The sequence below is a fragment of the Mobula hypostoma genome, chromosome 5, assembly GCF_963921235.1.
Source record: "Mobula hypostoma chromosome 5, sMobHyp1.1, whole genome shotgun sequence".
NCBI lineage: Eukaryota > Metazoa > Chordata > Chondrichthyes > Myliobatiformes > Myliobatidae > Mobula > Mobula hypostoma.
Genome location: NC_086101.1, coordinates 135,615,363 through 135,737,258, shown reverse-complemented (window position 1 = coordinate 135,737,258; position 121,896 = coordinate 135,615,363). Strand labels below are relative to the sequence as shown.

Here is a 121,896-nt window from a genome sequence, read left to right as displayed (position 1 = left end):
GAGGAAGAGAGTTGGGGTCTGTATAACAAGGAGAAGGCGTCCGACTGGGGCTGGGTGTGGGTCCAGTCGCGCAAGGACAATGCCCGGCTGAAGTCAGTTCAGAGGTCGGGCTCCGGGGTGGGTTTTCCCCTGACGGAGGGGTGGGGCGGGGAGGACGTCAGTGTCCGGGGGAGGGGGCGGAGTTTGCCGCTATCGCACGGGGAAGGGGGAGGGGCGGCAGTGTGACGCTCGGTGAGCGAGAGCCGAGTCAGAGGGAGCGTAGAGACTGGAGTTGAGTGGTAGCGCACGGAGCGCGTCGGATCACGTCCCAGGGGATTCTTGGCGAGAGGGTGAGAGTGAGAAGCGGATACAATGGCGGTGCTGGACCTGGCTCTTCAGGGCCTCTCCATTTTCGGACTGATCCTCTTCATTATCCTGTGGCTTATGCACTTCATGTCCATCATCTACGGGTAAGGCAGGGCCTCAAGGCCTGGGGTGGGGGCTGCTCTCTGTGACTGTTGAGGCGTGGGGGTGTTCCCATCTCTCCCATTTGGCTGCATGGGCCGAGGGCCTCTTTTCACTCCTCATTAATGATACACCAACATAGTTTGCTTGGGGCCTACTGCGAATGTGGGCCACTTTAATTTATTGTTTCCATCCCTTTTGTGTGAAGAGAACCCCCATTCTTTAGATGAGGGTGTCAACGACACATGTGCTGTATATTTATCAACTCGTATCTTTCTCTAAAGCCATTCTATCGGTAGGCTTTTTAAAGGAAACCGGGTCTCATCAAGAGTACGTTGGTCGTTTTAAATAAAACATTTCTACACCGGTCTTTTTAAAATAGTATATTCATTCTTTTACGTTTGAACTAGGTATTTTCCTTGAATTGTATAAACTAGTATTTGGAAAGATCGTGGAATTAAAGAGAACCGTGGGGGTTCTTAAAATTCTTCCATTACTTCCGCCCGTGTTTTGCATAATATGTAACTGACTGGCTTTAATATTTTACGTTTCAGAAGATCCATTCTATATGCAACCAGTTAAAGGAACGGTTATAAGTTTTTGTTATAATTTTCCGAGATTATTTGGTTGTATTTAAATCCTCTTTACTATGGATCATATTATCCGAAGTAACTGACTGAACATAAACTATGTCTTACGTGTGGTAGTAATATTATGATGGGAATAATACAAAGCAGTTCTCCCTCGGACAGTCCAATTCCATCACATAGCAAGGGAAAATCTACATTTGTTGAAAATCCAAGCAGCATACAAAGTGCTGGAGGAACTCAGCAGGCCAGATGGCATTTATGGAGAAGAGTCCATGTTTCTTTTTCGCATGGCGTTCTGTCCTCTCCTGTCAGATTCCCCCTTCTCCAGCCCTATATCTCTTTCACCAATCAACTTCCCATCTCCCACTCCTAGTTTTACCCATCACCTTGTGTTTCTTCTTCCCCTTCCAACCTACTTAGCCTGACTCCTCATCTTTTTTTCTCCAGTCCAGATGAAGGGTCTTGGCTCAAAATGTCGACTGTACTCTTTCCTATAGATGCTGCCAGGCCTGCTGAGTTCCTCCAGCATTTTGTGTGTGTTGCATCATTTAGTAGTTATTTTTCCAATTATTCTCTCCACTATTATTGGGAAACATATCATGTAGTCTTGACATGGAGTTCATGTGTTTGGCAAAAGTTATGGAAAATCAATTGTATTGAAAGGAGATTTTGTTTGTAATTCCAAGATGAGGCCAGGATTCTGAGTGTTGGTAGTGGAAGTGATATTTTATTTTTGTCCCCATACCACTTCCCTCCCCCACATCCACAAGGGTAGATAATACATTCTCATTCTTAGGCAATCTTTAAATAGTTTGGGAATCTTTAGTGTCTTCAGTTTTATGCAGTCATGTTTCCAAAAATTACCACAAGATGTAATTTTTTTTCCCTAGGATAAAATTGTTTGGTCAGCAATATAGCTACTCGTGTTGGATCATGTTGGATATTGTTCAATTTAATAACTTTGTGAGATTTGACACCTAGCCAACATACCCAAAAGATGACTAGTGTGCAGGTAGGGGCTGTAGAGTAGTGAGGAATTGATGCCTACAAGAAAGGAAGGGAATGGTGGGCTCTGTATTTGGTTCTCAATAGGGGGTGTACTATAACAACTTTGTTATAGTTGCATTGCAAAACTATTACTTTAAGCAATTCTGCATGTTTTCATCTCCAAACTCTGGAATTTGCTCCCCTTATATTCAAAATGGATTTCAACCACGACCAACTGCAGTTGAAATGCCACAAAGATTACTTTAAATTTCGCAAACACGAGGAATTCTGCAGATGCTGGAAATTCAAGCAACACACATCAAAGTTGCTAGTGAATGCAGCAGGCCAGGCAGCATCTCTAGGAAGAGGTACAGTCGACGTTTCAGGCCGACACCCTTCGTCAGGACGAAGGATCTCTGCCTGAAACGTCAGTCTTGACGAAGGGTCTTGGCCTGAAACGTCGACTGTACCTCTTCCTAGAGATGCTGCCTGGCCTGCTGCGTTCACCAGCAACTTTGATGTGTGTTACTTTAAATTTCTATCAGCCTTCCCCTCAGAACCTGCTGAGGGTTCGGTAAAAGACTGCATCTGCCTTCTATACTTTGCTGGTAGAGCCACTCAAAGCCACCTCTTTGAAAGTCTGAAAATAGACTCACCAATTATAATGCTACAATACAGTTATTAGAGCTCCTTTAATGGCAAAAATCTGGCAGAAATGGAGAGAGACGATTAATTTTCAAAAGGATACTGGTATATATGGTAAAATTCTGAAACAGTTGATGTGAGAATATTGTTATTTCCAATGTGCATGAGGATTTTATTGACTTTGCCACAGAAAGTCACTGTGATTTTTAATTTTTGAATAACCGTAGAACAGGTACTACACTGAACAGGCCTTTTAATTTTAGCCCAAGGTGTTATGTCGATTTTGATGCCATTTTAAACTGAAAACCCTCCTGTGAGTCACCTATATTCCTCCACACTCAGGCAATGAAAAAATAACATTCTATTAGCTTTCTTAATTTCTTCTTATGAATCCTGATCTAGGGCACCCGGTTCCTTCCATATCTCAGAACTTCTCACCATTTATTTTCTTTCTCCTGTCAAAGTGGATATTTTCATGCTTTCCCACATTATACTCTATCTGACAGACCTTTGTCCTGTTAATTAGCTATCTATGCTCTTTTGTAATCTCATATTGTCTTCACAACTTTCCTGTCTATATTGACATTTTTTGCCTTCCCCCAGATTACTACATCAATGGTTTCAAAAATTGAAGCCGCACTACTGAACCTTCATTGCACCTTACCAATTAGAATAAGACAACATATGCCTCTGTCCGTTTAGCCCGACTGTCTTCTTGCCATATTAGTATTTTCCCTCCTACACATGGAGCGCTTATTTTCCTCAAATCATTGAAGTGCCACTAATTTTTCAAACAACTCCAATAAATTGATCAAACATGATTTTCTTTTCACAAAACTGTTGACTTTGACACATTGAATTTTTCTAAATGCCTTGCTCTGCAAATGCTAAATTGTTTAACAATTTTGCTATGTATTCTTGCCAGTTCATTTTAGCTAGATCTGTTTTCATGCCATCACAATTGTTTTGACTTAAGGTTAAAATATTAGTGTCAGAAACATTCTCCCTCAGTGAATGTAAATCTTGGGAAGTTTAAGACTTCAGGACATGGCATAAAATTTCAGATAACCAGTTTTTATGTGAAATTGCTAATATATGAATAAGCAAATAGAGCCGCATAAAACTGCAGATTTTCATCGTTCTATTTTGCATCATCTGGGCACAATCCACATGTTGTGCTGGAAGTATGTTTCCTTTCCCCAGAGGCACATTTCTTCCATTGGCCTCGACACTTTTAATAGGGAGCAGATGACAGCATATGGGCGTAGGTGTATTCCAAAATTTGTGCAGCAGTTCTCAAACCTTAAAACCATCTACTTGAAACAGACTCCTGATTTGTACTCCTTTGGCCATCCTAAACATTCATTAACTCCACTGTTGGTGCATGTGTGTACCATCTACAAAGTGCGCTGCAGTCACACTCTCTGGTTACTGTACTGCTTTTAACCTCCAGCTCTGAAAGTTACAGTAGGTGCACAGGATTATATCAAGTTGCACACATTCTAACGTGGGAATATCCTTTATTGCCACAGGGTCTAAATCCTGAACCCTTCTCACCAAAGACAATAAAGGGTTTACCTCAGAAGGAATATAGTGACTCATGATGGCAGCTCACCACCACTTTCAAAATGACAAGTAGGGCTGAACAATAACTGCTGGCGTTGTAGCTGATGCCCAGGTTATGAAAAGAGCATTTAAAGTGAATTTAATGCAGAACGGTTTCACCAAGCTGAACGATCAGTCATATGGTGCAGACCCAGGACCTTAAATGGCTACTGCCAGCTTTTTTTTTAAAATTTCAGCTGTAGAACAGTATTTTTTCTTATCTTTCATCATAGGTCTATATACCTGATGTAGTTATTTAAAATATCAAGTCGTTTAGCTAAAAAATTAAGGATGAGATCATACACCATCGGAGGAGGTCTTAAAATCGTACAGTAGTTTAGTTGTCATGGGTTGGTAATTCAGAAGCCTGAAGCAAGGGATGAGAATTTGAATTCCATCATGAAATATAAGGGATGTAGTTAGATAAACAATATAACTTTAAAAAAATACTTGTATTAGCTATAGTGATGATGAACCCCATTGTTTTAATGCTTTGTAGGAAATATGTTATGCTTACTTGGCTCTGGTACACAGGCAACTGCAGACCTACAGTATAGAAATGACATTGAGTCTCAAATGTCATTCATACTTGCTAGTATGCCCATGTCCTATGGATAAAGTATGCACCTAAAATTACACAAATTTTCACAGTGCATTTATTCTTCTAATGAAAAATCAAATGTTATTCTGTTCTGTTTATTATATTTCATACTTTAAAACTTTGTGGGTCTTAATTAGTTGAAAGTTGTCGTCACTGTTTAACTTGAGATACTTGAAAGGGCACATCACATTTACAGCTAGTGGTTGGGAAAATTTTAATTGGCAGTGTTCAAAAAACTAATTGAAGCATTCTTTTTGATTAGGCAAGATTCTGGTTTCACTTATTGAGAAAGAGATTCACTTACTATGCTTTCTTGCTTACCTTTTTTTTGGTGCATTTTCTTGAATGTGGGCTGGAATAGCTGAAGAACCAATTTACTCTATATTCTCTGAAGGTGCCTGTGTTGAACATTGGTGTCAAACCAATATTCACAACCAATCTTCAAGATGCTGCAGAATACCACAGCTCTCCTTTTAAAATGACCTGCATTTTGACTTGAAATGAATGAAATCATGACAGTTTTAATAACATCTGTTTTATTAAAAAATATTATGTGCTGAAATTCTTTCTACAGAATCTTGCCTCATTAAGACATTAATTGGATCTCATTTGGATTAGTTTTGAAAGTACTGGTCGAAGAATGCTAAGAAATTTCTGAAAGAACTGCTGGAGGAACTCAGTAAACCAAACAGCATATGTGGAGGCAAAAGTAGTGGGGAGTGGGAAGATAAAGACAGAGACTTAAATGGAATGCCGAGCCAAATAAGGGAGAGATGTGATGAGCTTGTGGCAGGAGGAGAAACAAGTGTGGCACTTTTTATGGTTATAAGTGAAGATGCCAGAATAGAGTAGGATGGGCAGATCAGGGAGTCGTGGAGAGAGCAGTGCTTGAGGAAAGCAGAAAGGTGGGAAGGGGAGTGGAAGATGGGAAGTATGATTGCATTGCAGCTGCCAAAAATGGTGTCGGCTGATATTTTGGATGCAGAAGCTAGTGTGGATAGAGGTGAGGACTAAGGGAGCTCTATCAGGATATCAGTGCAGGCGTTCATTTTGCTAGCAGCATTCTTGCTGGTGAAGCGAAGTGTAAGAATATTGACCATTTAGGTTTGGATACCTAGGGCAGGCTTAAAGGTATTCTGAAGCAATGGTGTACAGGGCATCCTAGGTAATACAGGTTCCTTTTTTAATAGATGTTCAGAAGTTAGAAAATATACTGAAACCACCACAGTATTTTAATGAAGTTGCATCAATAACAAGAACATTTAAAATGGAGAGCAAAAAAAAACTAGTTATGTTCACAGGAACAAGCATGTAAATGTCAGTCTTTTGAATTTAATGATATAGGAGCTCCCTTGTATATACAGATATCCATAAGTCAAGTGTTCTTAACCTATAAAGAGTGTATCTGAAGTTTCAAAAGGGGCTCCTGTTATGTGTGATTTTTGTGATCCACATTTTCAAATAGATACTCAGTGGCCACTTTGTTAGGTACAGTAGTAGAATTTATTGTGGTCTTCCGCTGCTGTATCCCATCCACTTCAAGGTTTCACATGTGTTCAGCGATGCTCTTCTGCACACTGCTGTGACGGATGGTTCTTTGAGTTACCTTTGCCTTCTTGTCAACTTGAACAAGTCTGGTTATTCCCTCTCATTAACAAGGCATTTTTGCCCACAGGATGTCTTTTTGTTTTTTTTGCACGAAACTCTAGAGACTGTTAAGTGTGAAAATCCTAGGAAATCAGCTGAGATGCTTAAACCACCCTATTGGGCATCAACATTCATTCCATGGTCAGAGTCATTTAGATATTTCTTCCCCATACTGATGTTTGATCTAAACAACAAATGAACTTGTTGACCATGTTTGTATGCTTTTATATTTTGAGTTGTTGCCACACAATTGGCAGTTTAGATAGTTGTATTCGGTATGAGCAGGTGTACGTAATAAAGTGGCTTTTGAGTGTATACATCAAATCACCAAACACTAGGTTAACTGATGTCCATGGGCAATGGGAAATGTCTGCTGCATGAGAAATGTTAAAAAAAAAATTTCTGTACATCACACAGTATGTATAAGTCTTTAAATAAGTTGCTTAACTATATGTTATCTCCTTATCCTTTTAAATAAAAGCTGTTTTACACTAATTCTATACTTTAAATTGTAGTAATGTAGGTATAGCAGAAATAAATGTATTTATTACATGGCGCCAGATCTTCAGGGCATGTTGTTAATTATCCGTTTACAACTGTATTGCCCTTAAGCATAAAAATAAATTTAAAATATTATTTTCATGCATTCTTTTTACAATACTTGAAATATAATTTACATTTTGGGTATTTTCTGCATTTGCTTAATATTCTTAGATATTTTTACTTGTTTATGGGAAGTCTGAATATATAAATACCAGAAAAACAAAAATTGATTGTACACTTATTTTGCCTCCATATGGCATGGTGATAGGAGACGTGAGCATATGTTGCAAAATTTAAAAAAAAACTAAAGTGTTTAGGAGGAATTTATCAGTTAATGGCAAAATTCCTTGACACGCAGTGAGTTTTTATTTTCCAGTTTCTTTTGTGTTCATTTTTTGCTAAGTAGTGTATGTTGTTTTAAAAGTTCTAAATATAATCCAGTACATCGCAGAATGAACTTCCCGAGAGTATTGGTGTGCTTTTAGGCTGTTGGTGCTGTGGGGTTATGAGAAAATCTGTTATGCTATAAAATGACACATTCAGCATTTTACTTTACACTGCCTGGGAAGGAAATCTATCTAGTGTTTTGGATATATTGTGTTATTCTACTGCTTTGGAATTTAGTTTCATTTGAGTATGTTTGAATATAACGTAAAACCATACATTTGTTACCTAGAAAATTTCTAGTTTTTTTGGGGGGGTGGGGGAAGCACTTTGCTGAGCATGCATTGCTTGACACCTCCAACTGGTGCAGTATACGGTTGCAAAAAATATCTGGCTGCCTGCGGTTACTGTAAAACAGTGAATGTCAAATATGCTAGTCTCATTCAAAATAAATGCAGTTGGTGCATATGGAGCATTAATATTTTAGAAATTGAAATATTCTTTCAGTATAAAAATTATACTGAGTAAAGTGATAATTCTTAAACCACAATGTACTTCTATATATTTTTTGAAACATAATATTTTGATTTGCCAAAATGTATAGTTTAAGCCTTAAGCATTTAAAAGTGTTGTCAGAGTGGATGGCCATACGTTTACTGAAGCAACCTAATATAAAAACCCTACATACCTGCAAAAGAATGATTCTTTATTTAGATTTGTCATTTTCTTTTCCTGTTACTTGTCTTTCTTATGCACAGAATTTTTAACCCCTTGATGACATTTTTGAATCTTTTTAACAGCAAGCTAAGAAGCTTTATTTTGCTTTACTGCAGTGACTTGTAGAAGGGGCCGACTGGAGGAGCAAGTTCATAAAATGTCACGAAGTATACTTGCACTGTGATTAAATTATAGCAGATGCTTAGTGTTCATTATGCTTTATAATGCAGGTGTGGTCTGGAAATAACCTATTATCAACCTTCCTACAATGGAAAGACTATCATGAGTAGTAAATGTCAACTTTACTTTGTTAAGGATAAGTGGGAATATATATAATTGAAAGCCAATAATATGATGCATGCTGTAAACCTGGTGACCTCATTCTTCTCTTCATATTTTCAATAAAAGGTTTTTTAAAAGATTGGAAATCCAATCGTTTTAACAAAAAAACTATTTCAATTCCATTTTGTTTTCAGAATAATTTAAATTAATCCTTAAAATGAAAGGTGTTCATTGATTACTGAAAAAGGTCATAAGTTTTTTTTGTGCATGCCTCAAGATTCCTTATCAGTCTGTGTTAATAAACCAGCAGATCAGGAAGTCCCAATTTATGAGCACCCCTACATTTGAATTAGCGCCCATAGTATTAAATTCAACTATCTTTTGTCCCTATTTTTAGTAAATATTCTTTCTCATCAGTTCTATGTGTTTTTGATTTCGCACATCAATCACATTGCTGTGTGGAGGTATGGTTGCCATATTGAGAAATATTTGTGTTTTCCAACCCAGGGACAAAATTGTCTGGTGAATATGTTTTTAAAAAAATGGAACCCATTTGTAGACCGGGGCAGACTGTATATTATGAGACTATTGATATAAAATGTACTTTGTAATCTTGAAGTTGTAAAATAACAGCTCATTGGCAATTATCTCCTGAGGTAACTTGTAAAGACAATGAGTAAGATATTTGTACTCACCAAAGAGATTAAAAATGATTAGATTAGATTCAACTTTATTGTCATTGTGCCGAGTACAGATACAAAGCCAATGAAATGCAGTTATCATCTAACCGGAAATGCAAAGAATAGTGTTATTTACAAAATAACTGCGAATAAAAAGTAAGTGCTACAGCACACAAATAAAAAAGTACTGAGACAGTACAATATGGGTGCAATACTGCTTAGCGCTGTGATGTGAGGATCAGCAGGGTCACAGCCTCAGGGAAGAAGCTCTTCCTGTGCCTGCTGGTGTGGGAGCGGAGGCTCCTGTAGCACCTACCGGATGGGAGGAGAGTAAAAAGTCCATGGTTAGGGTGAGATGCATCCCTGATGATGCTTTTCACCCTGCCAGGGCAGCATTTATGGTAGATGTTCTCAATGGTGGGCAATTGGGTGCTGATAATCCGCTGGGCAGTTTTCACCGCATGCTGGAGTGCTTTGCGGTCCAATATGAGACAATTGCCATACCACAGTGAGATGCAGTTGGTGAGTATGCTCTCAATGGTACAGTGGTAAAAGTCCATCGGTATCCTGGGACAGAGGTGAGCTTTCTTCATGCTCCGCAGGAAATAAAGGTGCTGTTGCGCCTTTTTGATCAGGATGGAGGAGTTCAGGGACCAGGTGAGATCCTCGGAAATGTGGACTCCACGGAATTTGAAGCTTCATACATGCTCCACTACAGTTCCATTGATGTAGATGGGGACATGAGTGTGGCTCCTAGCATGCCTGAAGTCCACAATGATCTCCTTGGTCTTCTAGGTGTTAAGGGCCAGCTTGTTGTTGGCACACCATGTGGCCAGATGCTGAACCTCGCCCCTGTAGGCCGTCTCGTCATCCCCTCTGATCAGGCCAACCACCGTGGTGTCGTCTGCAAACTTGATTATGGAGTTAGAACCATGTACAGGAACGCAGTCATAGGTGAAAAGGGAGTACAAGAGAGGACTCATCACACAGTCTTGAGGCATGCCGGTGTTCAGGGTGAGAGTGGAGGAGGAGAGGTTGTCTAACTTAACTGATTGGGATCTGTTATTCAGAAAGTCCAAGGTTCAATTGCAGAGGGATATGCTGATACCAATCTGGCGAAGTTTGGGGATCACAGTATTGAATGCCGTACTAAAGTCAATGAACAGCATTCTGATGTAAGAGTTGGGGCTGTCCAGGTGAGTCAGGGCAGAGTGAAGTGCTGTGGAGATGGCGTCCTCTGTTGACCTGTTGGTGTGATAGGCAAATTGATGGGGGTCCAGGGTAGTGGGCAGACAGGATTTCAGATGTGATAGAACCAGTCTCTCAAAGAACTTTGCAATGATGGAGGTGAGTGCAACTGGGCGGAAGTCATTCAGGCCCGTGGCAGTGGAATGCTTCAGCACTGGCACGATGGTGGCAATCTTGAAGCTTGTGGGGACAACTGCCTGGGCCAGGGACAGATTAAAAATGTCTGTGAAGACCCCAGCCAACTGCTCTGCACAGACTCCGAGCACACGGCCAGGTATTCCATCTGGACCAGCTGCCTTCCATACATTCATCCTGCTCAGGGTGGAGCAAACATCGGAGGTGGAAAGAGAGAGAGGCAGTTCACCAGGTGGGAGATCAGCTTTGAGGGTGACCTCCTTGTTCTCTTGGTCAAAGCGAGCGTAGAAGTAATTGAGCTCATCAGGGAGGGAAACAGAGCTGGAAGGGGGCACAGTACTAGGTGGTTTGAAGTCTGTAATGACCTGTATGTCATGCCACATGCACCAGGGGTCCGAGGAGTTGAAATGCTCCTCGATTCCCTGTTTGTATGTGTGTTCAGCCTGAGAGATTCTCCTGCTCAGCTTGGCCCTGACTGAGCTGTCAGCCTCCCGGTCTGCAGAACTGAAGGCTGAATCTCTGGCTTTGAGCAGGAGGTGAACTTCTCTGTTCATCCATGGTTTTGATTGGGGAAAACTTTTATTTGTTTTTGTGATGTCATTCTATCTACACACTTGTTGATGTGCTCAAGGACAGAGTTGGTATATAAATCAATGTTAATCTGAGAGTCTGTGGTGGCATGGGCAGCAAATACGCTCCAGTCTGTGTGCTGGAATTGTTGCTGAAGAGCAGAGTCAGCCTCCTCCAGCCAGATCTTAATAGTCTTCATGCAACACACATCAAAGTTGCTGGTGAACGCAGCAGGCCAGGCAGCATCTCTTGGAAGAGGTACAGTCGACATTTCGGGCTGAGACCCTTCGTCAGGACTAACTGAAAGAAGAGCTGTAGTAAGAGATTTGAAAGTGGGAGGGGGATGGGGAGATCCGAAATGATAGGAGAAGACAGGAGGGGGAGGGATGGAGCCAAGAGCTGGACAGTTGATTGGCAAAAGGGATATGAGAGGATTATGGGACAGGAGGCCCAGGGAGAAGGAAAAGGGGGAGGGGGGGAAAAACCCAGAGGATGGGCAAGGAGTATAGTCAGAGGGAGAAAAAGGAGAGAGAAAGAAAGAATGTGTGTATATAAATAAATAATGGATGGGGTATGAGGGGGAGGTGGGGCATTAGTGGAAGTTGGAGAAGTCAGTGTTCATGCCATCAGGTTGTCTTCATTGTGGGTTTCACACATTTAATGACCGGGAAATACTTGAGGAGCAGAAACAATGAAAGATGGTTGGACTGTCCCAGGTAGGGGAGGATAGTGGCTTTGTAAGCGTCAGCCCCATTTGTGTAGACATGATCTAAGGTTTTATTTCCCATTGTGGTGCATGATACATTTTGGTAAAATCTTGGAAGCACGGTACGTAGGTTACAATGATTAAAGTCCCCAGTGACAATGAAGGCTCCGTCTAGATGCAATGTCTGCAGCTTGCTAATAGCAGCGCTGAGGTCTTTCATGGCTACTTTAGGATTAGCATCTGGTGGGACATAAACTGCGACAGCAGTGATGCATGTAAACTCTCGTGGTTAATAAAAAGGTCTGCACTTAATAATCAGGTATTCCAGGTCAGCAGAGCAATAAGTGTCAGCAATGGTAGAGTTAGTACACCATGATCGATTCATGTAGATACATAAACCACCTCCCCTACTTTTACCTGTCGCTGTTGCAGCTCTGTCAGCCCTGAAGACCGTGCGCCCTTCCAGTTCCACCACGTTTTTTGGGACATCACTGTTTAGCCACGTCTCCGTAAAAAACATGACGTTGCAATCCATAAGCCTTCTTTGTGTGAGGGTCCAAGTTCTTAGTTCATCAGAGACCGAACATCGGCGAGGAAGATGCTAGGTAGTGCTGGCCGGTGTGGATTTAGCCTTAGCCTCCACGCTTCCCGCATCTTTGTTTACGGTCTCGGTGCAGGGCCCTTCTAATCGGAGCGAGTTGAATGCAGGTTCGCGGTGTCCTTACTAACTCCAGAGGTGGTTGGTCGAAGTTGAATGGATAGTCCAAAACTGTGTTGGTGCATCGATAGTTAATGTCCAAAAGTGACTGTTTGCTGTAAGAGTATTTCGCATAGCCAAATCGAGCGAACACGAAGGAAACAAGCAGATATATTAACACTTTTTCGAAATCTGGTAAGACACTGAGCCTTGCGATACACACACGCCACCATCGGGGCAACTTTATTTAAGGAATCAAGGGATCTGAGGATAACAATGGAAAGTCTAGGTATGATTTAATTGTGAAGGTTCAAGATAACTTCAGCGGTTGAATTATTAGATCCCTTTTGCTCTTGCTGTGCACACAATAGAAGGATGAAAATTATGCCACCTATAATTATTAAAAATTCACAAATTCAGCTGATTGGAAGTGTTCAGTGAAATTAACTCAAGTGCTTGTCAGAATTAAGAAACCTTTCATGTACCCTTCTAATAATCGATTTTTCCACCTCTAGCATAGGTTCTTATTGCTGCCACTGTGCTATTTTGGTTTGGTTTAGCACAAATTTTCATTTTAAATTTCATTCTTTTCAATCCACCTTTCCACTCTCTTCGAGAATTCTTGGCTGTTTGCTCCTGCATTATGGCCTCTAGTACACCCCCAAACTTCATTTTAAGAACTATCTTGTGTGACGCAGCTCAGGAGATTTTACTACACGGAAGGCATGATATTATTTGATGCTTTTGTCGCTGCTGTTGCAACAGAGGAAATAGCATACTGTAAATTTTCTAAAACATATTAAGCATAAAGTTTGAAAATAGACAGTCAGTTTTGTAATGCATATTTTGTTCATTATAATCAAGAGTCTCTTGTTAATTGCAGCATACTGACCATTGAAACAGCAATTATGTATAGTATATTCTAATTGCATTGTAAGTTCTGTCCTTTTTGCTGCAAATCTTTTTAAAGTTGCAGTCGATTTTCTGCCTTGCACCTTTCCTGTCTTATTAAGATGTACTTTCTCCACTCACCAGGGCATAAATGTTTAGGAACCCAGTCTCAAATTTTCTTTGACCTGTGGGGATAGGTAGAAGCACCCTGAGCACAGGCACAATTATTTCTTAAAAAATATAGTTGTCTTGCTTCTAGAGGTGCAGGCCTTAAGTACTTATCATGATGTTTACATCACTCATTGCCATTGTCATCTGCAATATTTGTGACAACATTTCAGTTGATCTTGTGAAAACCATATTTTCAAGATATTTATATTTTAGCAGAATTTGTATGCAATCTTTGACTGAAAGTGGTAGAAACAGGCATTGACCATGCCTACCATTTTCTCTGCTGCATATGATTATATAATGTCCTTCAGTCCCACAGTTCTGCCCTATATTTGTTGTCATTGATTTTGTAAAGTCCAAAAGTGTGTTGATTTTAATTCAATGTACTCAGTACCCATTGAATTTGGTTGAGAAACCTGTGGTAAAATAGTTGACCCCTTATTGTAGGATCAATCTAGTTATAGAGTCTCCAGCTATGAAAACCAGTTTCTCACCATCGATCCTGTTACGTTTTCTGAAAAATGTATTCCTTGAGTCTTCTGTTGCACGAGCTGAGCATTTCAAGGCTCTTCCACCCGAGCACATAGGGAGTTAAGAGGATTAGATCACCAAGTTTGTAAATTGGGAAAAGAAAACTTGTCACCTTATTTACGATTGCTCACAAAAAAAGAGGGAAAAGTAAATGAGCATTGAGGATTAAAGTGTCCCAGTGGTCTTTTTTGCAGGTAAATGATAGATAAAAGGACTACACTGAAATAAAAGACAATATAGAAGTGCTACATTGCATAAAGATATGAAATTTGTGGGTTAACTGTCTTATATGCCTGTACTTCCTTTTGTACAGTGGAAAGAAAGACTAGAATGTGGATCAAGTGAGAGATGGTAAGTGGTACAAACTTAAGGGGAAAACGTCTTGGAAGGTGAATAAATCCAACTGAAATATTTTTCAGGCTGCTTAAAAAACAAAGCTATGGAATATGAGGCCTTCATTTTCAGATCCTTCCTGGCCTCAGAGGATTGAAAATACTCAAATATTGTACCATCCGTTAAAGGGAGAAAAGGATAAACCAAGTAATTATGGGTCATTTGGTTTAATAGGTGGACAAATCCTGAGGGATAGTTGTAAACCTTCATTTGAAAAGGCATAAGTTAAGAGAGGTTCACTCAGCATGGAATGGTTAACTGATACCAGGTGGAAGAAGATATGATTTGAGGTTACAAAATTCAGGGGTCTAGATGGAGTAGTTAAGTACCTTTTCCTAAACTTAACAGGGTCAAAAACCAGGAGGTATAGCGTTAAAGCATTTATTAGGATTAGAAGCCAAACGAGGAAAATAATTTTTCACCCAAATTGCCGAGATTTCATGGCTGAAAGGTTGTTATGGGCAGAAGCCTTTATGATATGATTATGAGGACACGCAGTCCCCTTTTATTGTCATTTAGTAGTGCATGCATTAAGAAATGATAAAAATGTTTTTCCAGAATGATATCACGAAAACACATGACAAACCGACTTTAAAAACTCCAAAAACCACATAATTATAACATATAGTTACAACAGTGCAAAGCAATACCGTAATTTGATAAGAACAGACCATGGCACAGTAAAAGTCTCAGAGTCTCTCGAAAGTCCCATCATCTCACGCAGACAGTAAACCTCCAGCGCCGCCAACTTGCCGATGCAGCATCCCGGAAGCATCCAACCACAGTCCGACTCCAAGTCTGTCCAAAAAACTCCGAGCCTCCAACCACCTATTTGACACCGAGCACCATCTCTGCCGAGCATTTCGACCCCGGCCCTGGCAACAGGCGATACGCAAAGCCGAGGATTTTAGAGCTTTCGTCTCCAGAGATTCACGATCGCACAGTACCAGCGGCAGCGAAGCAGGCAATTCGGAAGTTAATCCAGATGTTCCTCTGCGCTTTCTCGTGGCTGTCCCCGTCAGAGCCGGATTGTGCACGGCACCTCTAGTTACACATATCGATGTTCCATACCTAGTTATCACCTATTTTAAAAAAAAATTACTTGGATATGTATTTGAAGATCCGTGACCTTGAGGCTGTGCAATAGATGCTGGAAGATGGGATTACACTGGACTTCCCTTTATTAACTGGTACAGTAGGCTGAATGGTGCTTTCTAAAATGTCAATGATTTTCTGTACCACATGCTGATATAAGCAGTTACTAATCTTTGAGTATAGTGTGAGGAAAGTAAAAGGGCATTGTATAAGTTTAAAAAAAATCACAGCAACTGTACAGAGATTCTTGGGTGGAAATTCTAAAAAAAAATGTTTATTTCAACTCCCATTAACCTTTGCTGAAGTTAAGTGACATCTATGACAGCTAAAGGCTTGTTTAAGTCATGCAGATTCTGAAATAGAATCAAGGAAGGTCACTTCGCTCATTGTGTTCATGCTGACTCCCTCTTGCCCTCCTTTTTCCATGGCATTTGCAGTTTTTAATCCAAGTATTTAGGATTGGAATTGGTTTATTGTTGTCACATGTACTGGGAATCACTGTAAAGTTTATCTTGCGTACAGAATAAATCAGTATTCATTGCATTGAGATAAAACAGTAAACTGTAACAGCCACAGAGAAGGTGCAGTGCTGATAAACAATAAGTTGCAAATCATAATGTGTTAGACTGTGAGGTCAAGTCTATCTTATTGTACTAGAGAACCATTGAGTGAAAAAAGATCTAGTGCTTTTGCAGCATACATGACAAATAAACTCCTCTTGGGCTTCCAGCTGGGTACAGGTATCGATTATAACCAACGTTGTTAGATGAGAAACCCATTGCTACCACCTGTCTTTCCTATATTTCCATGGTTCCTGGAAGGCTCACTAGGATCCTGAAGAAATACAGGAGTAATACCATCCACAAACCCATAAGGAAGCTCCAGTCACAGTTTATGCAGGTCAAAGATGACCTGGGACTCAGGTTGGCTGACGTACACAGGATTTCCTGTGGGGCAGCTTTTATCGGCCAGACTGGATGTATGGTGGAAACCCGCATCAAGGAGCACAGGAGGTGTATCCATTTGAGTTACCCGGAAACTCAGTGGTAACAGAACACTGCATTTGCAATGGCCATAGGATTGACTTCGGCACAAAACTACTGTGCCAAACCAATGGCTATTGGGACTGCCTGGTAAAGGAAGCCATTGAAATAAAACTAGAGCAGTGGTCCCCAACCACCGGGCCACAAAGCATGTGCTACCGGGCCGCGAGGAAACAATATGATTTGGCGATATGACTCAGCTGCACCTTTCCTCATTCCCTGTCACGCCCACTGTTGAGCTTGAACGCACGCAAGGTCATTACGCATGCGAGGTCATTACCCACGCGTCATCCATGTCAGTGCGGGAAGGAGATCAACTCCTCGAGCTTGCAAATGACGGCGAGCTGAAAAGTATGTTTGACATAAACATCTCTGCCGGCATTATGGATCAAAGTCAAGGCTAAATATTCTGAGATAGCTGTGAAAGCACTGGTAACGTTGCTTCCATTTCCAACATATCTCTGCAATGAATGCAACGAAAACTATATTGCGGAATAGACTGGACGTAAGGAACCCCCTTCGACTATCGCTGAATCCCATCACCCTTCGATGGCACCGTCTTGTTGCAGGGAAACAAGCCCAGGGCTCCCACTGATTCAGCGATATTAGTGTGTTGCAATGATTTTATATGTTCATACAGGGAAAATATGTGCTGTGTGTTTTAATATCCAAATGTTACTTAAAATGTTATGATGCTACTGACTTATAAGTAACTTATATAACCATATAACAATTACAGCACGGAAACAGGCCATCTCTGCCCTTCTAGTCCATGCCGAACTCTACTCTCACCTAGTCCCACCGACCTGCACTTAGCCAATAACCCTCCATTCCTTTCCTGTCCATATACCTATCCAATTTAACTTTAAATGATAATATTGAACCTGCCTCTACCACTTCTACTGGAAGTTCGTTCAACACTTACTTCAAGCTCCCCTGTCCTCCCTGATAATTGACTTATCACTATATTCATGTGAGGAAAATATGCGCTGTGTATTTAATATTAAATTCGTTAGATAAATCCTTTTAGCCACTTATCACCTATATTCCAGTCGTGATTAACACCCTCCCCCCGAACAGAATTGCCAAAAACGATTTGTAGAAAAAAATTGGCACGTACACGCATGTGCACACAGGTTCCCGCACAAGGCTCCATGGTCATGGTAGTCTTTCTCAGGGTAAACACAACGTATTCGACTGCTACTCTTGTCCGTTGGCAACTGTCCCGCCCCGTCCCCCCGGTTGGCTGGTCCGCTGGTCTGCAAGAATATTGTCAACAAAAACAGGTCCGCAGTGCAAAAAAGGTTGGGGACCCCTGAACTAGAGGAAAATAATTTTAACAAAGATGACGGTCTCGGTCTAAGTAAGAACTGGATTTTGATTGTAATAAATAGGTGGGAGATTGGAAACCTGATTGGATGAGGACTAACCAATCAGGAGGGATGGGATATGGAGACATAAATAACATTGGACTAGACATACCCCCAGGCATCATCCCTGAAGAAGATGGCAGAGTTTGTCATCAAAACTTTGGTCATAATTGATACCTTCACCTGGTTGGAAGCCTGAGAAGAGTTTATTAACTATTTAGTATCCTAACGATAGTGGGGCAGAAGCCTTCCTTGAGCTTGGTGGTATGTGCTTTCAGGCTTTTGTATCTTCTGCACAATGGAAAAGGAAAGAAGAGAAAATGCTTGGGGTGGATGGGGTATTTGAACATGCTGGCTGCTTCACTGAGGCAGTGAGAAATATAGTCAGGGTCCATTGAGAGGAGGCTGGTTTCTGTGATGCGCTATTCCACCATCTCTTCAGTTTCTTGTCTTTTGCAGAGCATAGCTATACACTACTGTGCAAAGGCCTTGGATATATTTGTAATGTTATAATTGTGTGTGTGTGTAGGTATATTTTGTAAATCAGGAGGGAGCAAATAATGTTGAATGGTGAGGATGGAGCATCGTGGGAGGGGTGTGTGACTTGTGGCAGAGATGGAGTGACAGGGCAAGGAGGGTAGTGAAGATGCAGACACATTCATCCCTGAGACACCAGATAAGTGTGATTCCAATCAAGTGGTTTATTGATTATTACAGAATGTCTCTCTGGTGTTTCTCACTCCCTTCCCCTTTTCCTAACCATGATTTCCCCCCTCTCTGCCACTCCCTTCCCACTCTCAGTCCACAGTAAAGACCTATATCAAAATCAGGTTTATTGTCACTTACATATGTCATGAACAGCCTTTCCTATCCATTTACCTGCCTAAATGCCTTTTAAACATTATAATTATTCTGCCCTTTATCACATCCTCTGGCAGGTCAGCCCACATACCCACCACCCTCCAAGTGGAAAAGATTCCCTAGAAAATTAAGTTTGCTTCCAGCACCATTTCATGTTGCTTCCCAGATCAATATATCTCATTTGTCTGTTTTAAAATCTTATCTTTATTTATTTGCCAGTTTATTTTTAAGCTTTGTCCCCAAATAGTTATTGGATCTTCTACAGGTTTTCTGTTTGATCAACTTGGCATTGTGGCTATTGTATTGAATAATGTCTTTACCTCTAAGGTACAAGGGTCAGGACTAAATAAATTAGAACACTGTATTCTCTTGGGCTTTTTGTTTTTCTCAAAGGAGAATTCTGTTGTAACTGTAGACACGTGTTTCACTTGGTCTTTGTAAATATTGGATTTGTGATCTCACTAGGTATACATGATTGCTGCTAAGGCATGCAAGTTTATTGTGGTAATGAAAGCTCTACTTCTGATATGTCCGCTGTCATGTGCTCTAATGATAATACTTTGCACCTGCTGATGTGTCGGTCAGGGCCAGTTTGTGTGCAGTTGATAGCTGTTAAATTTGTAATTAGCTGTCTTTGCAAATAAATAGTGTACTCTCCAAACCAAGGCAGCCAGCAAATAAACTTAGACATGAGACTGCATTCAGTGGAATCTGGAGCATTGAACAAGACGAAAGAATTTGTTTGGTGGGGTGAGTGTTTCAGGCATCATCTGTGGAGGGAAATGGACAGTTGACATTTCAGGCTGAGGCCCTTCCTGGGGGCTGAAAGAGGGAAGAAAGCTAGTTTGAAAAGGTGAAGGAAAGGGTGGAGCAGGAGTTAGCATGCGATAGGTGGATCCATGTGAGGAGGTGATTGGTAGGTGGAGGAGGGGCAGGGTGAGGATAGTGACTGAAGATGGGAGGTGACAGGTAGAAATGATAAAATGCGGGGGCAGAGGAAATGGAGCATGGATTCTAGTAAGGGAGGTGAGGAGAGCAATGGAAACAGTGGGAAGTGGATAGGGAAATAAGTGGAAAGAGTGGTTATGTGCAGATGGTAGAGGGGGCAGGAAGAATTGGTGAGGAGGATGGATATGTAGGAAGAACTAAGGAGATCAGGAGGAATAAGAAAAGAGAGGGGTGGATGCAGTTTACCTGATTTTTTTTTTAGAGAATTGAATGATCTACCCAGGTGGACTATGAGTTGTTTTTCCAGTCTGCACTTGGCCTCACTCTGGCAGTGGACAGGCATGTTGGTGTGGGAACGGAGTAGAGAAGTAGAAGTTTAATTTTATTGACATTCAACCATACACATCTATACGGCTAAACTAGACAACATTCCTCCGGACCAAGGTGCAGAAGACTGTAACTCACGCACTTAACATAAGTGATATAACCATAAATAAATGAACAATTAATAAGGTACCTATATGATACAAGTTAAAAAGTAAATAGGATAATGCTACTGGCTCTTCATACATGATGATACCTGGATGATTGCAAGGATTTCAGTGGCCTTATGGCCTGCAGGAAGCTGTTTTCAATGCTAACAGTTTCTGTCCTAATGCTACGGTATCTCCAGCCTGATGGTAGGGGATCAAAAACATTGTTGGTCTGATGGGAAGGATGACGATACTAAGGGCCTTGCACATGTAGTTGTCCTGAGAAATATATCTAATAGGTGGAAGAGAAATCCTGACGATCCTCTCGGTAGTCCTCGCAATCCTTGGTAGGAACTTGAGGTCAGATGCCTTGCAAATCCATACCAGACGGTGGTGCAGCTGGTCAGGACCCTCTCGACGGTGCTCCTGTAAAAACTGGTTAGGTGTGGGGGAGTCTTACTCTCCTCATTCACCTCAGGAAGTGGATACACTGCTGTATTTTCTTGAGCAAAGGGTAATGGTGAGATCGTCCATTAAGTGCACTCCCAGGAACCTGTTTTTCTAATTCTGTCTAGGGAGGAGTTGTGAGGAGCAGTGAGGGGTGGTCAGCCTGCACCTTGCTAAAGTCCACAATCACTTCTTTGATCTTGTCCACGTTGAGCTTCAGGTTGTGCTCACACCATTCTACAGCTGTTCTACCTCCTCTCATTATGTCATCTTGTCATCGTTGATCAGGCCAACAACTGTTGTCTTCAGCGAATTTGATAATTCACTTTGAACTGGATCTAGCAATGTAGTTGTGCATCTGCAGCGGGCTGAGTATGCAGTCCAGGGGAGCATTGGTGCTCAGTATGATGAATCTAGAGATGTTTCTGCCAACACAGTCTAACTGTGGCCTTTCTGTCAAGATGTTCGGGATCCAGTTACAGGGAGAAGTGTTGAGACCCAGCGAGGATAGCTTACCCACCAGCTACAGAGTATGATCATATTGAATGTCGAGCTGAAGTCAATAAGCAGCATCCTGGCATATGAGTACCATTTTCCAGGTAGGACAGTACAGAGTGGAGTGCATCAGTGGACTGATTCGTGAAATTAAGAATCCAGTGTAGTAGAAATATGGGATTTAATGTGATCGGTAACCAGCCGCTGAGAGCACTTCATTGTTGTTGAGGTTGAGGTCAGTGCCACTGGGCAGTAATCATTGAGGCAGGTTACTGCTGTCCTCTTGGCATTGAGGTGAGAGGGGCTACCTTAAAGTCTGAGGGGACAGTGGACTGTTCCAGAGAGATGTTGAAGATGTCTGTTAGAACCTCAGTTAACTAGGCTGTACATTCCCTCAGCACAAGACCGAGTACAGTGGTGAACCCTGTAGAATTCTCTCTCTTTCTGCATAAATATGACCTAAAATGTGATCAGATCTTCACACGTCCTAAACTAGATAAAGAGAACCCAATTGAATAAACAACACAAAAAACATGATACTTGTTCATATATTTATTGTGAAAAGTGATCCAATATTACATGTATTTGTTGGAAACAGTATGAACATCTGGGGCAATGCCTTCTTAAAAGCTATTTCAAGTCAGGAGTTCCAATCAATGAGATGAGATTGGAGGTGTGGGTTGTAGAGGTGCCCTGCCCTATGAAAAAGGTAGTCAGGTTACTGACAGAGCCTACTCTTTTCAAGAAAGATTTGCTTATGTGCACCATGCCTTGATTGAAACAACTTTCAGAGGACCTTGGAGGAAGAATTCTAGAGATGCATGAAGCTGGAAAAGGCTACAAAAGCATTTCTAAAGACCTGAGTGTACATCAGTCCACAGTAAGGCTACGTCCACACTAGACCAGATAATTTTGAAAATTATCCGCTGGTTTTGTGTAAAAATGATAAGCGGCCACACCAGGCATTTTTGAAAATACCTCCGTCCACATTAAAATGGGTATTTGGGTGAATCGCCTCCTACTGAGCATGTGCAGGACACATCTACAAAAAACAAGCGAAGAGGAAACGGTATACTTGGTGCGCGTTTGTCCAGTTACAGACTAGAAAAATTTAAAAGGAAATTGCCGAACGACGGACAGCTGTGGACTCTCGCGCAGGAGGGCTTAAAACTAAAAAAAAACAAATACTGGAGCGTATGGAGGCAACCGACAGGGTATTCACAGACAGTATGACCCGGCTGATGACGAACATTGAAAAACTGACACAATACCAGCCTCACAGCGACTACAATAGCTACGCATACGGACACACAGACCCCCAGGTGGCCCCACCAACATCTTCCCCACTCCCACAGAGGGGTCACCCTGGAAACATTTCTTACAGCCATAGTCTCTTCACTGATGAAAGGGATGACAGGTTTTTTAAAATCTCTGGTTACCCCGTGCACACTACAATGCCCAACCGGCGTTTTCAGATTTAAACACACTGGAGAGTGTTTTAGAAAAGCTCCGTTTTCGGGGGAGGAAAACGCCGTTTCAGTGTGGATGGAGGGTCAAAACGAAGAGAAAAGGCTTCGGTTATGGATTTATCCGGTCTTGTGTGGACATAGCCTAAGAGAAATTGTCTATAAATGGAGGAAACTCAGTATTGTTGCTACTCTCCCTAGGAGTGGGCATCTTGCAAAGATCACACCAAGAGCACAATGTGTAATGCTGAAGGAGGTGAAAAAGAACCCAAGGGGAACACCAAAAGACCTGCAGAAATCTCTAGAACTTGCTAAAGTCTCTGTTCATGGAAGGACACCACGGAGGAAGCCACTGCTCTCCAAAAAAATCAACATTGCTGCACATCTCAAGTTTGCAAAAGACCACCTGGATGTTCTACAACACTTCTGAGATAATGTTCTGTGGACAGATGAGACAAAAGTTAAATGCTTTGGCAGCTTTGCACATTGCTATGGTTGGAAGAAAAAGAGCACTGCACACCAACACCAAAACCTCATCCCAACTGTGAAGGAAGGTGGAAGGAGCATCATGGTTTGGGCCTGCATTGCTGCCTCAGGGCCTGGACAGCTTGCAATCGTTGAGGGAACAATAAATTCAAAATTGTACAGAGACATTTTACAGGAGAACGTCAGGTTAGTAGTCTGTCACCTGAAACTTAATAGAAGCTTAATAGACCTTAAACCTATAAAAGTGTTGTGAAAGGACCTGAAGCAAGCAGTTCATGCAAGGAAGTCCACCAATATCCCAGAGTTGAAGCAGTTTAGTAAGGAGGAATGGCCTAAAATTCCTCCAAGCCGATGGGCAGGGCTGATCAACAGTTACTGGAAACATTTGGTTGAAGTTATTGCTGTACAAGGGGGTCACACCTGTTACCAAAAGCAAAGGTTTACATAGTTTTCCCAACAAATAAGTCAAGTCACATTTTATTGCCATTTCGACCATAACTGCTGGTACAGTACACAGTAAAAACGAGAGAACGTTTTTCAGGACCATGGTGCTACATGGAACAATACAAAAACTACACTGAACTATGTAAAAACAACACAAAAACTACACTAGACTACAGACTTACCCAGGACTGCATAAAGTACACAGAACAGTGCAGGCATTGTAATAAACAAGACAATAAGCACAGCGGAGGGCAGTAGGTTGGTAGTCCGATGGCTTGGGGGGAAAACTGTTACATAAATAAACAGCTGAATGGATTCTGTCCGTTTCTGTACTCCAGCCGAGTATTTCGTTGGAGTCGGATGTAGTCCAATTTAATGTCCATTGGAGAGCGAAAAGGACGGGACAGCCAGTTGGCTAGGGCTTGCTTTTTTCCTGGCACGGACGCCTGCCTGCTCGCCTCACTTCCACTTCCTTGCACATCGCTTATGACGTCCCCACCTCTGGCCACCGGCATCAGGCGACTCTGAGGACTGCAGGCCCGATTCCCTCAGCAAGCCGACGTCGCGCAATTTAACCAGCAGATCTTCATGGAGGTTTGTTTTTGGGCGATCTCTGTATTGTAGCAATATCTGGCGATGGTCGATAGTCACTCTGTTATCCATTGCCCTAAACCCTAATTGTGCCTTAAAATTAAATTAAAGTAGCACCAGATCCGAAAGGCCGCTGCTGCTGTGCCGCGCCGCCTGCTGGATACATAACGTGTAATATTGGATCATTTTCTCAATAAATAAATGAACAAGTATGTTTCTTGTGTTATTTATTTAATTGGATTCTGTTTATCCAGTTTTAGGACTTGCGTGAAGAGCTGATTATATTTCAGGTCATATTTAGAGAATAGAGGAAATTCTACGGGGTTCACAAACTTCCTAGCACCACTGTATATTATCAGGTCCTGCAGGGTCTTCCTGGCATCAGCTGCTGAAGACAGAGTGCCTGCTCCTTGGGGGAGAAAGGTGGGGCCTTCCTTGCCAGCAGATCGTTCTGTGCATCAAACTGAGCGAAAAGGACACTCAACCTATCAGGAAGTAAAGTATTTCTGTTGTTACATACAGAGTGAACTTGTTTGTTGTGGTCTGAATGTCCTGCAACAGCACTTTCTGTCTCTGCTGTCACAGAAATGGCTGGATATTCTCTGTGGATCATCAATCGTGTTTTGCCGCCTTGATGGTGTGGGAAATTGCAGCTCTTGCTGACCTGAGAGCTGTCTTACCCCCGATCAGAAAGCTGCGTCCCAGTCCCTCAGCAGTGTGCATGGCTCTGATTTGCCTTCACGTAGATGTGTTTAATAATGATGACACCCTCCGGGCACTTCTCTATGTGGCCAGTCATAGATCTCAGTATTTATTGATGTTAATATGATGGTCCAGATTCAAGATGGCAGCATGTCCAAATGCTGCGGCCACTCCGACTCCAACTCATGGAGTAAATGTTTATCCTTTATGTATTTCTTATGATCATAAGACAGTAGTGGATATTAAGAATGTAAAGTACTGCAAGACTCCCTGACTAGTGAGTTTTTGAACAGCAGATTAGTTCTACAGCATGAGCTAATTGTGCACCATGTTGTCATCTGCTACAGCCACAGAGGGGAGACGCCGTCAGAAGCAGTGTGCAAGGAAGCAAACGAGAGGAAAGCGTGCTGGTATTTGTGCGAATCTAAAGGAGAAACCCTTCAAGAAATGGTTCACATCCGTGACTTCAGACAGCTATGTTGGAGCAAATAAACTAGCTGCTGTTGCAATCAACTATAGGTTCATGTGCATTTAGTTTCCATTTATACAGCTATGTTTTTAACAGTATTGAAGTTCTTGGAGTCCATTGCTTTTGGCCCAGTCTGACTGAATTCAATGCATGAGGATATATCAGTGGCATCTAATGGTTCATTTTCCTGGTGCCACTGTAATTTCTGCTGACTCAGTATCAGGTTTGGGTAATAATTTTTACAGCTTTATGCTAGCACTGGCTGAAACCAAAGGTGTTTAATGTTGGGACTTTGTTCAACAAATAAGTTTATTGCGTTCAGGGACTCATGTTGGTCTAAAACTTGGAAGTTAGGCATATATTTCCTAATATAATCTCAAATTTGTAAATATCTAAAAAAAACTAGATGCAGGGATATTGTAAACTGCTTGTAATTGCGCAAATGAGGCAAAGTTTCCATTAATATATAGGTCACCTACACTACAGGTGCCTCTCTGTTTCCAGGTAGAAAAAAGCAGTATCATTCAGGCCAGGCAAAAAGGAATGATTGTCACAAATCAGAGTGTCAATATAAGTTTTTGGGGCCTTAATGTGTAGTTGAATCTGCTTCCAAGTTCTGATAGTGCTGCAATCACAAAGCTGTTACTAAAATGTAACTTATTAACTGCAGTGGGGCTATTAAGGAGAGCTGTTAAGGAAGTCGTCTTACAAAGCATTCGCTCTGAGTAACCATGCTGGGCACGAGTCTGGGGTAGAGGGTGGGCTTTTTTCCACCATGCAAAAATGGATAGATGGGCAGTCCAGTAATACATTTTAACGTTCAGTAAGGCAAAACCACCTGCTTCCTTGGGCTTTGACAAGTGTTTTTGAGTAATTCTAATGGCTTCATAATTCCAAATGAAGGGTATAATAATTGAATCCAATTGCTTAAAATATGACAGAATAAAACATGGAATTGACTGGAAAAGATGAAGAAATTGTGGCAGTACAATCATCTTGATTGCGTTAACCCTCCCCACCAAAGAAATTGGAAGGGTTTTCCAAAAGTCAATACTGCATTTAACCTGCTCAACTTTGTATCGCCAATTCGCTTGCAAAAGGTCATCTAGGTTTTTTGTAAAAGTCACACCAAGATAGGAAAAATTATCATAAAGTTATTTTAAAGGGAATGAACTGTAAATACGCTGTATTAACTACTGCAGTGACTGGCATTAGTTCACTCTTATCCCAATTAATATAGAAACCTGAGAAACTACCAGAATTATTAATGAAAGTCAGAAGGGCAGGTATTGATGTTTGTGGGCTGGAGATATATAAAAGGACGGCGTCATTTTTGATCCTGTTACTTGTAGTGCAGTATCCTATTTTTATCAGATCCTACGTAATGGAGGTCGGGTGAATACTGCAGGTTTTAAACAAGCATGGGTGGATGAATTGGCTATAGAACTGACAGAGGAGGTCTGGGATGAGTGTTTAGTCAGACACAGCCTTAAACAGTTTAAAACAATACATAGACTCCATTATTCCAAAGAAAAGTTGCACATTTTCTGCCCTGATGTTTCACCAGTTTGTAATAGATGTAAATCTGTGAACAGTAACTTGTCACATTCATTCTGGTCATGTTGTAAGCTTTATGCATACTGGAAAAGTATTTTTCACTGTTTCTCTGAGGATTTTGGGAAGCGGTGGGAACCAGACCTGCTCATAGTCATCCTTGGAGCAACAAGCTCCCTAACTTCAGCCAGTATGTTTGAAAAAATGGCTGTATTATTTGGAATGGTTATTGCTAAGAAGTTAATCCTGCAAATGTGGAAAATGGACTCTGTGCCTACGTACGATCTGTGGTTGAGAGAATTGGCAAATACTTTACATTTGGAGAGACTGAGACTGTGTAATGAGGACAGAGGGGACATCTGTGAAAGGATATGGGGCCCTATATTGGACTTCCTCACAGGGTGAGGACTGAGATTTTTTGGAGCGGTGCACCTCTGCTGTGTATGTTTACTTTTGCCTTTATAATTTTTCTCCCTTATGCTGCTCAATATTTAATTTGATTTTGTTATGGTTGGTTTTTGTGGATGTGCTGTATTCTTTGTTTTGTTTGTAATAAATAAAAAATAAATTAAAACAATTAAGTTTAGACAGTTGTAGTCATGGTGTCTGAATATGAATGAATTTTGTAGCTTTATAGAGAATTTTGTTAATATGAGAACAAGGTTAATTGTGTCCTTCACCAAATCAAATTTTTAATTTCAGTGGATGAGTTTGACGGTCGAGAGATGTTTGTTTATTCCATGGGGAGTCCCTGATTTCCAGACTAACTAATTTTTCAGAGTAAGGTTTATCCCATGAACATTGGTTTACTTCATGACTTTCTCATCCAAAGGAAGGTGCATCCCATTTTACTCTTCGAACCAGCTATCTCTTGTTGATTATATCTCACTCAATGCTGTTAAATGTTAGTGGCTTGAATTCCCAGTCTGTTATAGAAGATTGCCAGGTCTGTGGCTGTTGCATACCAAGAGCTAGAATAAAGTACAATTAGACAATATAACTCAAAGTAACTTAGTTTTTTCTTATTGCCAATGTCTATATTTGATCAAAGTTTTTTAAACAGGCATTTAAAAAACACTTTGCATACAAGAGAAAATCTGCAGATGCTGGAAATCCAAGCAACACAAAATGCTGAACAAACTCAGCAGGCCAGGCAGCATCAATGGAAAAGAGTAAACAGTTTGATGTTTCAGGCTGAAACCACACATCAGAACTGGGAAAGAAAAGGTGGGAAATCAGAGTCAGAAGGTTTGGCGGGAGGGGAAGAAGGAATACAAGGTAGTAGGTGTACAGTGGCTGGGAAGTGGACTGAGCTGGAGAAGGGGAAATCTGATAGGAGAAGACAGAAGGCCATGGAAGGAAGGGAAGGGGGAAGAGCATCTGAAGGAGATGGGCAGGTAAGAAGATATAGTGAGAGATGGGAATGGGGAATGGTTGGGGGTGGGGGTGGAGGAGAAATTACCTGAAGTTCAAGAAATTGATGTTCATGCCATCAGGTTGGAGGCTACTCGGTTGGAATATAAGGTGGTGCTCCTCCTACCTGAGTGTGGTTTCATTGCGGCAGTAGAAGAGACCATTGACTGACATGGTCAGGATGGGAAATGGAATTAAAATGGGTGGGCACTAGGAGATCCCGCTTTTTCTGGCGGATGGAGCATAGGTGCTCAGCAATCTCCCAATCTACCTCTGGTCTCACCAATATGCAGGAGGCCACAGCAGGAGCACCAGTAGACACATAGGGGCAGGTGTAGCACTTGTACCTCTTGCAAGGATAAGTGCCAGGAGGGAAATTGGTAGGGAGGGGCGAATGGAGAAGGGAGTCACGTGGGGAACAATCCTTGCAGAAAGTTGGCGTGAAAGAAAGTTGTACTTGGTGGTGGGATCCTGTTGGAGATGGAAGAAGTTACAGAGAATTACGTGCTGGACGCGGAGGCTGGTGGGGTATGGGTAAGGACAAGAGGAACCTTATCCCTGATAGGGTTTCGGGTGGTTGGTGTGAGGGCAGAGGTGCATTAAATGGAAGAGATGTGGTAGAGGACAACATTTTTGGTGGAGGAAGGGAAGCCCCTTTCTTTGAAGAGGAAGACATCTCCTTGGTTCTGGAATGAAAAGCCTCATCTTGAGAACAGATGCAGCAGAGACGGAGGAATTGAGAGAAGGTGATGGCATTTTTACAAATAACAGGGTGGAAAGAGATAAAGACGAGGTAGCTGTGAGAGTCAGTGGGTTTATAAAAGACATCAGTAGATAAGCTGTCTCCAGAGATACAGAGGGATCAAGAAGAGGGAGGGAGGTGTCGGAAATGGATCAGGTAAATTTGAGGGCAAGGTGGAAATTGGAGGAAAAGTTAATGAAGTTGATGTGCTCGACATGGGTGCAGGAAGCAGCATTAATGCAGTCATTGATGTAGTGTAGGAAAAATTGGGAATGATAACAGTTTAGGCTTGTTCCATGTAGCCAACAAAAAGGCAGGCATAACTGGGACCCATGCCAGAGCCCACAGATACATTTTGTTTGAAGTAAGTGGGAGAAGCCGAGGGAGAAATTATTGAGAGTGAGGACCAGTTCAGCCAGGCTGAGGAGAGTGGTGGTTAAGAGGAACTGGTTGGGTCTCCTACCCTACTGAATTTATGTCCACATACAATTGACTCCAATTTATCCCCATTGGGTTTCCTCCCACTCTACCCATACTTAAGCTGTAGCCGCGGGCCCTAGCTGTGCTTGCCTTTTCTTTGGCTAAGTGGAACAGTTCATATTCCAACCCTTCCCTGGTAATGCTCCCCAACTCTTTCTGCACTACATTGATAACTGCATTAGCATTGCTTCATGCACCCATGTTGAGCTCAATTTCGTCAACTTTTCTTCAGCTACCACCCTGCCCTTAAATTCACTTGGTCCATTTCTGTCACCTCTCTCCCCTTTCTGTCTCTCTCTCTGTCTATCAATAGCTTTTAAAAAGTTACCAATTCCAATGATTATACCTCTTTCCACCTTGTCTCCTGTAAAAATGCAATTCCCTTTTCTCAATTCCATCTTCTCCACCACATCTGTTCCCGGAATGAGACTTGAGGCTTTTCTTTCCGGGACATCAGAGCTGTATTTCAAAGAATGGTTCCCCCCCCCGCCCCCCGCCCCCCGCTGCTGTCACCCGCATCTGCTCCATTTCCTGGACATCTGTGCTCTTCTTAACAGGGATAGAGTTCCTCACCTACCACCCCTGAGCCTCCACATCATGCACATCAATCTCTGCAATTTCCATCATCTTCAACAGGACCCTACCAAACACATTTTGACCCCCTCCCCCCCCATTTTCCACAGGGATCACTCTTTCCATGATCCTCTTTCCTATTCATCTCCTCCCCCCCCCCCCCGCCAAACCACCTGGACACTAACCTCTCTCATGGCTCTTACTCCAGCCTAAAACGTCGACTGTTTATTCCATAGATGCTGCCTGACCTGTTGATTCCTCCAGCATTTTGTGTGTGCAACACTAAAACTGTTTATTTCTGTTTATTTTTCTAATTTCATTCCTGTTCCCTTCAAGATTATCTAGTCTGAGACCCTGTTCCTTCTCCCTTGACTCCATTTGCTCTAAACTGTTAACCACCCATTCTCCTTCCTCTTCATGTTATCTGGTACTGTCCCTCCTCTTCATTATCTGCAATCAGCAACTTTTTAAAAAAAATTGACTTTTCTGCCCATGCAAACAATTGTACCTAATTTTCCTCTTAATGTGGGCAGCCTGGCTTATCCCAAATCGTAACGTTCCTGGAAAGTTTGAAAATCTGTCAAAATTTTACTCCATCATAGTATCTCTTAACGAAGTTACAAGTGAGATTTTTCTCTTCATCCTTCAGACTAATTGCAATCATTAATGCAGTTGACCACACCCTTATCCTCTTAATCTTTGCATTGTTGTTGACTTTATATTTGACTTTAACCTTTTGGAGGCTTACCTCAACAAAAGATGACATTTTGTGAAGCTTCGAGTAAATGTTATTCAGTGCTGTCAGTTCTAAATGTTTAAAAGCCAAGTTTTTAATTGCAGCAGCTGAGTTATTGCTTAACTTGTGAAATTTCAGATAATTGTGTCTTAATGCCACATTGCCTAACATACTATGTGGTTAATTGGCAGGTTTTCCATTCAGTGGCAAATTTGAAATAATACAGCATTTAAAATGTACTGCTGCATATGCAGTTGATATCAATTGTAAATGTCACATTTATTTGGTGTGATCATTTTGCAAAGCTAAGCAGTTTTTCTTGTGTAAAAACAAAATTATCTCCAATAGATTTCCACTAAAGCATTTCATCTGATCTGTTGACATTATGAATTTTACATAAAATTTGGCATTTGTGGAAAAAAGCCAACCATGTATTAGCCCTTATGGATCTAGGGAACATAAAAGTTTTGGTAAAATACCAAACAAGCCTGTGTATTTCTAGAAGTTTGATGCTTGCAACTAGTTTTTTAGGTGTATTCCACCAGTTATCACACAGCAGTAGATTTATCTGGTTTAACAACATTAAAAACAACATGCAACTACAGTCATGCTGTTTCAGTAGCTTTAGTGTTATACCAGCATATATGCAGTGTTTTCATTTTATCTTTACTGATGTATTGCATACTCTGGAAAATATACTTCCTTTTTCACCCAAAAAGAGTAATTAAAATGCTGTCAGTGCTGTAAATCTTCAAGTAAATCAGAAAAGAGTGCAGCTATAAGCAGTATCAAATGGGGAAAGAGATGCAATAAACAGACACTTTCTCAACTGCTAAAAGCATGCTAATCTGAAACTGGGGTGGGAATGTCACTTAGATCCCCTCCAGTTCGCCTACCAGCCCCGACTAGGAGTTGAGGATGCCATCGTCTACCTGCTGAACCGTGTCTACGCCCACCTGGACAAGCCAGCGAGCACTGTGAGGGTCATGTTTTTTGACTTCTCCAGTGCGTTCAACACCATCCGCCCTGCTCTGCTGGGGGAGAAGCTGCTTGTGTCTGACAAATTGATCAGCAGCACTGGGGCTCCACAGGGGACTGTCTTGTCTCCCTTTCTCTTCACCATTTACACCTCAGACTTCAACTACTGCACAGAGTCTTGTCATCTTCAGAAGTTTTCGGATGACTCTGCCATAGTTGGATGCATCAGCAAGGGAGATGAGGTTGAGTACTGGGCTACGGTAGGAAACTTTGTCACATGCTGTGAGCAGAAATATCTGCAGCTCAATGTGAAAAAGGCTAAGGAGCTGGTGGTAGACCTGAGGAGAGCTAAGGTACCGGTGACCCCGGTTTCCATACAGAGGATCAGTGTGGACATGGTGGAGGATTAGAAATACCTGGTGATATGAATTGACAATAAACTGGACTGGTCAAAGAACACTGAGGCTGTCTACAAGAAGGGTCAGAGTCGTCTCTATTTCCTGAAGAGACTGAGGTCCTTTAACACCTGCCAGACGAGGCTGAGGATGTTCTACGAGTCTGTGGTGGCCGGTGCTATCATGTTTGCTGTTGTGTGCTGGGGCAGCAGGCTGAGGGTAGCAGACACCAACAGAATCAACAAACTCATTCATAAGGCCAGTGATGTTGTGGGAATGGAACTGGACACTCTCACGGTGGTGTCTGAAAGGAGGATGCTGTCTAAGTTGCATGCCATCTTGGTCAATGTCTCCCATCCACTACATAATGTACTGGGTGGGCACAGGAGTACATTCAGCCAGAGACTCATTCCACCGAGATGCAACACAGAGCGTCATAGGAAGTCATTCCTGCTTGTGGCCATCAAATTTTACAACTCCTCCCTTGGAGGGTCAGACACCCTGAGCCAATAGGCTGGTCCTGGACTTATTTCATAATTTATTGGCATAATTTACATATTACTATTTAACTATTTATGGTTCTATTACTATTATTTATGGTGCAACTGTAACGAAAACCAATTTCCCCCGGATCAACAAAGTATGTCTACTAAAATTCTTTGTGATGAATTCTACAATACAGCATTACATAAATCCAGTGAAGTAAAAAGTCTGTTAAAAGCAATAACGTGACTTTCTTTTTAGTTTTGACAGGATAACAAAAGCAAATCATGATTTTAAGCCTTTTTGATATGCAAACCTATAAATTATTTTTCTGTCTGGAATTTTATACAGTATTATGCAAGTGTGACTATTTTACATATTGTAATTTTCCTATTTCCATTCAGCCTTCTTTAGTTTTCTTGAAGGGTACACTTTTAATTACTGCTTACAAACTGCCATTCTTTTTCCCTTGTAATATATAGTGGAAATTAAATATTCTGTAGAGTTTAAATAAAAGTATTGTAAATGCACTTTCACCAATTACTCAGAATGCCTGGTATTCCCTGTATAAGGGAATGTTAATACATACCTCTAATCTTAATTACTATTTGATATTGTAATTTAAGTGTATATCAAACAATTTGGCATTTACCTGTCAAATGGACCAGCAGCATCTAGTGAACTGTTTATTCAGTTACACAGTTGTGCTGTGTTCATGCTCAGTTCTGTGCCTGTTTAAGGTGCAACTAATAACGAATACTAACAATTATAATTTTGCATCTCCTCAGCCGCCTTCATCTAAATAAGAAGACAACGGACAAACAGCCTTACAGCAAGCTTCCTGGTGTGTCCTTGCTTAAACCCTTGAAAGGAGTGGACCCAAATCTCATAAGCAACCTGGAAACCTTTTTTGAACTTGATTATCCTAAAGTATGTATGACATTTCATGAAGCTGTTTGTTACAGGGGGAAAAATAGCGATAATGAAAACTCAATTGTTTGTTTTTTGACACTATTGAAAGATTGTGTATTTCATCATGACATTCTGTTCATTGGACAGAGTGAATTTCATAAGTTTCATTTGTCTTCTCCAGTTCTATAGAGCTTCCTAGCATGACATCACCAACAACGTTGACCACTTTGTATTCGGTTTCTGAGTTCAATAAGTGCATGTTTTCTTCACCCTAACCATTTTCCCCTCCTCCCCTGACACAATGAAAATACTCCTGTTGGTTTCAATCCTCTGTCAGTTCCCTATCTATACACAGACTTTATCCAGATTTTAACTGTAATTTTCTGTGTTAATCTGTAAACGTAACTTTGCTGGATCAAATAATGACAGCACAAAAAGATCGTTACGTATCTTTTCATCCGTTTATTTCTTCAAGCTCAGCCGGCAAGTGAACTTGGACCCTACATCAGGGTGAGACCCTTTCTCATCTCCCCGGCGGTTCTACAAGTTCACTGCCTGATGTCAGAAGTTATAAGGCCACCGATACAAAAGAACAATCAGTTTGATAACCATTCCAGTCAAGTCAATGGACTATTGATACAGAGAACAATCAGTTTGATAACTATTCCAGCCAAGTCAGTGGACTATTGATACAAAAGTACAATCAATTTGTTAGACACTCCAGCCACCTTAATTAAAGAAAGGAATGGCCTACCTGGTTTGCTGGAGCCACAACTTAATGACAAAGATAAGAACATCCGTCAAATTTGTGCTTTAATTAAGAAAGAAATGTTCTGTCTAATTTCCAACAGGTACTGCTTTTTGCCAAAATCAAAAGGTGTGAAAAGCCCAGAGACATCTTATGTGGATCTAAGTGAACTTTAATCATCTTGCTCCAAAGAAGGGAGCTGTGAGACATTATTCAAACACACTGCAGTCACAGACATAGTCAGTACTTAATTCATTGTTTACAGTGATCTGAGAATCCCCCATTCCCTTAAACTTTATCAATCAAGCACATTATTATAAAGAGGACGAAATTTTTGACTTTCAAGTTTAAATACTTTGTTTCAGAACTTGTGATTTAAAGAAAACTTTTTCAAGAGGATTTAAATTAAGTAAAAAGATATGTTTATACATTTTGGAGCATGAGGCTGAAGGAGCTATGCTTTGATTAATTTTGTGTTAATGTTATATTAGAAAATCCAAATGTCTCAATTAATAAACTACATTTCATCTAGAAAGTGCTAGGATCAGTTCCTAAATTACATAAAAGTTGTTGGAGTAAAAATACTTCAAACTTCTGAGTTAGGTTTCCTACAAGTTCTTCTTTCTTTCTTTTTAAATCTTTTTATTGAATAAGTATACAAAAGGTAAACCATATAAGCACTAATACACTGTTAGAAATTACAGGAGATATTAATACAGAAAAAAATTGATACAAACAGTGCAATTTAAACGTAAAATAATAGTATACTAATTTTTTCTATATATCAATAGAGAAAAGGAAAAAAAAAACCCCAAAAAAACCCACCGTGCAACTAAACTAAAAGCAAAGCAAAGCAATGGGCTAACTTGGAAACAGGTAGAGTTAAAGAACTTAAAATCACGTCCTCAAACCCGACCTCCATTAAAAACAGTTTATAAAAAAAAAGCAAGAAGGGAATATAAATATGAAACAAAAGAGGGAAAAAAAATTACATTAAATGAAAATATTGAATAAAAGATCTCCAGGTCTGTTCAAATTTAAGTGAGGAATCATAAAGATTACTAATTTTCTCCAAATTTAAGCATAATATCGTCTGGGAAAACCAAAAAAAGGTAGTTGGAGCATTAGGCTCTTTCCAATGTTGTAAGATACATCTTTTCGCCATTAAAGTAAGAAATGCAATCATTCTACGGGCTGAAGGGGAAAGATTACTAGAAATTTTAGGTAATCCAAAGATAGCAGTAATAGGACGAGGAGAGATATCTATATTCAATACCTTCGAGATAATATTAAAAATGTCTCTCCAAAAAGTTTCCAGAGTAGGACAAGACCAAAACATATGAGTTAAGGAAACTATCTGCCCCGGACATCTATCACAAAAAGGATTAATATGAGAATAAAAACGAGCTAATTTATCTTTGGACAAATGTGCTGTATGAATGACTTTAAATTGAATTAGGGAATGTTTAGCACATATAGAGGAAGTATTGACTAATTGTAAAATCTGCTCCCAGTCATCCACGGAAATAATAGAACCCAATTCTTGTTCCCAATCTGACCTAATCTTATCAAATGGAGCTTTCCTAAGTTTCATAATAATATTATAAATAATAGCCATTGCACCTTTCTGACATGGATTAAGGTTAATTATAGTATCTAAAATATATGTAGGAGGGAACATTGGAAAGGAAGAAAGTATAGTACTTAGGAAATTTCTAACTTGAAGATGTCTAAAAAAATGTATTCTTGGTAAATTATATTTATTAGATAATTGTTCAAAAGACATAAGGGAACCATCTAAAAATAAATCCAAAAACCGTGAAATACCCTTAGTCTTCCAAATTTGAAACGCACGATCCGTGAAAGACGAAGGAAAAAATATGTTACCTAAAATAGGGATCGCTAGCCCAAATTGGTTAAGATCGAAAAATTTTCTGAATTGAAACCAAATACGTAAGGTATATTTAACTGCAAACAACAGGAATTCTGCAGATGCTGGAAATTCAAGCAACATACATCAAAGTTGCTGGTGAACGCAGCAGGCCAAGCAGCATCTATAGGAAGAGGCGCAGTCGACGTTTCAGGCCGAGACCCTTCGTCAGGACTAACTGAAGGAAGAGTGAGTAAGGGATTTGAAAGCCAGCTTTCAAATCCCTTACTCACTCTTCCTTCAATTAGTCCTGACGAAGGGTCTCGGCCTGAAACGTCGACTGCGCCTCTTCCTATAGATGCTGCTTGGCCTGCTGCGTTCACCAGCAACTTTGATGTATGTTGCTTGAATTTCCAGCATCTGCAGAATTCCTGTTGTTTGCGTTTAAATTCACTACTGCGAAGCCTCTTCCGGTGATGCCTACACCGAAGAAGTTTAGATCCTCTCTTCAACGGGAGTTCAGTGAAACCATCTCTCACTGCTCCCCATCTGTAATTTCTTTGGCTCTTCAACTTTTCGACCACACTAACCCCCTCCAGCTTTCAAATTCCTTACTCACTCTTCCTTCAGTTAGTCCTGACGAAGGGTCTCGGCCTGAAACGTCGACTGCGCCTCTTCCTATAGATGCTGCTTGGCCTGCTGCGTTCACCAGCAACTTTGATGTATGTTGCAGGTATATTTAACTATCGGGTTAGAGACCAGTTTGAGGCGTTTCAAATCGAAAGGAAAAGAGGAACCTAAAATAGAGCCAAGTGCATAGCCCTGAGCAGATTGTAATTCCAATACTACCCATTTAGGGATGGATAGTGTACCTTGGTCAAGTAACCAAAATTTCATATGTCGAATATTAATTGCCCAATAATAGAATCTAAAGTTAGGTAATGCTAAACCTCCATCTCTCTTAGCTTTCTGTAAATGTATTTTACCCAGTCTCGGGTTTTTATTTTGCCAAATAAATGAAGAAATTTTAGAGTCAACTTTATCAAAAAAAAGATTTTGGAACAAAAATCGGTAATGCCTGAAATATATATAAAAATTTTGGCAGAATAAACATCTTGACTGCATTAATACGACCAGTCAAAGTTAAATATAATGGAAACCATTTAGATGAAAGTTGAGTAATATGATCAATTAAGGGTAAAAAATTAGTCTTAAATAAATCTTTGTGTTTATAAGTAATTTTAATCCCAAGATATGAGAAATAATTATTAATCAATTTAAACGGAAAGTTATGATACAAGGGAAGTTGTTTATTAATCGGAAAAAGTTCACTCTTACTAAGATTTAATTTATAACCTGAAAAAAGACTAAATTGTGCTAATAAATCTAAAGCAGCAGGAATAGATTTTTGAGGATTAGAAATATATAAAAGTAAGTCATCAGCATACAGTGATATTTTATGGGACTTTAAGCCCCGAGTTATCCCAATAATATTTGGAGATTCTCGAATGGCAATTGCAAGAGGTTCTAATGCAATATCAAATAATAAAGGACAAAGAGGACAACCTTGTTGAGTACCTCGAAAAAGAGGGAAAAAAGGTGAGCTTAAACAATTAGTACGGACCGAGGCCATAGGAGAATGATATAACAGTTTGATCCAGGATATAAATTTCAAGCTAAAATTAAACATTCCAAGGGCCTTAAATAAGTAAGGCCATTCTACTCTATCAAAAGCTTTTTCAGCATCTAAAGAGATAACACACTCAGGAACATTTTGTGAGGGGGTATAAACAATATTTAACAGCGTGCGAATGTTATAGAAAGAGTAACGACCTTTAATAAAACCCGTTTGGTCTTCCGAAATAATAAAAGGGAGAACTTTTTCTAATCTGTTTGCTAATAATTTAGAAAAAAATTTAGAATCAACATTTAATAAAGATATTGGTCTATAAGATGCACATTGAGCAGGATCTTTATCCTTCTTTAATATTAGAGAGATTGACGCTCTATAGAAGGATTCGGGAAGTTTACCAAGTTTTAATGAAGCCTCCAAAACCCTACCGAACCAAGGGATTAATGAAGGTGCAAAAAACCTATAAAATTCCACGGAAAACCCATCAGGGCCAGGAGCTTTCCCCAGGTTCATAGAGGAAATAACATTCTTAATCTCATCAATGGTAATGGGAGTATCTAGCATAGAAGACATATCCTGTGAAATCTCAGGGAAATCTAGGTTATCTAAAAAGTCATTCATATATTTAGAGTCTCGTAAAAACTCAGATTGATATAAGGAAGAATAAAAATCAAAGAAAGTTTGATTAATCTCCGCATGATCAAATATCAATCGATCATTTTGATTATAAATTTGATTAGTATAATTAGACTTCAATTGGTTAGCCAACAATTTGCCAACTTTGTCACTATGTACATAAAATTCACTTCTTGTTTTCTTTAATTGGTTTACAATCGAAGACGAAAGTAATAAACTATGTTCCATTTGAAGTTCAGTTCTTTGTTTATACAACTCCTCAGAGGGAGCTGTAACATATTTCTTATCAATTTCCTTAATCTTGTCCACAATAACCAGCTCCTCCTGCTTCAGCTTCTTCCTCAAAGCAGCAGAATACGAGATAATCTGACCACGAATATAAGCTTTAAAAGTATCCCAAAGAATGTTCACAGAAATATCCTCTGTGTAGTTGATTGTAAAAAAAAGATCAATCTGTTCATTCATAAAGTTAACAAAATCCGAGTCCTGAAGCAGCAACGAATTAAAACGCCATTGTCTATTATTTTGTGCATTGACCTGAATTTTAATAGAAAGCTTAAGTGGAGCATGATCTGAAATGGTTATAGTCATAATCACATTTAATCACTGAAGAGATAAGCCGAGAGTCAATAAAGAAATAATCAATTCTTGAATAGGAATGGTGAACATGTGAAAAAAAAGAAAAATCTTTTTCCTGAGGATGCAAAAAACGCCAGATGTCCGTCGACCCAGAATCAGAGAGGAATGAGTTAATCAAAGTTGCAGATTTATTGGGTAAAGTCCGTAGGGGAGCCGAATGGTCCAAAACTGGAGATAAGCAAGTATTAAGATCTCCACCCCAGATCAATGAAAACTCATTCAAATTTGGGAACCGATTAAGTAATGATTTATAAAATTCCGGACAGTCCATATTGGGTGCATAAACATTGACCAAAACTACCTTTTTATTAAATAGTAGACCACTAACCAGTAGAAATCTACCATTCGGATCAGAGATAATATCATGTTGTAGAGATGCCTCGAATCTTAGCGTTAGAGTTCAAATGAAACTGTTGTTCCTTCCAGAATTTAAAAAAACGTAGTCTGTCCCCCCTCCGCACATGGGTCTCTTGTAAAAATAGAACATGTGCTTTAAGTCTCCGGAATACTTTAAAAACTTTTTTCCTTTTAATAGGATGATTAAGACCATTAGTATTCCAGGAGACAAAATTAATAATAGACTACATAAACCCTAAAGTCAACCCGCAAAAAAAAGGATTGACGGTAGGTTCGACCCACGAACCCGGAAAGGGAACAGAACAAACCAGAGATAACGGGAAGGAGAACGCAACCAATACTTAAGTAATGTAAGTAGCCCAAGAAGAAAAAAACTAAAATGTGAAGCCCCTCCCACCACCCTCCACCCCATGACCCCAGGGCTAAATCTAAAGCAGACCCACCAGAAAGAAGCAAGCACTAAAACTACCCCCATGACTTCCGATAGACGCTCACTAAAAAAAGTGTAAATATAAAAAAGATCAGCTAGTTATAAAACAGTAGAAGAATAAAAAAAGATAGATCAATTAAGACAAACACAATGTAAAACAGAGAAAAGGCTAGAAAATATAAAGAAAACCGTAACAGACCACAGACCCTATGATTAACCAAAAAAAAAGAAACAAAATTATTAATATAAACTAGTTAGGAAAACCTACAAAAAAAAAAGTACATTTAAAGACTACGAAATTTAAGGCCTCAAAGGAAATACGCGAAATGATGCTAAGGGAATAACCACCCATAATCCCCAGGGAAAAAGAAAGGAATGACGCAGTTAGAAAGAAAGTTTGGCAGCCATATTAATTAATCAAAAATAAACTTTTCTGCCCATATAAAGCAAACAAAAATTAAACCCAACAGATTCACAACCTCCGATCAAACAGAGACAGTTAAAAATTACGATTAAGATGTTGAAGGTGAAAATTGATCCAGATAACTCTGGGCATCCGATGGAGATTCAAAAAAACAGAAAGCTCCGTCAGGCGTGCGGATCCTTAAACGCGCTGGGTAAAGCAGCGCTGGTTTTAAATCCATCTTGTAGAGTTCCGACATCGCAGATCTGTAACAAACCCGTTGATCCCGAATCTGTTAACTGAAGTCCTCCACGAATCGGAACTGAAGATCCAAAAAATCAATGTAACCTTTAGATCGAACAAATCAAAGCAGTTTCTCCTTGTCTTGAAAGTAATGAAAACGTAAAATGACCTGCTGAGGTTTATCTGACTTAGACGAATATGATGGAACTCTGTGAGCCCGATCCAATAACGGTGGTTGGTCAGGAAATACGGTAGGAAATGCATCTTTTAAAAGTTGAGAAAAAAACTTTATAGGGTTGTCAGATTCAGCAGCTTCACAAACACCAATAATTTGAATATTCTGCCGTCGCATTCTGGATTTTAAGTCAGAGTTTTTAAAAGTCAGAAAGTCAAGTTTTTTCTTCATTATAGTAATTGTTTCTTCAATTTTCTCCATCTTGAGTTCATTTTGTTGCGTGGATTTTTGAAGATTAAATATAGCCGACTGATGTTCCGTGATAGATGTTTGCATTTTATCGATTGAATCGGCAATTTTCTGGAAATTAATTGAAATTTCCGCACAAATCAGCTCTGTTATAGAGGTTGAAATTTCCCTTTGAATTAGATTCGATATAGCTTTCAGAGTCAACGGTGGTTCAGTCGGAGGGAGATTGGTACCTTTCGGTCTAACCGGAGGTTTGCCGTCTTTCCCATTTTTTCCGTTCTTAGACATAGCAGACCTTAAAAGCATCCAAATATCAAAAAGCCCAATTTGTTTCAGATTATTGTAAAAGTCGATGCCTTAATGGTTAGTTAAATATAGCTGATCATAGGAAAAAAAACTCAGAGGTGATGGAGCGAGTCAAGAACACGACTTCACTCCATGAGCTCTACCAGAAGTCCTCGTACAAGTTCTTAATGTTATGTGACAGTGGAATTGTATTTTCTCTTGTATCAAAAATGCCGAAAACACTGTTACATGGAGAGTGATTACTTGACAAGGTATCTGATGGCTCCAATTAATTTCTGTACTTGAAACTGATTCTGAATCTTAAAGTTACTAACTAGTTGGTCACAAACAAGAGCAACACACACAAAGTGCTGGAGGAACTCAGCAAGCCAGGCAGCATCTAGGAAAAGAGTACAGTGGATGTTTTGGGCTGAACCCCTTCGGCAGGACTGGAGAAAAATGCTGAGGAGTGGATTTAAAGGTCGGGGGAGGGGGGAGAGAAACACAAGGTGATGGGTGAAACCTGGAGGGGGAAGGATGAAGTAAAGAGCTGGGAAGTTGATTGGTGAAAGAGACAGAAGGCCATGGAAGAAGGAAAAGGGGGAAGGAGCACCAGGGGGAGGCGATGGACAGGCAAGGCGATGAGGTGTGAGAGGGAAAAGGAGATGGGAAATGGTGAAGGCTGGAGGGGGCGGTGGGGTCATTACCCAAAATTTGAGAAATTGATGTTGGAGGCAAAATGGATGAAGTCGACGAGTTCATCATGGGTGCAGGAAGCAGTACCAATGCAATCGTCGATGTAGCTTAGGAAGAGTACAGGATGGACACTGGTGTAGGTTTGGAACATAGATCTTTCCACCTAGCCGACAAACAGGCAGGCATAGCTGAGACCCATGCAAGTACCTGTGGCTACCCCTTTTGTTTGAAGGAACTGGAAGGAGCCAAGGGAGAATTTATTTAGAGTGAGGACAAGTTTCACTAGGTGGAGGAGAGTGGTGGTGGAGGGGAGCTGGTTGGGTTTGGTGTCCAGAAGAAAACAGAGCTTTGAGGCCTTCCTGGTGGGGGATGGAGGTGTATAGGGACTGGACATCCATAGTAAAGATAAGATGATGGGGGCCAGGGAACCTGAAATCGTTGAAAAGACGCAGACCTGAGAAGTGAGAAGTGTCATGGATGTAGGTAGGAAGGGACTGAACTAGGGGGTTTAAGATAGTCGAGGTATGCCGATAGGAGTTCATTGGGGCAGGAACAAGCTGAAACAATGGGTCTACCTGACAAGCCGGTTTGTGGTATGGGAGGTATGGGATGCAGGAACTACATGGTTGGTGGTGGTGGGGGGAGATCCCCAGAGTCAATAAGTTTGGTGATGGTGTGGGAGACAATGGTCTGGTGTTCCTTAGTGGAGTCCTGTTTGAGGGGGAAGTAAGAGGATGTGTTTGAGAGCTAGCATTGGGCTTCAGCAAGGTAAAGGTCAGTACGCCAGACTACTACAGCACCTCTCTTATCTGTAGGTTTGGTGAGGTTAGGATTGGTGCAGAGGGAGTGGAGAACTGAGCGTTCAGAAGGAGTGAGTTTGGAATAGGAGAGAGGAGTGCTAATCTGGATGGTTAATGTCCCATTGGCAGTTGGCAATGAAAAGGTCCAGAGCAGGCAGAAGATCAGGGTGGGGTGTCCAGGAAGAGGAAGGGGAGAAGGGGTCATTGGTATGGGATGGAGAGTACTTGCCAAAGAAATAGGCTCGGAGCCAGAGGTAGCGGGCATGGAACTCACTGAGGTGTGGGTGCAAGGTGATAAAGATGAGGCCCTTACTGAGGACAGAAGGTCAGACAGGATAGTGAAAAGCTGGCATGGATGAGACCTGGGATCGGAGTGGAAAAGGGGGTTGTTAGTGTCTGGGGGGAAGGGAGGTTTGGAGTGTAATTTTTTTTCTCTGTTTTGTATCTTAAGTTAAATTCTGGATATTGTCTCTTTAACCCCCTTCTCCAGGTGTCTGGCTATCTCTTTGATAGATTTTAATTATCTATTGCAATATCTACTAAGTGGTTTGATGTCCAATTTGATTTTCTTACCTATCTTCCAAATGCTTATACCAAGTGTTTTAATTAAAACTCTGGACAGATAAATTGAAGCTGGATTATGAGTAAAAGCCATGAGCTCATTCTGTTTTGGATATGTCAGTTTGGTCTTCGGTAAATTAAATGTCTATAGCAGATGATGCTGGCAATTATTTAAACGTTTGATAATTGTAGGTATGGAATTTGAGTTTTTTGTTGCAGTCTAAATAAAGTATGGTCTTAATTCCTTGCCATGTAAATCTTTACATTGATTTGATCCCTATTGTGAATTACGAGCAGGAGAAGGCTATTCAGCTTTTATAGTCTGCTCTGCTATTTAATAGGATAATACCTAGTCTGACCATAATCTGAATTCTGTTCTTTGCACAGTAATCCTTCACCTACTTTCCAATCAAAAGTTTGTCACTGTTTTTAAAATGCAAGCTAAGTATTGGCCTTTTCATGCTGACTATCACATTGTAAAGTCTGGCAAGACTTTTACTTCATAGTACAGTTCTAAGATAATTCAAATATTCTAAATACAAATTGTTTGTGATCATCTTGCACTGTTAGTCTTTTTCACCTGTCGTGACCAAACCCCTGTGTAAAACCTTCCACCTAGTGACTAGCTAAATCTGTGAAAAACTTTGATGTAACTAGCGTTAAATTTGTTCAGGATCTACCAATATTAATCTAGTTTCTAAAAGTCATGAGAGTAATCTGGATTCATCGTCTAGAATTTTTCCTTCCTTCAGATGAGATGAATTCAATCTTACGTGTAAGGAATGCTCTAGGAGGAGCTGAAAAGGAAATGAGTGAACCTAGATTGTGTACTTGAATTGATGTCATTAAATATCTGAGAGTTTCTGTTAAGGCTGGGGCATGCTTTGCCTGGATCAAATGGCATGATTTTAACCTCTACTCTCTTTGTGAACCATTCCCATACCAGTTTGAAATACTCCTTTGCATACAAGACCATGAAGATCCTGCAATTGATGTGTGTAAAAAGCTGCTGGGCAAATATCCAAATGTAGATGCCAAATTGTTTATCGGTAAGTAGATTTAATATAAAGCTATTTCTGGCACTGATGGAAAAGGCCATCTATTTAGCTGAATATAAATAGGTTATGTTTAGCACTATTTCTTCAAAACTTCTTAGCATTATGGATTGGAAGTTTTTTTTGCATTGCATCTTGTGTTCTGTTGGGTAGCCTTAAAGTCAGTATGGTCCTTATTAGCAGATTTAATCATTTACTCAAATGTAATGGTTCTTGTACTAGCATAATACATTATTAATTCTGATTTCCTGATTATAGTGATAAATTTATGACACAGAAAGAAGCACTGGCTCATGGTTAATCCTATTTTGTAGTCTGTTAGCTTATGACAAAGTGTCATATACTTGTGTGATCACATCGACTGCCTACACCATCCCATCAGGTAGTAAGTTTCAGGCCCTATTACTCTAAAGTAGGGATACATAACCTTTTTTTTTATGTCATGTACTCCTTTGGCAGGTCGGTAAAGCCTATGGACCCCCTCTCAGAATAATGTACTTATATATAGAATAAAATACATAGGTTTACAAAAGAAACATTCTATTGAAATACAGTTATCAAAATATTAAAATAAAACAAACTTGTGATATAGTAAGATATGTGCTTCTTGATTACACATTAAATAACAAAACTATACAGTGGCATGCAAAAGTTTGGGCACCCTGGTTAGAATTTCTGTTATTGTGAATAGTTAAGTGAGTAGAAGATGAACTGATCTCCAAAAGTCAGAAAGTTAAAGATGAAACATTTTTTTCAACATTTTAAGCAAGATTAGTGTATTATTTTTGTTTTGTACAATTTTAGAGTGGGGAGGGGAAGGAAAGGAGTACCATGCAAAAGTTTGGGCACCCCAAGAGATTTGAGCTCTCAGATAACTTTTACCAAGGTCTCAGACCTTAATTGGCTTGTTAGAGCTGTGGCTTGTTCACAGTCATCATTAGGAAAGGCCAGGTGATGCAAATTTCAAAACTTTATAAATACCCTGACTCCTCAAACCTTGTCTCAACAATCAGCAACCATGGGCTCCTCTAAGCAGCTGCCTAGCACTCTGAAAATTAAAATGAATGGTGCCCACAAAGCAGGAGAAGGCTATAAGAAGATAGCAGAGCGTTTTCAGGTAGCCTTTTCCTCAGTTCGTAATGTAATGAAGAAATGGCAGTTAACAGGAACGATGGAGGTCAAGTTGAGGTCTGGAAGACCAAGAAAACTTTCCGAGAGAACTGCTCGTAGGATTGCTAGAAAGGCAAATCAAAACCCCCGTTTGACTGCAAAAGACCTTCAGAAAGATTTAACAGTCTCTGGAGTGGTGGTGCGCTGTTTTACTGTGCAGCGACACATGCACAAATATGACCTTCATGGAAGAATCATCAGAAGAAAACCTTTCCTGTGTCCTCACCACAAAATTCAGCGTCAGAAGTTTGCAAAGGAACATCTAAACAAGCCTGATGCATTTTGGAAACAAGTCCTGTGGACTGATGAAGTTAAAATAGAACTTTTTGGCCACAAAGGTATGTTTGGAGAAAAAAGGGTGCAGAATTTCATGAAAAGAACACCTTTCCAACTGTTAAGCACAGGGGTGGATCAGTCATGCTTTGGGCTTTTGTTGCAGCCAGTGGCACGGGGAACATTTCACTGGTAGAGGGAAGAATTAATTCAATTAAATACCAGCAAATTCTGGAAGCAAACGTTACACCGTCTGTAAAAAAAAAAAGCTGAAGATGAAAGGAGGATGACTTCTACAACAGGATGATGATCCTAAACATACCTCAAAATCCACAATGGACTACCTCAAGAGGCGCAAGCTGAAGATTTTGCCATGGCCCTCACAGTCCCCTGACCTAAAAATCATCAAAAATCTGTGGATAGACCTCAAAAGAGCAGTGCATGCAAGGCAGCCCAAGAATCTCACAGAACTAGAAGCCTTTTACAAAGAAGAATGGGTAGAAATCCCCCAAACAAGAATTGAAAGACTCTTAGCTGGCTGCAGAAAGCGTTTACAAGCTGTAATACTTGCCAAAGGGGGTGTTACTAAATACTGACCATGCAGAGTTCCCAAACTTTTGCTTTGGCCCTTTTCCTTTTTTGTTATTTTGAAACTGTAAAAGATGGAAATAAAGAAGTAATCTTAAAATATTAAAGAAATGTGTCATCTTTAACTTTATGCCTTTTGGAAATCAGGTCATCTTTTACTATCTTAGCTATTCACAGTAATAGAAATTTTGAATGTGTTTTTTGTTTTAGTGGTTACAAGTGTTGAAAATCCTGATTCACAAAGATTGTTGTTGCAAATGGAAATAAAGCTTCCATAGCTTGTTTTACAAGGTGAGGTTAGGCTTCTTTCAAGGAACACCAGAATTCTCCAGGACTTTTTCATTAAAACTCCAATTGTAGTAAGTTATACATGGTTGTCTCTCGGGGTCTGAGGAAGACTACATTGTGAGGTTTGCACAATGTAACCAGTGCGTGAAAGATATTAAAGTGGAAAAGCCTTGCACAGAGACGGTCCCACTCTCTTGGCCTCAGAAGTCAGGATTCAGTGGCACGAAGAATCGTTACGTCTGGTAGCTTCCTTGACTGCATTGGATGGCCGCGTCTTAAGTGCTCTGCCGCTCCCTACGCACTCCACAATGCGCTACTGCAACACCTTCTCAGCCGTTGAACGCCCAGGGTTTCCTCCACCTGATCCACCGAAGCAGTCTTCGCATGCTGGGATGAGCAAATTCCTATTTCACCGAGGGTTTGAGACCCGTTGGCTACCCTCACCTGGTTTACCCAGCCTGTTGAAGCCGTTGCCTGGGGTGTGGCCACTGTCACATGCAAACAGCTACGAGGAGCCACAGGTGAGAGCTGGGTGTTGGGACCAATAGATGACGAGCCACTCCAAGGGGTGCAACAAGTCCCCCCCCCATCTAGAGCTGCTACCCCTCCCATGCACCCCCGTTATACATAGGAACATAGAAAACCTACAGCATGATACAGACCCTTCAGCCCACAATGCTGTGCTGAACATGTACTTAATTTAGAAATTACCTAGGGTTCTCATAGCCCTCTATTTTTCTAAGCTCCATGCACCTATCCAGGAGTCTCTTAAAAGACCCTATCATATCCGCCTCCACCACTGTCGCCGGCAGCCCATTCCATGCACTCACTACTCTCTGCGTTTTTGAAAAAACACCCCTGACTTCCCCTCTGTACTTACTTCCACGCATCTTAAAACTGTGTCCTGTTGTGTTAGCCATTTCGGCCCTAGAAAAAGCCTCTGACTACGATCTGTGCCTATCATCATCTTGTACACTTCTATCAGGTCACCTCTCCTGCTCTGCCGCTCCAAGGAGAAAATGCCAAGTTCACTCAACCTATTCTCATAAGGCATGCTCCCCAATCCAAGCAACATCCTTTTAAATCTACTCTGCACCCTTCCTATGGTTTCCACATCCTTCCTGTAGTGAGTTGTTTGTCCTAAGATCAATGAGTTCATCTTTAGATAGATCAACATCTTCAATACAGTTTATATCAGAAAGAAAAGGATTGTGGATCCATGGTTCAATTTCAATGCCATCAAGATGGTAATAACTTTTGAAGAGGTTCTGAAGTGAACAAAAACCAATTTCCCCCTGGGATCAAGGTATGACTATGACTAAGAACAGGTTAAGTTCATTGGCCCTGTCCACACTGCCTTCAGCTCCTCTGTTGCTAGTTTGCCGGAACCCAGTGATGGTCCTCATCTCCCTCCAGACCTCTCTCATGTTGTTCTGCTGGAGTTTCCACTCAAGCTTCCTCCCTGATCCTGGCTTTCAGGTCCCTCTGTATTGCCCTCAGCTCCTCCCTATTTCCATCTCTAAACGCCCTCTTTTTAGCGTTCAGGATGTCCTTAATGTCCTTTGTCACCCATGGCTTGTTATTTGAATAACAAAGGACAGTTCTTGTCGGAACATTGCAGTCCACACAGAAGTTGATGTAATCAGTGATGCTCTCTGTGAGCCTATCAGTATCCTCTTCATGTGGCTCACAGAGTGCCTGCCAGTCTGTCACCTCAAAACAACCCTGGAGCGCCTCATAAGCCTCCTCCGACCATTTTCTCACTGTCCTCGAGGTTGCAGGTTTACTTGATTTGTAATTGACTAAGCAGTCATAGGCATAATCTTATGCAGGACCCTGTTCTCCTGTATCCTGTAAGAATATGGCGCCCCCCCCCCCTCGCTCTCTACACCTATAACTATGTAGCTTGGCATAGCTCAAATGACATGGTCGACACCTTTCTGGGTAGACCATGAAACCATATATTTCACTTCTTTTATGTCTTTTATGTTTGTTTTTCGTCTTGATTGTGATTCTGGAACTGTTGGAGCCTGTCATTTGTAGTTTGGAGATTCATTTTCAGCGCTCTGGAGTCTCCAAGAGGAATCCAGGAGACAGATGCAGCATGCGTGATCTCATGGTGAGAAGGCTGTGAGCTGGGGTGTGAGCCAATGTTCAAGTCCATTTCACCAGTTAAAGCTTCCATATTTTGCCGATTAAAGCGACGAAGGAGATTGAAACGTCCAGGCGAGTGCAGAAGGTGAGCACTGGCTGCCTGCCTTTTGTTTGCTGGTGGGATCGTTCTGCTACCAGAGAGAAGAGACTGCATTTTGTTCACTAGAGGATCGCACTGCTGTCGGAGAGGAGAGAGGTTGCTGCTGTGCCCAGAGAATATTATCCAGGTTTTCTGCATTTTGGATAGGGGCTTGGCTATGGACTGTTTTTCCTCTCCCACAATCTTACAGTTTTTTGATATTTTTTTTTTGCCTGATCTTTATTGTTTTTTTGTGTGGAGGAGGGGGATTTGGGGTTGATGTGCCTGTTTTGTTTTTGTGCGGCAGAGGGGTTATTTGGGGGCTGATGATCATGCAGCCTGCCTCTCTTCCTTCTCTTTCTTGGTTTGGTGGTTATCTGGAGAAGAATTTCAGAGTTGTATACTTTGATAATGAATAAATCTTTGAACCATGTATAAGTTTGCTGATGATCCAACCATTGTTGAATCTCACATGGAGACAAGACGGCGCAAAGGAGCAAGTTATACCAGCTAGTTGAGTGGTGTCGTAGCAACAACTTTGCACTCAATATTAGTAAGGCCAAAGAGCTGATTGTGGACTTCAGAAAGGGGTAAGACAAGGGAAAAGGCACCAGTTGGAAGTGGAGAGAGTGAGCAATTTCAAGTTCTTGGGTGTCGGTATCTCTGAAGACCTAACGGGTCACAACGTATTGATGTGGCTGTATTTCATTAGGAGTTTGAGGAGATTTGGTTTGTCACGTAAACCACTCAAACTTCTACAGATGTAGAGAGCATCCTGTCAGACTGCATCACTGTCTGGTATAGCGGTGGTGGGGGGGGGGAGTGTTAGGATTGAAGGGAGTTACAGACGCTTGTAAAATTAGTCGCTTTATCGTGGGAACTAGCCTCCGTAGGATCCAAGACATTTTCAAGGAGTGGTGTCTTGGGAAGGCGACATCCATCATTAAAGGCCCCCACTACCCAGGACATGCCCTCTTCTCATTGTTACTATCGGGAAGGTGGTTCAGGAGCCTGAAGGCACTTGCTCAGCAATTCAGGAACAGCTTCTTCCCCTTTGCCATCCAATTTCTAAATGGACATTGAATCCATGAACACTTTCTCACTACTTTTTTTTATTTCTGTTTTTGCATTAATTATTTTAACTTAACTACTTATTATACATATTACTGTAATTCAGTTTTGTCGACATTTATCATGTATTACATTGTACTGCTGCCACAAAATTAACACATTTCACAACATATACCGTTGATATTAAACTGGATTCTGAATTCTTTTAATACAGCCTTTGTGTTAGGAAGTTGTTTGCTTTATGTAATTCATGTGCGTCCTGAGATTATCAGTAGCTTCTTTCATTGTTACTTTGTTACTGCCCTGAAAGTGCTGTCTGTGGCTGAAACAGTTTACAAATGAGATAGCAGGAACATTACATTGTGTTATAATACTAACTTGAGAGAAAGGGGACTTTAAAGTTCAAAGTAAATTTGTTATCAAAGTAAATACTGTATATATCACCATAAACCTGAGATTCATTTTCTTGTGGGCATACTCAGTAAATCCAAGCACTATTATAAAATCAATGAAAGACTGCACCAGAGTGGACAAACACACAATGTGCAAAAGACAGCAAATTGTGCAAATACAAAACAGAAAAAAATATAGTGATAATAATAAATAAGCAATAAATATCAAGAACATAAGTTGAAGAGTTCTTGAAAGTGAGCCCATAGATTGTGGGAACAGTTAAGTGAAGTTGAATGAAGTTATCCCCACCAGTTCAACAGCTTGATGGTCGAGGGTTAATAACTGTTCTTAAACCTGGTAGTGATTCCTGAGGCTCCTGTAACAACTCCTGGTGGCAGCGGCGAAAAGAGAGCATGACTTTGTACCTTATTTGCATAATTGTACCTCAAAGTTATCCAAACTATATAAATATAGGTAAGTTATACAAACACAGCATGGAAAAACATGTCTTCATGCACTTTTCCACTTAGACAAAAAGATTTGCAAATTGTCTTCATTTGTAAGCTTCTTAATATGACAGCATACAAGGGTGTCACACTGAAATCTTGCTAATTTTAAGCCTGTTTTATCTCTGTATCATTCTCTCTAGGTGACTTTGCTCATTGCTGGTAATGAGAGGTAAAACAATGAATTTAGGGACAGAAACTTAAATTTCCATTTTTGTAAATCCAGAATGCTGGTGAACGAGTGTTTTCCTATCTTTTTTTTCCAGCTACTGCATTTAATTCCCCTGTGCTGGTTGGCTTCCTGTTTTCTAAAATCTTTCCAAATTTGACTTCCCTTTGACTTGGAAAACTGCAATGATCACTCCATCTTTTTAAAAAAAAGAGAAGAAACTAGCTAACCATTGATCTGTCATTTTCTATTATTTGAGAGGGATATTCTAATAAAACTATCTCCAGGGACAGAGTCTGAGTTGATTAGCAATACAATACTGGTTTATGAATAGGTCTGATTAACCCAGTTGTTTAATGTTTGTGAAAGGTTGCAAGTTGTCAATGGGTGAAGTGACTTAAAGGATAGGTAAGAATCCACAGAAAATTGAGAAGTGAAGTTGGAAGTAACCTTGTAATCAGTAACAGAGTTGTTTGGGAGCTAGGAATTCACAAATTGGGCTGTATTAGTCAGTTTTCCCCATGAAATTCGTGTAATTTCACCTTAATATACAGTGCAGTTGCTGTATGCTTCCGAAACATGGACTATAACACCAGAACTCCAAAGAAACTTAGAAGCAACAGAAATGTGGTTTCTTAGAAGAATGCTGAAAATATCATGTAAAGATAGGGTAACTAATGAGACAGTACTCCAGTGTGCCCATACAAAAAGATCTTTAATGAGAACATTAAATGAGAGGAAACTTAAATTCCTGGGCCATGTCATCAGAAAGGGAGAAATAGAATGCCTTATATTACAAGGCCGTATGCCTGGGAAATGTGGAAGAGGAAGGCAAAGAAGAAAATGTATGGACACTGTGAAGGAACTAACAGATCTAAGTGTTCGAGGTATCATTGACGCTGCATGGGATCGTTCAATGTGGAAAGCCATGATTGCCCAAGCATGTAACACGCAAGGCACATGAAGAAGATACAGTGCATATAAAAAGTATTCACCTCCCCCCCGCTGGAAGTTTTTGTTTTGTTGCTTTGCAACATTGAATCACTGGATTTAATTTGGCTTTTTTGACACTGATCAATGGAAAAAGACTCGTGTCAAAGTGAAAACAGATCTCTACAAAGTGATCTAAATGAATTACAAATATAAAACATAAGATAATTGATTACATAAGTATTCACCCCCCCTTCAAGTCCGTATTTAGTAGATAAACCTTTGGCAGCAGTAACAGCCCAAGTGGATAGGTCTCCATCAGCTTTGCACATCTGGACACTGCAATTTTTCCCCATTCTTCTTTACAAAACTGCTCAAGCTCTGTCAGATTGCATGGGGATTGTGAGTGAAACAGCCCTTTTTAAGTCCAGCCACAAATTCTCAATTGGATTGAGGTCTGTTCTGTATGCACAGTCTCTCCCCTCTCAGCCACTGAAGCTTATAACTCATCCAGAGTTGTCATGGGTCTCTTTGTGGCCTCTCTCACTAGTCCCCTTATTGCACAGTCATTCAGTTTTTGAGGACAGTCTGCTCTGGGCAGATTTACAGCTGTGCCATATTCTTTCTATTTCTTGATGATTGACAACTGTACTCCAAGGGATATTCAGTGACTTGGAAAATTTCTTGTATCCATCTCCTGACTTGTGCTTTTCTATAACCTCTTTGTGGAATTGCTTGGAATGTTCTTTTGCCTTCATGGTGTAGTTTTTGCCAGGATACTGACTCTTCAGCGGTTGGACCTTCCAGATACAGATGTATTTTTACTATGATCAGTTGAAGTACCTTGACTGCACACAGGTTTCCAAAAACAGATATTTATTTAACTAATTATGTGACTTTTGAAACCAGTTGGCTGTACCAGTGATGATTTGGAGTATCTTATTAAAAGGGGTGAACACTTGTGCAATCAATTATTTTGTGTTTTATGTTAGTAATTAGATCACTTTGTAGAGATCTGCTTTCACTTTTACATGAAAGGTTTTTGTTTTCTGTTGATCAGTATCAAAAAAAGCCAAATTAAATCAACTGTGATTCAATGTTGTTACACAATAAAACATGAAAACATCCAAGGGGGATGAATACTTTTTATAGGCACTGTATTAACTTAGATAAAGGAACAGATAATGGTATACTTTGGTTTCTAAATGATGAATAAATTGGGTATTTCAGTAAATGTTGCCATTGATAACAGGAAGTTACAAAAGTTCATAGAGGAAGTGAGTTTGTAGATGATGTTCAATGTGACTAAGTTAGTCTTTGGATGCATGAAATGAAAATAAAAGTTGCTAGAGTGTTATATATAATTGGATTTGGTAGTCCATGTCTGCTGAAATTTAATGCACAAGGAGAGAGTAATTAAAAATCTATTGAAGTATCAATTTACATCAAAGGAAATTGGAATGCAAGGAGTAACTTTACAGAAAGTCTTAAGTGAAGTTCTAGCTAGAGTACTGAATTTATCTGAAGGATTGCGTCATGTGTAAATTATATTGGCTTTAGTATGGCATACATTTACCAGAATGATGTGTGTGTCTTTTTTTTATACATTATAGGAATATGTGTAAATTTGTTTTGAATTACTTTGAATTTAAAATAGTTGAAATGTAATCAAGAAGCTCTTTTGATATGCTTGTGGTGGAAATTTGGCAATTCCTCTTTAAGTCGGTTTTCAATGCTTCGTTGAAAATTTTAAGACCTATTCAAAGCACAGCACGGGATGAGTACGTGGGATTCAGTTTATCAGTCATAATCCCAGAATGGCAGAAGATGCTTAACAGTCTAAATCACTGCTTCCTGTTTCTGTACTGTGTGAAGTTAAAAATCAGATAGCAGTTCTTTTCCTCCTTCATTGTAATTAGTCATGCATATTTGCTCTCACAAATTACTGAATAAAATGGTAGTTTGATGGCAAACGCTACTTAAGGGAAGTGAAATATAAGATGTGAGCTTGGATAAATTGAATTTGGAGTAATTCTGAGTGGAATGCAAACATCTGTTAGGCCCTATTAGGCCAAATGACTAATTTTTGCTCTCCAAATATTATATAAGGTCAAGCTATATGAATAAACTGTAAAAGAAATCAGCCCAACCCCAGTTAAATGCAGGCGACTCTACAGGTATTGTACATATTAAGTGACACTGCACATTGCTTTGTGTGGTTCAGTGGTTACAAAATGTATTCCTTGTGCATGTCAATGTTCTCAATCTCATTTGTATTGTAGGAGGAATGAGATGAGTAATAGAGGAGAGGGTTGCTGCCATGTAAATTGTCGCTTCTCCTCCGGTGGTGGGGTGGTCAAATACAATAGTTAACATTTAAGAGGTATTTAGACAAGCACATGAACATGTGGGAAATAGAATATGGGTCATGTGCAATTTATGCCAGCATCATGATTGGCATAGACATTGTGGGCCAAAGGCCAGGTCTTTGCATTGAGTGTTCCATGTTATATCAGTGGTTCATGCTCAGCTGGCTAATGTTAATGACAGGATGGAAACTTGGGATCTGCATTTCATTGTAATTTCAATCATTGACAAGTTTTTGGCTGTTTTAGGGCAACTTTCTGATGCAGACTTCAATACATGATCACAATTGGTGGTTTTGTAATGTAACTCCATACATCCTGATTTAATAATTTGTTGTAGGAGACCAAGTTTAGAATTCTTATTATTATATCCATTAAGGAAGAGTGGCGATGGGCTCGGTGGATGCTTGGGGGGTGGGGGGTGGTTCTTCAGGGAACATGGAATATGGAATTCCCCAGTACGTGAAATGATTAAGGCAAATGGCATGTGCACTTGAAACTGAATAGTTTTTTTCTGACGGGACGGGATTATGTAAATGTGGAAGTAGGTTCATTTGGACCATTGACATTTCTTTCTGTCCTGTAAAATCTAATTTATTTGCATCTCTTAACTGAAGTGCTATGGGGAAATATTTGCGTTTCTCAGGTGTGGATTAGAGTGGTGCTTAATCTTGACCCATTAAAATGTCACTTTATTTTCCAACTAATCTACAAATGGTTGTAATGTGATTAAAATGAAATGTGAAATTGTAATCCTTTTTAAGATATTCTCAGATACTTAATCAAGACAACTTAGCTTACCTTTTCCTTGTTTTAAAAAAAATTAAAATCTTTTGATAAATTGCTCATAAAGTAATTAACAACAGAAAATTCCTGTCATTTTCAGGTGGCAAAAAGGTTGGCATTAATCCCAAAATAAATAACTTGATGCCAGGTTATGAGGCAGCCAAATATGAACTCGTTTGGATTTGCGACAGTGGAATTCGAGGTAACAATTCTTTTTGAGATTTTCTGAATTTGTTGCAGTTTACTATTCTATGAAAGCATTTTAAAAAAAATATTTAAAGAAAAATTGCAGATGCAAAAGAAATCTGAAATAATACAAACTGCTAGAAAACTGCTGCTGAGTTAACAAATTTCACGCCACATGCTGGTGATAATAAACCTGATTCTGATTCAGCTCAGTCAGCATCTGTGGAAAGAAAACAGGTACAGCGTGACCTGAAGTGTTAAATGTTTTCATAGATGCTGCCTGACCTGAATTCCTGGAGCATTTTGTGTGTTGCTCTGGATTTCCAGTATCTACAGAATCTCTTGTGTTTATGATTTGTTGCATGTCCTGATGTTTTTCCTCAGTGTTTTCTGTTTTCATGTTTTTTTTTAAAATATTCACTTATAGATGTGGTAGCCTGTATTGAAAATTGTAAATTTAATATCAAAATGTAGTTGTTGCAAATTTGAAATAAGATCAAGTGACATCTGTGACAATAAATCAATGTTGAAAACAGTGAAGGGAGAAGTATGGAGAAAACAAAGGCGATATTTGTAAAATGGAGAAAAGATGGTATGACAGATTGGTATTAATTTGAAGAGGATACTAAATGCCTTTTAATTGTGCCTATCTGATATTGAGATAACAGAAGTGAAAATTATCTGCTGGAGCTGAGAATAGAATGTATCATTGGCTAGAAATCTGAAATAAAGGTCAGTGCAGGTCAGATAGCATCTATGAAGAGGAAAGAACTGATAAAAGACTTGAATATAAGACAGTTTGTTCATGCTAGAAATCTAAAACAATAAGAAAAATGGAGTTAATAGCCCAGGCCAACAATATATGTTAAATATTGTTTGAAAGAAGTGCAAGAGATAAACCACATGGCAGGAAGTTCTTCAGTAAATGTGATCACCTTTTAAGCTGGCTTCACTTGACTCCTTCTATAGAAAAGAGTACAGTGACATTTTGGGCCGACACCCTTCATCAGAACTGGAGGGGGAGAAAAGAGAAGTCATCTTTTTTTTCTCTCCAGACCTGATGAAGGGTTTCGGCCTGAAACGTTGACTGTATTCTCTTCTATAGATGCTGCCTGGCCTTCTGAGTTCCTCCAGTATTTTGTGTGTGTTGCTTGGATTTCCAGCATCTGCGTATTTTCTTTTGTTTCACTTGACTCCTTTATCTTTAGTGAAGCCAGATACACTGACAGACATGACCAATATGATGACTGAGAAAGTGGGCCTCGTCCATGGATTACCATATGTTGCGGATCGACAGGGTTTTGCTGCCACTCTAGAACAGGTAAGATCAAAGTTATTTGGATGCTGTAGTACTGTGTACCCAGTTAATTTAGAAGTAAAGAAGTAATTATTGAAAATATACACTGCTTTCTTAAGTGTTTTGAATATATTGGTAAAGATTCCTTGCTCATTAGTAGCTGCTTAACATGCAGAGCTTTAAGTAATTCAGCTGAGCAAGTCAAAGGCATTTTATAGAAGATACCCTTGTACTTCACCTTTCAAAATTACTACTATAATGAATTGAAACTGTTTTCTGCTGCACCACCAAGTTTTAAATGCTCAGCATGGTAATCCCTATTATTTGCCATAATGCTTCTGCAGTTGTAAATTGGCTTAATTATTCCTAACCTAATTTCTGTGATACCTTTATCCTCAGCAAAACTTGTGCAAAACAATTGCCACTAGTTTCTCCTTGATAGGGATCAAATGTGCTTCAGTGAACCCTGTCTTAGAATCTGTAGTCTGATTACAGCATCTGTCCATTTCTACCTGTGCTATTCATGTTTAATGCTAATTAATTTTGTTGTCTTCTGCCAAAATTCAGTCACTGCCTAGAATTATTCTGGTGTGCAAAGATCATTGTATTTTTCACTGCTAGTTGTTCTTAGAGCATTCTCTTTCCCTTCCTTCCAAGTATGTGCCAGGAGTATATAAAGTTTCTTGTGACTAATATTGGTTGATTCATTCAATAACATCAGGTTCCCTTTTATTTCCCTTTCACCACATGCCCTCTCCTCAACCAGTAAGTGCCCTAAACCTAAGTCTTTCTCTAGATTCTCCAATCTCTGTCTTCGGATTAATTAAGGTCTGTTGAGTTTTTTTTAATATTCTCTTTAAAAATTTGTCATGTTTTGAGCTAGTCCATAGAATCAAATATCTAGTAGTTTTATTAGGTAATCTAGCTGACTCCTAAACGCATATTTTTTACTCATTGTGGTAAATGTAATGACCTTTTACATGTGAATAAATCCAAGTCTGTCAATTTTTTTTTCTGAAGTTTAGTGTTTTCAGTTTAAATCAGTAATAACATGAACCTTAATGAAAATGATCAATTTGTGTTACAAGGTATGATGTAGAGTTCTTACAAAGGAGTACTATCTTTTGTAAGCATACCTTGGTAGGATTATTAAATTAGCTGGTTGCAAATTGTCAGTGAGAAATCCTAATTGGAAGTTCTAATCTATTCTATTTAATACAATATTGAATGTATTTTATGAATCTAAATTATTGAGATGTTCTTGGCAAAGTAATTTACCTTCTGTTTTACCTGTTTAAATTTGAATAGAATGAAAATGGGATATTGACTTCACTGCCTTGCAGCTATATCCACTTATGAGGAAGGTTTGGGGAGTAATTCCGAGGGAAAAGTCTGGAGCTGGATTCCCTAAAGCAGTTGTACATTGAGTTCAACACAGACTGGCAACTCCTGCGATACTGCTGGTGCCAAACTGTATCAGTCTCTGCCGTTCCTTTGGATTCATCAGCTGCATGGAGAGGGGAGTCCTGCTGCATGGGCAACAGCCTGCTCTCTGTATCATACTGGCTTGAGTACAGATAGGATGCATTGTAGACCCCGACCAATGGAGGGCCTTGCAGCAGTAGTACAGTAAGGAACAGGTTGACATTCCTTTTGGATTGTTACCTTGCAGCTGGTATTGATTTCCTACAATGATCTCATTACCTACTTTATTTACAAGTTGAAGGAACCCAGTGTCATTTGCATCCCTGTATGATGAGCTTGAGTTAATGCAAATATTCTCTGGGGTATTGGCTGACATCATGTGATTATTTAACTGGTTCTTTCTGGCAACTTGGTATCTGTAGGATATTTTGTTTCTTTATTAACATGCTTAAAGTGTAACCCAATTCTGTATTGTGAATATGTAGTGGAATATTTATGACTTTCTATGATCTCAATGTGTTGTAGGTGTATTTTGGCACATCACACCCAAGAACATATCTATCAGCGAATGTAACTGGCTTCAAATGTGTAACAGGAATGTCTTGTTTAATGAGAAAAGATGTATTGGATCAAGCTGGAGGACTTGTTGCTTTTGCTCAGTATATTGCTGAGGATTATTTTATGTCCAAGGCAATAGCAGACAGGTTAGTATTTGGAAATCCGTAAGTAGAAAATTCTTTTAAGTGCGTAAACCAGTCTTGAGGTAAACTAGTTCTGTAATTCCTTGAGGATATTCTGTGCTGAATTTGTTGGCACCATTGGCACTGAGAAATCAACTATTGGAATATTGCATTTCTCCAACTGATACATCTAATTTCAGCTAAGGCTGAGTTCTTATTCAGAAGGAGAGAATGACCTCTTGTTGTCTTAATGTACTTCTAGTCATTGTTTGGATTTGCCATAGCATAGTATTAGTTTCTTGTTTTGGTTTTGAGGTAATGTTTAGCCTTCATTTCAGAAAGTAAGTAAATTTCAGGAAAACCTGGAAAATTGGCTATACATATCCCTGTTATCCACCTAATTTGAGTGCATATTACTTGGTATCTCCAGCAGAGTTCTTTCCATCTCAGATTAAAATTATTAATTGAGTTTATGTGTTTAGCTTTGAAGGGAAAGGGTTACACTTTCAGTGCCCTTTGTATTCTGTTCTTACAGAAAGAGTTCCACACTTCTCCTGGCTTAATGTCTGTCTGAGTGACCTAGTTCTAAATGGAAGGGTTTGTCTTTGTCTTGGACTTTCCCTTCAGAAGTAAATGCTTCCAGCCACACTGTCAATATATTTCAAAATCAGCCTGCTCCTTAATTTACTAAGTAGCAGGAAGTGCAGGTCTACTCTTCCTCAAAATCATTGTATCCATAGAAATAATTCAGTAAATCAAAACCATTATCTATCTGGTGAATCAAAGCCATTATCTATTAGAGCATATTACAAATCCAGGTTTATTCAGGTTGTGGTTTATTTAGATGAACAATGTAGAAATCATTTGAAATCTGAGAAGAGATTGTACCTTTTCTTTTCTGTATTTTTGTTGGCTTTTGAAATGTTTGCAGAAGCTAATGGGTCATCTCTTTGACATAGAATGTGTTTCAATTGCTGCATCTGCTATAAAGGCAACAGCTGAGCAGGATCCAGTATTATGTTCAGAAGTACTTTGTGATATATAATGTGGATGTGGTTTCGACTTGATTTATATTGATTTTATTTTTAGGGGGTGGAAATTTGCTATGGCAAGTCAAGTAGCAATGCAGAATTCTGGCAGCTATTCTATTTCTCTCTTCCAGTCAAGAATGATCAGGTAAGTTTCAATAACATTGGAACACCCATCAAATAATTTAGACCTTTTCATTCTGCACCACTCTGACCTTTTTAAAGTAGTCTCCCTGCGTATAGCTCCATAAGCATACTAAAATGTCCTAATTACTCAGCAAAAGTATAATTGCACAAAATTTAAGAGCTCGAGGAAACATTAAGCAGTAGCTAGCATTTTGGTCAAAGTAAGTGTTACAGTTCTTGAGGGAAAAATTGTGCTAAGGAACTCAAAGGCATGGCCACCAGTGGTAAAATCAGGGACTGGGGATGTATAGGAGGAGGAGATGAAACAGAAAATTATAAAGCTGGAAGAAGTAATTAATGTAAGCAAACTGAGAAAGGGTTTGAACAGGAAGATGATAACTTCATTTTGGAAGTATGGAGGTACTAGGCTCCAGTATGCAGCAGGCATGGGGGTGAGCGTTTACCAGCAGACGACAGTTTAATGTGAGCTAGTTTACAATGAAGGAAGATTGAAGGCTGGCCAGGAAACACTGAAATAAATCAGATGAGGGTTACAGCAGAAAATATTCCAAGGCAGAAATGGATAACGTTTCTCAGTCTGATCACTGGACTAAGTAGAAAGCCAATTGCGTCAATGTTCATAGTATTTAACCAAGGTAATTACAGCTCCTCCAAATCTGAAGATCAGAAATGCAGTTTGATGATAAGATGTGGCGAAGACATTGAGAAAGGCAGCAATCAAAGTGTTCTTGGTTGACCTTGCAGTTGCCGATCATCTCATCAGGCGGCTACTTGTAGGTAAAGGTACTTGGTACCTTTAAGAGGAATTCTAATGAGCTTAAGGGTGCATGTTGGAGATGTAATTTGTCTGTTTGGGGTTCTTGCAAGATGGAACTTGATTGGAGTGATTTAAGTAGAATTCCAGATAAGTGTACACTTGATACAGGAACTTTTGAGAGGCATAGACAGAAATGAGCAGAAACTCGCTGAGGATTGATTTTGTGCATTTTGTTTTTAAAGAAAAGGAGAAAAGTACAGAATATGTGAATCATAAATACTAGAGATTCTGCAGATACTGGAAAGCTTGAGGAACACAAAAAATTCTGGAGGAACTTAACCAGTCAGGTGGCATCTATGGAGTGGAATAAACACTCGCCATTTTGGGCAGAGACTACTGGATCTGAATGATGTGTTTCAAATGTTAGTCACCCAATTAAGAAGGGCGAAGTGTTTAGTTATGTAGTGAGAGTGGGATCAGTGTGGCACCAGGAGGATCTTGTGTATAATGTGAACTTAAAATATTGGAATGGAGAGGTAAAATTTCAGCTGAATGAATCTGGAGTTAACAAAGGCATAGATGTAAGAATAACTTGAGTCAGGGATAGGAGAAACTATATTCTGGAGACTGAAGGAGGGGGTCATTGTGATCAAGGTTGCTATTAGCTATTTAAGCCTTCAGTAGGCTTATTTTCAGAGACTTAGCCAGACAAACCTATTACAATTTTTTGAGGAAATTACCAGTAGGCTAGACAAGGGAGATGCAGTGGATGTTGTATATTTGGATTTTCAGAAGGCCTTTGACAAGGTGCCACACATGAGGCTACTTAACAAGATAAGAGCCCATGGAATTACGGGAAGGTTACATACATGGATAGAGCGTTGGCTGATTGGCAGGAAACAGAGAGTGGGAATAAAGGGATCCTATTCTGGTTGGCTGCCGGTTACCAGTGGTGTTCCACAGGGATCAGTGTTGGGGCCGCTCCTTTTTACATTGTACATCAACGATTTGGATTATGGAATAGATGGCTTTGTGGCTAAGTTTGCTGACGATACGAAGATAGGTGGAGGGGCCGGTAGTGCTGAGGAAATGGAGAGTCTGCAGAGAGACTTGGATAGATTGGAAGAATGGGCAGAGAAGTGGCAAATGAAGTACAATGTTGGAAAGTGTATGGTTATGCACTTTGGCAGAAAAAATAAACGGGCAGACTATTATTTAAATGGGGAAAGAATTCAAAGTTCTGAGATGCAACGGGACTTGGGAGTCCTCGTACAGCATACCCTTAAAGTTCACCTCCAGGTTGAGTCAGTAGTGAAGAAAGCGAATGCAATGTTGGCATTCATTTCTACAGGAATAGAGTATAGGAGCAGGGATGTGGTGTTGAGGCTCTATAAGACGCTGGTGAGACCTCAGTTGGAGTACTGTGGGCAGTTTTGGTCTCCTTATTTAAGAAAGGATGTGCTGACGTTGGCGAGGGTACAGAGAAGATTCACTAGAACGATTCTGGGAATGAGAGGGTTAACATATGAGGAACGTTTGTCCGCTCTTGGACTGTATTCCTTGGACTTTAGAAGAGTGAGGGGAGACCTCATAGAAACATTTCTAATGTTAAAAGGCATAGACAGAGTGGATGTAGCAAAGTTGTTTCCCATGATGGGGGAGTCTAGTACGAGAGGGCATGACTTAAGGATTGAAGGGCGCCCTTTCAGAACAGAAATGCGAAGAAATTTTTTTAGTCAGAGGGTGGTGAATCTATGGAATTTGTTGCCATGGGCAGCAATGGAGCCCAAGTCATTGGGTGTGTTTAAGGCAGAGATTGATAGGTATCTGAGTAGCCAGGGCATCGAAGGTTATGGTGAGAAGGTGGGGGGAGTGGGACTAAATAGGAGAATGGATCAGCTCATGATAAAATGGCAGAGCAGACTCGATGGGCCGAATGGCCTACTTCTGCTCCTTTGTCTTATGGTCTTATAACAGTTATTCAATCCTACAAGTCCATTTCTTTCAAGAAGCTTGGTGAGCATAAAAAATATTTAGATATATGCTGAAAATATTCAGCAGGCCTGCCAGTATCTGTGAAGAGAGAAAAACAGTTGCATTCACACAGGTTATGAGTTGCTGAAAGAGAGAACAATTGGAAATTCCTGTGTAGAGATTAACTGTCACAAATGTAGGTGCGTGTGGCCTGAGAGAGCATTGTTAGTCACTGACTACCTAGAGGGAATACAGAATCATAGAAAACTATGGCACAGAAGCAGGCCTTTTGACCCATCTAGCCCATGCTGAACCATTTAAACTGCGTAGCCCCATCAGCGTGCACCTGGACCATTGAGTTCCATACCCCTCCGATCCACATACCTATCCAAACTTTTCGTAAATGTTGAAATCGAATTTGCTTCCACCACTTGCGTTGGCAGCTCGTTCCACGCTCTCACTGCCCTGAGTGAAGAAGTTTCTCCTTGTGTTCCCCTTAAAACATTTTACCTTTCGTCTTTAGCCAAAACATTAGTTGTAGTCTTATGCAACCTCTGGAAAAAGCCTGCTTGCATTTACCCTATCTATACCCCTCATATTTTATACCTCTTTCAGATCTCCCCTCAATCTTCAATGTTCAGGAATAAGTTCTAACCTATCCAATCTTTCCTTATAACTCAGGTCCTCCAGTCCCAGCAATGTCCTTATAAACTTTCTCTGAATTTTTCAATCTTATGTACATCATTCCTGTACGTAGGTGACCAAAACTGCACGCAATACTCCAAATTAGTCCTTACCAATGTCTTATACAACTTCAGTGTAACATCCCATCTCCTGTAGTCATTACTTTGATCTATGAAGGCCAATATGTCAAAAGCTTTCTTTATGACCCTATCTCCCTATAACACCACTTCCAATAATTATGGACCTGTATTCCAAGATTCCTTTGTTCTCCCACACTTCTCAGTGCGCTACTGCAGACTGTGTAAGACCTACCATGGTTTGTCCTCCCAATGTTGGAAGTATTCTAAAATTTTGCTGTTCTTCTCCCATCTACAAGGTGGTCAAAGTTGCGTATTAACATGCTGCCTGCTACAATTATTTGCGAACCGATCTCTGAGTGCTTTGTTGCAAGTTTGATCATTGGATGGGCAGCTCACCATGTTTTCAAATGGGACATCATGGTATTTTTTATGTGTCACTGCTTGGCATGGTTCATATCTGATTACATCCAGCTCAGAGGAATTCAGGTATGTATGATCATAACAAATTAATTGCGAGGCAAGTCTATTTTTTAATTTATAATGGAAAGCCGGTGTCTCTCTTTTGTAAGGTGACCAGTTTGCATGCCTTTGCCAGTGTTACTTTGGAAATGCAGAAAAAGTAATCTCAAGAAGCTCAGTTCTTTTTGATTCTTTCATCACTAGCAGAATGGAGACCAGAGCCCTTCTTGTGTATTGTTTCTTACCAATGACCCCACCCACCATACTAACATAGTTTTCAGTATTAGTGCAGATTTTCTGCAAACATTTTGCAAAATAGCAAATGCTTGGTTAGACATCAGGTGGCAAATCTAACTGTCCAATTCAAAGATATGATTTTGGTGCCCCTGGACTAATGGATGTTGGGGAAAACATCTGGGGTAAAGCTCCTGTAGTGCCTGCAGATTCAAGTGGCTAATTATTCACAGTTCATAATGACATATCCAGAAGATCCACTTGGTTGAGCTTGGAGAGGCAAACTGGTCTATCTAGACAAGGATGCAGTATTAGGAAGAATACCATGGAATACAAAGAAATGTCCCCTTACATTTTTTTGTGAATATTTAACGTACACCAAAGCTGGATGGGGTGGGGGGTCATAAATGTATTTACAAAATACTAGCAGTCATCGTGCTGATTGATTTTGGAACACTGGTGACTATTCAGCCTTTTGACAATGGAATTTTTGTTGCTGGAGGTGATTGGGGGAAGGAACATCTTTTGGTTTGAAGATCAATTCAACTATAATGATCTTTGGATTTTACTTGATGCATTTAGTAGTGAAGCTCTGTAATTCGGTTTGAATTGTAATGTTCTTAAATCATATCAGATTTATAAGCATTAAACTAGTTAGATTTAAAAAAAACATTATAGTGTAACAATGTGTAGTCTCTGTAAGCCCCTCATTGGCTGTAGTGGTTTTGGGACATTCAGAGAAAATGCAAAGCAGTATTTCCATACCCCCACTTTCTCTCTTCCATCCTTCTCGCTTCAGGTGTACTCAACAAATACAAGATTAAGGCATGAGCTGCTTTAATAGCACACGCAAAATGCTGGAGAAATGCAGCAGATCAGGCAGCATCTATGAAGGGAAATGAACAGTGAACATTTCGAACCAAGCCTGACCTGCTGAGTTCCTTCAGCATTTTGTGAATGTTGCTCAGGATTTGCAACATTTGTAGAATAGAATCTCTTGCTTCTGTTCAGCTGCTTTTAATAACTCCATGTAACTAATTCTTAAATAAGTATTTGAATACTTCAAACCTAATAAAAGTGCTTTGCACGAAGGAAATAGGCCAGTCAAGTAATGCACATTAAATTCTTACAGCAATGAAATCTGTGATTTTTGCCTGGAAACTAGGATGTGTAAAGGTTAAAATGCAGTTCCTTGACATTTCAGTTGGTGAAATCTGGTCAGTACTTAAGATATTTAAAATTGAGGAATTATGTGAATTTTTTTCAAATTGGGCATTAGCAATTTATTTAACATTGTTTGTGATATTTGTAATATTTTAAATGCAAGAGTGCAAATTAGTATTAACAATCTGCTTCTTCTTTTCCATCCCCATCTACAAACTAGGGCGGACCTTTGTGTTTCTCAAAACTTGATTATGCAGTTGCCTGGTTTATTAGAGAATCCATGACAATATATATATTTCTGTCTGCCCTCTGGGACCCCACCATAAGCTGGCGGACAGGTCGTTATAAACTGCGCTGTGGTGGCACAGCTGAAGAAATTATCGATGTATGAACACCACGTCCAAACTGTATAAATGAAGAAAAGTATTATGATTGTACAAAGACTTTTAAATAGTTCCACCTTCACTAGTTTTTACATGTGTCCTAGTATTCTATGTTAATTTATTTGCTTGGTACTTGCAGCTGAAAGTAAAACAAACAATTGCAAGAACTTTAAGGCCAAAAATGCATGTTTGTCTATTGTCCGTGCAAAATAATGGGTTAGAAAATTTTTCAAACATGATTAAACTTTTTTAACCAAAAAAATGCATGCAGTACTCTTTCTCCAAATGTTATTGGTCATCAAGCAAAGCTTCATGTAGGAAAAAAAAATCCCTGTGGTTAAATGCTCCTTTGATATAAACTGCATAGCTATCTAATGAAAGATTATAGAAAAATAAAATTCCATTGGGGTGAGTGACAAACAGGCATTTTTTTGGCCTTGTATAGCAAAGACCAAAATTGGGTATAAGTTTGATAATTTTATCTGCAATCTTCAGGAACAACTTTAGTGGTAATCACTGCATGTGCATTAGCTTTTAGTTTTCGCCTATTCAGCAGCTAAGTAGCCTTTTTCAAAAAATCAAAGCAACTGAGTTGCATAATATTTCTCCAGTAAGTGAATGATATATTTCAAGACAAAATGGGATTGGATATCTTCAATTTACAACTTCACCCTTGAAATAACATTGTGAAATTCAATAATTTGTAAATATTAAGGTGTCCTTTTTACATTACCGAATAATGTTTAATAGGTGGGAGGGCTTGTAAGGGTTATAATTAAGACTGCAGCACCTAATTCATAAGTTGTCAAACCGGATCTACTAATGTTTTCATTATTGTCATCTCAATCTAGACTACATTAATGAAGACTCATTTAGGATTTGTGGCATATTAATGATTCTTTCGTAAAAACATACTGGTACATGCTGTTGAATTTCTTCCCAAGACTACATGTTATTTGTATTCAAAAGTATCAAATCTGTTGAGCTCATTGTTATAACCAATTGTAATGGTGAACTAGATTTGTTTAGAAGCTTAATTAGGTTGGGCATATGTGGAGTGGTGGGGGTTGAAAATGCTGATGTATACTTGGATAAATAGGGGTGAGTCTGAGGAATATGTATGCTCTGAACCTTGGAGGAGAGATGGGTGGGTTAGACATTTAGAAATGACGATGTGTATGTCATAAATACAACTTCAAATTGTTTGCATTCAGAGCAATACCTAGAATCTAGAATTTTTTTTTAATAGTTGGTTTACTCATAATTCACTGCTGGACAGTTAAACTCATTGTGTGAGCAATAATGATTTTTTTTCAAGCAGCATTATAGTGAATGGTGCACTTTAAGCTTGGACAATCTGGTTCCACTAGGGCCAGACAAATTTTACCTTGTATTGTTACCACTGATGCCTCCCTTGCCTCATTTTTATTCTGACCATTACCCTTATGATGTCATTTTAATGGTTTGAAGGGTCACTCACTATATCATTGCACATCTCAAGTATAACGTTTTGTATATATGATCCCATCCCACCCATCCATTGGCATGAATCAGGGAAATCCTGAGGATGTTCTGTTATCTAAACTGTCTAGTTGTGATCCACCAGTTCTATGATTTGAAGTCATTTGAGCTTTACTGTTTACTATTGACTGTTTATTGTGTGGAATTTTTTCTGGGAGCTTAATTTTTGTTAGCCTGGCCAGTGCTGAAACGAGAATTTTACTTGCAACCCTAATGCTAGTTTTTTCCATGACATTTCAGCTGTGAATTTCAAAACGAATTACAGTGGAAGTGGTAGAAATTGAAATACTTCTGCAACTAAAAAGCACTGCATGGCACCTCTGAAACTGGCTTAACTAAAACTGAAATGTCTCTGATGCACAATCTTATGATTTTCTTTTTTTTTATTGAGCTGTTTGTACATTTTTAAGCCATTGCAAGAACAAAGCATATGAGGAGAGATGTCAACACCAACTGTGGTTTATTTCAACTTTGTAAATTTACACTAGTATATCGTGAGTTGTTGACACAATCCTGTGCTAAAAGGGTCCCAGTAATTGTGCCTCTATGGGCTTATTGGGTGTTATTATATGAGCTTTGTATGACCCCTGGAATATTATGTGGTGACTATAGTCATGTAGAATGTATCAGCTTTGTCCCTGTTGGTTTAAATCTAAGATTGCTATTGTGTGACACTGACATTGCCATGTATATAAGCAGACACAAAATAAATGTGCTTTATTTAATTGTCAGCTTTGTATTGTGTTCCAGACTCTGCCATTAAGCGCTTAAACAGTGAAAAAAAATTGCTTCCGAAGACTATATATTCTGAGATATGAATTGTACATTCAACTTTTTACTGAATAAAATGGATTTGAATGTAGTTGTAATGTGAATAGTTTTTGTATGAATTGTCACTACTTTATGAAGTGGTATGAGATTATAATGTATAGTGTTTGTTTTAACTGTTATTAAAAAAAATCAAATGGTGACAATGTTTGTGCCTTTTTGTTAGGGTGACATCTCTAAAATACAAATGAGTAAAATCTAGGGATTCTTGCTAAATATTTAAACACATTCTTAGCATAAGGAATATATAATCAGTGGAAGTGGGAAGAAGAACAGAGTGGCAGGCTCTTGTGCTTTGGAGAAATCAAGTACAGATTGGGTGCTCACTTTGTGAAGAACTCATGTTTTTGGGTAAACCTAAGTTCCTGTTAGTTTACCTCTCCATCCCACTCCTACTTTGACCTTAACACACTGTGGTCTCTTGCACTTTTATAACATGTCCTTACACAACTTTGAGGAACAAAACCACTTCCATCTATGCATATTGCAGCCTCTTAGTTCTCCGGGGGGTAGCAAACATTTTCTGTCTGTATCAGACTAGCCACTCTGCTGTCATCCATGTTTAATTTTGGGTGGTTTTCTCTCTCTGTTGCTATAATCTGATGTGCTCGGTATGTCCTATAGCTCTTCTTTTAGCAACACACAACACAGACAAAATGGATTGTCTTCTAAATGCTGCATTAACTCACTTTAGCCTCACCTATCAGAGATTTCCCTTTTTCCATCTCTGCTACTGAAAAACTTGTTTTGTCTTTCCTGGATCTAATGAAGGGTCTCTGATCTAAAAAGCTAACTGTTTCTCTTTCCAGAGGTGCTGCCTGATCTGCTGTTCTTGTAGTTATGGTGCCAAAGTCTCACAAATAGCACCCTGATAACGACCAGATTTTGTTTTGAAGTTGGTGGAGAATAAATATGGGTCACGGCACTGAGGCTTTTATCCCAAAACATGTACAGATGGATCAAGATGAATCAACTGGGAAAATAACTAAAGAACAAGTATATGCAACTTTTCAGGATGTGGCTGTTACTAAAAGCCAGCATTCATTGCCTGTTCCTTTAGGATGCTCTGAGAGAAACATTACAGGTGCTGTAATTTTACAGGTACAACTTAATTTTAAGAAAAACTGCAAAAAAAAATTCTCAGCAATAGATTTCAATTATCCATTTAACTCAGTGATTCCCAAACTTTATTGGGTTATTGCCCCTTTGGCTCCAATACCACATCTTTCTCTCTCCCCCCCTCCCGCCCCCATGGCAATTACATAAAAGCTATAAAGAATTTTGATTTACAATGCACAGTGGGGGGGAAAGGAACTGAAAATTCAAAGTGACAAATAATTGCAAAAATTGATGAAATATATTTCAAGGTGTAAATAAAATATTTCTAATTACAGTAAAAATTTTAGTGTACATTAGTAGTCCAGTACTTCATTGCTTTTTCACCTTTCAATGAGACGGATAGGCTTGGTGCAGTGATACCAGCTTCTCAACATCAGGCTGAATATCATTCACGAGTCTCAGATTCCACCCCCCCCCCCCCACCCTTCAGTAATTTGCAGTCCGTTTTGTTGCTTTAAAAGATGTTGCATAACTACACTGAAACTGCGTTCTGTTAAGTATGTTGAAAAGGCAATAAAGAACATCTTGACCATTTTCCACAGTGCAAGATAATGTTCAGAGATTTCTTTCTGCAACCAAAATCCTTGATATGATTTTTTTTGAACCACTGCTTCAGCTCAGTCATTTGGTATTGTGATCAATTCTTCCTCCATCCTTCCTGTTAATTCCTCATTACAAGTGTTCAGAATAGATTTATTATCCAATCTGGAATTTGGATCAAGAGAACATCCTGAAATCTCTCTGACATATCTTCATGCAGCTCACCCAGGTGGACATAGTATACTTATCCTCATCTGGTATTCTTTCTTTCTCTTCCAACTCAGAGGCTAAGAAACTGGAAAAAGTTGCAATAGCCGATGTTAAACTTAAATAGGGTTAATTTGGACAGAAATGTGGAGACAACTGTTTAGTCTTCGAGAAGATTTGCATCATTTCCTTTCAATTGGAGATCAACTATTAAACTTTGCTTATTTGTCAGAATTACAGTATTTGCAATGTCATGCCTAATATTCTTGAGTTGAGTCTTCAAAGAATTTTATCACAGTTTCATAAAAGCATCTCAGGCAGTTTCCTTTTGAGAGCCATTTGACATTTGTGTGCAACAGCAAGCATTCAAACTGTTAAGCATTCTTAATACAAAGCTCTAGCTCAGAATCGAGCGTATGGGATCTGATTTTATTCACAGCTATGATAACAGTGTTTAATAATGTGTGCAGATGATTACTTAGGTTTTTTGTGACAATGTGTTGGCGTTGAATTACACAGTGAATGGTAAATATGTACAGCTTTGTTTAATAAAGTAGTAACACTGCTGTGATGTCCTGTCATTGCTGGTGCCCCATTTGTTGCAGAAGTAAGAATGTTGGTGAGCAGAATGTCCTCTTTGAAAAATTGCTCAACAACCAGAAATATTGACTCCACCTTTGTATCTTTTTCTAGTCCCCTTGCAAATAACAACTCTTGACCTACGCTTTCATCTTTTATGAAGAAGCAAAGATTCATTGCCTGGCGAACTTGACTCAGCCAACTGCAGAACAAATTCTGTTGTCTTAAGACAACATGGCACAATGTCTCTTCCACATTCTCAGACATTTCATCTATTTGTCTTAACAGAGATGTGGCTGAGTGGAATCGCTTTAATTATTTGGTCTGGTGACTTATGCAAAACCATACTCAGATCCTCCCTTATTGCTGGCAGAATCAGTTATCCTCCAATTGAATGGGATTTTCTAGATTATGCAATGAAATGTTGTATGAAGCACTCAGACCATCAATGTTTTGTTGTGACGTGCTGTTTTGAAGTATTTTACATTTCTGGAAGTTTTCATGGAAGGACTGAAAATAAGCCAGGTTCTTCTTTGCTTTATCAGAGTGTATTCTCTTTAAATGTTTAAGGAACCTGGACAATTTCATTGCCTTATTTGAAAAAAATTAAATACAACAGATAAATTGGCTGCTGTTCGTTGCTTGATGCTGGTATAAATCCCTATTTCAGATACTGCACATTCTACTGTCTACACTTACTGATCTGCTTCTGCTATTTTCATTATGGATTAATGACCACAGTCAATCAGCTATTGTTGAAGTGTAACTACAAGGCCGTGATCATTATAGCTCAGACAAAGCCTGACTCTGCCTGAAGGTAAATAAAGTGGAGCATTGATATCTGAGTTGGACCATGAGCTGGAGAAATATGGTCAAGACCATTCGAAGCGTCAAATTCTGAAATTTACCCCATTGAATGACATACCTAATTCACAGAAATTGTGTCACTGAGCACTTAGAGTATGGGATTTGTACTAGCTGACGCTGTTACAGTAGTGAACAACTATAATGCATGGGCCGGGCCTGGAAATAACACAATTTTGTCAGTCCAGATTTCTCATGATACACCAAATACAGAAGTGTTACACTGCTTTTCAACAACTATAACCCACTTTGAGCAAAGTCTAAGAGAATGGTGGATTCGCAAGAGGTGAGGTAGTTATGTTATCACTGCAATCAATTAAAAGCAGAATCAAATTTAATATCACTGGTATACGTTGTGAAATCTGTTGTCTTGCAGCAGCATACATTGCAAAATAAAAACTATATATTACAATATATATGAAACATTAAATATGTGGTCCAAAAAGAGATGAAAAACAATACAGTACTGAGGTAGTGTTCATTGTCCATTCAGAAATCTGATGGCAGAGTTGAAGCAGCTGTTTCTGAAATGCTGTGTGTGTGTCTTCAGGCTCCTATACCACCTCCTTGATGGTTGCAATGAGAAGAGGGCATGCCTTGGGTGATGAGGGTCCTCAATGATAGATGCTGCCTTTTTGAGGCTTCACTTCTTAAAGATGTCCTAGATGCTAGGGAGGGTAGTGTCCGTGATGAAACTGGCTCCTTCCTGCAGCTTTTTCCAATCCTGTGTAGGCACTGAGGATCAAATGCTTATAATAAGTAACACACATCAAGTTGCTGGTGAACACAGCAGGCCAGGCAGCATCTCTAGGAAGAGGTGCAGTCGACGTTTCAGGCCGAGACCCTTCGTCAGGACTAACTGAAGGAAGAGTGAGTAAGGGATTTGAAAGTTGGAGGGGGAGGGGGAGATGCAAAATGATAGGAGAAGACAGGAGGGGGAGGGATGGAGCCAAGAGCTGGACAGGTGATAGGCAAAAGGGATACGAGAGGATCATAGGGGTTGTTGTTTGTTGTTTGCTTATAATAAGTAATCTTTTAAAGGGCTGTGGACTTCTCTCAGACTCATGTTTTTTATATTGTGTTTTTTGCCTGTTCCTTTCCATTTTGTTGTGTGAGGGGAGGGGGCTTGGTGGTTGATGATCCAGATGTTGCACTTTTTTGTGCAGGGAATGGGGTTGATTGATTGATCGAACAACTTTTATGCTTTGTCTTTGTTTCATGGCTATCCAGAGAAGATGAATCTCAGAGTTGTATATGGGTATGTACTTTGATAATAACTGAACCTCTGAACCTTTATTCATTTCTTAATTTAAGTCCCTCTGCTGCCCCCCTTGCAACCAAGTGTCCCCAGACCAACCCCTTTATCTTATTTGCCCCCTTAGAAACTTTCACCACCCCCGGCGGGGCGGGGCGGGGGGTGATATTCAGACATTCATTTAACTAAATGGCTGTAATGCAGGCTACTTCAGCAAGCAGGTAAGAGTTGACCACATTTAAGCTATGTCAGGAAAATAGACTTTGACTGAAAGATGTGAGGGGTGTTTTAAATTCAATATAGAGGCTAGATTTCAATTGAACAATTTGGAATTTTAAAACATTTTAAATTCCACAGATGCTATGATGTGATTTGACCTTGGATTTCTGTTACTGTTACTACTGCATCATCTCTCAAATATATCCTCAATTGAACATTACTTGTTTCTATTTGAGGAGTTGATGTCTGGGTCTGAGAGTGTGGGATAGCTGTTGCAAACCATCTACAGGCTTTGACAGTGAAGACTTAGTCCAAAGGCAAAAAGATTCTAGATGATTGAAGTGATATGCCTGTGTGTATATATTCCTCTTTGGACTCACACCCCAAGACTCCTTAAATTTGTTTCCCTTGTGTGATAACAAATGTTTACCCTGATTGCCCAATCTATCGAGCCATCAATTCATACATATATTTCTATAGGACTGCACATCAAAAGTGTAAGCCTGACATCGGTGGTGGGGAAAAAGCTAGTCAGCTATCAAAGATGTGATAACAGCACATTTGGAAAGCGGTGAAATCATCGGACAAAGTCAGCATGGATTTGTGAAAAGAAAATCATGCCTGACGAATCTCATGTTAGGGTGGATTTCTTCTTGGGTGGATGATTTGTTAACACTTAAATGACTTTGGCCACCAGACTTCTATTTTAACTGTTTGACAAAGGACTGTGGATTGAGTCCACCACAATGGACTTCATAAAAGGTGTGAATATCAGATACTTCTGGTAGTATGACCTGATAATGTAGTTTCAAAGGTAGTATTAGCACATCTAGACATTATAAGTATTAATTGTATTAATTATCTTCTATGTTAGCACGGGAAATGCCAAATAAATGTATCGTAGACTTAACTTACATTCCTAAAGGCTGTAGGTACCAACCCAGACATGTTGGCATCGGGAGGAAAGGATGGTGTGAGATTTTGTATGTAGCTTCAATAGGAAGCATTGTCTATGCATTGTCTGTAACTTTTTAAGTAGCAATTGCCTTTGTGTTTAGCATATAAATATCGAGCCCACATTTAGCTAGCAGACCTTGCTGCGGAAAGCATCTCGGTAGGTAGATACCTGCTGTACCTTGTTGTGTCAAATAAAGAAGCTGCTTTGTATCTACCAGTGACTCTGTCTCTCTGGTGATTTCATCCACGCTACATCTCATAGAATTTTTTGAGGATGTAACTAGTAGAGTGGATAGGGGAGAACCAGTGGATGTGGTATATTTGGATTTTCAAAAGGCTTTTGACAAGGTCCCACACAGGAGATTAGTGTGCAAACTTAAGCACACGGTATTGGGGGTAAGGTATTGATGTGGATAGAGAACTGGTTGGCAGACAGGAAGCAAAGAGTGGGAATAAACGGGACCTTTTCAGAATAGCAGGCAGTGACTAGTGGGGTACCGCAAGGCTCAGTGCTGGGACCCCAGTTGTTTACAATATATATTAATGACTTAGACGAGGGAATTAAATGCAGCATCTCCAAGTTTGCAGATGACATGAAGCTGGGTGGCAGTGTTAGCTGTGAGGAGGATGCTAAGAGGATGCAGGGTGACTTGGATAGGTTAGGTGAGTGGGCAAATTCATGGCCGATGCAATTTAATGTGGATAAAAGTGCAGTTATCCACTTTGGTGGCAAGAACAGGAAAACAGATTATTATCTGAAGGGTGGCCGATTAGGAAAAGGGGAGGTGCAACGAGACCTGGGTGTCATTGTACACCAGTCATTGAAAGTGGGCATGCAGGTACAGCAGGCGGTGAAAAAGGCGAATGGTATGCTGGCATTCATAGCGAGAGGATTCGAGTACAGGAGTAGGGAGGTACTACTGCAGTTGTACAAGGCCTTGGTGAGACCACACCTAGAGTATTGAATATACCCCTTGCCCATCCTCTGGGTCTCCCCCCCCCCTTGTCTTTCTTCCCAGACCTCCTGTCCCATGATCCTCTCGTATCCCTTTTGCCTATCCCCTGTCCAGCTCTTGGCTCCATCCCTCCCCCTCTTGTCTTCTCCTATCATTTAGGAATTCCCCTTCCCACTTTCAAATCCCTTACTCACTCTTCCTTCAGTTAGTCCTGACGAAGGGTCTCGTCCTGAAACGTCAACTGCACCTCTTCCTAGAGATGCTGCCTGGCCTGCTGCGTTCACCAGCAACTTTTATGTGTGTTGCTTGAATTTCCAGCATCTGTAGAATTCCTGTTGCTAGAGTATTGTGTGCAGTTTTGGTCCCCTAATCTGAGGAAAGACATTCTTGCCATGGAAAGGGTACAAAGAAGGTTCACCAGATTGATTCCTGGGATGGCAGGACTCATATGATGAAAGACTGGATTGACTAGGCTTATACTCTCTGGAATTTAGAGGATTGAGGGGGGATCTGATTGAAACATATAAAATTCTAAAGGGATTGGACAGGCTAGATGCAAGAAGATTGTTCCCGATGTTGGGGAAGTCCAGAACGAGAGGTCACAGTTTGAGGATAAAGGGGAAGCCTTTTAGGACCGAGATGAGGAAAAACTTCTTCACACAGAGAGTGGTGAATCTGTGGAATTCTCTGCCACAGGAAACAGTTGAGGCCAGTTCATTAGCTATATTTAAGAGGGAGTTAGATATGGCCCTGATGGCTAAAGGGAGCAGGGGGTATGGAGAGAAGGCAGGTATAGGGTTCTGAGTTGGATGATCAGCCATGATCATCTGAATGGCAGTGCAGGTTCAAAGGGCCGAATGGCCTACTCCTGCATCTATTTTCTATGTTTCTAAAAGTATTTATTTACTACAGATTAACAATAAAGATGCAGTAGAAATTCACAACTCTATTTCCCATTTATATGTGAACTCATCTAAGTTTTACTTAAATGTGGTGATTTACCACCACCACCCATTTAGTTGGGCATTCCAAGTTCAACCACTCCAAATAAAGAGATTCTTCCATGGATCTTTTGCCTTTTCCCTTAAATCTATGCCCTCTTCTGGTGTGCATTATTTATATATTTAATCAGAGGATTATATTTAAAATATTTCCCTCCAATTTGATCAAGTTTTGTCCACTTAATATCCTGCATTTCAATTAGTAAAAAGCTCAAAGTAATTACTTATCTGCTATTATCTTTATATTGTATATTCTGGGTTAAAAGTATCACTTCAGGTTCAATCAGGAAATTGCACAAATTAGAATTGAAGTTCCAACTCCAAATATAAATACACCCAAAACGGTTAATGGAACATGACGTCTTAAAGTATTCAGTGATGTCATAACAGTTACAAGCTGGTGTATTGATTAATCAAACTATGACTGAAGATAAAGTTTGGATAGAAAGGTTCATGACCTGATTGTCAGTTACAGAAAGTAACCTAAAATAATTATAAAACATTCGCAACTCTAGTTGGTCAGTTTCTTAATACATCTTTTAAACATTAAACATGAAAGATTCCCAATACTGTACTGCCCTAGCCCTCAAGATAAAAGCTTATTTTTAGTTGTCCTGAAAAAAAAACAAATTGGCACAATTGGAATAAATACACCAAGAACAATTAATTCAGTCAGAGGATTGTTTGGAGAGTTGCAGGGATTTGAAGTTTCAGAGTCGCTTGAATGGAAGAATTGACGAGATTGAATTGAAGCCTTACAAACCAGTAGATAAGCAGTCTTGGAAAGGAAATAATTTGCATTATTATTGCAGAAAGAACAGGTGGATAAAGCATATAACGTGTTAAGGACAGAATAGTTACAGCACAGGAAGAGGCCATTCAGTCTGCCAAATCTGTGATGGCTTCTATGGGAGATCAACTACTCCCAATCTGCGCTTTCAGTTATAGTCCTGCAAAATCATTCCTTTGAACACTTATTTATCTACCTTCTGTATCTACCTCTTCTATTACTCTGGCAGTGTGTCAAGTCCCTAAGCATTTGCTATGTAAAAAGATTTTCCTTAATTTTAAATTCCTTTGCCAGTAAGTGACAATGTACGAGCAACAGCAAAGAAGTCAAGATGAATCATTTGGCCATAACTTGAATATCGTATCCAGTTCTGGGAGCCACACTTCAGGAAATATACAGGTACTGTAGAGAGGGTACAGAAAAAAATTGCTGAAGCAATTCCTTCATTCTACATCTTAGTTTTTATCACTCCAATGGAAACAATTCCTCTCTGTCTGCTTCAGTATTTAAATTATCATGAATTTACTGTTACCACAAATCTAATTAGACACCATTGCAAAGTCTTCTGTTCCAAAGAGAACAGCTCCTGCCTGGGATGACTTCTTCATCCCTGAAATCAATTTAGCAAATCCCTTCTGCAACCATTCTAAGAACTTTGTATCCTTTTTCCAAGCCTCCCAAATGATAGGAGGTGCTCTCGTTCTTGCTGTTCCAAACTGTTCCAATCCACCATCCATGTGAGATGAGATCTGGTTTCACGTTAGGCACCTGCTTGACCGAAGTTAGTAAATTTTGGAGTGTGGGTGAAAACATTTCAGTGTAAATTTAAAAAGATACTTAGACCTGCATTGGTCTTCTACCAGGAAGCCTTAATTCAGTACATTAGGGCTTGCTTCTCTGGCTTCAGAAACTCTTCCCATGAGTATGATGTTTAATAAGGAAGAAACAAAAGAAAATTGAGAATTTTAAAATCAAGTTGCTACTTAACCTGGAATTGGATAGATCAGCAAGTGCAGTAAATAACAGGAACTGGGTACATATTAGGATACTTCAGCTTGTAAAGAGTCAGACAAGGAAAACAATGACATGGAAAAGAGTCCCAACCATACCATAAACTGAGGTACTACTGGAGATGGGTAATTTGTGGTCATAGCTGAGCTATGGTCTTCATCAAGATTGCGACTCAATTTAATTGTATTTTTTAGGTTTTTAAGGGTTTCAGGGAAGATTTTGGGGACTGAGAGGGGTGTTAGTGTCACAGGGCAGTGGCTGGGAACGGACCCAAGCGCAAGACACAGACACTGAAGTACTAGGGACAGGACTAGGATACAGGGCGATGGCAAGGACATGGACAGGAAAACCAGGAACCTGGAAAAGGACTGGACAAAAGAGCGAGGAGCCTGGGCTTGGACTCCGAGCCAGAGACTGGATAAGGACCCAGTACTTGGGTCTTGCCTCTGGCTCGGACCCCAGAACCAGACAAGGACGAGGCTTGGCAGGCAGGTGGGACTTGAGACTTGAGGCGAGGCGAGGCGAGGCGAGGCTGCAGGCTGGAGGCAGGAGACTTGGCTCCTCCGGGGCAGGGCGTGGTTCACCTGGGCAGGGCGTGGATCACCACCCGACAGAGGCAAGGGACAGGAAGGGGCAGAACCAACCCCAGGTAATGGCAGGACGGCCTGGCTTACCTGGGCGGAGGCAAGAGACAGAACCAACCCCAGGTAACAGCAAGACAGCCTGGTTTACCTGGGCAGAGGCAAGAGACAGGAAGGGACAGAACCAACCCCAGGTAATGGCAAGACAGCCTGGCTTACCTGGGAAGAGGCAAGGGACAGGAAGGGACATAACCAACCCCAGGTAATGGTAAGACGCCTGACTTACCTGGGCAGAGGCAAGGGACAGGAAAGGAGCTAGGTACAGGGTGGCTCCAGGACAAGACTGCAGGCAAGACGAGGCAAGGGTTTCCAGCAGGGCAGGGCTTCAGGAGAGGAAACAGAAGGCAGAGGAAAGGATACAAGGAGTGGGGACAAGCAGCCCGCAGCCTGCTCTCTGGAGGTATTTATGCAGCCAGCCCCAACTAGCATCAGCTGCCTCAATTAGCTCAACAAGGACAAAAACAGGGTAGATAGGAAAACCTGGAGCAAGGGTCGATTGACCGGACCATGAACTGGAATACGGACTTCACGGACCGGACTATGACAGTTAGTTGTCTGGTTTTGGTTTAGGGACAGGGATGTAGGGGAATTAGAGGATAGTCCAGAGTCTCTGCATTCAAAGGCCAATGATGTAGATGTGGTCAGATGTCTGAGTGGCAGATCAGAGAGGAAAAGGACTGGTTGTTACAATAGCGTAGGGGGCGGACCCAAGTGCAGTACACAGACATGGAGGTAACATTAACAGAAGAGCATTTTATTAATAGTTACCAGGAAGGCCAGAGAGCAAAGATTAGATACTTACATGGACGTAAACATTGAACAACAAACTGGATGAACTTAGACTTGGACTTGGCCACGGAGCTTGGACTCAGACACGGAACCTGGACTTGGACTCGGACGCGGAACCTAAACCTGGACTTGGACTTGGAACCTGGACTTGGACTCAGACTCGAATGCGGAACCTGGACTTGGACTTGACTTGGACTCAGAGCCTGAACTCGGACTTGGACACGGGATGACAAAACCAAATAAAGACAGACAATTCATATCTTGGCTCGGAGCAATGGCAAACGGCCTGAAAACTCAGCTGGACACGAGATGACAAAACCAAGCAACGACAGTCAATTTGTATCTTGGCTCAGAGTAGCAGAAAATGGCCTGCAATCCTCAGCTGGATGCGAGACGACAAAACCCAACAACGACAGACAATTCATATCTTGACATGGGGTAGCACATGAAGCGGCAAACGGCTTGCAATCACTTAGCTGAACACGAAGAGACAGAATTCCCGAAGCAACCCCAGGCATCGAAGCCACTTAGAATCCACCACTCTTGGTGGCCCGGAACATGCATTGCCGCATGGGCTGAGGAGTCCATTCTCGGTGGCCCCAGAATGTGCATTGCCGCACGGGCTGCGGTGTGACGGTCCAGCACTGAGTAGATGTAAGCAGACGTTTTTATGCTGCTGGTTCAGATGAAAATCAGGTGCCCTAATCAAGGAGATCTGTAGAACACGGGGAAAAGGAAATTAACTGAAATGAGGAGTCAACGGACCGCACTGTGACACCGTTTGCCTCCTCAGGTCAACAGTTCTCATCACGTTTTGGGATCGGAATTCCATGTGAGCAGGAGGCATGAGAACTGGTGATCCTCTAGGTATGTGAATTGGCAAGATGGGAATTCAGGGTCCGGTCAGCGATGATTCCAGAGTTCAGATTCTCATTCATTGTCATCAGCAAGTCTTGGGTAGATACTGAAGATTGAAGCCTAAAGGTCGATTGGAGGACCAGAAAGAAGCCCGAAGGTCGTACGAAGTCCAGAAGGTGAGGCCCATTGGCCGGAGTCCCAAGTGTGCAAATCTCTGCAGGTCCACTGGGGAAGATGAAAGGTTAGAGGACTACGTGTGCACATGGGAGGGAGGAATGGAGCTTGTTTTGCTGTTCTTGTTCTATCACTTGGTATGGTCTGTTTTGTTGCGTTCTGTTTATTTTGCCAAGCATGGTGGGCGTGCTATGTCAGCACTGGATTGTATGGCAACAATTGAAGGCTACCCCCAGCACATCCTTGAGTGTGTTGGTTGCTAATGCAAATAACACATTTCACCATATGTTTCAATGTACATGTGATATATAAATCTGAATCTGATCTGATTAATGGAGGAGAAAGTAGGCATCCTTATTGATGATGTGGAAATTTAATTTGGTGCCTAATACATAACTTCAAAGTTGCAAAGCAACTTTTTCAGTTTCAGACATTTGCCAAGGAATGAAATTTGTAGCAGAGTCCAAGGCCAATGACTTTGGCCTTTCCATTATCTGGAGGAAGTTTCTGTTCATCCTAAAAATGGATGGCAAGCAAACAAATCTAAAGGTATCTTCTGATAATGTAAGGGTCCTGATTTGAGGGATACATTGTCAGTGAAAATAGAATCTATATACTTGCTTTATATGCTTTATGTACTTTTCCAGACAATAAATGCAACCTGCGGTAAGAATTGACTGCATTATTATGTTAGATGCACCAAGACAAGCAGAATGTTGGACTTTCATTCCCTAATTGTTGAGCAGGAACATTTAAATTAAAGGCATCCGTAAGTCTTGCGAGACCATGGATCTGCACCTGGAAAGTCTTCACTCTCCAGGGCGCAGGCCTTGGCGAGGTTGTATGGAAGACCGGCAGTTGCCCATGCTGCAAGTCTCCCCTCTCCACGCCACTGATGTTGTCTAAGGGAAGGGCATTAGGACTCATACAGCTTGACACCGGTGTCGTCGCAGGGCAATGTGTGGTTAAGTGCCTTGCTCAAGGACACAACACGCTGCCTCGGCTGGGGCTCGAACTCACGACCTTCAGATCGCTAGTCGAGTGCCTTAACCACTTGGCCACGTGCCCACACATATTATCTAATATATTGCTTTCTGCACAAGATAAAACAGGTCATGTGATCACTAGATTATTACTACAGCTCACGAGTGCAATAGTGGGTCCATATTGAATTCCTGCTCTTCCACTCCCTTGTTGAAAGATACAATGATTTACTCAGTAGTGATAGCTGAAGCAGAGGTCAGAAAAACTCTGAGGACCACCTTTGCTGTAGTCCTATTACACTGATATTTTGAGAATCTTTCAAATGTCATCAAGCTGAATGGTGCTTTGAAGAAACTGTGGCAGCTACAGTGTGGATGGATGTGGGAAGTTCTGCAGACTTCCTCAACCCAAGCCACAGAACAAAAGGAATGAGTTCTACATAAATTCCTTTAAAGTGGGCAGTGCTGAACATCATAGCTGCATACAACAGTATATCCACTAAATCTGAAGATTTAGACAGGCTAGAGGAATCAGCCTCTACATTTCAGTGATTGGAGTAAATGGTGCATATTCAGTGTAGGCAAATTGTATCCGAATCATCTCCACGTGATGTTTAAGTAGGCAGAGGGATGAGTAAAGTCAGGTCCAGGTAAGTCCTTTGTTTCTCTCTGAGATATGATGACACATCACTCTCCTAAACTACATTATTAAGAACATTGGAATCATCAAAGATCTTGACCCTTGAGTCTCTTTTGCCGTTCAGTTTTCTTTTTCAAGGATGGGGAACGTGATGGTAGAGAAGCTCAGTGCTTCATTGATGACTGACAACAATCAAGACACCCAGCTAAAATGTTTCTTAAACACGAGATTCTCCAGGTGCTAGAAATCCAAACAGAAAATGCTGGAGGAACACAGTAGGTCAGGGAGCATCTGTGGAGGGGAATGAACAGATGACGTTTTGGGCTGAGGCCCTACACCAGGGCGTGTAAGGAAGGAGGAAGAAGTCAGAATGTTGGGGGGAGGGGAAGGAGTACAAGCTGGCAGGAGAGTGAAACTAGGTGAGGGGAGAAGGTAGGTGGGAGGGGGGAATGAAGTGAGAAGCTGGGAGGTGATGGGTGGAAAAGGTAGAGGGCTGAAGAAGAAAGATTCTGATAGGAGAGGAGAGTGGACCATGGGAGAAAGGGAACCAGAGGAAGGTGATGGGCTGATGAAGAGAAGGGGTGAGAAGGAGCCAGACTGAAGAATGGAAAGGAGAGGTTGGGGGTGGGGGGTGGGGGTGGAAATAAATTACCTAAAGTTAAAGATTTCTATGTTCATGCTATCAGTTTGGAGGCTACTCAGTCTGAATTATGAGGTGTTGCTCCTTCAAACTGTAGCTGTAGAGGAAGACATGGACTGACATGTCGGAACGGGAATGGGAAGAGGAATAAAAATAAGTGGCCACCAGGAAAAAATACCGTCTAAGGTAGCGGACAGAGGAAAGGTGCTCAGCAATGTACAGGAGGCTGCACCAGATAAAGCAGATGACCCTGAGCTTTGATATTCCGACCCTGAAGTAAAACTTGATGTTCTGAATACAATTTATGGCTGCTCTTTAAAGGGGGTAGGAACAGTTTGCCAGTGCAAGCCATCCAAAAGAATACAACTAAATGGGCAACCAAGCTCAAATACCGAAAGAGCCTCACCTACAGTCTAGCTGCAGCATACTATTGGCGACTGGCAGTCTCGTTGCACTGGAGTCGGAATACTTCAGAAGTAATCTTCGACAGGATTCTGCACTGTTACAAAGCCCGCTGCTCCCATTCCTCATCTCCCTTTGTACCTGGGCCTTAGCCAAGTGAGGCGCGGCGTTCTCCAGCAGGCACTACCCACCACTCCGGACCGGCGACAGGCAACAGGCACCTCCGCACCGCTCCATCGTCGACACCTCGGTCTTCACCCCTGTCCCAATAACGCCGATAATCGGTGACTCCATTATCAGAGATGTCAAATCAAAGTCGGCCTGAAACGTCGACTGTACCTCTTCCTAGAGATGCTGCTTGGCCTGCTGCGTTCACCAGCAACTTTGATGTGTGTTGCTTGAATTTCCAGCATCTGCAGAATTCCTGTTGTTGTCTGTGGCTATTTGCCGCCCCGGTGCGAATGTCTCCGAAGTAATGCCTGACCTACCTGACTCGTTGAATATTCTCATGTTAAAAGAGTTGTTCACGTTGGCGCTAATGACACTGTACGGCAGAAACCCGAGCTGTTAAAACTAGATTTTTTGCCGTATTCTTGAATTCCTAAAAGTCAGTGGTAAAGGCATTTTTTAAAAATCTCTGACCCCATTCCATTCTTAGGTCGAGGTTCAGGGCGCTTTAATAGGCTTTTCAATTGAAGGGCTCAATGTAGAGTACAGAATTTCGGTTTTATTGATAATTTTAATTTATTCTGGGAACGCACGGCATTCTTTAAAAAAGATAGTCTCCGCCCAACCCAACTGGGTTCTCAAATGTTATCTGCTAACATATTGCGTGACTAAGCTCTGACAGCGGAGCGGGATCCGAGCGGGTTCCTTACTGCTCTGATAGCGGAGCGGGATCCTTACCGCCTCTGGTAGCGGAGCGGGATCCTTACCGCCTCTGGTAGCGGAGCGGGATCCTTACCGCCTCTGGTAGCGGAGCGGGATCCTTACCGCCTCTGGTAGCGGAGCGGGATCCTTACCGCCTCTGGTAGCGGAGCGGGATCCGCTATTTTTCCCGTGACCTCCAACATTCCTGTTTTAATAAGAAATAGCATCAACGAAGTGCCTTCGGCACACACTGTAAATGTACAAACCTTGATAACTGCCCCATGCCAGCCAAAGTCAAATCCAGAAGATGTTTTCAACGCATTAAACCTAGCCTAACTAAATATTGGGTCTTTGGTTGGCAAATCACTTTTAATTAATACCTTACTTATCAGGCGCAGCCAAAACAACAGTGCAGCAGTTTTATCGAATCAGCTCCTCCTAACTTCAGTTTTATAAGTGAAACGAGGGGGAGGAATAGCCGTTTTGTTTAATAATTCTTATCAGTGTAGGCTGATATCGTCTTGAACTTTTGCATCTTTTGAATATCTTGCTCTTCAGTGAAATCCTCCTGTCGTGCTTTATTTTTAACTATATACAGGTCACCAAAATATTGTGCAATCTTTTTCAGTGACTTCACTGAACTATTGCCATTGTTTGCATTGAGTCTGACTCATTGCTGAGTTTTTATATTCGTGTTGATAACTTCAAGCACTGTAGTGCCAATGAACTGTCCTGCATCCTAGGACTGACAGAGTAATGACAGTGCCCACGCACACCGCAAGGGCCACACCCTGGATGTTGCTCTTTCTGATCACTCCTATGCGTCTATCCACTAGCACTCAAACAAAGGTAACCACAAACTGGTTTATCACTGAAAACACCAAGTATTATTCACGCAGGCCTTTTCTTCCACACCTGCCCTCTCTCTGGCCTCTGTGAATGATCTTGTAGATCATCTCAACTCTAAAATTACAGATGTCATCGATGCAATCGCCCCCACAAAAGTAAAAGTAGTTTCTGGGAAAGAAAAAGCACCATGGAGAAACACCCCACTGGTTAAACTCTGAAAAAGAGACCGTTGAAAAGCTGAACGCAGGTGGCGGAAAATAAAACTCCAGGCCCATTACGGCATTTGTAAAGAAACCCTTTGCATCTATCATTTAGAGTTGAGACATGCAAGGCAGTACTGAGAGCATAGAACATAGAAAACCTATGGTACAATACAGGCACTTCAGCCCACAAAGCTGTGCCGAACGTGTCCTTACCTTAGAAATTACCTAGGGTTACCCACAGCCCTCTATTTTTCTGAGCTCCATATTCCTGTCCAGGAGTCTCTTAAAAGACCCTATCATATCCACCACCATCACTGTTGCCGGCAGCCCATTCCACGCAGTCATCACTCTCTGCGTAAAAAACTTACGCCTGACATCTCTGATATTATAAACACAAACAGCAATACTACAACTGCCTTATTTGTTACAGTTGATAGGACGTGTGACATCCTCTTGTATCAGTAGCACCTGAACTGCTCTCTACAAAGTCATGTCATGACCTTGCATTCTTTTTTGCTGACAAAATTCAGAAGATTAGACATGCTGTCAGTGTCTCTGCATCAGGACAGAAGTCAGTGCCATCCTTTCACTCTCTTAGAACTAAGATGTCACAATTCAAACCTGTTAACTATAAAACTCCAGGAGAAATTGTTTTACATTTGAAATCCTCCTCCTGTTCCCTTGACATTTTACCTACAATCTTTATACAAAAAATGTCTTTAGTTACATGGCGCCAGATATTCTGCAAACATTCAACACTTCCTTTCTATCAGGCTGCTTCCCAAAAGCCCTGAAAACTACAGTTATTAAGCCTCTTTTAAAAAAAAGAATAACCTAGATGCCTCAGTAATTAATAACTACGGGCATATATCAAACCTAGTTATGTTTCAGTACAATCATTGAAAAGATTGTTTATCAGCAACTTCATAGCTTTTTGGCCCTAAGCAACTGTATGGATGTTTTCCAGTCCGGATTTCAACAACACCGTAGCACTGAGACTGTTCTGGCCAAAGTTTCCAGTATACTGGGTGGAACTTTCCAGTATAGTCCTAAAATGGTTTAAATTGTATTTACAGGATGGGGACTATTTTGTATCAATTGGTGGCTGTGTATCTGACTGAACAAAAATGACAAACGGAAAGACTCAAGGGTCTATAATAGGACCTTTTCAGTTTAATGTATACACTCCCTCTAGTAAGAGTGACCATAATATGGTGGAATTCTTCATTAACATGGAGAGTGACGTAGTTAATTCAGAAACAAAGGTTCTGAACTTAAAGAGGGGTAACTTTGAAGGTATGAGACATGAATTAGCTAAGATAGACTGGCAAATGACACTTCAAGGATTGACGGTGGATATGCAATGGCAGGCATTTAAAGGTTGCATGGATGAACTACAACAATTGTTCATCCCAGTTTGGCAAAAGAATAAATCAAGGAAGGTAGTGCACCCGTGGCTGACAAGAGAAATTAGGGATAGTATCAATTCCAAAGAAGTAGCATACAAATTAGCCAGAGAAAGTGGCTCACCTGAGGACTGGGAGAAATTCAGAGTTCAGCAGAGGAGGACAAAGGGCTTAATTAGGAAGGGGAAAAAAGATTATGAGAGAAAACTGGCAGAGAACATAAAAACGGACTGTAAAAGCTTTTATAGATATGTAAAAAGGAAAAGACTGATAAAGACAAATGTAGGTCCCCTGCAAACAGAAACAGGTGAATTGATTATGGGGAGCAAGGACATGGCAGACCAATTGAATAATTACTTTGGTTCTGTCTTCACTAAGGAGGACATAAATAATCTTCCAGAAATAGTAAGGGACAGAGGGTCCAGTGAGATGGAGGAACTGAGCGAAATACATGTTAGTAGGGAAGTGGTGTTAGGTAAATTGAAGGGATTGAAGGCAGATAAATCCCCAGGGCCAGATGGTCTGCATCCCAGAGTGCTTAAGGAAGTGGCCCAAGAAATAGTGGATGCATTAGTGATAATTTTTCAAAACTCGTTAGATTCTGGACTAGTTCCTGAGGATTGGAGGGTGGCTAATGTAACCCCACTTTTTAAAAAAGGAGGGAGAGAGAAACCGGGGAATTATAGGCTGGTTAGCCTAACGTCGGTGGTGGGGAAACTGCTGGAGTCAGTTATCAAGGATGTGATAACAGCACATTTGGAAAGCGGTGAAATGATCGGACAAAGTCAGCATGGATTTGTGAAAGGAAAATCATGTCTGACGAATCTCATAGAATTTTTTGAGGATGTAACTAGTAGAGTGGATAGGGGAGAACCAGTGGATGTGGTATATTTGGATTTTCAAAAGGCTTTTGACAAGGTCCCACACAGGAGATTAGTGTGCAAACTTAAAGCACATGGTATTGGGGGTAAGGTATTGGTGTGGGTGGAGAATTGGTTAGCAGACAGGAAGCAAAGAGTGGGAATAAACGGGACCTTTTCAGAATGGCAGGCGGTGACTAGTGGGGTACCGCAAGGCTCAGTGCTGGGACCCCAGTTGTTTACAATATATATTAATGACTTGGATGAGGGAATTAAATGCAGCATCTCCAAGTTTGCGGATGACACGAAGCTGGGTGGCAGTGTTAGCAGTGAGGAGGATGCTAAGAGGATGCAGGGTGACTTGGATAGGTTGGGTGAGTGGGCAAACTCATGGCAGATGCAATTTAATGTGGATAAATGTGAAGTTATCCACTTTGGTGGCAAAAATAGGAAAACAGATTATTATCTGAATGGTGGCCGATTAGGAAAAGGGGAGGTGCAACGAGACCTGGGTGTCATTATACACCAGTCATTGAAAGTGGGCATGCAGGTACAGCAGGCGGTGAAAAAGGCGAACGGTATGCTGGCATTTATAGCGAGAGGATTCGAGTACAGGAGCAGGGAGGTACTACTGCAGTTGTACAAGGCCTTGGTGAGACCACACCTGGAGTATTGTGTGCAGTTTTGGTCCCCTAATCTGAGGAAAGACATCCTTGCCATAGAGGGAGTACAAAGAAGGTTCACCAGATTGATTCCTGGGATGGCAGGTCTTTCATATGAAGAAAGACTGGATGAACTGGGCTTGTACTCGTTGGAATTTAGAAGATTGAGGGGGGATCTGATTGAAACGTATAAGATCCTAAAGGGATTGGACAGGCTAGATGCGGGAAGATTGTTCCCGATGTTGGGGAGGTCTAGAACGAGGGGTCACAGTTTGAGGATAGAGGGGAAGCCTTTTAGGACCGAGGTTAGGAAAAACTTCTTCACACAGAGAGTGGTGAATCTGTGGAATTCTCTGCCACAGCAAACTGTTGAGGCCAGTTCATTAGCTATGTTTAAAAGGAAGTTAGATATGGCCCTTGTGGCTACAGGGGTCACGGGGTATGGAGGGAAGGCTGGGTTCTGAGTTGGATGATCAGCCATGATCATAATAAATGGCGGTGCAGGCTCGAAGGGCCGAATGGCCTACTCCTGCACCTATTTTCTATGTTTCTATGTAAATCATGGAAAGTAACAAAATATCTTACCTTGATTATGCGGATGACACTCAGATTTATATGCATCATCAAGTGACTGTGGTCCCATACTACCACTAAAAAAAACTGTACTGAACAAATCATTGATTGGATGTGCCAAATTTTCCTTTATTTAAACAAAGAGAAAACTGAAATAATTGTTCTGGTGCCAAAAAAGAACGATCAAAAGCCGGTGCTCACTTAGAATCCCTGTTGTTACAGACCACAAACCAAGCCAGAAGCCTTGATGTTGAGATGGGCTCTGACTTAAATTTTAACAGCCACATTAAGACAATTACAAAGTCAGCTTACCTTAAGAATTTAGTGAGAGTTAAAGGGCTTATGTCGCAGCAAGATCTAAAAAACTCGCCCATGCATTTATTTTTAGTAGGCTTGACTACTGTAATAGCGTTTTCACAGGTCTTTGTGAAAATCCCTTGGACAGCTGCAGCTCATTCAGAGCACTGCTGCTAGAGTCCTCACTAAGACCAAGAAAGTAGAGCACATTACTCCAGTTCTCAGAACCCTGGCTTCCTGTCCAGGAGCAGATTGACTTTAAAATATTACAGCTGGTTTATAAAGCACTGAATGGTACAGGGTCAAAATACATCTCCAAACTCTTGCTGCATTATGAACCTTTCCAAGCTCTTCTGGTCACCTGGAGTGGGCAGGCTTACCATTCCAGGGTCAAAACTAAACATGGTGAAGTTACTTTTAGTTACCATGCTCCGCATATCTGGAATAAACCTTCGAGGATCTGAAGTCTGCCACAACTATAAGCTCTTTTAAGTCGAGAATTAAAACTTTTCTTTTTGCTGTTGCTTTTAATTAGAATCTCCTGCACTGTAACTTCTACTTATTCTTGTATATATTGTCTGAAATTTGATGTTTGATTTTTATATCTTGTTTCATGTAAAGCACTTTGAACTGCCTTGTGTTTGAAGAGTTCTATACAAATAAACTTGCTTGCTTGTGTGTTTTTTGTTTGTTTGCATAGATACTCTTGCTCACGAGATTTCTGTGGATGTAGTTTCAGCAAGTCAGAGGGTAGGCCGGTGAAACTTTATATCATAGGTGGATGTCGTCATTAAAAGGCAAAGAGGAAGCTTTTGCATAAATTGTCATGTAAACTTTCCTTTGACAGATATTGTTACTGTGCAAATGATTGAGTCACAGAACTCGATCGCCATGTAAATAAAGCAAGCATTCCGCCAAACACGTTAATTTTAGGTTTCATCATCAGCTGTTCAATTATTTGTTTGGCTGTGCCAACCAAATGGCAGGTGTGTTCAAGAACATTTTCAATCTCTCATTGCTACAACTGGAAGTTTCCACCTGTTTCAAAAGGGCAATAATCATACCAATGCCCTAGAAGTGCTAGGTGAGCTGTGTTAATGACTATGATCCAGCAGCACTCACATCTACTGCGAGAGGTTGGGTATGGCTAGAATCAACTCCTGCTAAGTAAGGACATGGACCCACTGCAATTTGCCTATCACCACAATAGGTCGCCAGTGAAGGTGATCTCTGTAGCTCTTCAGGTGGCCTTGGATCACCTGGACAATAGTAGTACAGTACAGGTACTCACAAACAAGAGAAAATCTGCAGATGCTGGAAATCCAAGCAACACACAAAATGCTGGAGGAACTCAGCAGGCCAAGAAACATCTATGGAAAAGAGTATAGTCAACATTTTGGGTCAAGACCCTTCATCAGGACTGGAGACAAAAGCTGAGGAGTCAGAGTAAGAAAGTGGGGGGAGGGGAAGGAGAAGCACAAAGTGATAGATGAAACCAGGAGCAGGGGAGGATGAAGTAAAGAACTGGGAAGTTGATTGCTGAAAGAAATACAGGGCTGGAGAAGGGGGAATCTGATAGGAAAGGATAGAAGGCCATCGAAGAAAGAAAAAGGGGAGGAACACCAGAGGGAGATAATGGGCAAGAAAGGAGATAAGATGAGAGAGGGAAATGGCAATGAGGAAAGGTGACGGGGAGGTGGAGAGGGCATTACTGGAAGTTTGAGGAATCAATGTTCATGCCATCAAGCTGGGGGCTACCAAGATGGAATCTAAGGTGTTGCTCCTCCAACCTGAGTGTGGCCTTATCGCGATAGTAGAGGAGGCCCTGGACTGAGATGTCAAAGTAGAGTTAAAATGGGGGGCCACTGAGAGATCCCACTTTTTTTGGCGATGGAGCGTAGCTGCTCAACAAAGTGGTCCCCCAGTATATGCTGTGTCTCACCGATATACCAGAGGCCAAACCAGGAGCACCGAATACAGTAGATGTCCCCAACAGACTCACAGGAGAAGTGTTGCCTCACCTGGAAGGACTGTTTGGAGCCCTGCTTGGTAGTGAGGGAGGAGGTGCAGGGACAGGTGTAGCACTTGTTCCACTTGCAAGGATAAGTACAAATTCTCTGTAACTTCTGCCATCTCCAATGGGATCCTACCACCAAGCACATCTTTCTCTTCCCCTCACTTTCCACTTCCCCCAGGGATCACTCCCTATGCGAACCCCTTGTCCATTCATCCCTCCCCACTGATCTTCCTCCTGCCATGTATCCTTGCAAGCAGGACAAGTGCTACACCTGCCCCTACACCTTCTCCCTCATTACCATTCAGGGACCCAAACAATCTTTCCAGGTGAGGTGTGTTACGAGAATACACATAAAATTAAGATGTTTGCTGGCCTGGGTTAGCATCAGTGACATCAGTAGTTGGTCTGCCACCTGCCCTCAGGGGAAGGAGAGATAAGGAACAATGGAGCAGCGTCTGGAGATGTGTAATGAAGGGATGTGGGAGGAAGAGCTGTCTGGAGCGGCTCCCCTCTTTGAACCCTGAACTGTTTGAAGTGATGGACAGGCGATACCCCAGCAGGGGGATAAAAAGGGACCGGTTCGCTAAGGCAGGACACACACGCCACCCGAGGTAACGAGACCCTGGAAGTGGTGCGCCTCTCACGAGTGGGTGAGAAGTATCAGACAACGACCAGGGTGGAAAGGTAGGATCAGCGGGAACCCGGTGTGTGTCTGCCCTTGCCTGGGTGCCGGGTTCACTGCAGAGGATCGACCGCATCTGGAGGAGGGGTCACAGTCGGTGACCTCAGGTGACATCACCAAGGACCCGCCCAAAAAGTTGCTTGTGAGCCATCCCGCCGGTCTGTGAGTGAAGCAGTGTTCTGAATGATCAGTTGTTCCTGTTCTTTCCCCCACCTTGTCCATCGCCATGGCAACGATTACTGCGAACTGAACTTTGAATCTCTTTGAAATTTGGTCATTTACCCCTAGACAACGATAGAGCTTGATTGATGCTGTTATCTTAATTCTGTGCACATGTGTGTTTATCATCGCTGAACTGTTGCATTTATTGTCCTTTCGATTACTGTGTTGCGGTTAACATTGCTGAACTGTTGCATTTATTATCCTTTCGATTACTGTGTTGCTTGTTTCTTTAATAAAACTTTCTTAGTTCTAGTAATCCAGACTCCAACTGAGTGATCCATTTCTGCTGGTTTGGCAACCCAGTTACGGGGTACGTAACAGGTGACACTTATCCAGGTGGGTTCTACTGTATCTGCTGCTTACACTGTGGCCTCCTGTGTATCGGGGAGACCTGACACAGATCGGGGGACTGCTTCACCGAGCACATATGCTCCGTCCACCAGAAAAAGAGAGATCTCCCAGTAGTCATCCATTTTAACTCTACTTCCTATTTGCACTCCAACATGTCAGTCCAGAGCCTCTTCTACTATCGCAATGAGACCAAACTCAGGTTGGAGGAGCAACACCTTATACTCCGTCTGGGTAGCCTCCAACCTGATGGCATGAACATTGACTTCTCAAACTTCCAGTAATGCACCTCCGTCTTTCCTTGTCACCATTCCCATTTCTCTCTCTCACCTTATCTCCTTGCCTGCGCATCACCTCCCTCTGGTGCTCCTCCTCCTTTTCTTTCTTCCATGGCCTTCTGTCCTCTCCTGTTAGATTCTCCTTTGTCTAGCCTTGTATCTTATTCACTAATCAACTTCCTAGCCCATTACTTCATCGTCCCTCCCCTCCTGGTTTCACCTATCACCTTGTTTTTCTCCCTCCCCTCCCTTCACCTTCTTACTCTGACTCCTCAGCTTTTACTTCTCCATTCCTAATGAAGGATCTCGGCCTGAAACTCTTTTCCATAGATGCTGCCTGGCCTGCTGAGTTCTTCCAGCATTTTGTATGTAATATTAGTACTTATGTCAGTTGCTGTTTATTGACCACAGCTCAGTGTTTCACATAATCTGTCCTACGGTTCTGATCAAAAAGCTCCAAAACCTGGGCCTCTGTACCTCCCCCTGCAACTGGATCCTTGACTTCCTCGGTGTGGAAGACCACAGTCTGTGCGGATAGGAAATACACCTCACCTCAATGATCATCAACAATGGGGCACCTCGAGGATGTATGCTTAGTCTATTGATCTACTCTCTCTACACTCATGACTGTGTGGCTAGGCACAGCTCAAATCTATAAATTTGCTGACGGTACAACCATTGTTGGTAGAATTTCAGATGGTGACGAGAAGGTGTACGGGTGTGAGATTGATCAGCTGGTTAAGTGGTGTCACAGCAACAATCTTGCATCTAAAAGTTCAGAAAGAGTAAGACAAGAGCACACACTCTGGTCCTCTTAAGAGTTTGAGGAGATTCAGTATGTTACCGAGGACAATTGCAAATATCTACAGATGTACCTTGGAGGGCCATCTAACTGGTTGCATCATTGTCTGGAATGGGACGGGATCAAAAGAAGCTGCAGAAAGTTGTAAACTCAGTTGGTTCCTTCAATGGCACCAGCTTCCCAGGAACAAAGACATTTTCAAGGAGTGATGCCTCAAAAAATCAGCATCCCTCATTAAGGACCCTCATCACCCAGGACATGCCCTCTTCTCATTGTTACCATCAGGGAGGAGGTACAGGAGCCTGAAGGCACACAATCAATGATTCGGGAACAGCTTCTTCCCCTCTGTCATCCAATTTCTGAATGGACATTGAATCCATGAACACTAGCTCACTGCTTAATTTCCTCTTTATGCACTATTTATTTAATTTAATATTATATATATATTTACTGTACATTTGTTATTATTATATATCATAATATTCAGCTGCTGCATAACAACAAACTACATGACATATCCCAGTGATATTCAACCTGGTTCTGATTTCCAGCATTTCTCCTCTGACACATGCAATGTCTTCTCATCCATATCCACTTCCTGCACCACCCCCCAACTACTTCTAACTCCACTGCCCTGCAAGAATATTTGCTTTTTTATATATTAATCCTAACATTACCATTACATCTACTTTCATCTCCTTGTTCAAGAGTTGCTGAATTAAAAAAAACACACCATCTTCCCCCTGACTTTTTAAATTAGTATTTGTTCCATCTTGGGCTACATCCACACTAGACCGGATAATTTTAAAAATGCCGGTTTCGCGTAAAAACGATAGGAGTCCACACCAGGCGTTTTTGAAAATACCTCCACTACATTAAACCGGGTATTTGGGCGAATCTCCTCCACTGGGCATGCGCAGGACACATCTACAGAAAACAAGCGAAGAGGAAACGGTATACTTGGTGCGCGTTTGTCCAGTTACAGACTAGAAAAACTTAAAAGGAAATTGCCAAACGACGGACAGCTATTAGCTCTTGCGCAGGATGACTTAAAACTAAAAGAACAAATACTGGAGCGTATGGAGGCAACCGACATGGACAGTATGACCCGGCTGACGACGAACATTGAAAAACTGACTAACTCTGTTGGAGAGGGATTTGCAATGATGAGGAATATGATGGCTCCCTCCAAGTACTTTTCACCGCCACAGTACCAGCCTCACAGCCACTACAATAGCTACACATACAGACACACACGTACACACTACAACGCCCAACCGGCGTTTTCAGATTTAAACACTCTGGAGAGCGTTTTAGAAAAGCTCCGTTTCAATGTGGACGGAGGGTCAAAACGAAGAGAAAATCTTCAGTTACGGATTTATCCGGTCTAGTGTGGGCGTGCTCTTAGACTGGGGTGGATAGATATTTGCTGATCTCTTTGGGCTTTTGCTTGTCTAGAAGATTAATTGTTTTGCTCAGTTTGTTAATTAAATGGATACTTCAAAGAACTACAGTTAAACTGAATGAATACTGTAACAATAGACTGAAGTGATGTTTTTGCTTAAACGAGAGCTGGCACAAGAATGTGGGAAGTGTTTTTTACAGCCCAAGGACAGCAAAAACATTTAGTAGCTATTTTAAGGTCTTGTCCATGATGAACTGTCAGATAAAAGGTGGGTCCTAAAACGAGATAAAATGATTCCTACAGAGTATCAAAGTGACAGAGAAAATAGATGTGCCTAAGTATATGGCAATGGAGATACAGGATGTATTGCGCTCTTAGAGAAGTCATACCTAGAATTGTTATTGTACAGAAAATGCATTGATGAGATTTACATAGAATTGTACAGCAATTGTACAGCATAGAATTGTATAGGACCTTTGGCCCATGATATTGTCCTGACCTATATAAACCCACTCTATGATCAATTTAACCCTTCCCTCCAACACAGCCTATGACCCTCATTTTTTTTACATGCATGTACCCATCTAAAATGACCCTATTGTATCAGCCTCTACTACCACCTGCAATCCGGAGACCCACCACTTTCTGTGTAAAAAAAACCTCTGACATCTCTCTTGAACGTTCCTTTATTTTTCATAATGGAGGGAAGATGGAATACAGTGTCGGGACATGTACGGTCATGTACTTTGGTAGAAGAAATGAAAGGGTTGACTATTTTCTAAATGGAGACAGGATACAAAAATCCGAAGCACAAAGGGACTTGGGAGTCCTTGTGCAGTATTTGCCAGGGGTTAATTTGGTGGTTGGGTCTGTGGTGAGGAAGGCAAATGTGATGTTATCATTCATTTTGAGAGGGCTAGAGCATAAAAGCAAAGGTGTAATGTTGAGACTTTATAAAGTACTGGTGAGGCCTCACTTGGAGTATTGTGACCAAGTTTAGGTCCCTTATTTTTGAAAGGATGTGCTGAAATGGGAGAGGGTTCAAAGGAGGTTCACAAAAATGATTCCAGGCTTGAACGGCTTGTCATATGAAGAATGTTTGATAGCTCTGGGCCTGTATTCACTAGAATTCAGAAGAATGAGGGGTCACCTCATTGAAACATATTGCATGGTGTAAGTCCTTGATAGAGTGGATGTGGAGAGGATGTTTCCTATGGTGGGAGAGTCTAAGACCAAAGGACACATTCTCAGAATAGAGGTGTGTCCTTTTAGAACAGAGATGAGGAGGAATGTCTTTAGCTGGAGAGTGGTGAATCTGTGGAATTCTTTGCCACAGGCAGTTGTGAAAGCCAAGTCTTTCTGTATATATATAAGGCAGTGGTTGATAGATTCTTGATTGGTCGGGACATGAAAGGATACAGGGAGAAGGCAGGAGACTGGGGCTGAGAGGAAATTTGGATCAGCTATGATGAAATGGCAGAACAGACTCGATGGGCCAAATGGCCTATATATTCACTTACAGTATGTGGGCATCACCAGTTAAGTCAGCATTTATTGCCCATCCCTAGTTCCCCTTGAGAAGGTGGTGATGAGCTGCCCTCTTGAATCGATGCAGACCCTGAAGTGTAGGTTCACCCACAGTGCTGTCAGGGAGGGAATTCCATGATTTTGACCCAGCAACAATGAAGGAATGGTGATATATTTCTAAATCAGCATGGTAAATGATTTGGAGGGGGACTTACAAGTGGTGGTGTTATCCTTCTACATGGTGGTGGTTGTGGGTCTGGAAGCTGCTACCTTAGGAACTTTGGAGTGTTGCTGCAGGTCATCTTGTAGATAGTGTACACTGCTGCAACTGTTCGTCGATGGCGGAGGGATTGGATGTTTGTGGAAGGGGTACCAATCAAGTGGGCTGCCTTGTACCAGGAAGTGCCAAGCTCCTTAAGTATTGATGGAGTTGCACTCATCCAGGTGAGTGTCGAATATTCCTTTACACTCCTGACCTGAGCCTTGTAGATGGTGGACAGGCTTTGGGGAAGGAGGAGGTGAGATACACGCCACAGGATTCCTAGCATTTGACCTGCTCTGGTAGCCATGGTGTTTATATGGCTAGACCAGTTCAGTTTCCTATCAATGGTAAGCCTCAGGATGTTGATAATAGGGGATTCAGTGATAGTGATGCCTCTGAATGTCAAGGGATGATGGCTAGGACCCCTCTTGTTGGAGATGGTCAATGTCTGGCTTGAATGTTGTTTGCCACTTGCCAGCCCAAGCCTGGATATTGCCCAGGTCCTGCTGCATTTGGGTATGAATTGCTTTACTATCTGAGAAGTCATGGATGGTGCAGAACATTGTGCAGTCATCTGCGAACATCCCCACTTCCCACCTTATGACGGAAGGAAGGTAATGAAGCAGCTAGAGATGGTTCGACCTAGGATACTTCCCTGAGGAACTCCTGCAGTGATATCCTGAGGATGAGATGATTGACCTCCATCCACCACAACCATCTTCCTTTGTGTCAGGTATGATTCCAACCAATGGACGGTTTCCCCCCCTAATTCCCATTGACTCCATTTTAGCTAGGCCACCCTGAAGGCATACTTGGTCAAATGCTGTCTTCATGTCGAGGGCTATCACTCTCAGCTCACCTCTGCTATTTAAGCTGTTTGTTCCATGTTCGGACCAAGGAGGTGATGAGGTCAGGAGCTGAGAGGCCTTGATGGAACCCAAACTGGGCATCCGTGAGCAGGTTATTGCCGAGTAGATGCTACATGATAACGCTGTTGATGAACCCTTCCATTACTTTGCTAGTGATTGAGAGTAGGCTGATAGGGCAGTCATTGGCTGGTTTGGACTTGTCCTGTTTCTTGTGTAAAGGACATACCTGGGCAATTTTCTGCATTGCCAGGTAGATGCTGATGTTGTAGCTGTACTAGAACAGTTTGGCTAGTGCTGCTTCTGTAATCTTATGCTGTTATGGATGTCCACTGATATTAGCCATTGTCTCCCTGGGAAAAAGGTTCTAACTCTCCATTCTATTTATACCAATTTGAGAAGATTGCGAAGAAGTGGCACCCCAGTCAGTAGCATGCAATATTTAGCATTAAGTGTTATGAGATGCTGGTCATGAATTGAACTCTTCAGCATGTGTTCATAATCTAAAGCTGCATAATAGAGATTCAAGAATCTGTGTTACCTGTTGTACAGTTATACATATTTACTATTACACTGGAGTTCACAAGTTTGTGGAAGATATCAGATCTGAGAATTCTCTGGTCTTCTAATAATAATACAGAAGAACCTATAGATCAGGGCACTACAGCTTAAGCTCTTGGATCCATTTATCTAGGGTAGTGGCCAGTACAATGATAGGATGTGGTCCTTTATCTCCTTGGTAAAGATAAGCAAGGAATAATATGACCTGCATTTTTCCTCAAGCTCATCTCATCTGCTAATATTCCAATCACCCTGTGTCTACTCAGCAAAGTCAAACAATTTAATCCAATTAATTGATAAGTATAAAGCTCCATACTTTCGTTGAGGATATCTGGCTGCTGACTGTTCAATCGTTCTATGGCTTTCCCCATCTGTTAGTTCTGTCTCTTGCTTTTCTAATCTTCAGGAAATTACTGTATACCTGGTCAGAAGTAGATGAGCCACTTCCTGCTCGTTGATTATTGTTTTGCTGTTCCATATCAGATCTTTGGACAAACCATAAAGCATGTCAGACCTTCTAAGCAACGCCTCCCAACTGCTAAGTAGCTGGAGATCAATAATCTTTTGAGTTTTTTCTCAAGGAACACTGATGAATAAGATTAAGTTCATCCACTGAGGCACCCTGCAGGAAGTTGACAATTTTAGCCCTATATTCATTTTCAGTCTCTTCACTCCACCACTGTAGTCTTCATCAAGGGAGCTCTCACCACCAGAAGCAATGGATTCCACACCTTCAGAATCACTAATTTCCCTCTGAATTATTCTGCTACCTTTTTCTCCTTTAACATGGTTTTTACTTTTATTATTCCATTCTTTTCTTGTTCCAGTTTGTTTCAACTGAGCTGACATCTCTGTTGTCTGTGTTTAAAGATTTGTGATGGCATCTTTTCCATTAATGTTTTCATGTTTTGCCACACATGGCACTTCATCTGAATCTTGATTATCAAACACCTACAAAGCTCCTAAGGCCTCCTGATAGGAACAATCATATTCATTCAGGGCCTCTCTAAGTTACTTTTTGTCATGACATGGATACTCATTGCGAAGTTTTCTAAGTAGCAAGTCTTTTTTCATAATCTTCTGTGGACTCTTGTGACTCAAATCAATTAGGCTGATCAACTAGCTGTAGTGTTTACTGAGCTCTCACTTTGGCAGTCTATGGTACTCACCTGCTTCAAGCAGCCTTCAATTATACTGTGCCCAAGAAGAACATGCTAATCTTCCTCAATGACTATCATCCATTAGCACTGACATCCACTTTAATGAAGTGCTCTGGGAGATTGGATATGAAGTAAATTAGCTCCTGAGGAGTGACTTGGAACCACTTGAATTTGTCTACCATCATAACAAGTGAAAAGTAGATGCCATTTCATTGGCTCTTCACTCAGCTCTGGAACATCTGGACAGTGAGGATGCATTCATCAGGATTGAACACCATCAACCCCTCTAAACAAATCATTACGCTCTAAGACCTTGGCCTTGATACCTCCTTGTGCAATTAGGTCTTTGATTTCCTCAGTTGCAGACCCCAGTCATTTCAGACTGGCAACACCATCTCCTCCACAGTCACCTTCAGCACAGGTGCACCACGAGACTGTGTGCTTAGCCCCCCACTCTACTCACTTTACACTTATGACTGTGAAGCTAAGCACAGCTGTAATGCCATATTTAAGTTTGCTGACACCACCGCAGACTTTGGCCAAATCAATGATGGTGACGAATTGGCATATTGGAGGGAGATTGAAAATCTGGCTGAGTGGTGCCACAGCAACAACCTCTCACTCAACGTCAGCAAAACTAGAGTGCTGATTTGTGACTACAGGAGGAAGAAACCAAAGATCTATGAGCCATGCACATTAGGGAACTGGAGGTGGAGAGGAGCAGTAACTTTAAATTCCTTGGCGTCTCCACATCAGAGGACCTGCCCTGGAACCAGCACATCGGCATCTTCACAAAGAAGGCACAGCAGCACTGTTACTTTCTGAGAAGTTTGGGCAAATTCAGCATGCCATCTAAAACTTTGACTAGCTTCTATACATGCACAGTGGAGAGGATCCTGACTGGTGGCCTTATGGCCTGGTAACGAAGTGCCCAAGAATGGAAAAGCCAACAGAAGTGGTTGAAACAGCCTAGTCTATTGCAGGCAAAGCCCTCCTCACCACTGAGCACATTTTGTGAGAAGCACTACCACAGGAAAACAGCATCCATCATCCAGGACCTTCGCCTGTTACGATGATCGCTGGCAATGACCGAGCCCAGCTGCGGAGGAATGGTAAACTCCCATGTAGAGACTGAAACAAGAGGTGATACATAGGAACTCCAACAGAGCATCGGTGGCAAGACTCAGCAGCACCGCGAGATAAATCATTCTCAACAGAAGGACTCGGCGATGTGTGTTAAATGGGAGTCCACATTAAATAATCATAGGAAGCAGAAAACCCGTGCCAGTCACAATTAACGTGACAAGATTAAACAGATAGCATCCAGGCTTAATGACTCTCATTAAGACAATTAGTAAATGCAGGTGCTTGAGAAATCTAGACGCCCAATGTTCTTCAGCACGGCACAGAAGCCTGTAGGGCTCATGACATCACCATTCAGTCCAATTTCTCTTCTCACTGCCACCATCGGACAGGAGGTACAGGAGCTGTGGGTCCCATCATACCAGGTTCAGGAACCATCAGCTCCTTGAGCCAGCATGGACAACTTCACTCACCTCAACACTGAACTGATTCCACAACCTCTGGACTCATTTTCAAGCACTCTACAACTCATGTTCTCAGTATTATTTATTCACTTATTTATTTTTAAAGTATTTAAACATTTGTCTTTTGCACATTGGCTCTTTGTCGGTCTTTGTTTACAAGTAGCTTTTCATCGATTCTAATGTATTTATCTGTTCTACTCTGAATGCCTGCAAGAAAATGAATCTCAGGGTAGTATATTGTGACATAAGTATACATACTTCGAGGATAAATTTACTTTGAACTTTGAACTAGGATTCTTCTTCTTCCTAGTGAGCTGTTTCCACTCCCTGGCTCTTTCGCCAGTGGTATTTTCCCTTCAATAGTTCCCATCCCTTTTTGAAGGCCAAGGGTGAATTTTTTTCCACTACACATTCAGGTGCAGATAACCACTTCCACTCTTTGATCAGGAATACACTGCTTTACAAGGAAGCAGATGCAGTATTTTAACTTTTAAAAAAAAAGCAGAACTTAAGAGACAGTTTTAAAGTTCTATATTTTATATTTCCGTAAACACAAAAAAAATCACTTGTTTTACAGAAAAGCAACTCAGAAAGTTCAAAGGACTGGTTTTCAGCTATTATTAGAAGTTTGTTATTAGGACTAAATTACAATCTGCAAAATAGATTCCAAATGGTTGCCTATGTCTACATGGAGCTTGCCCTGTTGTTATCCTGAAATAATTCAAACAGCCACAATCACATCCACGATTTTGTTTACCTTCAGAGAATACTTAGACCTAATTCTGCACCACATATATTCAATTTCCTGACTGCTTCCCCTGTAATAAAGAAAAGCTTTCTTGAAAAATTGACTCTGTTCTTTTAAACATTAGAATTCGTTTTTTTGCCTTGTGTATGTGTGACAACAGAGTTTTTAAAAAAGCAACACGCAGAAAATGCAGGAGGAACTCAGAAGACTCGGCAGCAAAGAGTATAGTTAACATTTTGGACCAACACCCTTCACCAGCAACATCCATGGATGTTGCCTGCTCTTCTGAGTTCCTCCAGCATTTTGTGTGTGTTTCTTGGATTTCCTGCATCTGCAGATTTTCTCAGTTTTTTTTATAAACCTCACTGACTACAACTAAGGCTCCTGCTCACAGGAGGGCAGTAAATGAGGGCCCCCTTTTCAAAAAGTGAACCAGCGAAAAGCCTAGTAACTATAGTCTTGTAAGCCTAACATCAGTAGTTGGGAAGATGTTGGAGAAAATGCATGGTCATGCACTTTGGTAGTAGAAATAAATGTGTGGACTATTTTCTAAATGAGGAGAAAATCCAGGAATCTGAGATGCAGAGGGACTTGCATCTTGTGCAAAACACCCTGAAGGTTAACATGCAGGTTGAGTCGGTAGTGACGACGGCAAATGCAATATTCAAGACCTTATTTCAAGAGGTCTGGAATACAAGAGCAAGGATGTGATGTTGAAGCTTTATAATGCAATGGTGAGGCCTCACCCTGAGTATTGTGAACAGTTTTAGGCCCCTCATCTTAGAAGAGATATGCTGGCATTGGAGAGGGTCCAGAGGAGGTTCACAAGGATGATTCCAGGAATGAAACCGTTATCATACGAGGAACATTTGATGGTTCTGGGCCTGTACTCGCTGGAATTCAGAAGGATCAGGGGGGATCTCATTGAAACCTTTCAAATGTTGAAAGGCCTAGACAGTAGACATGGAAAGGATGTTTCCCATGGTGGGAGAGTCTAGGACAAGAGGGCACAGCCTCAGGATAGAGGGTTGCCCTTTCAAAACAGAGATGTGGAGAAATTTCTTTAGGCAAAGGGTGGTGAATTTGTGGAATTTGTTGCCACATGCAGCTGTGGAGTCCAGGTCGTTGGGTGTATTTAAGGCAGAGATTGATAGGTTCTTGATTCGACATGGCATCAAAGGTTACGGGGAGAAGGCCGGGAACTGGGGTTGAGGAGGAGAAAAAAAACAAAAGGATCAGCCATGATTGAATGGCGGAGCAGGCTCGATGGGCCAGATGGCCTAATTCTACTCCTATGTCTTATGGTCTAAAATGCTGATGGACAGGACTAATGATCAGTTGAAATGATGGGGCCTAATCAGAGACAGCTAACATGACTTTGTCAAAGCCTGATCCTGTCTGACCAATCTGACTGAATTGTTTTTTGAAGAGGTAACCAAGTGTACTGATGAGGGCAGGGCAGTAGATATGATTTACATGACCTTCAGTAAGGCCTTTGACTGGGTACCGCATGGGAGGTTGGTCAAAAATGTTAGGTCCATAGTTGGTTGACAATAAGAAAGAGCAGGCGATGTTATTAGTGATTGGGTGCCAGCGATGAGGATCAGTACTGGGACCTGTTGGAATTCTTTGAGGAGATTACAAGTAGTATAGATAAAGGGGATGCAGCAGTGGATGTTGTATATTTGGACTTTCAGAAAGCCTTTGACAAGGTGCCACACATGAGGCTGCTTACCAAATTAAGAGCCCATGGTATTACAGGAAAGTTCCTAACATGGTTAGAGCATTGGCTGATTGGTAGGAGGCAGCAAGTGGGAATAAAAGGATTCTTTTCTGGTTGACTGCCAGTGATCAGTGGTGTTCTGCAGGGGTCGGTGTTGGGACCACTTCTTTTTATCCTGTATGTAAATGTTTTAGATGATGTAGATCATTTTTTTGCCAAGTTTGCAGATGATATGAAGATTGGTGGAGGGGCAGGTAGTGTTGAGGAAGCAGGTAGGATGCAGAAAGACAGATTAGGAGAATGGGCAAGAAAGTGAAAAATGAAATACAGTGTTGGAGAATGAATGGTCATGTACTTTGGTAGTAGAAATAAATGTGCAGAATATTTTCTAAACAGGAAGAAAATCCAGGAATCTGAGATGCAAAGGGACTTGGGAGTCCTTGTGCAGAATGACCCTGAAGGTTAACTGGCAGGTTGAGTCGGTGGTAAGCAAGGCAAATGCATGTTATCATTCATTTTAAGAGGTCTGGAATACAAGAGCAAGGATGTGATGCTGAGGCTTTATAACGCACTGGCGTGGCCTCACAGTTTCTGGGCCCCTCATCTTAGAAGAGATATGCTGGTATTGGAGAGGGTCCAGAGGAGATTCACAAGGATGATTCCAGGAATGAAAAGGTTATCATACGAGGAATGTTTGATGGCTCTGGGCCTCTACTTGCAGAAGGATTGGGGTGGGGGGGGGGAAGCCTCATTGAAACCTTTTGAATGTTGAAAGGCCTAGACAGAGTAGATGGGAAAGGATGTTTCCCATGGTGGGGGAGTCTCGGACAAGAGGGCACAGCCTCCGGATAGAGGGGCACCCTTTCAAAACAGAGATGTGGAGAAATTTCTTTAGGTGGTGAATTTCTTTAGGTGGTGAATTTGTGGAATTTGTTGCCACTTGCTGCTGTGGAGGCCAGTTTAGACTTAGGGGAAGCAGGAAGAGATTCAGAAGATTCAAAAGGATCATTTTCACTCATAGTGTGCTAAATACTTGGAATGCATGGCCAAAAGAGTGGTGGAAGCAGGATTCCTAACAACATCCATGAAATCTGTAGATGAGCAGTTGAAAGGATTGGGACAAGTTCTGGGTGGTAGGATGAACATGGATGGGTGCTGACTGGTTGGCATAGATGTGCTAGACTGTATAGACTGTTTCCATGCTGTTCAGCTCTATTACTCTATATATTTAAGACTTCAGATAAAGGGTCAATGTGCTCCCAATTCTCTTGACATAAGCACTAACTTTAAATGTCCTTTATGTTGCACAAGCTTTTCCAGGATCAATGAATGGTCAGGGCAAATATGACTGGCACGATTTCAATACATTTTAAAGCCAGTACAATGGTACATTGGTACAGGAGTGCAGATTTAAAGGATAATGTTTAAGATGAGGCTTTCACAGTAAATTGTAATTTTTTTTCAGTGCAAAGAAACCCATGAGTGTACCAAAGAAAGTGATAAGTGGTGCTGTACACATTAAGATTTTATAATACTAATGCCAAAAACTACACCAGTAGTTAGCAACATCACTATGTGAAATTGGCAGCAACTTAACGATTCTCACAAGTCTACTTTAAAGTTCAAAGTAACTTTTATTATTGAAGTACATATATGTCACCATATACACCCCTGAGATCCCTTCTGTTGTGAGCATATTCAGCAAATCTGTGGTGTAATAACTATAACAGGATCAATGAAAGACCAACCAGCGTGTAGAAGACAACAAATTGTGCAAAGGCAAATATAAATGAATAGCAATAAATAATGAGAACATGAGATAACATGGGAGTGTGATTATTGGTTGTGGGGACATTTCAATGATGAGCAAGTGAAGATGAATGTACTTATCCCCTTTTATTCGAGAGCCTGATGGTCGAGAGGTAGTAACTGTCCTTGAACCTGGTGGTGTGAGTCCTGAAGGCAGCAGTGAGAAGCGAGCATGACCTTGGTAATGGGGATCTCTGATGATGGATGCTGCTTCCCTATGAAAGCATTTCATATAGATGTACTCAATGGTTGGGAGGGCTTTGCTCGTGATGCACTGGGCTGAACCACACAGTGATCCCAAAGCTGGTGTAATGATTGTGTATGTCCTCAAAGCATGTTTTGCTCATGGAACATCAGCTGAATTCCAAGTTTTACAGTACCCTGAGACTTAGGGGTCCAAGACTACATCTTGCTGAAAGTAGCAAGAAGGATTGACAGGATAGTGAAAGGAGAAATAGAACGATACTTCACACGTGGAGTATGGTATAGTTCCAATTTCCACATGAGAGGAATGTATTGGAGAGAGTGCAGAGGAGATTCACCAGGATATTACCTGGATTGGAGGACTTCAGTTATGGAAAGAAATTCAATAGACTAAGCTTGTTTTTTCCTGAAGGAGTCTGAGGGATGACCTGATTGAAGTATAGAATTCTGAGAGGCACAAATAATGTAGATAGGTAACATCCTTTTCCCATTTTAGGGGTATAAAAATAACAGGGGGAAGGAAGTTTTAAAGGACATCTAAGGGTTTTACTCTAAGAATGATAGATGTCTAGAATATTCTGTCAAAAGAGATGGTGGAATCACATTCAATTATTACATTTAGGTGGCATTTGGGCAGATAGGTACTTAACTAGGCAAGCCCTGAAAGGATGTAGTTCTAGTTCAGCCAAATGGGATTAGTGTAGATTGGCAACAAGGCTGGCATGGATTTGATGGGTTAAAGAGTCTGTTTTCATACTATCACCATTCTGCAATTAATAATGATAATATTTATGTAAGCTTTCACTACTACCTATAAAGATGCAGAGAGAAGTGATGCTGAGATACATCCAAAGATGTGCTGGGACACATCATCAGTGATGTAACCTGGAGTCATCGGGTGTTTCGGGTCTTTCAACATCAGGCAGTCTTGCCCAGGTGACCCAGCCAGGGGTGATCCCAGCTTGTGTCCCAGCAGCACTGGTCCACGGTCACACCTCTTGATCCGTAGCCATCTGGAGCCTCACTTGGTAGCCTCTGAAGGTCTTGATGGCTCTTTTCTTTGCAGCCCCCATAATGCTGACAGAGTAGGTTCTGCAGAGCGAGCAGCCAGCAGAATCTCTACCCCCACCTATATCGCCTTGCAAAGTCCCCTCCACCCCTGTCTCTGGCACTGCTACACCAGCTCTTGGTATTTGACTTCCTTTCACTCAAACACCTCCTCAATCTGGTCTTCCCAAAGAACTGACAGTTCTACCATGATCTCCTGCTTCGGGGTTTCTGACAAATGACCATGTCAGCCTTCAATGATGATGATCTGATGAAGTCAGGGAACTTTAATTGCTTGCCAGGATTGGCTTTCAGTTGCCAGTCAGACAATGTGGCAAGCAAGCCTGCTGGTAAATATAAAGGGAGTAATAAAGAAAGCAAAGATAAACCTAATGGAAGCATAGATGGCAAAAGAGGGCACATTATCATTACTGATCTTTATTTACTTCCTGTTGTGAGGGATACCGTGACTCAGTTTTATAGAAAAGTCAAATTCAAGTAACTTATTATTGGAAAATGCAAACGTATGCATTGTATTTTCTATGTATTACAGTATTTACTCAAATGCACACATTGTATTTTCTATATTTACTATGTAACCACTGCTAGCTGAATAGAGGGTATTCACTATGTAGCCATGACTTTTGACCTGTTCACTACTAATTCATGAAGAGATCTAGAATGAAACCAAGTAGAAAGATAACAGTGGCGAGTAAGGTGATGAAATATGTGGCAGTATGTCAACACAAGACTAATTAAGAAATAACTGTGGTTAGGGATGAGAGGACACCTGTTCTAAAATGTAGTTGGGGAGTAAAACAATAGTGGAAAGTCGAGAGCGGATATATTGATGATATGTAATCACGGGCCGGCTGGATATGATAATGTAGCTAAGATAGGAAAATTGCTATAAAAAATGCTGTATACAAGCCTCGACGGGCAGTCAGCTACTAGCTTCCTGATTGTCTCAGCTTTGATTTGCAAATTAAAGTTTAAAATGTCTTGACAAGTTTTCTGCGTCTCCTTGTCGTTTGTGAGAAACAAGAAACCACGACATTACCAAAGGGAATTCTGAATGATTACAGGTTTCCACTTGATAAAGTTTTTTGCTTTTCCTTTTTTGTCTATGACTCTTCCCACATCATCGCTTTAACTATTTCCAGTTTCCTGGTCTAAAATGTCCCATCTTCACCACAGCCAGCCGCCACATCTATGGCAGTGCAGGACTACATTCATGATCGAGTCTGGCCTGTAGAGACGGGGGATTGGCAGGTGTAGTTGTTATTAAGGTTAAAAGGGAATCCATCAGCCCATAATAATACAGTATTGAGATAATTCAGTTGGAAAGTTTACAGAAAAAGAAACGTTTATGGGAGTTGCTGACTACCTTGGCCTTTCATGTCAAATGCCTTTTCTTTTAACTCCTCTCACTTCCTCCAGATGAAAGATTTTGCTTTGGTCCTGGAGGCCCTTGAGTCCTCGAGATGTCTGCGTTGTTTCTGGAGGAAATGCATAACATTCTTTGTTGCAGTCCAGCACAAGTCCTCCTTCATGTCCTTTCCTTCTACTGTGATGACTTTATTGGTGCTGTTTCCTGTTCATTATCTTGTTTCTTGTTTTCTCATCTACCCTGATAATCACAGTCCTGGGCTCCAGATGATCCTCTTGGGCGAAGTATTGAATTACTTATCCAACTTCCAATCGATGCACTGCTCATAGTTCAATGCCCTCAATATGAGAGAGACTAACCGAAGGCAATACACTGAATTTCCAGCTACCTGCTACATTAATTCTCCACATCACTCACACCCTGAACCCTGTGTCCTCTGCCTCGTACAATGAAGTTTCATTCATACTAGCTCAAGAAGTTGCCTTCATCTGGTATATTTCAGTCTTTAGAACTCAAAAATTCAAACAAGTTCAGCAGATATTCTGCTATTTCTAATTACACATCTTTTATATTTTTTTCAAAACTAAGTACAGGTGCACATTACTTCATCCGAAATTCTGAAATCCAAAAAGCTCTGAAAACCGAAGTTTTTTTCACCAACAGCTGACGTCACTCAGGTGTGACGTGGCAGCACTAGCAGAGGCCGCCAGACGTCAGTTGTGGCTCAGCGCTCGTACTGGTTACATGTGCATTTGCTGTTCGCTGATATCTTGGTTCACTGTTGACTTTGTGTTTAATTTCACTGTGAAAATGTCAAAAAGAGCTGCAGATACCCCTATTGGTACAATGAGAAAAAGAGAAGGAATCTTCTCTATCAATAATGCAGAAAGTGGAGTTATTGCAGAAGCTTGATCGTGGTGTGTCTGTGAGGCATTTTACTGAAGAAAATAGTGTCGGAACTACCACTGTATATGATTTAAATAAACAGAAAGACAAGTTACTGAAGTTTTATACATTTATTCCAATAAGTCATTTACCATGTGTTTGATTTGGTTCATTTGAAGCTGTATATTTTTATGTTTTATTGAATGTTTTTGTTGGAAATAAAATTGCTTCTTGTCATTATTCCCTAAACAATACAGTATAACAATTATTTACGTAGCATTTACATTGTATTAGGTATTATAAGTAATCTAGAGATGATCTAAAGTATACGGGAGGATGTGCATAGGGTTGGTGTGCTGTAAGACAGGTTAAATAAAGGGACTTGAGCATATGTGTTTTTTGGTATCGGGGGGGTGGTCTGAAATCTGAAAGTAGGTGTGCACATAGGTGTGCAGTTGTGTAAATACATATGCTCTTATGTTGAGACAATAAAGGTACTTGTTGGTAATCACAGATTCCCTCTGTGCCTCTCTGGTCATTATTACTAAGGGATAAATCCTCGTAACAGAAATGGCATCCCTGGGTGGGCTCGAAGAAAAATCTCTCCATTGAGTCAGCAGGAGACTGGAGTCGGACCACATGGGTGAGGTACAGAGAGACCTGGGGCTGGATCATTAGCAGTTAGTAACCCAGGATGAAGAAGTCATGGAAGTCTGCAAGTCCAGGGAAAACTAGTGGCAAAGCTGTTTTTAAGATTGCTCAGGGGAAATTGTAGGACAAGGAATTTAAACGATTATAGAAGCCAGTAGCAGTTGACTATCTAATTGAGGATTTATAAAGTCAGCACAAAGCAGGTGCCACGTGAGGTATATTAGAAGAGAAAAGCAAAAGGCTCCAAAAGGAGGTAGAAATCCTTAAAGAGAAACTTACTGATATACAGGCGCAGAAAAGTATGGATTTGACATAAATGTACCAGTTTCATTTACAGTGTGAAAAGCTGTTCAAACAGAAGTGTAAATGGGAGGAAGTAGCCCAAGTAGCTAAGAATAAAGTGGAGGGATTGAGGAAACAGTGTAGTGATTTAAAGCTGGCTATGAATGTGACACAGAAATCAGCACATGTAAAGAAAAGCAACACTGAAGATACAAAGTGTTCGAAAGCTGAAGCACCAACTTGCTGCACAGAGAGGAATAATATGTGCTTTGGGATCCGAAAGAGGGGAGGAGGATGAATGCGGAGATTTGGATTGGAATGATTTAGCAAATAAAGTGACCAGATACAGTTATGACAAGAAACCTTCCACCTCCCCCCCACAGCCCCCAGGCTTCCAACTGACATACAATCAAAAAGAGCCTGTGTTACCGTTGATTGCCTTCCACCCTGCTCCCATTGCTATCAGAGAGGGAGGAACCAGGGCAGGAAATCAAAACCAGAATATATCATACACTACACCATTTGGGATACAGCAGCTAAAGGATATTTCTAAGGATATCGGAACATATATGCCCGGGGATGATCTTAGGGAGCTGCTCCGAGCAATTAGTTACCAGAGAGTAATAGACTGTCTAGATGATGCCGAGGAAAGGAGCTCGAATCTGAACGTGCACTCCGCTTTGCTGGATGCACAGCACCATGCTGGGGGAACAAATGAGGAGTTAAAGAATATAATACTGACTGTTAATGGGTAATAACAACGGGGGCCCAATAGACGAGTTGCGTAAATGTCGCCAGAGGAAAGGAAAGCACCCAACTACATTTGCATCCCATCTATGGATGGTGTTCCAAGGGGTGTATGGATTAACAATAGATCAAGATCATTTAGAACCAGAGCCAATAAATAGATACTTAAGAACATTAGTGTCTCGTAGCACTGACAAATCTAGAAAGATGTTGGAATTGTTTGATGCCAGTGACCCACGCATACTGAGGCATGGGTGCATAAGAAATGATTAGAGCACGGGAGGAGGAAGTGCTGGGGTTACATTTTAACTTTAGGAATACTTCAGCTAAGGTGTCTTCCCTTTAAGAAGGGTATCGTGTAATGAAATGCAATTCAGGACAGAAACCAGCAGAGAGCTTATAGAAGAGAAGTAACGCAGTGCTGGAATATAACTTCACCCAACCAGGGAAGCTGTTAACATCAAACATGCTAGTACAGAGCTCAAATCTGCAGTTTCAGCTGTGGTAATGTGTCATTACGCCCCGAACCGTACAGCAAATAGTTCAAATCTGAATACCAACATAGATCAGAGATTAGTTATAGAAGGGTCAGAATATGTTGAAATTTTTGGTTAATATGGAGATGTCATGCTTTAAACACACTAAATGTTTACCTCTGCACGATGAATAACTTCCAAAGTTTCTTTGTTTTAAAGTCTTAGAGTAACACATTTCCTCAATTTTGTCTGATTGTACCTGAATATTTTGGTAACAGTTTAACCCTTACAAACAAGGGATTTTCTGGAAAGGTTTAAACTGTGAATGGTTTACATTATTTATCTGGGTGAAGTGTGGCCACATGTGAGTTCACTTGAGAGGGACCATGCGTGCGCGTGTCTGTCTGAGTGAGAGAGAGAGTGCAAAGGATGAAGTTTGAATTAATCCTGTGCTTCAGTTGTAAAACTGAAGAGAATTTGCTCTTTTATTCAAGATACTGTGCCTTTAAGAGTTTATATCAATGTGTTAATGTGTCAGGGAGCCGCATGCAGCAGTGTTTATCCCACCCTGGTTCTTTGAAAAAAGTGTGAAAGCTTCTCACGGTGAGAATTAACTGTTGATTATACATTTTGCAGTTACTTACCAGGGTTCTGAAGGAAGAACAATACAAGAATTGACATGGTCCCTTCTGGCAATCTCCCACCATGCCATTTACCTCAGGAATTGGGCCTCAATCACCTCATTTAAATTCCAATCATTCCCAGGTGCCACTAACTACAAACACCTGCTTCCCATCAGAATCTGCAGGATAAAGACCGTGACCACAATATATACAATATATATTAATGATTTAGATGAGGGAATTAAAAGTAATGTTAGCAAATTTGCTGATGACACAAAGCTGGGTGGCAGTGTGAAATGCAGGGTGACTTGGACAGGCTGAGTGAGAGGGCAGATACAGTTTAATGTGGATAAATGTGAGGTTATCCACTTTGGTGGTTAGAACGGGAAGGCAGATTATTATCTAAATGGAGTCAAATTAGGAAAAGGGGAAGCACAACGAGATCTAGGTGTTCTTGTACGTCAGTTACTGAAAGCAAGCATGCAAGTACAGCAGGCAGTGAAGAAAGCTAATGGCATGCTGGCCTTCATAACAATGGGAATTGAATATAAGAGCAAAGAGGTCCTTCTGCAGCTGTACAGGGCCCTGGTGAGACCACACCTGGAGTACTGTGTGCAGTTTTGGTCTCCAAAGGACATTCTTGCTATTGAGGGAGTGCAGCGTAGGTTCACAAGGTTAATTCCCGGGATGGCGGGACTGTCATATGTCGAAAGATTGGAGCGACTGGGCTTGTATACACTGGAATTTAGAAGGCTGAGAGGGGACCTTATTGAAACATATAAGATTATTAAGGGATTGGACACACTGGAGGCAGGAAGCATGTTCCCGCTGATGGGTGAGTCCAGAACCAAAGGCCACAGTTTAAGAATTAGGGGTAGGCCATTTAAAACGGAGTTGATGAAAAACTTTTTCACCCAGAGAGTGGTGGATATATGGAATGCTCTGCCCCAGAAGGCTGTGGAGGCCAAATCTCTGGGTGCTTTCAAGAAAGAGATGGATAGAGCTCTTAAAGATAGCGGAATCAAAGATGATGGGGATAAGGTAGGAACTGGATACTGATAGTGGATGATCAGCCATGATCACAGTGAATGGTGGTGCTGGCTCGAAGGGCCGAATGGCCTACTCCTGCACCTATTGTCTATTGTCTACAACAAGGAGTTGCCAGTTCATTGGTTGACTCTTGTATGAGTAGCCTTGTTCCATGGTTCTTAGGACTATCAGTTCCTGTATTCTCTACTAAAACCAAGATTTTGGCTAAAGACTCTCTCTGGACACCAATTCCACGCTCGCTACGACCATAATGCCTCCCGACTCGGTCTCCGTGCCTGTGTACCACCACCACGTCCTTGCAACAGAACGAACTGGCCACAATGAACCCAGTGGACACGGATCCTGTACAACAGGCCCTGGCCAGCCAGGGCTACCTATTGGGCGCCCACGACCAACTACTTCAGGAGATCATGGAAAACCTTCGGACACTATCCATGAATGTGCAGAAGGTCAGTGAACAAGCGGACCAGTTCTCCGCTTCTGTTCCTCTGTCCCCTCCAAGAACTCCGACTACCCAAACCGCACCGCTCAGGATGGCCTCACCCCCGGGATCAGCAACACCACCCCCTTGAGAGCCGTATGTAGCCGAGCCTGAACCCTACACCGGGGACCTAAGTCGGTGCCGGGGCTTCTGATTACAATGCTCCCTAGTCTTTGAGCTGCAGCCACATACCTACACTTCCGATAAATCAAAGATCGTGTACATCATGGGGCTGCTATGAGGGGATGCCTTGGCTTGGGCAACCGCTATATGGGATAACCAACCAGAGATTTGTTCCTCCTACTCCTCCTTTGTCGCTGAAATGAGGAAAGCATTCAAACAGTCCATTCGTGGTAAGGACGCCACGAAACGGTTGCTTACCCTTCATCAAGCTTCGCGAAGTATGCCCAAGTATTCCATTGAGTTCCGGACCTTAGCCGCAGACTCGGTGTGGAATGATGCGGCCCTACAGGAAGTGTTTTGACAGGGCCTCTCTGACAAGATAAAGGATGTTGGCCGCAAGGGACGACACAGACGGTCTGAACTCATTGATATCGCTAGCCATTCAATTAGATTATTGACTTCAGGAGCAGCAGAGACAGAGAGAACCAGTCGCCCCACTTCTCGGGAAAGCCCACAGTCCACCTTACCGGTCTCAGCCAGCACCCCCTCCCCAGTTGCTCCCAGTGTGGCTTCTGCCCCGGCCAAACAAATTCGGAGGTAGAGAGCTGGGGATTGCTGCTATTGTGGCCAGGCCATTTCCGGGGTACCTGCCCTCAACGCCACGAAACGGTTGCTTACCCTTCATCAAGCTTCGCGAAGTATGCCCAAGTATTCCATTGAGTTCCGGACCTTAGCCGCAGACTCGGTGTGGAATGATGCGGCCCTACAGGAAGTGTTTTGACAGGGCCTCTCTGACAAGATAAAGGATGTTGGCCGCAAGGGACGACACAGACGGTCTGAACTCATTGATATCGCTAGCCATTCAATTAGATTATTGACTTCAGGAGCAGCAGAGACAGAGAGAACCAGTCGCCCCACTTCTCGGGAAAGCCCACAGTCCACCTTACCGGTCTCAGCCAGCACCCCCTCCCCAGTTGCTCCCAGTGTGGCTTCTGCCCCGGCCAAACAAATTCGGAGGTAGAGAGCTGGGGATTGCTGCTATTGTGGCCAGGCCATTTCCGGGGTACCTGCCCTCAGCGGCCCAAAAGGGAGGGCTCACCAGTGAGAAAGGAAGTCCAGGTGAGCCAAATGATACTCCCTTCAGCACCCTGACTCAGATGCAGATCCCGGCAACCGTGAATGACCAACAACAGTCCCTGTCCCTATCCGCTTTGGTGGATTCCAGTGCTGAGAGCAATCTGCTGGACGAAGAGATAGCCACTCGGGCAGGAATACCTCGCAAGCCGCTAACCACCCCCCTGGAGGCCCGAGCCCTCGACAGAAAGTTGCTGGCTGGGGTGACCCACCGTACTTCGCCCCTGATCTTGATCCTATCCGGCAACCATCGGGAGGAGGTAAGATTCAGTCTCGTCCATTCACCTCAAGCCCTGGTAGTTCTAGGGTACCCGTGGCTGACCCAACACAATCCCCGTATAGACTGGTCTACCAGGAGGATAGCCGAATGGAGCCCGTTTTGCCATGCCTACTGTCTGCAGCCAGCCCCATCTCCCAGAGAAACTACTGCGACCCCGCCTTTTTTGGAACGCCTCGACTTTTCCCACATCCCCACAGAGTACCATGACCTGGGACAGGTGTTCAGTAAACAACGGGCCCTGTCCCTGCCTCCGCACCGCCCATATGATTGTGCCATCGATCTTCTCCCCGGGACCCCGCTACCCACCAGTTGCCTTTTTAACCTATCCCGACCGGAGAGAGAGGCAATGGAGAAATACATTAGCGAGTCCCTCACGGCGGGCATTATCAGGCCTTCATCCTCCCCGGTAGGTGCCGGTTTCTTCTTCGTAGAAAAGAAGGACGGGACGCTTCGCCCTTGTATCGACTACCGAGGTTTAAATAATATAACAGTTAAGAATAAGTACCCTCTGCCACTCATCAGTTTGGCATTTGAACCACTGCATGGAGCCACCATCTTCTCAAAGCTGGACCGTCACAACGCCTACCATTTAGTCAGGATAAGGGAGGGGGATGAATGGAAGACGGCTTTCAATACACCTCTGGGTCACTTTGAATATTCGGTCATGCCATTTGGCTTCACCAATGCTCCCGCCGTTTTCCAAACCCTGATCAATGACATGCTGAGGGACTTTATCAATTGGTTCGTATTTGTTTACCTTGATGATATCCTGATATTTTCTAGGAGCCCCAAGAACGCGTACACCATGTCCGTCAAGTCCTCCAGTGACTATGGGAAAACCAATTATTTGCAAAGGTGGAGAAATGCGAGTTCCACGTTCCTTTGATCTGCTTCCTAGGCTATATCATTGAAAGCGGGCAGGTAAAAGCAGACCCCGAGAAGATCCGGGCAGTGGAAGAATGGCTTAGACCCATGACACGCAAACAACTTCAACGATTCCTGGGGTTTGCAGACTTCTATCATAGATTTATCAGACACTACAGTCAAGTGGTGGCCCTGCCTTACCTGGCTTACCTCGCCTACCACACCGTTCTACTGGGACTCCGAAGCGGACTCTGCTTTCACCGACCTGAAGAGGCGTTTCACCATCGCTCCCATCCTGGTCCATCCGGACCCATCACGCCAATTCATCATTGAGGTAGATGCCTCTGACTCCGGGATAGGAGCAGTCCTGTCCCAACGGTCAAGTTCGGACGAAAAAATTCATCCCTGTGCCTTCTACTTTCATCGACTGTCCCCCGCCGAGCGGAATTACGACGTGGGGAATCGGGATCTGCTGGCGGTCAAACTAGCGCTGGAAGAATGGAGGCACTGGTTGGAGAGGGCAGAACACCCATTTGTGGTATGGACCAATCATAAGAACCTGGGGTATATTCAGACTGCCAAGAGATTGAACTCCCACCAGGCCCCTTGGGCATGTTTTTTGGACGGTTCAAGTTCACCCTCATGTACTGTCCAGGATCCAAGAACGGGAAGTTGAATGTGCTTTCCCGCCAATGCGACTCCAAGGATGACACCTCCGGTCCAGAGACCATCCTCCCACCATCCTGCGTGGTTGCCACCCTCACTTGGCAGATCGAGGCTAAAGTAAAGGAAGCCCAGCGGGACGACCCCAACCTGGGCAATGGACCCAGCGATCGCCTGTACGTGCCTGTCTCCGTCAGGTCCCAGGTTCTCCAATGGGGGTACACATCCTGGTTCGCCTGCCAACCCAGGAGTGATCGGACCCTGACACTCCTGAAGAAGCACTTTTGGTGGCCGTCCATGGAGGTGGACACCCGTTCTTATGTCCCTGCTTGTTCCCTCTGTGCCCGGGGGAAGGTCTCTCATTGGCCACCTGCGGGACTACTTCGTCCGCTACCTGTCCCTGGTCGCCCCTGGTCACACATCGCCTTAGACTTCGTCACCGGTCTACCCCCTTCCCGTGGAAACACCACTGTCCTCACCATGGTAGACCAATTCTCCAAGGCGGTGCACTTTGTGGCCCTCCCTAAACTCTCATCCTCTCAAGAAACTGCAGATCTTCTCGTCCACCACGTCTCCGCCTCCACGGAATCCCTGCGGACATCGTCTCCAATCGAGGTCCCCAGTTCATCTCACAGGTGTGGAACACCTTCTGTCAAGCCTTAGGTGCATCGGTCAGCCCGTCATCTGGCTTCCACGCCCAGACGAACGGGTCAACCAAGACCTGGAGGTGACGCTATGTTGTGTAACGGCAAACAACCCGTTGACCTGGAGCGACCACCTCCCGTGGGTTGAGTACGCCCACAACTCTCTGGTGAGCTCTGCCATTGGAAGGTCTCCGTTCGAGTGCTGCCTTGGGTACCAAACTCCACTGTTCCTGGCGCAAGAGGAGAGATTGCAGTACCATCGGTTCAGGACCATATTGATCGGTGCCGTAAGATTTGGGAGGAGACACGCACGGCCCTACTCAGATCAACAAATCAAATTAAGAAGACAGCTGACCGACACCGCATCCCGGCGCTGGAGTACCAACCTGGGCAGATGGTGTGGCTTTCCTCCAAGGACATCCTGCTCAAGATCGAACATAGGAAACTCGCCCCTCGCATCCTGGGACCATTCAAGATTGAAAGGGTTATCAATCCCACAGCGGTCCACGTAAAGCTGCCTAGATCCATGCACATCCACCCAACCTTTCATGTGTCTCAGTTAAAGCCAGTTTCCATCAGCCCCTTGTGTCCCCCTGCCGAGACTCCCCCACCTGCCCGTATCATTGACAACCATCCGGCATACACTGTCTGACTACTAGATGTGTGCCGTCGGGGCAGGGGTCTCCAATACCTGGTGGACTGGGAAGGGTACGGTCCAGAAGAGCATTCCTGGGTCCCCCACTCCTTCATCCTAGACCCTTCCCTCATCCAGGACTTTCATCGGGACCATCCAGACAGGCCTGGAGGATCGCCTGGAGGGTCCTGTTGGGGGGGTGGGGTACTGTCATGGTCCCTTCTGGCAATCCCCCACCATGCTATTTACCTCAGGAATTTGGCCTCAATCACCTCATTTAAATTCCAATCATTCCCAGGTTCCACTATCTACACACACCTGCTTCCCATCAGAAACTGCAGGATAAAGACCCTGTGACCACAACAAGGAGTTGCCAGTTTGTTGGTTGACTCTTGTATGAGTAGCCTTGTTCCATGGTTCTTAGGACTATCAGTTCTAATTCTAGCATTGTTCCTGAATTCTCTACTAAAACCAAGACTTTGGCTAAAGACTCTCTCTGGACGCCAATTCCATGCTTGCTACGACCATAATGCCTCCCGACTTGGCCTCCGCGCCTGTGTTCAGCACTTGGGTTTGTACCACCACCACGTCCATGCAACAAGAATTGGATCAGTCTTGTTTGTGTTTTTGTTTTGTTTTTCAAGGGATTGATTTTAGAGAGACCCTGATTTCACTCTGGCCATGTGGAATCTAGGTTAAGGAGATGGAACTCTGATATGAGATGGCCACACTTCAGAGAGAAATTCAGAAGGCATTCAGGAGAAATGCTCATTGATTTGGAACTTAAAAAGAACATTTTCAGAAAATTGCAATATTTGTGGAGCAATCCCTAAAGTTGCTTCTACGAATAGGACTGCTTTCTTTTACAGAACATAAAAGATGTTCCTCAAGATTTTTGACATAGTGATTTTGACTCTGATATTCCTTAGTATTTTGTCATGTAAATTGAAAATGGAAGTTCTATTTAAATACTGGACTGGTCCAAACAACATTTCAGCATTGCTATCTTAAAGTACACATTTATCCAGCTACTGCTGAATGTACTGTTGTTTTGGTCAGTCAGCCTTGGCACTGCAGGTTTGAGATGCAGCTGTAAAGGATATTAAACTTTCTACCTTCCTTGCAGATAATCTTTATTGTACTGCAGGACCACATGGCTATCAGGATATGACAGCAAATCATCCCAAGGGACCACTTGCATCAAAAATAATAAGGGGGAGGTGGAAGATCAGAAAGCAATACCCGAGAACAAAGAGACAAACAAAGGAACGAATTCCTATGCTACATTGAAGACTGCATTGGTGCTGCTTCCTGCACCCATGCCAAGCTCATCAACTTTTCCCCTAGCTTCCACCCTGCCCTCAAATTTACCTGGTCCATTTTCTTTTTTTTGTAATTTATTTTTTATTGAATTTCATCATCAAACAAACATTTCCATGAGATGTATTTCAGATACTGTACATATATATCATAATCATATTTGTCACAAATCTCCACATAATATTTATCTGAGGTATACACTTATAGAAAGGAGAGGAAAGAAAGAACAATCGAAAGAAGAAAACTATGTACAGAGTAGGGAGTGATTTACCTGGCCCATTTTCAACACCTCCCTCCCTTTTCTTGATCTCTTTGTCTCCATCTCTGGAGACAGCTTATCCACTGATGTCTATTACAAACCCACTGACTCTCACAACTACCTGGACTATACCTTTTCCCACCCTGTCACTTGAAAAAATGCCATCCCTTTTCTCTCAATTCCTCCATCTCTGCCGCATCTGCTCTGAGGGTGAGGCTTTTCATTCTAGAATGAATGAGGTGTCCTCCTTCAAAGAAAGGGGTTCCCTTCCTCCACTATCAATGTTACCCTCATCTGCATCTCTTCCATTTTGCGTGTGTCTGTCCCCACCCCATACTCCCACCACCACACCAGGGATAGCGTCCCTCTTGTCCTCACCTACCAGCCCACCAGCACATAATTCTTTGTAACTCCCATTATTTTCAACGGGATCCCACCACCAAACACATCTTCTCTTCCACTACTCCTCCCCCACCACTTTCAGCTTTTCACAAAGATCGCTCTCTATGTGATCCCCTTGTCCATTCATTCCTCCCTACTGATCTCCCTCCTGGCAATTACCCTTGCAAGCAGAACAAGTGCTACACCTGCCCCTACACCTTCTCCTTCACTAGCATTCAGTGCCCCAAGCAGTCCTTCCAGGTGAGGCAACACTTCAGCTGTGAGTCTGTTGGGGTGATGTACTGTGTCCGGTTCTCACTGTGTAGCTTCTTGTATATCAGTGAGACCTGATGCAGATTGGGAGTAGGTTCACCAAGCACCTGTGCTCTGTCTGCCAGAAAAAGCGGCATCTCCCAATGGCCACCAATTTTAATTCCATTTTCCATTCTCATTTCAACACGTCCATCCATGGCCTCCTCCACTGTCACAATGAGGCAACACTCAGGCTGGAGGAGCAACACCTTATATTCCATTTGGATAGCCTCCAAACTGATGGCATGAACATTGATTTCTCAAACTTCTGGTAATTCGTGCCCCCCTCCCCCTCTATTCCCTGTCCCTTTTTCCTTCTCTCACCATATCCCGTTGCCTGCCCATCACTTCCCTCTGGTCCTCCTCCCCTCCTTTTTCTTTCTTCCATGGCCTTTTGTCCTCTATCAGACTCCCCCTTGTATCTCTTTCACCAGTCAGCTTCCCAGCTCTCTACTTCACCCCTCCTCCTCCTGGTTTCACCTATCACCTTGTGTTTCTTCCTTCTCTCTCTTCTAACTCTGTCTCCTTGTCTTTTTTCTCCAGTCCTGCTGAAGGGTCTCAGCCTGAGACATCGACTGTACTCTTTTCCATAGATGCTGCCTGGCCTGCTGAGTTCCTTCAACGTTATGTGGGGGTTGCTTGGATTTCCAACATGTGCAGATTTTCTCTTGTTTGTAACAAAGGAAAAACCCTATTTTTTTTTAGGTGGCTCCTCTTCAAGGCAGATGGGTGAGAGGAGAACTAGGTGCGACATATATTTAGAGGCTGAACATGGCCAGGAAAGTTACCGTATGGCTTTAAAGTTACCCAGCAGCATGAGTGCACAGGCAACAGAATTAGCAGCCGTGACATACAGTATGTGGTTAGCCACCCAGACTGTTTTCCACCCAGGTCAGTCATACACTCTGATAGTATGTACATTTGTAACAGCTTTTCACAACATTTGTCTCTGTAGGAAGCAAGAGGATTTGTTTCAGATGATGGAAAGCCCCTCACACCAGCTCACAAACAAGAGACAATCTGCAGATATTAGAATTCAAAGCAATACACACACAGTGATGGAGGAACTCAGTAGGCCAGGGTCCATCTGTGGAAAAGAGTAAACTGTCGACATTTTGGGCTGGGACCCTTCATCAGGACTGAAGGGACTCAGCCCGAAATGTCAACTGTTTACTCTTTTCCATAGATGCTGCCTGGCCTGCTGAGTTCCTCCAGCACTGTGTGTGTATTACTTCCTCCCATCTGCTGCTCTGTTGCTTTATATATTTGATGAAGCAAAGAGGAAAGGATATTGAGTCATAAATTTGAAAGTCCACTCAAAATTGTCCCTTGAGGGGAATAAGAAGGCCAATGAGTTAGCAAAGCAAGGTGCTTTATGTGGGCCGGAATGGCAGCCACAGATTGGAGAGATGGGAAGGCAGAAGGGACAACAGGTTAAGGTTATGGATTTAACTGAGGAACAGAAGAAAGATAAGGAGATTTTTTAAAAAAATTAATTGAAGGAGCAGGGTCAGAAAAGTACAAAGAGCGCAAGGGTATACATGTTAAAGATGGAGTAGTCATGTATGAAGGGAAGTTTGTGGTCTCTGAGGGAAGAAGAAATCAGATGATCCACGAGTGCCATGGTCCATGGGGACACCAGGGAGCCAATAGCACCCTGGAAAATATAAAGAAGGTGTGTTGGTGGCCTAGGATGAAGGATGACTTGGAAATCTAAGCCAAGAATTGCTTGGTATGTGCACAATATAATCTTGATAGAAGTGTAAAGAAAGGAGCTCTCCAACATACCAGACCAGTAGAAGGGCCTTGGACTAATTTCCAAATAGATTATGTTGGACCCTTGCCACACACCCCAGGAGGGTACAAATATATTCTTGTAGTGGTAGATATTTCCACCAAGTGGATGGAAGCTTTCCTAACTAGGACAAGCACAGCCCAAACCACTGCAAAAATCTTATTTGAAAGGGTATTCACTTGCTGGGGATTACCTCAGAGTGTAGAATCGGATCAAGGCACACATTTTACAGCCAAATTATGCAGGATGCCATGGCACTTTTAGGGATCAGGCAGAGATTTCAGATACCCTATAGACCACAGTCTAGTGTAACTGTGGAAAGGGTGAATCGATCACTAAAATGGTGCAACAGCATGGGACAACAGGGCAATGTGTTGCCTTTTGTACCGATGATAATAAGAAATATGGTGGCATCATCACCGGGTTACATCCCTCCATAAACTCATGAGCAGAAGAGACATGAAAGGGTTGGTGGAGTTGCTAAGATTAGATTTGTCAGAACCTGAAATAGGTGGGATAGTGTCAGAAAGTTTCTCGAAGGTTGCTTCCATCATTATAAACTGTCCACTGGAGGATCTCGTACAAGGGAAGAGTATAATGGAAAGGGCTCCAAGGGACACGGGTAAGAGTTTCTGTCAGGACCCACACCCTTTCAGGGTTTTCAAAAACTATTAGGATTTCACCATTCCACAACCCAAGTAACTTAAACTACACCGGAGTCTAAATGTAGTGAGACCCAGCACAACACAACACTGTCCCAGGGTACCAGCATGTGCAGGTAATTTTTAAAAATCTAACTGAAATAATAGTGCTCATCTGCAAGACAGTTATTTACTCATCTTCTTGGCAGGCAACTAACCAGAAATGAGTTTAAACCGCTCACAAATAGAAGGGTGGGAGGACAATTGGAATTAGCAGGTGCAGGTTATGGATCAGGGGTTGCCACAGTCAATACCTTAGATATAGCAGAATTACAAAACCAGGTATAGTCCCTTCAGCAGAAGTTACAGGGTATTAGTGGAGAAAATTATCGGAACCAGATACAGACTAATTAAGCAACACACTAATTAAGTTGGTTGGAGTGCTTCCCAGGTAACTCTGGATGCACTTAAATTTCTGAAGCCACTTCAAGATACAAGGAATCTGATTATTGACCAAATAGGCCTCACTTTGACACAACGGTGGTTGGCCTGATCAGAAGAGATGATGAGACGGCCTACAGGGATGAGGTCCAGCACCTGGCCGCGTGGTGTGCTGACAACAACCTGGCCCTTAATACTCAGAAGACCAAGGAGATCATTGTGGGCTTCAGGCATGCTAGGAACA

General features: G+C 41.6%; 1 protein-coding gene and 1 pseudogene across 1 annotated transcript; one reads left to right on the top strand and one right to left on the bottom strand.

Annotated features, from left to right (window-relative positions):
* Positions 1-229: 229 nt before the first annotated feature.
* ugcg (UDP-glucose ceramide glucosyltransferase) lies at positions 230-68,160 on the top strand. The gene is made up of 9 exons (XM_063048978.1): positions 230-449; positions 33,500-33,641; positions 44,295-44,397; positions 55,277-55,378; positions 56,571-56,683; positions 58,610-58,788; positions 59,854-59,940; positions 63,731-63,920; positions 65,512-68,160. Exons 1-9 carry the CDS (start codon positions 352-354, stop codon positions 65,680-65,682), a joined length of 1,185 nt encoding a protein of 394 aa, XP_062905048.1. The 5' UTR covers positions 230-351; the 3' UTR covers positions 65,683-68,160.
* Positions 68,161-97,161: 29,001 nt separating this feature from the next.
* LOC134347341 (SWI/SNF-related matrix-associated actin-dependent regulator of chromatin subfamily A containing DEAD/H box 1-like) lies at positions 97,162-98,680 on the bottom strand (annotated as a pseudogene).
* Positions 98,681-121,896: the final 23,216 nt, after the last annotated feature.

Excerpts from the sequence above, each read along its gene's own strand:
- ugcg (XM_063048978.1), top strand. The coding sequence starts at position 352 with ATGGCGGTGCTGGACCTGGCTCTTCAGGGCCTCTCCATTTTCGGACTG. Across the intron at positions 33,642-44,294 it reads TTGAACTTGATTATCCTAAA|TTTGAAATACTCCTTTGCAT; the intron begins GTATGTATGACA and ends TTCCCATACCAG. Across the intron at positions 56,684-58,609 it reads TTGCTGCCACTCTAGAACAG|GTGTATTTTGGCACATCACA; the intron begins GTAAGATCAAAG and ends AATGTGTTGTAG.